This window comes from Mustela putorius, unplaced genomic scaffold (assembly GCF_011764305.1).
Source record: "Mustela putorius furo isolate JIRA1106 unplaced genomic scaffold, ASM1176430v1.1 tig00000224_pilon_pilon_pilon, whole genome shotgun sequence".
Classification (NCBI taxonomy): Eukaryota; Metazoa; Chordata; class Mammalia; order Carnivora; family Mustelidae; genus Mustela; species Mustela putorius.
In genome coordinates this window covers 12429065-12572213 of record NW_025421321.1, presented here as the reverse complement: position 1 = coordinate 12572213, position 143149 = coordinate 12429065, and the positions used below count along the sequence as shown (strand labels likewise).

General features: G+C 48.5%; 1 protein-coding gene across 1 annotated transcript; it reads left to right on the top strand.

Annotated features, from left to right (window-relative positions):
• The first annotated feature begins 39797 nt into the window (after positions 1-39797).
• EPAS1 (endothelial PAS domain protein 1) lies at positions 39798-123486 on the top strand. The gene is made up of 16 exons (XM_004752997.3): positions 39798-40356; positions 87622-87812; positions 96219-96370; positions 96786-96870; positions 100341-100459; positions 100559-100764; positions 109252-109358; positions 114529-114676; positions 115352-115566; positions 116833-117023; positions 117482-117592; positions 118498-118988; positions 119777-119903; positions 120124-120241; positions 120556-120723; positions 121236-123486. The coding sequence occupies exons 1-16, from the start codon at positions 40331-40333 to the stop codon at positions 121385-121387; spliced, it is 2607 nt and encodes an 868-aa protein (XP_004753054.1). The 5' UTR covers positions 39798-40330; the 3' UTR covers positions 121388-123486.
• The last annotated feature ends 19663 nt before the right edge of the window (positions 123487-143149 follow it).

Here is a 143149-nt window from a genome sequence, read left to right as displayed (position 1 = left end):
TGGGTCACTGTCTCCTTTTGTGTTCCCACATACCTGCAAAGGTGTGAAAGAAACCAAAGATGACAGTCACACAATATCACTCCATAGATTACTTCCTAGTTACAGAGGGGGAGAAACGTACGGGAAACCACCTTAGCTACATGGTGAAGATAGGTATCACCACTAATGGACAAACTGACATCACGACCTAAGGATACAACATCACCTCGGTAGTAGTCTTACCAAAAATGTGTCCTTCTGCTCCTGAGGATCCAGAGACAGATCCAGAGACATACTCCCAACGACTGACCTGGGCCTCCTCTAAACTATCACTGCAAAGCAAAGAAGGCAGAGGACCCAGTGAAGAGTAAAGGACACTACAGAGGCGTGTACCTCTGGATTAGGTGGCTGGTCAAGAAAAAAAAGAAAAAAATAGTCCTGGCAGAAATTAGTATGATAATTGGGGAAGTTGGAATGTGTATGGTATTGTATCATGTTTGCTTTGTTTCTTTCTCTTTTTCTTTTTTATTGATTTAAAATTAACATATAACATTATATTAGTTTCAGATATATAACATAATCATTCAGGATTTGTATATGTTGTGAAACGATTCCCCCCAATACGTCCAGCCAACATTTAGCACCACACGTAGTTAGAAAACCTTTTCTTTCTTGTGATGAGGACGTGTTTAGTTTCTTCAATGTGCTGGTCATACTATGTTTAGGTAGAAATACATCCTGTTCTTAGGAGATGTATGCTGAAGTGTTTAGGGGGAAAGAATCACAATGTATCCAACTTAATCTCAAACATTTAGCAAAAATGAAAGTGTGCATGTGTATAAAGAGAGAAATAGAGCAAATGTGGTAAAATGCTAATGGTAGGTGGGTCTAGGTGAAGTGGGAATGGAGGGCTTCATCTTACTCTTTTAACTCTCTTGGATTTGAAGTTTTTCCACATAACAAAGGCAGGGAAAATAAAAATAAAAAAAATAATGGAACCTCATCCAAAGAAATATATTACTTAAATTAAAGCTCAAGCATTTGACAAACTTTACACCAATATTTAAACATTGAGGAATTTTGCCTAAAAATCCAATGTCCAATTTTGCTTTTTTAGAAAACTAGAGAATTTGGCCACACTAAACCCATATTTTCAACAAGGCAACTCAACTGTCAGTATTATTGGGTGGTTTCTTTCTGCTTTAAAAAGTTGCCCCCTTGGGACGCCTGGGTGGCTCAGTTGGTTAAGCAGCTGCCTTCGGCTCAGGTCATGATCCCAGCGTCCTGGGATCGAGTCCCACATCGGGCTCCTTGCTCAGCAGGGAGCCTGCTTCTCCCTCTGTCTCTGCCTGCCATTCTGTCTGCCTGTGCTCACTCTCTCCCCCTCTCTCTCTCTGATAAATAAATAAAATCTTAAAAAAAAAAAAAAGTTGCCCCCACTCCAAGAATGCATGCTTAGGCTCTTGAACTCACTGGCATTGCAGAAAACCTTGATGATGAAAAATTTGCACACCTAAATTTAAATGGGGAAGGAGAGAGTTCTGGACCAGAAGCCCTCAGAAACCTACAGAGCAGGTTGGGTTGCCAACAGAGCCAACCAAACGAGGAGAGGAGACACCAACAGCATAACCATCAGCCCTGACAGATGGGAGTTTCATTGAGCCTCACCGAGGATGGAGACTGAGCTTCCTGCTTCATCTGGGGGCCCCTCAAGGGCTCCATCCCCACCAAGTGAGGGGCTTCTGTAAGAGCAGAAATTCATAGGCTCCTGCCTTTATGTTCAGGCCAGAGAAAGGTGTTTGCTAGGGCACAGAGCCTTGACAGCAGGCAACCAAGTAACATTTTAGGAATCTCAACCACACCAACATGTACAATGACTACTCCTGACAAAATATTTTTCTTGGAAGCCTATGAATTTGTTGGTGGCAAATCCATCACCATGGTGCCCATCCTCTTAGCCAGCCAATCACAGATCAAAGCAGGTTGGGGCAAGTGCAACAGTTCATGTCCTCACAGAAGATTATGACACTTAATTGACTAAAATGAATCTAATTAGGAGACACATATACATGCCTCACATGACATCATCATAATAGGATAATGTCCTTCACACTGGTAGAGGAGAGAGAAAATCCCATTTCTGGTCTCCACTTCACCACTGACTCACTCTACAATCTTGGGTGAGGCACTTAACCTATCTGAACCCTGAAATGCTTCATCAATCAATTGGAGACAGTTGTCCCTGTCTTGCCGACTTCATAGGGATGTTGTCATGAGAGAATAAGATAATACATAGGAAGGTTTTAAAAAATATTAAGGACTGAGGTGCTATCGATTTACTATTCAGGAAATGTAGTTTTTTCCCCCTTGAGATATCATTCCCACTCTAAATTTATCGCGTCCTGCCCTCACCCATCCCATTATCTCCCCTTACTCCAAACTTTCCTTTACCCCATCCTGAAGTTCCTAAAAATTTCAGGGTTATCTTCTCTTGAAAACTTTGGCCCCCAGACACATACAGATGAGGCATGGGCCTCACGACTTTTGCAGGAGCAGGGATGGGCCTTATCTGCCTCTGTAGCCCACAGCTCTACCCTGGACCTGTACCAAGTAGGAAGACAAAGACAGGACATGTTTGTTGATGGAATGAATGGGTGCCTCAGAGATGTGGGTAGGCCCTGCCTGAGTTGGGGAAGGAAAGAGGCAGGATGGGAGCCAGCAGCCAAAATCTATACAGCAGGATCTACAAGAGGTAGAGAGGAAGTGTCTAGGTTTGTGGCCAAAGGAGAGAGAAAGGTCTTCTACTCTGTTGCATGCAGGTGGTTTGGGCAGCCTTCCTCTCTCACACCTGGTGACCTGGGAGCCAGCTGGGCACGTAGAATGGGCTTAGACATTGGGGAGGGGATGTGATATAATGAACACTGGGTATTATATAAGACTGATGAATCACAGATCTGTACTCCTGAAACCAATAATGCATTATATGTTAATTAATTGAATTTAAATTAAAAAAAAAAAAAAGAATGGGCTAATAAGGGGCTGTAGTCAGGAAGGGCTGAGAAACCCCATACCTCATGAAAGCGTCCCCCAGAGTCACCACTTCGACTCAAGAGATGACATGAAAAAAGCTTCAAAGTAAAGCAGCCCAGTTTTTTTTTGGGGGGGGGTGTTGTTTAAATTTCTTTGGGGTGGGAAAGATGTGGACAGCAAAAATGACACCCAGGCTGTCAGAGCACTCCCGTGACAAGAAAAGAGGCAAGAAATGGTTGAGGGAAAAGGTGGTCAGTGTGGGGCTAGGGGCACACGGAGGAGGCACCCTGGTCCAGCCCCTGTGGGCACGTGGAGGCTTCCAGAGCTGGGGAGTGGGGAGAAGAGAGCTCAATAATGGTTGTTTGAAATAACCCTTTTTTAAAAAGAAACATGTTTTGCTTGTGTAAAAGTACACACGTAATGAAAGCAGTTTACTTTTTTTTAAAGTATGTATTTATTTATCTGAGAGCGAGCCAGAGTGAGAGAGCACAAAGAAGGGGGAGTGGAGGGCAGAGGCAGAGGGAGAAGCAGGCTCCCCACTGAGGAGGGAGCCTGACACGGAACTCAGTCCTAGGACTAGGAGATCATAACCTGAGCCGAAGGCAGACGCTTAACCCACTGAGCCACGCAGGCTCCCTGAGAGTAGTTTACTTTCATGTGGTTACTTCTAAACCCTAATCTGAAATGCTTCAAAACAAGGAAAGAGATGGATAGATACAGCAGAAAAATGCAAGCTGTGTGAGTATGCATGCAGAATTACCAAATAAGTCATTTTCTCCTCAAATAATTTCAGTTCTCGTCCTCCATTGGACTCCCTCCAATGGCTCTTAGGCAATCCTCAAGCGCTTATTCCGCTCATCACTTGTGGCATGAATCCTTTTCTTCTTGCACTAGTTATTCCCTTCATTCAACAGGAGTTTGGTTTCTGAGGACCTGCTACGTGCCTGGGCACCGTTCTGGGGGCTGGAGTACGTCATGAACAAAATAGATAGAAACTGATGCATCGTAGGGTTTATATTCTAATGGGAATAGATGGACACATCAATCGAGATATAAAACATCCTATATTGGTAACATATGCCAGACAGTGACACGTACTGTGGAGCAGCAGAGAGCAGGAAAGGGGAATGGGGAATGTGTGCATGTGGAGGATAGGGGTGCAGGTGTGGAGCCTCCCTGAGGATGGGTTTGAGCAAGTCCTGGAGGGGTTGAGGCGTGAGCCCACATGACAGTCTGGAGGAACAGCGGGTCCAGGCAAAGACAAATGCAGAGCTCCCGAAGCAAGAGAGAATGAGCAGGAGCAGTGGGGGCCCGTGTGGCTGGAGTGGTGTGCGGGGGGGGGGGGTGGTGAGTGGAGATGAGGTCCAAGGGCCACAAGGAACCCTATCATACAGGCCCTCGGGGGCCACTGGAAGAACGTGGTCTTGTGTTTTCTCACAGGGGAGTGACATGATCTGACTCCCATTTTTAACAGGGTCACTTGAATTAAAGAGAGACTGTAGGTGACCCTGGGAGAGATGACAGCAGGTTGGAACAAAGTGGTTGTGTCATAGCTGGTGAGACGTGGTCAGCCCACAGGTCTTGCTGATGAACTGAATGTGGATAAAAAGTATGACTCCAAGGCCTTAGGACTGGGCAACTAAAGAGCAGGGTCACCCTTAAGTGAGGGGAAGGATGAGAAGGGTTGGTGGGAGTTGGGGAAGAGTGGGAGTCTGGCTCTTGACATTTTGAGTTTGAGTTGTCTGTTGGAGACCCAGGGGGAGTTGTTAGGTAGGCAGCTGAATACGAGAGCACAATTTTGAGAAGCAGTCCAGGCCAAAGACATAAGTTTAAGAGTCATCAAATGTATATTATTTGTGTTTGGGTAGGTCTCTTGGGGCAAAAACAGTATCTTATTAACCCCCACCTAACTTAGGAGTGATGTGCCCATAGTAGACACTCAGTAAATATTTATAGAATCTCTGGATACATCTGTCCGTGAAAATAAAGCCAAGATTAATTGAGAAAATTGTGAAAACAGAGGCACCCCCACCCCTTCCAAGCCCAAGCTCTAGAATGATCTGATCCAGACACGAGTCCTGGTTCTTCTGCTCCCAGTAAGGGTAGTCTTGGTCAAGTTCTTTAACATCTCCAAGCCAATTTCCTAGTGTGTAGAGCGGGAACAGTTTGAACAGTTACATAGAGGGTGGTTATGAAGATTTAAGGAGTCCGTGAGTGTGAAATGTACACACACCTTACAGATGGCAATTAGTTGAGAGAACCAGGCAGGGATCGGTAAGGACACAGTTTTGCTCCTCTAGCTTATCGCAACCTCCTTGTTCACCTGAAAGACTTCAAGTAGAAACCCCAGAAGCTGGGATTCAGAGCGCAGCACGGTGGTCTGTCCCTGGCTAGATACTCCTCACCCCTCCAGAGCCAATTTAACACCATCACCCAGCCCTGCCTAGCCCACACACTCACTGCCCAGGTAATTTTCTGGACCACCTCAGGCCAGGCTGAGCTCTTCCTCCTCATCTCCTCTCAAAATAGCCTCCCAAGTATGAACAATTTATCTCCTACTAGAGTAAAGCTAGAAAATACTGGAGAATTTACTCATTTATTTTTTTACCTTAAAGAATGAGTAAAGGAGGGGCACCTGGGTGGCTCAGTGGGTTAAAGCCTCTGCCTTCAGCTCAGGTCATGATCTCAGGGTCCTGGGATTGAGCCCCACGTCTGGCTCTCTGCTGGGCAGGGAGCCTGCTTCCTCCTCTCTCTCTCTCTGCCTGCCTCTCTGTCTACTTGTGATCTCTCTCTGTCAAATAAATAAATAAAATACTAAAAAAAAAAAAAAAAGAAAAAAACCAGGATAGGGGATGAACTCAAAATAGAATACAAATTGTAATAAATGAACTTCAGTGTATTATACATGGATAATGTCACTATACCAAAGGAGGTGGAGAAGAGAAGACCTACCTATGTAATTCTGGAAACTGGTACTTTGACTGGATGTTGTCAGGCTATAGGAAATTAAACTATATACAAATAATGTGGTTAATAAATTAGTTTCTCACAGGGATATGCATTAGCAATTCTGAAAATGGATATAATTGTCTCAGACAAATAAGTAAATACATTATAGTTAAGGACAGCCCAGTTTCTCACTGTCAGAGCAAGAAGTTACAAATAAGGAAGTTACAAATAAGGGAAGACCAGAATGAAATCTGTGGGGTCGGATTGGATTCAGAGGTATCAGCATAAATTCATGTTTCTTTCTTTGTTGGCGTGGCACATTATATGTAACATTTCCCTTTTGACCGATTTTTTAAAAAAAGATTTTATTTTTATTTATTTGACAGAGACCACAAGTAGGCAGAGAGGCAGGCAGAGAGAAAGGAGGAAGCAGGCTCCCTGCTGAGCAGAGAGCCCGATGCAGGGCTCCATCCCAGGACCCTGGGATCATGACCTGAGCCGAAGGCAGAGGCTTTAACCCACTGAGCCACTGAACCAACCCAGGTACTCCTTGGCCCATTTTTAAGTGTAAAGTTCACTGGCATTATGTACATTCATAACATTGTACAACCATTTCTACCATCCGTTTCCAGAACTTTTTATTCCAGCCAGAAACCCTATAAGGAGGAAATAATAATTCACCGTTCCTCTGTCCCTCCAGTCCCTATTACCCTCTGTTATACTGTCTCTATAGATATGGCTGTTATAGACACCTCATATAAATGGAATCATGCGATATTTGTTCTTCTGTGTCTTGCTGATTTCAGTTACCATACTACCTTCTAGGTTCATCCATACTGTAGCATGTACCGGAATTCCATCCCTGAATGATATCCTGCTGTATACCATGATGTCTATGACATGTTTTTTTTTTTTTTAATTTATTTATTTATTTATTTATTTGACAGAGAGAAATCACAAGTAGATGGAGAGGCAGGCAGAGAGAGAGAGAGAGGGAAGCAGGCTCCCTGCTGAGCAGAGAGCCGGATACGGGACTCGATCCCAGGACCCTGAGATCATGACCTGAGCCGAAGGCAGCGGCTTAACCCACTGAGCCACCCAGGCGCCCATCTATGACATGTTTTACTTATTTATCCATTCACTTGTGGATGGACACTCACGATTTTTGAAATTTATATATACATAGATAGCGACAGAAATAAATACAGAGAGGCGAGTGTCCACGTATTAGTACACAGACATATTTTCCTGTCTCTGTCTCCTGAAAGGGCCAAGGAGTAACTATTCTCCAGGGGTAATGAGCACACCTAGCACCCAGATCTTGGTTTACACGCACCATTCTTCAGTAAAAGGAACCAGGGCTCTTGGGAGAAGTGGTTGATTGCAGGCCTGAGGCAGGGGAAATGTGAGATGAGTCTGAAACATCTTGTGAACCCAGAGAATTAGGAGTTAAAAGATCATGAACTGGGGCTCCTGGGTGGCTCAGTGGGTTAAAGCCTCTGTCTTCAGCTCAGGTCATGATCCCAGGGTCCTGGGATCGAGCCCTGTGTCAGGCTCCCTGAGGGAGCCTGCTCCCCCCCCCCCCACCTGCCTCTCTGCCTAATTGTGATCTCTCACTGTCAAATAAATAAATAAAATCTTTTTAAAGATTAAATAAAAATAAATAAATAAATAAAAGGTAATGAACTTGGGGACGCCTGGGTGGCTCAGTGGTTAAGTGTCTGCCTTCAGCTCAGGTCATGATGCCAGGGTCCTGGGATTGAGATCCACATTGGGCTCCTTGCTCAGCAGGAAGCCTGCTTCTCCCTCTGCTTGTGCTGGTGCACTCTCTCTCTCCAAATAGATAAAAATCTTTAAAAAAAATAAATAAAATAAAATAAAATGAAAGGTCATGAGCCAACGCAAAGGAGCTCCCAGTAGCCAAAGCCAGAACAATTGGAGGAATGAAATAAATAATAACCTTAGATTATAACCACATCCATGAATTCATACCAATATAAATAGTTGGATAAATAAATAAATGGAAGTAAAAGAACAGCTTCTCCTCTCAGAAGAATTTCAACTAATAAACATAGAAAGAGTATAGACATGTGGAAAGAATAAAGGAAATGGGAAAACCACCATTAGAACACCACAGTAATCATTGTTACAGGCTAATCGGCCCAGATGTTAAGATTAGGGGACAAAAGTCTGAGGAGAAAGTAGTTATTTGCATAATCTCAAAGCACTTCTCCAGAGAAATTTATCATTTACACAGGGGCACACTGTAGCTCGACAGTGGGGAAACCCAGCGGACACCCTCTCAAGTAAGGCTCCGAGTAGACATGACCAGTAGTCTGCTGGGCAGACATCATGGAGCCCCTGAGGTGATATGCAAGAAAGAGACATGGGCTCTGTGGTATTCTTGCCAAAAATGTAGAACCACAATCGAAGCATCAGGAAACATCAGACAAAGCCAGACTGAGGAAAATTCTACAAAATTTCGAAAGTCAGGAGAGACACTAAAAAGCAGAAGCTATCATAGAATGGACCAGGGGATGAAGGCACCGTGACAAAGTAAGTTCAGTGTGGGACTCTGGACTAGCTCCCAGAACAGAAAATGTATATTAGTGGGAAAATCAGTGAAAATCCAAATAAAGTCTGCAGTTTGGTTAATAGTATTGTACCCATGTCACTTTCTTTGTTTTGATAATAGTCCTACTATTAGGGAAAATATTAACATTGGGAGAAACAGAGAGAAGGGTGTGTGGGAACTCTCCACGCTATTTTTGCAACTTTTCTGGAAGTCTAAACATTTTTTCAAAATAAAAAGTTAAAAAAAAAAAAGAGAAGGAATAAAAGCTTTACTGCTCTCATATGTTTTAAAATACATATAACATATTCATATAGTGAGATACACGCATCAATGTAGAAATGGACAGTCACAGATCCAATGGTGGTGTGTGTGCAAACTTGTGTAATCAGTGGGAGTTCACGGTCCAAAAGATCTGGGGACCAGTGCCTTTCAGCGTGAGCAGAAAGCCCTGCAGATAGTGAGAGGAGCCAAACTCACAAAGACAGAAAGTAGAAGGTGGTTGCCAGGGGCTGTGGGGAGGGAGGGGGAAGAGAAGGGGAGTTTGTGTTTAATGGGTACAGTTTCAGTTTTGCAAGATTAAAAAGTTCAGAGGTGGACGGTGAGGCGGGCTGCACAGCAGTGTGAATGTACTTAATGCCACTGAACCATTCGCTTAAAAATAGTTCCGGTATATTTTACAGTATGTGTATTTTACCACAGTTAAAAACAAAACAGAACAAGGACTGCAGGGTTTATGGTCGGCCCTACACTATCTTGCTTCTGCAACTTTCTCACGGGTTAGACATGTCTTCCCAACAAGGCTTCATGAGAGCTCGGTCTGGAAGCCCACTTGATCTTCAAGCCCGAGTATTAGTTCATGCTTAATTCACCGATAGGACTCGACGGGAGATGGGGAGGCTCAGAGTGCAGAAAGGCAAATTCTCCTGGGGAGAGCTATGAAAAGGTTTCATTGAAGGTTATCTTAATCTCCCAGAGACAAGATGAGCCTTCCCTCAGATCTCTGAGTCCTGGTGACTCAGGGCTCCGGGGGTGACCTGGGAGATGCTGCCCGCCTTTGGTCCTCCTTCCCCGCCTCCCTGAGGAGGAAGTTGTGTGTGTTCCTTGGCTCTGTGGGATCTTCCTTCGGGATCTGTGCTCACTCCATGTGTATTTATGCACAAACCCATCCGTATAGGTAAGGTTCTGTTGTGGTAATAAATAGTCCCCAACTTCCAGTAGTTGGAAACATCAGTTTGGTTCTTGCTCTTTCCACATACCCACCACAGGTTCGCGGGGTCTCTTCTCTGTGTCACACTCCCTCGGGATCCAGGTGATACCACAGCAATTCTCTGGAACACAGTGGTAACCTGGCTCCAGTGGGTGCTGGCTCCAGCCTTTGCCTAGAAATGACCCAGGTCACTTCTGCTCATACTTCATTGTCTAAAGCACGTCATATGGCCCAGGTGGAAAATAACACTCCTGCAGGGTGCTCTTCAACTGTCAGGAGACAGTGGTAGTGCCCTGCACTGACCCAGCTCCCCAGTGCCTTCCTCACCCCTGCAGGTAGAAATCTGGGGCTGGGGAGAATGCCATCCTCACCCCATCCACACCCCACACACTCTGTCCCGCAGAAAGAACTCTCAGTGCCTCTACCTCCTGCAGTTGAGGACTCAAAGCCCACTTAGGGGGATTTGTTGGTTCCCTCCCTCTGCTCATTTCCTATCCCGTTGCCACACTCCGGGCTGATTCTGTGCAAATGGTCTCGAGGGTCCCACCCCGTCCCTTGTGAGAGAAGATTCGTGGTCATTCTTGAGGAGCACATACAGGCTGCTTACAGCGGCCACTGTGTGACTCATATGGCTTCCCAGAAGCTAACCAACCAACTGGTGATTAGTGATGCACCAGCCTGCTTTTCCCCTGTGCTCCTACTGATGAAGTTCTAGAACCTAGGTGAGGTTCAGTGGGCTGAGGTCCGGAGCCGATGACCAAGAAAGAATTCTTGAGACATCTTTGGTGCAAAATGGTGGTTTATTAAAGCACGGGGGCAGGACCCGTGGGCAGGAAGAGCTGCTGCCCCGGGCCGTGAGGGATGGCAGGTTATGTACCCTGCTGTTGGGGGAAGGTGAGGGGAAGGGAGGTTTCAGTGGAGTTTTCATATGCTAAAGAGGGCCTACAAGGTGCCAGGATGTTCCAGGCCTGCCGGAGGCCTTGCCCCTGCGGCTAGATCAATGTTGTCTTTAGACCAGCCATTAACATTAAGATAGTTGGGAGACTTTTTGGTGGGGTGTCACAATCCTGCTATCAATCGTCTTTGTTAGTGAGATTTAGAACATTTGTAAGCCAAAGGAGACTCCTGTCTAGCAGGATTGTGAGCTCTGCAAGTTAACTATTTGTTTATTGTTCATGGCAGTCAGGGCTGCCTGAGGGATGCTACACTTATGGAGGGGAAAGGGTGAAGAGGGGGTGCAAGGCGCCAGCTCCTGCTTTGTCCTCAGCCAGCCTCCTGCTCCCACATCATTCCCCCCTGAACAATTTTGACCCTTAAATCTTTAAGGTGGTTGAAGGTGGAAGGTCTCATCTTCTGTAACTTCTTCCTGCTGAATAGGGGCGTAGAGCTGTCCCTACCTACTGGAGTCAATATTGATCAGTGGAGGAATGTATAGGGGAGTTATGAAAGGCGGAGGCAGCCGAATCCAGCGCTGACAGTGAAGGAGTGTCTTTGCGCGTGGTAAGGATCATCTGTCGTGGTGAAGTCATTGCAGCGATGGAGTCTCGGCACCAACTAGAGAAACATGGAACAAAGCAACATATTAAAGTTAATAAGGCGATAAGAATGAGAAGCCCGAAAAGGAGATTTGGCCATAGTCCTCCTTCAAACCAGGAACTTAACCATTCACTGAGAGAGAGAGAAGGATCTTGTAGGGCCTTAATCTGGGTATTCATGTCTTTTATTAGTCCTGTGACATTTTTGTGATAGTCTGGAATGTACACACAACATTCTGTCTTGATAATTGCACATGTGCCACCCTGGGCTGCTGTCAGGACATCTAAGGCCATCCTATTTTCTGGAGTGCCTTGGTATCTGTGAGACTTCGGTATTAAGTAGGGAGATTAGCTGGAGTGGTGATAAGTTTTAGTAATGCGCCCATGAATCCAGGCAAGTCCTAAAGCACAGCGACCTATCCATCCTGGAGGAAGCCAGGGCCACAGGTTGGTTCCACATATCCAGTGGGTTCCATTTGGAGCTGGCCATCTAATGCCAGGTCGCCTTGCCCAGTCAGTAGCAAACCAGTCAGTAGCCTGGAGTACTATTACTTGGGAACACATTTCTAGTGATAGCTCCCTCATCACTACTGGGAATCAGCAACTGCAATCCTGGAAGATTAGAAGAACCCCTATCACTTATTTACATTTTTCAAGAGCAGTAGTGCTAGTGAGTTTCTTTTCTTTGTTCTCTTTGGTAATATAATGTAATCTTTGTAGAAGATTGGTCCCTTAGCAACAGATAAAGATGAAGGAGGGTTCAGTGAGTGTGTATCTGTGTGTGTGATTTAGTCAAATTCCACCTTACGCTAATTCAACAAATTACTCACTTTCTATACAAATTCACAGCATTCTTAAAATAGCCAGTTCCCATTGTGCATTTAAAATACTAAATTGTTTTCGCAAAACTCTGACTTACACCCAACTTTTCGGGAGCATTGTTCCTTTATAAAGCAAAGCCTTTGCTGGTGTTTCTCAGCAAATTCCTAGAACTATAGACAATATGGAAATGGAAGGTCCTGGATACAACAATTGTAATATTTGTGACTCACCCAAAACTCGCTTCCCTTTTAGGATGGGGGATTTCTGGCAGGGAGGAAACAGATTTATTCATTTGTTCAACAAACATTTTGTTTTGCCGAGCGGCTTCTAAGAGCTGAGTACTCTGATAAGTAGTACAGAAGATGCAAGCAGAGATTAGCACCCATCACACCCTGCTTACAGTTCACAGTGTCTGTCTTTCATTTTCTTCCAGAGGTAGCTTCGTGCCCACCTGGAGACCAGATGGGGAAGCAGACCCCTGCCTGGATTGGTCAGCCTCCAGCCCCGTCCCACACAGACCCTTGCGGAGACCTCCTCCCTATCCTACTCTCCCTGGCACACGTCCCCTCAATAGTCGTTCTTGGCTCACACAACTTCCTCCCCCAACCCGGTGGCCTCCCACGACCCTACACTGGCCCCAGAGAAGGCAAATCAGTCTGACAAATGAAGCTCCAAATTTGGGCTTCTCTTTTTGCTTAAGTTAATTCTTGGTTCTTGTTGGGTATTAACATCTTATTACATTAGGGCTAAGCGTAATTGGCCTGCAGGTGCCCGTGCAAGTGAGAGTTTCTTGGAGTGTAACAGAAGCCTGTGTGGGCTAAGAAGCCAGCAGGAGGTTTGCAGGTATGTGTGGAGCTGGTGATCATGGTGCAGCAACCCCGAGCTCTTCCTGTTCGCCAGGACCTGGGAAACCTGGTCAGTCATAGTATCAGGCAGATGGGACTGTGTGATAAAGACAGACCTCTGGAAAAGGTTGGTCCCTTCTCCAGGGTGAAAGCACTTGTTGCCCCCAAAGGGCAGATAATTCTTATATTCATGGGCCGGGGGGACACTACTACATTGAGAAACTTCTCCTGACCTGCTGTTTGGCTGCAAGGCCTCAGATGTGGAAGAGTGTTGCAGAAGGTTAGGAAGATGACCTAGGCTCCTCAGAGGCTGACCTGAGTGAGGTCCGCAGAGTCTTTGCTGACACTTGGGGAGAAGGTCATCGCAGAAAGCCAGTGAGAGCAGGGCAGGACAGGGTACAGCCCTGCAGAGACCTCTGGGGTACAGAGGTGTTGCCTAAAGCAGACCGGCTGACCTGGGCCTTCTGTGTCTCCCTGGAGGACTATTGCTGTACACGCAAACACTCCTGCAGTCAGTTACAGTGTGAGTCTGAAGAGGTGATCTGACTAGCACTATCTTCTCCCTCCAGACAGGATGTCATTTAAGCTTCCTTCGAGGTCTCCATGCTTTTCTCTCCTCTGGGCTACCCTGAATCTGTGCCCCTGTGGGAAATGTGCCCCTGTAGGAAAACAAATCAAAACCACAATGAGATACCACCTCACACCAGTCAGAATGGCTAAAATTCACAAGGTAGAAAACAACAAATTTTTGCGAGAATGCCGAGAAAGGGGAACGCTCCTACACTGTTGGTAGGAAGGCAAGCTGGTGCAGCCACTCTGGAAAACAGTGTGGCGGGTCCTCAGAAAGTTGAAAATAGAGCTACCCTATGACCCAGCAGTTACCCTACTGGGTATTTACCCCAAAGATACAAATATAGTGAAAAGAAGGGGTATGTGCACCCCAATGTTCATAGCAGCAATGTCCACAATAGCCAAACTATGGAAAGAGCCTAGATGTCCATCAACAGATGAATGGATCAAGAAGATGTGGTATATCTATTTACCATGGAATACTGTGCAGCCATCAGAGAAGGTGAATACTTACCATTTACATTGACATGGATGGAACTGGAGGGGATAGCACAGAGAAAATAAGTCAGTCAGAGAAAGACAATTATCATATGGTTTCACTCATATGTGCAACATAAGAAACAACAGAGGATCGTAGGGGAAGGGAGGGAAAGCCGAATGGGAAGAAATCAAAGCGGGAGACAAACCATGAGAGACTCCTAACTCTAGGAAACAAACCTGAGAGTCTCTGGAGGGGAGGTGGGGGTGGGGGGAATGGGGTAACTGGGTGATGGGCATTAAGGAGGGCACAGAAGGTCATAAGCACTGGGTGTTATTTGCAACGGATGAATCACTGAGTTCTGTATCTGAAACCATCGATGTACTATATGTTGGCTAATTGAATGTAAAAAGAAGAAGAAAAAGAATGTACCCCATAGAAACACTGCTCCCCTCTCTTTCTGCCCTTGATTCCTTGGTCAACCCCAGGCTGAACAACGTGACCCAGCTGTAGTGGGCAATGTCGAAGGCAGGAAGTTGCTATTCTCTGCGTGGGCCCGAACCCGCATCGCAAGCAGAGGCTCAGACTGGTGTGGAATTGAGCTGAAGCCTTTCTCCGTGCCCCGCCCAAGAGACTTACTGGCCTTCCTCAGTGACTCCTTTCCAACTTTCTCTGCCAATTCCTAACCAAAATTCTTTACCCCGCATCTCAATTTTTTTTCTTCCTTAGAAATAAATTACTAGATAGGAGTCAGCTTCTTCCCTACTCTTACGGTTTTTGTAGGAAGGAATTCTCTGTACCCTCCTGGCCCCCTGCTCTACCCAAGTCCCCTCCCACGGAGGAGAGCCCAGTCAACTGAGTGAACACTTAGGGAGGGGAGCAGAGTCCCGCCAGGAAACAGAGCTGACATTTTTACTTCTATCTGCTGTTTCTGTATTTTGGAAATTTTGTGGGGAAAACATGGGTGTTGTATATTGACCTCCTCAAGCCCCAGCAGGCCAAGGCAGAAACCACAGAAACATTTTCAAGAGACAGCTTGTGCCCCAGAGGCATAGGGTAAGCTGGGTGCCCAAGGCCTGGCACCCCATGGTACCAAGTACCCCTTCATGTCTCCAAACCCGTTCAATGTTGCTTTATCTCCCTAGAGCCTCCTGACATGTACGGTTGCCTGGCTGGGTCCCAGGAGTTGCAGAGTGTTGAGTTAGACACTGTGCCCGGCCCTGTGTAATTATCCAGAGTCAAAATGAGTCAGCAGGCAACCCAGATTAAAAACTGTGGCTCCTGACTCAGGCCCACACTCACGGTGCCCACAGTCTGCTGCAGGAAATCTCTGAAGGAGATCTGGGGGGTGGGGAGAGATAAAGGGGAGCCACCAGGGAGCTAGACTAGATTCTGGGTAAGGCAGGAAGGATGATGAAGCATCTCAGGAAGGAAGTCAGGACCCTCCAGCACCCATTCTTCCTTTGTAATTTAGAACCCGCCCCCCTCACCACCCTACACCCCTCTCCCCACCGCTTTCTCCTCCAGCTTGACTCCCTGGAGTTCAGAAGTACTAGCCAATACCTCCTGTTCATAAGAAGCATTTGCTGTAGCTGAATTCTGTGCCCAGCCCCTGAAATACTGACATTGGGAGGGTCCTGTGAACCTAGATAAAACATGTTTTTAAAACGATTTTAGGCTAAGTTCCACTGTCTGTTTTCTGAATTAATTGTGGAGGATTCCCTGAGGAGTTGACCCTTGATGACTCTCATGGAGCAGTAAGCACATGACTATTCCTGTAAAGAAGTCTTGAAATTTCTGAGCCCAGTGTAAGCCCAAATTAAACCCTTTAGAAGACCACTCTATCTTTGACCAACCCTATGACCCAGCCGACCTGGAAGTAAACAGCTCTGGGTGATTCAACAGCATGGTGAATCCATGAGGCCAGTGGACTGATTACTTTTCAGTCTTCAGGGATTTCCAAGTCCTCTTGGGAGCATCACTGACATTGCACGAACCTGTTCAGTCAGAGAGTGGAAGACCTATAGGAGGAGCCAGGACATTTAGCCCACAGAAGGGAATACTCAGACTACGTATACAAAGGGTGCCTTGTGGATATGGGTCAGGCACATTTCGAACGGCCCAGAGAGCAGAACTGTTTTCAATGGGCACAGGTAGTGAATTTTCCGCCACTGGGGAAGAAGTTCAAGAGAGGCTGCATGTACATCAGTCAGAGGGGCCATGTATGACACCCATCAGGTTGCTTCCCACCTGTTATGGACTGAATGCTTGTGTCCCCCCAAATTTATCTGTTGAAGCCCTAACCCCCAATGTAGTGGTATTAGGAGGTGGAGCCCTTATGGGGATAAGATTTAGATGAAATCATGAGGGTGAAGCCCCCATGATAGGGTTAGTACCCTTATAAGAAGAACAGACACCAGAGCTTCTTCTCTGTGCCGTGAAGTGAGAAGGTACTTGTCTACAAGTCAGGAAGCAGGTCTGCACCAAGAACTGAATCAGCCAGCACCTTGACCTTGAACTTCCCAGCCTCTGGAACTGTGAGAAAAAATAGTCTCTAGGTTAAGCCGCCCAGTCTATGGTATTTAATGTAGCAGCCCAAGCGAAGACACCAGCAGAGTCATTGATCTCACTGAGATTCAAGAGATGAGGTGAGTCTACAACCTTATGAGATGCCCAGAATGTTAGAAAATGGAAACAAAAATTTCTACCTTGCCCCCTCACAGAAGCAGAAAAACCTATGGCTTGTACTTTCATTGGGTTGTGGATAAATAGGAATCTATAGAAGTTGCATGTGCTTCCCTGGGATCTGGAGTGTGCTGTTTTGAGGTGCTGGGTTTCACTGTCTGTCAGGAAGCCACCAGCAGCCTTATAAATCCCCCACCCACTTGGAGCTTGCAATGACAGATACAGATCTGGGTTACTAGAAGGTGACAGCCGCTAGAACCCTCTTGCAGAGAGCACCTCCCAGGTGCCCTTTTCTGTCCATCTACCTCCCCCACCCTCTCATTCACTCAGCGACCATGGAGGTCTAGCTCAGAAGCAGAAAATAAAACTTGCAGGAAACCAAGGAAGGAGGAAGAGCGGGTGAGACTTGAGAGACCTTCAGAAAGTGTCTCTGCCTGCCACCCCCTTCCCTTCCACACCCCAAACCCCTGCAAATCCCTTCTGCCCACAAAACCATCCTGGCGCCTCGGTCCCCAGAAGGGTCACAGCAGCGCCAAGGCAGGAATCCAGGACATTTGCTCACTCAGCCAACCTCCAAGTAGTCATCACGGAAAAGAAAATAGGAATCTGGTCGCTCTTCCTTTTGCTGCTTTTCTTTTAAATCTTGACATCTTTTAAAGCTACAGAAAAGCAGAAAGAATGGTCTACCCTGCCCCTGGAGTTTCACCACCTAAAATTTAAGCTAAGATTTGTTTTCGCTTTACTTTCAATCATTAAACATTTCAGGTAGAGCTGAGTGCCCTGGTATTCATACCTGGATCCTAATCTTAACATTTCTGTGTTTGTAGAGCTTTCTGTTTATTTAAGTAAAGTAAGTAAAAATAATGTCATTCTAAAATTACAAATGGGGCGGGGCCCCCAGGATATTTTCTGCGCTTGGGGCCCCGCTCAGGGGGTCTGGAGCGGGCGGATCTCAGATTGGTTATCTCTGCCCCTCCTGGTGGGCGGGAGCTACCGGCGAAGTGGAGCGTGGGGGCGGGGGGGGGGTTGCTTCCTAGAAAAGCCCGCCCAGGCTTCCGTGGCCTTGGCCTTCCCGCGGCGAGCCATTGTGCGCGCGCCTGGGGCCCGCGCCGCCGGCCAGGGGGAGGCGCTTCCGGAACGGGCGGCCGGGCAGCCTGGCAGGGCGGCCCGCCGGGGGAAGCGCTGGATTCTCTGAGTGGCACGTTCGCCTCCGGCCCTGCCAAACGCCCCGCTGGGTTGGAGGTGAGGGGGCGGCGCCACGCTGGGGTCCAGACCAGATCCTGGGGTTTGCAGGGGCAGCCGGGTTCACTCACTTCTTGGCCAGGTCCGTCCGTCCTTCCTTCCTTCCTTCCTTCCTTCCTTCCTTTCTTCCTTCCTTCCTTCCCCTCATGGTTATAGTACTTTGTCCTGCCAAGCTCTGTGTTGGCTGCTGGCATTACAAAGCCTGGTTTGTGCTTGATTCATTCATTCATTCATTCATTCATTCGCTAATGCATTCTTTCCACCAGTCCTCACTGAGCTCGGCATGGGCCAGACAGTGTTCTAGGCGCTGGGGATACAGTCAAGGGTCCTTGCCCCTGAAGTTTTGTTTTAGCAGAGAGACAGACCAGGAACAACCAGTGTAATAAGTAAATGTACCATACTGCTGATGTTAAGTGCTGTGGAAGCAAAGAAAGAGGAGGGGGTAGGGAAACCAGGAATGGGAGTGGGAGACCTAGTTGCCAAACAGCACTCGGGAGGAAGAACATTCTAGGTAGAGGAAACAAGCGTGGAAAGCTCTGAAGTGGGAGCTTGCCTGGTAGAACGTACAGAGATGGTGTTTCCCCTCAGCCACCTGTGTCCCGCCTGGACTCTCCCAACTCAGCTGAAGGAAAAAAAATCTCCCTGCGACAGGGCGCCCGGTGAGTGGCCGCCTCTGTCCCTGGTGCCTCGGCTTAGTCTGCAGAATCACATGTGTTCACCTCGGGATGCCCAGAGGTATTCTCATTATCTGGGCTTGCTTTCTGTCTCCGGTTCCATGCCTGACTCCCCACGCTTTGCCGCATACCCTGCAGCTTGACCAGCGACTCCTGGCTCCCCAGGGCCACCGTGCTGCCTTGGGCCTTGGCACACGGTGTCTCCTGGAATGTCATACACATTCCTGAACCTGTGTCCACCTGACAAGCCCTTACTCTTCCTTCAAGGTTCTGTGCAACATCACGTCCTCCATGAAGCCCCTTTTCACTTTCCTTTGAACTTTAGTTCCGGCCCATCCTCTGCTTATGTGACGCCTGGCACAGACCTTGACAGGCAAGTGTCTGGCCACGTGGCAATTACGTGTTGACTTGCTGGTGGCCCCAGTGAGCCTGGCCCTCCCTCCCTTCCCTCTTTGACCTCAGCAACCAGCACCTGCCTGGCACATAGTATGTGCTCAATAAAGGCAACTCGACTGAGTGAGTGCACACTACTTGGGTGCTTTGGTTCCCTAAACACTCTGGGGCTGAATCAACCAGCCCACAGCTTACTCTTGGATATTTAACAGACTGTAATCACAGCTGTGGACTCCCGGGTCACGGATTTCCTGTGGGTGAGGGACTGGCTGGGGTGGAAAAGGTCTTCATTTTAACCACAGAAAATGGCTGGCTCCAGGGGCATTGTTGTCCGAGAGAATAGGAGAAGCTGCCCCCCTCTCTAACCCCACCCTAGCCCTGAGTGCCAGGCTGTGGCCGGCCACACAACTCCTGGAAACCCTGGGCAGAAATCGGCTTCCTCTCCCTCCCACCAGGACTCTGAGCACTCCTAGGGCAGTGGCACTTACAGAGAATGAAGTAGGCAGGCTGGCCAGCGACCCCTCGGCCCCCCAAAGCCAGTCTTCCCTTGAAAGTCATTTTCTTCCTGTTCTGACATCCACAATCCTAACCCCGCCCCCTGTCCTTGAACGTGGATGGCCCAGAATGTTTTCGGGCTCTCCTCCTTGTCTCCATCCCCTAGCAATTCCCACCTTCTCCTTTCAATGTTAGAATCATATCCAGATACTTCTGTTTTCCAAGTCTCCAAGCAGAGAGATGACTCTTAGTGTCAAAAGTCAGTCTGGACACCAAAACCTGGTGTCCTGGCTCCTCTAAAAATTGAAGCTTAGCTCCCCTGTGTGCACTTTTTGTTTTTACTCTCCCGCATCACCAACCTCTTTGCAACAGTCCACCTTACAGCCCCTCAAGCACTGTCTCAGTTCCGAGCTTCCTCTGTCCTGGATGCCTTCCCTGTGCCTCCCCACCTACCCAGTCCTACCAAATGCTTCTGCATATGAGTCTGTCTAGTAGACAGCCTTGGGTCACTGGTCTCTGAGCCTTGGATCATGTATGTTACCATGTATGGTCGCCATTTATTACCTAGACAGCCGACCTCGAGAGCTCTTAAGGTCCCTTCAGTCCTGTAGTTCTATCCTGACCAGGCGTTTTTGCTGTCATCTTTTGCAAGTTTACTTCTCCATTCACAGAGGAAGAGTCTTGAGGACCAAGACTTTGTCAGTAGGCATATTCTATGCTATACCAACGCCTGGTACGTCGTAGCAGAATCGGTGTGGCTTTGCTGATGGAAGTTTCCAGACCCCACCTCCAGACAGTTCTGTCTTCAGTGGTTCCCTGCTCAGCCGTCATGTGCTGGGGCTGCCACACACAGGCTTCAGAAGGGGAGCTGAGAAATACATGCATATCGAGGGATCAGAGATTTCATACATTTGTCTTCCAAAGGGAATCTTCATTGACAGAGGTGCCTGGGAAGAGCGTGAGGGACCACCGTTGCATTTTAATGGTGGAATGGCAGTTATCCGCAAGGGAGAAATGGTTGGCATGGGAACCTTTCTTGGAGCCATTCACTCATACCGCTTTCCCTGCCCGCTTTTGGCTGGGTAGGCTGTCAGTTCTAGACGGGGCACGGGGGCAGGGTGCTGGGGGTGAGGGTTTGTGGGGGACGGGTTGTAAAGAGGAGGAAGAAACTGTCCGTTTACAGGGAAACTCACCTCTTGCTCCCTTACTCCATGGAGACTTTACTTTTCTAGATGCTGCCACCATGAGAAGAAACCTTGTGGTTCGGTTGCCTGGGAGGAGGGGAGCAGGTGTCCTCCCTGCTCCTCTGTTCCTGGTCAGCAAGGCTGCCCAGAGCTCCCGCTAGCATCTCACTCTGAGGAAGAGCTGTGGGAAGGAGCTGACTCTGTTTTCTTGGACCCATGGACCCAATGGGGAGACAAACGTTACTCTACTGTAGTAGAGTGGGCCAGACTGCCAATGGTGCATAAGACTCAGGATGGGAAAACCAGGTGCCCGGATGCAGAGGGAAGGTGGGATGAACTTGTATTTATTGAGCACCTATGGTATGCCACACACTGTGCTAATCACATTTACATCTGTGACCTCCTCTAATCTTCCCCCAAATCTTGTGAGATAATTGTCATTAGCTGCATTCCCCAATGCAGTTTATTTCCTCTCACACCCTTTCTCCATTGTTCTTTTTCCTGTTTTGTTTTGTTTTTTTTCTTTTCTGGTCATAAAGTAATTAGTGTTCATTATAGACATGGTATATGAAAATAATACAAAAGTGCAAGGAAGAGAAGAAAATATCTCTAAACTCACAACAAAGAACTATCATTAGCGCTTACATGTGCGTATTCCAATTTTTAAAATTCATCTTAAATATATGTGATATCACCTTGTACACACAATTGTCCATTCTTTTTTTTTTTTTTCTGCAGACTTTTATACTAAAAATATTTTCGCGTCCTTAAAAATTCCAAAACCATATCTGTAGCACCTTCGCGGGACTCAATTCTGTGGATACACAATGAATTTTCCTGTTTCCCAACTGTCAGGCATCTGTTTTCCTATCATTTGAAATGATAAATTATGGTTCAGTAACATCTTGGTACTGACATCTTCTTATGAATTTCTGATTTTTTTTTTTTAAGGATACATTTGAAGACCACTTAGGGGCTGAACAGTGTAATCGCAATTTTAAATAGGAGTTTAAATTTCTAACTTCAAAAGTGAGAGTTGTTTAATGTGAAAAATTAGAACACTTAAAAAAGAAAACAACATTCCTAACTTTTCAAGTGGCCATTATTAACCTTTTGGGGTGTTTATTTTTCAGTCCTTTTTCCAATGACATAGATGTGTAAGTATAAATAAATAAAGTTGCAAGAATGGGTATTACATGGTATGTCCCATGCTACAGCCTTCTTATCAGCAAGCCCTGCACTGTGTTCATTATATTATTGATTATCTTTGACCGTATTACTCTTACTTTAAGGCTACATCACACAAATTGAAGCATTCTTTTACTAGTGGCCATTTAGAGATTTGTTTCCAAAACTTTCCTATTAGTGACTCTGTTACGAATATCTGAACATCTTGAACATCTGTGAGTATTAATCTTTGACCTCATCTCTGATCATATCCCTTTGTACGCATTCCTAGAAGTGCAGTTACTAGGTCAAAGTGTACAAGTGTTGTCAGAACTGTTGGTACATATTGCTTACTTGTGTTCCGAAAAGCATCCTTATAACCAGAGATCGCCTGTCTTACCATATCACTCTAAAACTGATCATCATTCATGTTTTTAATTTTCACTTTTATTGTTAATGATCATGTTTGAAATGTTTATCAGCTATGTGTACTTCTTTTAAGGAATGTTCATGACTCCTGTTCACCCTACTGTTTTTGTCTTTGGTGTATTTCTTGATGTTTTAGGTGTGCTCTTTATATTTTAAAGATATTAACCCTATGTCTATCATATTCATTCTTGAAGAATTTTCCAAGTAGAAAAGAAAAGATCTCCATTTTTATGGATGAGTAAACTGAGACTCAATGAGGAAATGAATTATCCAAGGTCACCCAACTGGCAAGGGGTCTAGCTGGGATTTGAGCCCAGGTCTTACTAGCTGTAGAATTCTTTATCAGAAAAAAAAACAAGAAGAGAAGAGGAAATAATGGTAGCTATGGAAGTCTCCGTGGTGGAGCTTGAGCATGTTCTGTATACAGGATGAGTAGAAGTCAGCTGCTGGAACGGTGGGGGATGTTTATGAAGGAGGAGGAGGAACACAGTGCTGGGGCCTTGGAAGCCAGGAAGGGGCCTGGCCTGGTGCCAGCTGTGCATCTCTCTGGTCATTGCCTTCGAGCTTAGGGACATGCTTCTGGCATCACTGGTACCTTTGTGACCTTTCAGAGGACTGCCTCCAGCAATTACCCACATCCTCCCCAGTTTTATGTGCTGTCCCACAACCTTTGGTTTATTCTCACCTGTATGTATGTTCTCAAGGCCTTAAGAGGCCACTTGTTACCACTTTCACTGATATTTAGGGATGAGAGAGACACTGGAGGGCACACCCTCAGAGGGGTCCAGAACCAGAGGTCTTCTTTGATCGTCTTTTCTTACCCAGTTACATATCTTCTAACCCTCACTTCTATGGATGCTTGCTAATTGCCAGGGAAAGAAAGGGGAAGAAGGCGGAAGACAGGATTGTCAATTTCCTTAGGGTGGGCTCTCCCACCTAGCCTAGAAGCTCCCTGACGTCTCTGCAGCCCTCTCCACCTCCACCCTTCCTGTCCCTAGCACGGCCCACACTGAGACTGGGCTCAGTAAATGTCTGTAAATGGCTGACAGCGGGGGCAGCCCACCGCGGAAGGGTGCCTGGCTCTCCTCCCTCCTCCAGGAGGGACCGGATGTAAAAACAGCAAATAAATATAGCAGTTTGATTTTTCATTCTGGGTCAGGCAGATGCCCTTTAGAGCGAGGGCAGAGGAAGGGAAGGGGGAGGTAGTGTAGGAAGGGGAGAGCGGGGAGGTCCCTTGTTACTTGCCCTCTTCTCTTTCATGGTTCCAGCTGCACCCATCCTCAGGGAGTTTGGAAATGCCTAACATTTTATCTTGGCAGTTAACTGCACTGTGGGAAACGGATGGAAACTGGCAGATTTGGGAGCCTTGGTGGAAACAGGGATGGAAGGACAGAGAGGCTAGTGTCTGTGGAGGAGGGAAGAGAGCTGCTGTGTTCTGCAGGTTGACGGGGGATAATAGCACATGGAAGTTTGATCTCCAGAGAAGAATAAGGAGCATCAGAAATTATGGGGCACCTGGGTGGCTCAGTGGGTTAAAGCCTCTGCCTTCGGCTCAGGTCATGATATCAGGGTCCTGGGATCAAGCCCCACATGAGCCCCACATCGGGCTCTCTGCTTGGTGGGGAGCCTGTCCCCCACCCCCCCGCCGCCTCTCTGCCTACTTGTGATCTCTGTCAAATAAATAAATAAAATCTTAAAAACAAAAAACAACAACAACAAAAAAAACTGACTGGATAATCTTCAAAAACTCCTGTCAGGTCACCTGGGTGGCTCAGTCAGTTGAGCGTTGGACTCTTGGTTTCAGTTCAGGTTGTGATCTCGTGGGTCACAGGATTGAGCCCCATGTTGGGCTCTGTACTCAGTGGGGAGCCTGCGTGAAGATTCTCTCCCTCTGCCCCTCCCTCTACTCTCTCTCTTTAAAAAAAAAAAAAAAGGAAAAAGAAATTGTCATTGTATGGGTGACTCTGAGAGCAGCAATCTCTATTCTTAATCTCTTTAAAAGGCAATGGGTCTGTAGCACTAACAACAACAATATGTCCTGGGGCTTATATTCAAGGAATAACAGAACAAAGGATGGGGGAGGGGATTACAAAGGGTTTAGGTTCTCATATGCAAATTCCAGGTCCACTGTGCTCAATTGAGGAGGCATATTGTAATCCTTAGAACAAAAAGTTGAGAAATCAAATCAAGAGGCCTAGCTGCAAATCCCAGAGAGGAGGTAAAATGGAATACTAAATTATAATCCAAGACTGATCTGAAAGAGCCCAAGAAACGCGAGCAAAGAGCTAATGAGAAACCGAACAGAAAATAAATGATAACACCTATTAATTATAATATAATCCAATCTAATGAGATGATCGCTAAAGGCTTTTCCAGCTTCTGGTATCTCTGATTTTGGGCCACACCGTGACCGTGTCTACTAGTGATTTGGATGCCGAGTTTGTGAAGATGAGTTACGGCAAAATTGGGAGGAGAACTGGTCTGCTGGTTCCGGGGTCTGTGATTAGCCCCCTTGAGACAGTAATTATGGGTCTGCTGGGGCGATTAGCGTAACTAGTTGAGGTGATGATTTGGTTAGAGTCAGAGAAGCTGTCAGTGCTACCCCTCAGGCCCGAGTGAAGGCCTGGGTTAGAGGTCTGCTTGATGTTACTGCTGGACTCGGCTCGCTGGGGAGCTCTGTGGGCTGAAGGAAGCTGGGTTCAGGAAGGCGAGGTTGGGGGGCACCTGGGGGCCTCAGTCATTAAGCGTTTGCCTTTGGCTCATGTCATGATCCCAATATCCTGGGATGGAGTCCCGCATCAGGCTCCCTGCTCAGAGGGAAGCCAGCTTTTCCCTCTCCCACTCCCCCTGCTTGTGTTCCCTCTCTCTCTCTCTCTGTCTCTCTAAATAAATAAAATCTTAAAAAGAAAAAAAAAAAAAAAGGAGGCAAGGTTGGGTGGGGCTTCTGCTCAGGGAAGGTAGGCAGGTATTCCCCATCGTTCATAACTCTTTCTCCCAGGACTTTTTCTCTTTCTCTTAACAATGCAGTGCAATAGCCATTCAGTCAAAAACATTTATTGATGGCCTGATATTTCCTGATTACCCACCAGGGGCTACTCTAGGGACTGGGGATGCCAAAGTTGCTGAGCCCACCCCCACTGGGGTTCTGATGGTGGGAGACAGAAGCAAATGTGATGCTGAGGAGCAAAACCAGGCCAGAGGGTGGAAATGGAGAAGACCCTATGCCTGAGGGCAGTGAAGGGCCGGTGGTGGAGGAGGGGCAGCATGCTCAGGAGGCCTGGAGCCCCAGGCACACTGAAGGCCGCGGGGACGGCCTGGGAGGTGGGCACGCCTGGAGCTCAAAGAAGGAGCCTCAGCTGGGCCAAGAAGGGACTGTCCTCCACTTTGGAGAGAAGCCTCCTGAAGCTGTAAGGAAGGGAGTGACATGGTCTCATCAGAGATTCAAAGACGACTCCGGCTGCTCTGAGGAGAATAGCCTAGAGCAGCGACCAGAGAAAACCAAACAAAAGAGAACAATGGGCAGCGAGATAGGAGTTCTGGAATCCTCAGTGTGCTGTGTGTGATCTTGGGTGCGTCACTTAGCCTCTCTCCTGTGTTATCTGTCTGTCGAATGCCAAGAGTAGGATCTAGGCTATTTACGTCACAGAGACAGGGTAGCCATCGGTGATTTAAACCAGTACCTTTAAAGGACAAAGGGCTGTACAAAACAAAGGCAGTGGCCTCTTCTTGCCCCTCGGGATATTGGGCATATGAAATTCTAGTGATGAAATGGGGTCTGTGTCATAATCACTTGAGTTCGTTTCCTCTGTGAGCAGCATGGCGGCGTCTGAGTCTTCCCTCGCACAGGGGCTGGTTAGCTCATTTGGTTAATGAGGCCAAACTCTACTCCAGATTCTTGCCCTCCGTTCCCAGGCCACAGGCTCATCAGACTTCCTCTTCACTGGATGTCACCAGTCACACCAGCCCCACTGAACCAGGGGCCACCCCCCACCACTGAGGGAGCCCCCCGTGCAAGGGAATGAGCGCCCCCCCCAACCTCTCACCCCCTGGGGCTGAAGGTCAGCTTCAAACCAGCTCCACTGCTGAGCCATGGCCTCTTCAGAAGAGGGAGCCTCACCCCAGCTTCTCACAGGGGCCTGTGGGATCCACAGAAACCCCTAGGGAGGGACTGGTGTGTTAGCCGTGTTGTTGCTGCTGCCAAGGGAACTACCTCTGTTGTCACTGGATTGGGAAAGAAAGCCTGTGACACATCAAGAAAGATTTCTGTGTTCCTCCAGCCCTGCAGGCTGGATTCCAGCGGAAGGCCATTTTGTGAAACACGTGTGCAAAGCAAAAAACAAACAAACAAAAAACCGCAAGAAGCCAGATTTGAGGCACACTTACCCTTTGGGCAACGTGGAGGTGATTTGGGGGCCTCCGCATTGTGTGTGCATTAAATCTCCCTTCGCCCTCCGGCATTCCTCCAAGGAGATGTCATCATCTTCATTTTACAGACTGGGAAACTGGTGTTCAGAGAACGTGATGGATTTTTTTTTTAAAGATTTTATTTATTTATTGACAGACAGAGATCACAACTAGGCAGAGAGGCAGGCAGAGAGAGAGGGAGGGAAGCAGGCCCCCTGCTGAGCAGAGAGCCTGATGCGGGGCTCCATCCCAGGACCCTGGGATCATGACCAGAGCCGAAGGCAGAGGCTTAACCCACCTAGACACCTAGGCGCCCGAAAGTGATGGATTTGTCCAAGTCCGTCAGGTGGGCTGCAGAGCTGGGAGTCAACCCAGGTCAGCCTGCTTCCAAAGCCTCGAAGCCTCGAGCACCTCAGGCCTTAGGCTTACAGCCCTAGAGTGTTTAGGATACCTCCCCATTCTTCTTTCCTTGAAGGCCAGCACTCCAGACATTCTGGGAACCCCTCAGGCCAGAGATAATTGAGGACAAAGTCAGAGCTCTTGGGGCTGGTTTGTCATTTACTCCATCAAAATACTCAATCAGCCAGCAAATATTCATTAGTGGGCTGGGTGAGAGGTCTGGCGGGCAGGCAGGCCAGAGGTGTGCAGATCCCAAAATATTTTGAGAGCAAGATGCAACAACGTCTATGCCCAGAGGAGAGGCCATGCTGGCCACCGAGGAAGGAGCTGACCAGGGGGTAAAAGTAAGTAAGTCAGAGTCAATGAAATGCAGACAGGGGCCAAAGGCTCACGTTATGGCCTCAGCTGTCACTATGGGAAAGCAGGGGGCCTGACTACTTCCCTTTCCCAAGCCTGGGGCTCGGGTCCTGCATCTCCCTGGAGCACAGCACAAGGCCGTCCCGGGGCCACTCGGAGGGCCAAGCACAGACTTCGTGCCCGTCTCGGGCTAGCCCAGGTGCCCCAGGTGCCCCAGGCACAGACCCTGGCCCCACTGTCCATTTTCCCTACAGAGACATCCTCTGAGCACTGCCAGCCATTAGCTGGCATCAGCGATGACTGGCTGAGTGGTGGAGGCTGCCTGGAGCCTGGATGCAGAAACTGAGCTAGGAAAAGGGATTTCTTCCTATGTTGGGGGGTGCCCCTGGGGAAAAGGGAAAATCAGTAGGAAAGTCTATGCGGGGCCAGTGTGGTGCCCTCTAATAAGTGCGATTGGGCCCTGGCTCCTCTAGGGTGACAAGGTGACAGGGCGTGGGGCTCAGCTGTTTGGCCTGCTTCAGGACCTCTGGCAGGGAGAGAGGGCAGAAAAACCTGCCCTTCCTGCCATGTGGGGCTCCCTGCCCCCCTCCCTCCCTCCCTCTCTCTCAACACTATTTTAAAAATGTTAACTAGAGGCTTACCTGGTCCCCACCCATGTACTCAAGGAGAAGGGGAGGGAGTTCAGCTACATAGACCTACCCCAGTGGCTGGGGAGGGGGAAAAGTGGGTCCTCCCTTCCAGAAGTAGGCTCATTTAGCCAAAGCAGAAGAGAGGGGTCTTTACTAACTTTTAAAAAATGTCTCTTAATCTTAAATTGATTTAAAATTATATCAAATACTAAGCTTTAAAGATATGGAATTTATATTAGCACGCAAGATTTAGTTTTTTTAGTCTATTTTGAGACTAGTCTGTCTTGCTAAAGCTTTCCCTTTGGAACCCAATAACGGTGTAAGAAACTATGACATTGATAGGACATTAATCATCACATTTCTAAGGTGCTTCTGGGCACTTTGCTCGACCTGACCCTGAGAGTCTGGGAAGTAGGAGCCACTAGTATCCCCGTCTTGCAGATGAGGCTACTGGGACTCAGAGATGTCGAATGCATCCATGACCACCTAAGAGGTGGTGACCAGAATCTGGGCTCAGGCTTGAGACTCCAGGCTGACCACTGGACTCCGCAGCACCTTTTTATGCACAACCTCTGGGGCCAAAGGAGGCAAGAGCCATGTTTAACCTGCCTGCTCATTGCAAGCCGCCCCAGCCCAGAGCACTGAGCTCACACAGACCCGGTTTAGTCAGATCGGGTCCTTATGCTTATATAGGGCTTTGGACTTTTCCCATTCTGTGGCTTGTTAATAATGTCTTAACTTGGAAGAAAAATGAATGTAGGAACAGATGGAGATGGGACATGTTTGTTCCTCATGCCTTCTCTTGAGATCTGTAGGCAAAACCTCTCCAGCATTTGTCGTCCCTGTGCCCAGCCAGCCTGAGTGACCTCAAGTCACAGAAGCTGGCTGGAGGATCACCTTGCACGCATCTTTCCCACTGGTTCATCAGAAATAGTCCAGGCAGGCCTGCGGAGAGCGTCCTACCCACCTCAGCTCTCTCTTCTACAGATACTAATGGAAGTAGCCTCTTTATCTCTGTGATCATCATGGCTGGGAAAAGTGTGGTCATTGAAAGCCTCAAAGTCAGTAGAGAGTTCTGGAGAGAAAAGGTATATTCACTGGGAGAGAGGACTGGGGAGAGAGAAAGGAAAAAGTGTAGAGAAGAAGAGAAGCAACAGGCACAGGGAGCAGGTAGGGGGTGGGTTTGCCCAGGGCAAGACATGCAGTAGAAACTTGCAGGGCCTGGGAACTCCCTCTGGGGCCACTCCTCACAGTTCTGGGCTTCCTCCATGTTGTTTACACCTAAATATCTCCTGAGCTGGACTGTGGGGAGAGTCTGAGTTGCCGCTGAACCTACTTAACTCTCCCAAGATGCTGAGGCCCCCACGGCTACCCATCTCTACTCCCAGGGCCATGCAGTCAGACCAGCATCCCCTCAAACTTCGGGGCTGTAATAATTGGCTCCTTGCTTAGAGCGAGTGTACCCTAGGAGATTCTAGAATGTACGGGAATTTTGCTCTGACGCTCATACTTAGTGTGCAAAATTCTAGTATGCATTGAACATGAAGGTTTTATAAAATCTGGGCTGAACAAGAAAGATAAACTGTTCTTAAGAAGGGCTGGGCAGCCCTGAGCCAAGGGCTGCCCTGGGCAAGGATATCCATGCCCCATTCCACATATGCTCCCTGAGTTTGCAGAGAAATACTCACCACTGTATATTGGTGTCATCACTTGCCACAATGGCCACTTAATTCTTGGGAGCAAATCATGGTGGGAAAGCTGGAATGTCATGGCTAAAAGATGAGGGTCATGTTCCATTCCTCACCAGTCAGGGGTCGAGGTCATCCTCCAAATGTCCCATATAGATGTTCTAAGTGCTCTGCAGATCCAGAAAGAGCTTTTAACCTGACAGCTGACAATAATAACTAAACCTCCCCCAAGGGTCGTCTGTGCTACTTCTGTATGGCCTGCCTTTTGCTTTGAGAGGGAAAAGAGAGGATCCAGTCCCCCCTCCCAGACCAAAAATGCTCTTCTGTCATTTCTCTGACTAGCAAACTCCAGGTCACCCTTTAAGGCACAGCCAAAATTTCACCTTTTCTGCAGACTTTCCCTAATATCTCCCACCTCCAGCCAGGCCGACAGAATCATTCTCCTTTTTGGACTCCCAGAAAAACAGAGTTTTAAACTTCTCATGTGTGGTATTTTGTCTGTTTACATGTTTGTCTCCAACAGTGGACTGTGAGTTTAGAGGGTAGGGCTGTGTTTTTTGTTTTTTGTTTTTTCATCTTTCTAAACTGAATTTTTAACCACATTGTTGATAGGGGCTGGACATTTGATAAATGTTTAAGAAGGGAAGGATGAAGGAATAAAATTAATTACTTAAAGATCGGAACACATACAAAGGGGATGAGGCCTCACGTGCAATGAAATTTGAAGAGAGAGTTTGGAAAGGTACATTTTTGTTTAATTTTTTAGAGATTTTTTTAAAAAATTATTATTTGACTGAGAGAGAGAGAGAAAGCACAAGTAGGCAGAACAGCAGGGGGAGAGGGAGAAGCAGGTTCCCCACTGAGCAAAGAGCCCCAACATAGGGCTCGATCCCAGGACCCAGGGATCATGACCTGGGCTGAAGGCAGATGCTTAACTGACTAAGCCACCCAGGTAGGAGGTGGGATTCCCCAGGTGCCTCTGTGTTTTCTTTTCCTAACAGGTAACGTTACTGTGCAGTTGTCTGTGGGTCTCTCCAGTACTCTTCTAAGTATGGCCGTGCTTATGAACCTTGGGCATTGCGAGCTTCACTTTGATACACAGTGAACTCTGGGCTCCCTGCCTTGGCATCTACTTAGGGTTTTGTCACTAGCATGGTTTTATGTCACACGGCATCTCTCTACCATAAATCACTGTCTGACGAAGGCCCACTTTCATTTCACCTAAAATAGAATACTCAGGAGGGCTAATCTGCTATAATGTAAAGTTAAAGATTAAGGTTAAGTCCTAGTCTAAAATCTCTGAAACATCTGTGCCTCCACTTCCCCTGGGGTAGGTCACTGAGCACACTGGTCCCAGCTGGGCTTGTGACCCCCAGCATCCATCACCAGAGCCAGCAATTCTCTGAGGCAGACCAAGAGGAAAGGCTCAGAGTTTAAAATCTTAAGTATTTACAGGCACATTCTCAGAATTGCATTGCTGGTTTTCTTCACAGGGCAAAGACAGAGGTATGCACTCAAAGAAAAATGAAGCATTTTAAATGGGGTTTGTGTGGGGACATATTTCTGGCCTTGGCACCTGGGGAGCTGCATGGGTATGTATGCGTGTGAACATACAGGTGCATTTGGGGCCTGTTAACATGGGCCCCTGATGCTTACCCTTCTCCCTCTGCTACAGAAGGACCCAGCTGCAGTCCCAAAATGATGCTGACAGGAAAAGCCCTTACACAGCCATAGAAATCATAAAGGGGCAAACTGTTCCCTCTTCCTTTGTAAATTAATAAATTTCAAAACCAACTCCTGTAGTATCCAGATGGCCTAAATGTCATGTAACTATCTTTCTCACTTAACACAGCTCCTAAATTTCAGTTCTCTCTTGTTATCTCCGACCATTTCTTTTTTTTTTTTTATAAGATTTTATTTCTTTATTTGACACAGAGAGAGAGATCACAAGTAGGCAGCAAGATAGGCAGAGAGACAGGAGGAAGCAGGCTCCCTGCTGAGCAGAGAGCCCAATGTGGGACTCGATTCCAGGACCCTGGGATCATGAACTGAGCTGAAGGCAAAGGCTTTAACCCACTGAGCCACCCAGGTGCCCTTCTCCAACAATTTCTTGAATCTGCAGGCACTCTGCTGGGTAGATATGACGACGAGTTTCGGGGCAAGCCTTTTCTTGGTTTGTGAGGTTTTTTTCCTTCTGTTAGTCTAGATCTGAAATTTAAACCTGGAGAGTGGGCCAGACAACACTGTGAACTTCTCTCCACAGATAAGCTCCCTCGCAGACATTGCTGGGTGCTTTGGGGTCTGCCGTAGGGGTGTTTTCACACTGTCAGGAGAATTGTTCTGAATGAGATCAAGGGAAGGTGAGGTGAGAAGATTCTGGAAACCAGCTCCCACCGAGTCAGACTTTAGCCAAGCACCTGCTTCGATAAGATGCCAGAGTGATTAGTTTTCCATGCAGGAAACGGAGGCCCTAAAGATACAGTTATGTCCTGAGCTAAGGAGTCCACAGATGGCCTCACTTCTCTGCCCACTGAGGCTTCTGGGGCAGAGACCACCGCTTAATTCAATGATTTATAGCCGATCCAAACATCAGAGCCTAAAGTCTCTGAGATCCAGTGCTCTCATTTTAAAGAGCAGGAGACTGAAGGCCAGAGATAGAAAATTAGTTGTCAAGGACTTAGCTTTTTTATTTTTTATTTTTTTAATTTGAAAGAGATAGTGGGAGAGTGAGAGAGCATGAGAAGGGGGAGGGTGAGAGGGAGAAGCAGAGCCCCTGCTGAGCAGGGATCCTGATACAGCACTTGATCCTGGGATTCCAGTATCATGACCGGAGCCAAAGGCAGTTACTTAACCGACTGAGCCACCCAGGCGCCCTGTTAAAGACTCGTTATCTGACTGTAACTTCCTTGAGAAATGTTGCATGTCTCATTGATCTTGGTATACCAGTGCCTAGCAGGATAGCTGGCATATAGTGAGCATTCCCCGGAGGCTGATCAAATGACTACTGCATACAGGTGATAGAGTGAATGAATGAATGAATGAATGACTTTATCAGCCAAGATTCTTAGCTGCGAGTAATAGAAATTATACCCAGCAATTCGAGAAGAAATGATTTCTCAAAAAGGTTCTGGTTATCTCACAAAATCTCGGGGAGGGGAGTCACTGGGGGAGCAGGTTCAGAGGTTAAGGCAAACAGGAGTAAAGCCCCCCACTGGAACTCCGCTGTGGGTCACTATGGCCAAACCAACAACTCGTGACTGTGGATGCTGATGCTACAAGTGCCGGCACCAAGATGTTGTCAGCAAGGTGGCAACTGCTCTGTGAGGTGCCTTCTTCCCCCGGATTCAACGAGATTCAAAGTTGGGGAAATGTGTCTGATTCAAAGAACATGAGTCACATGTCCACAACCAAGGTTCTGGGGAAGCTGAGATGGTCTGCCATTTTTACTATTTTTTTTTTTTTTTAAGGGAAAGGCTTTTCTTTAGTAAATCCTTGCTTTATAAGCTGAGTGAGGAACTCCCCAAACAGAGAAAGATGCTCAGGTTTGGATGCTAAGGAGCTAAGGAGAGAGAAGATGTCCATTGCCATGAATAAATGAAGACAATGGAGGTACAAGATGTAAATACATTGTGCATTTGGCTAACTCTTGCCTCTATTTGCCCCATTTGGCTGACCCTTGCTACAGGATGTCCTTCCCTCTTGCTCCTCAGTTTCCCCGTTATTTATTTCTGGGAGTCCCTGGAACATATTTCACAAGTTCTATCTGTAGCAGCCACTTTTTCCCTACCCTTCTACAGCACCGCCTGTGATTTCCATCTCTAAGGCCCTCTCCAAAATGAGGACGGTACGTTTGCCATTACTTCTTGTGCCCAATTTTTTTTTTTTTCTTATCACCTCATGAGGTCCTTCCAGTGAATCAGCAGCACTGTGGTTTCTGACATCAGCCCCATGCCCAGCCCTGAAAGGGGCCTCAAGACCCCCAAGAGAGTTATGTCAAACAAATGGGATTTGTATGATACAACCAGAAGGCAACACTATTATTTTCTTCCATTAAACTTCTAAATGGTCCACTTGACAGATTATTTAGTTCCCACTTTGAATAAAATCTCAGTGAGGTCCCAAGACTTTTAAAGTCGCTCTTCAGTAGTAAAAATAGAAATTCCTTTGCTCATACTAAATAAATGTCGGAGTCTGGTAGATAATGAGAATTCTAAGCTTCACCCCGACTCCAAGCTCTGTCCTCCCCAACTTAGACTTGCTTCAACCTGGAAACCTGAGCGGACAGGAGGGAAGATGCTGTCTGTTGCTTGCACCCTAGGATCTTGGCTGATAGATGAATTTGTTCACTTATACATCTGCGTATCTCTTCGGTCAGCACTTACTGAGTGCCCCTTTTATGCCAGATGCCCTGTTAGGCACTGAGGAGCCTAAGATATTTCCCTACCTACCACCTCTACACCTAAAGCCTCTATTGGCCTACGCTGGCCCCTCCAGGCTAGGAGAGGGGGAAAATAGGATAGGAAAGCTTGTCTTTCTCTTATTCTTTCTCATCTTCTTCTTCTCCTTTTTACTAGCACGAGTATAATTTCTCTTTGGTTTTCCCTGGCAAGGCAGCTACTTGCCTCTTCGGTACCTTCGTGGATTCCTTAGATAGTCTCCTCCAACTGCAACCCCTCGTGGTTCTAGAAGGGCCCTCCTCTGGCGGGTCACTTGTGGGCTTCCTCAGCATCTGCCTTCCCAGATACCTCCATCTCTTTCTGTTGAGACCTTTTGGAACAGGTGCACATGGCAAGATCCTCTTAAAAATCCTCAGTGGGTGTTTCTTCTGTGAATTCCACATCTGATCTGTAAACATCACGTTCTGTATTGGACCTTCTGGTTATTGCCCAGATTCCCCTTTGGGAAAGAAGGGCTTTTCCCTCCCGGGTGCTATTGCCTAAGGCCATAGCCCTTGACTGATCAGGGCAGCAGTAGAAAGACCTGGCCCCTTTACTCCACTTTGGGACAACTCTGAAGAGCCATTCCAGCTTCAGACACCCTGAGGGGTTGGATGAGACCTTTATGGAGGCTCTACTTTGCCCTCTGTCCCAGTCCCACTTCTGTCCCTTCCCTCCCCCAGGTGCTGATCCCAAGGGCACTCCCTCATGAACCTGCTGAATGCTAATCCCCTCCTCTTGTTGGCTTGTTGGGGAATCCAACTTGCAAAGTACACCAGTGCCATGACTAGGTAAGTGAGAGTAAGCCTCAAACCCAGCCCTCCATCTGGCTCCAGCAGCCTCATTAGCCAGCCTCTCACCTGGGGGCAGTCTCCCGAGTCCCTCAAGTAGCAGGGGATGAGCATCAGGCTCTCGTGCGGTCTCCAGTAAGCCCCAGTCCCTGGCCTTGGAGATGGCTGAATGGCAAACCTTTGTCCATGGTGTGGGGAGGGGAAATTCCATGATGTTGACAAGTCTATCCTAGAAATCCAACTTCTTGGATAGTCCTTATCTCTATCGGTCTGCACACTCTCTTGAGGTGGGCATTGACTAAAGCACGCCAAACCATTTCAAAAGCTCTTTTGCTAGTTCTGTATTTCGAAACTGAGCTAGAGAAAGTCCCGTTTTAACACCCCTTACAGGCCGAAGCCATACAGTAGGAGTGAGGAAGGTGTCTCTGACCCTTGCTTTGTGCCATTCTTAGTTACCAGACTTCAGAGCAGTGCTGCTTGAGGCCGAATGTCATCACTTCTATTGATAGTAGTACCTTCATGTCTGCTTGTGCCCTTTCTACTCCAAGGTGGGGCTGGCACATCCTTCCTATAGGCCATTCCTCCCACGGAGATCGCACCCACCAGCCTAGCAGAAGAGCCAGTCTGGGCGAGGCCTCTCTGACCCGGAGCAGTCGAGGTGGCTGGGACTCCAGCTTTATCTTCCTCCTTATTCACTCTCTCCACCCTCCACCCACCACCACCAAATCCATAACAACACCTATTGTTCAGAGCATATGATTCTGCTCTCAACTTTTATATTGAAAACATTTAAAGAATATATAAATTACATATATTAATTTAAAGGTGGTTTGGGAGAGGAAGAAAGGAATCATTACTTATTGATGCTCACTGATTTCAAAAGCCTTAAAAAGAAAGCAAATGTGTGTCTCAAAATTTGGGAAATGCAGCGAGTGCACAACTGGATTGGCTTCTCTTGGAGGGAAGGAAATCACCAGCTCTCTCTCCCTCCAGATTAATTCCTTCCATTCTCCCTGAATCGGCATAACACAGTGGCCATGGACCACTATTTGTTCACTATTTGTTGAATGACCAAATGATAAACGCACGAGACCTTTCCTGGGCAAAGAATAGTCTCTAAGTCAATGATAATCCAGATGTGGGGGTGTGGGTGGGGAAAGTGTGGTTTTTAAAAACTGGATCTTTCTGCTTAGAAGGCACTAAGAATTCAAGTAGAAAAAAACATTCAACACTTTCCTCAATAAGAATCCCAGAATTCTTTTTGAAAAATAGCAAAATCTGGATTTTGGATCTGGTTAAAAGTCATGTTTAACCGTAGATATAAGATATGTTCAGGCTTTGGCTTGAAGCCAAACACAGGAAGTATGATTTTCTGGTGATGGAGTCCAGATGAGCATGAGGATAGACTCCTAAAGTCACAAATTAAGAGCTGGTTTTGTTTGGAGGACTAGCAGGCAAATGTTGGGAAGGGGTGACTTCCCATCCAATCCAATAAATGGCAGGACTAGGGCCTGATGGGTATTACATGAGATAACACATGTGCAGGGTCCAAGCTAGTACCATCCGAGAGTGAATGCCCCCTGAAATTTTGCACCCCAGCCCTGACATGTGACAATACATTGAAAGTTGTAAAATGCTGAAGAAATAGCCCAGCCTTCCAAGAGCTCCTCTCCTATTAGATCTCACCCATCCCAACCTAATTTCCAGCTGCATCCTGGGTCACACTGTTACTCTAACAGGCTTACCAAGGCCCTCTATCTTCCACCTGCCCACCACAGCCCAGGTGTCTGCTCTCTACCAAGTCTATGTGTTAACTATTATTGGTCTCCATCTATCCCATTCTTCTAAGGGTATGTGTGCTCTACAGAAGAGAGAGGAAGCTAGAGACCCAGTTTTGCCCCGCATGAAAACAAGTCATATTCTTCTGGGGTCACAGACTGTGTTGCCAAGCTGTTCAGTTTAGGGTTGGGGGACAGGTGGAGAGATTTGCTGGGAGATGGGTAGTTACTCCATTTTAAGCAGCTTGGCAGTTTTGCCTAGTGATGCCCTCTGCTGCCCTCTGTGGCCAAAAGATCATTGTCTCTAGAGACACTCCTCTAAATCCTGGAATCCATCTCTTTCCGCCATCATCTTTTAAAGCTTTTCTCCTGTAGTGCTCCATGGCATTAAAGAGCAAAAATAGGGCACTCAAGACATAGGCCTGCGTTGGGTTTACACTCTCAGCTCCTTCCTGCAGAGGTTTTTGAACTGAATCCTGGAAGAAATCGTCAGAGGTCATTAGGCTGCTCAGCTCTGCTCTAAGCAAGGCTGGGTCCAATCCTTCTATAGAGGACTTTGGTGAATTTCTCAGACACTGCCCAAATCCCAGACTCTTCAAAGTTACTCACTGGGATTTTCATAATATCCATGCGGTTGTTTATCGGAGCTTGAGGACCTTTCACTTAGAGGGCAAAATCCCAATTAGAAGATGGGCAGGCTGGCTGTGGGGAAGAAGCAATATTCATGTGTTAGATGTGTTGAGTGATGCTTTACTTTTCCTCTCTCTTTTAAAATAATAAAAAATTTAATTTCATAAGCTCAGCATTGCTAAAATATTCTATGTAGGTTGGAGGTGCTGCTTTGTGACTTGCAAGCATAGCCCGGGACTCAAGAATTTTCTCCTTCCTTGGGCAGTGAACATCCTGAGCACCTGGAAGTCACCAAAACACCTGTTTCTTCTCCCACTCCAGGACCACGTGAGACAAGTAAGCCTATTGTTGATTAAGGGAGCACTGTGTTCTACCAATCTCTTTATTAAGATAAATAAATGTGTCCACGAGCCCTGGATGGCTGGAGAAGCCCAGTGAAATCTCTCTTATTTCTGAAACCCACCAGCCTCAAGAAATGGCTCCCTAGAGAGATTTGCAATATTTGTTGGAATCCCTTGGCTGTCAGGCGTGATGTTTGATTTCAAAGTCTGTGTACACAGTGCTCATGGCTCTAGGAAAATAAGAAAATGTGCCTGGTTCCCCGGTTTTCGGCAAGTTTTCTCCTTTTCCTATTCTGTTTTCCAGTGCCTTCCAAAGGCCCTGAAAAGTAGCCCCACCCCTCCTGGTGTGCAAAGGAAAAATGTTTGCTTTGTATTTTGGTGATAACACAGACCTATACCAAAAAAAGTTCAGTTTATGATTTTTTTCTTGATATTTATTTTTGAATTGTGGTAAAAAAAAAAAAAGCTAGCATTAAATTTACCACCCTAACCATTTTTAAGTGTACAGTGCAGCAGAGTTCAATACATTCACATTTTGTCCAACAGATTCTAGAATTTTTTCATCTTGCACAAGCAAAACAGTACACCCTTTACCTACTAATTTCCATCCCATCCCCCTCTACAAGCACCTTTCTACTTTGTTCCTGTGAATTTCATTCCTGTAGATACATCATAATAGCTGAATCATAAAGTATTTGTCCTTTTGTGACTGGCTTTTCTCACTTTGCATAAAGTCCTGCAGTTTCATTATGTAGAACATTTATAAAACATGGCAAAGCTTATGGGGAAAACGTACAGCAAGCCTCTCAATGTGAGGGCTACCAGTCCCGTGGCCTTTGCTTTCTCTTCTCTTCCACTCACACCCTATGAAACTTTTCTCAAAGCTTGGAAGACTGAACCTCCCCTGTCCCATCCTGAGGTCTGGATCAACACAATGTAGGTAGTAAGTGGGGTGGAATTCTTGGGAGAGCAAATCGAGGCACATGGAGAGCATAGGTGCGCATCTGAAAATCCCCGAGCTCTAATGGCCCACCCCCTTAGATCTCTGATCTCTCCACACTCAACACCTGCAGACTTGATGTTCCTAGCGCTTCAGTAAAATATTGGAGACACATAGGGCAGGTCTGATATCCTGTGATTTGAGGACTCGCTGTCAATTCTTATTCCCAAATCACACTAGGAAGCCAGACTGACTTGTCCAATTCTCAATCAGCCCAGGCCCGCGCGGTGGTGGTCAGGCGTTCGGAGCAGAGTCAGAGTGCAGCAAGCCCTCGCTCGAAGAGAGGGCTTGCCTGTCGCGTATCCTCATCAAAGTCACACAGTCCAACACGACCCTTCAAGCAAACAGGTGAGGGATGGGAAGAGCAGATGAAGCCCTAGCTCTATATCACTGCACTGTTTTCCTCAGACCCGACAGGAGCAGGTGATCGGTTTCCCTGCCTCTTCTTTCGGATGGCAACGTCAGCTGCGTTCTGAGGGGGAAAATGCAACGCCTAGTCTCGAAGCGCCGCTGCTGGGCCCTCGGAATTATCCCTGGAGGGCCCAGGAACCAGGCTGCAGATCGAGGGACGCGGGAGCGGCACTGCGGAGCGGCTCTGCGTGGTGTGGCAGCGCACCGGACCCTCGGAGCTCGCGGCCATGCCCTGTCCCAAAGGTACGGCAGAGGTGAAAGGACGCCTAGGTGCAAAGGGGCACTCCCATTGTCCGCGGCACTCCCGGAGACGGACTGCTCGCGGCCGGTTAGCCCCACTTAGGTTGCGCTTGCCCGGTGCGGAGTCCCACCTTGCCACAAGCCACCCCGCCGACCTCATAAACAACTTCTGGAACTGCACCGGGAGGGGGCGGGGCGGGCGGGCCGCGACGGAGCAGAGCGCGGGGGCAGGGGGCGGGCCGGGGTCAGGGCAGAGGCTGCGGCCGCGCCTCCCCATTGGCCGGGACGCAGTGGGCTGCCCGGGCGCGCGGCGCGGCGCGGGCGGGGTGGGCGGGGGCGGGGCCTGCCGGCGCACGCCCGCCCCCGCCCCCTGCGCCCTCGCCCCCCGCGCCCTCCCCCGCCCGGCCGCAGGAGTTTTTAAAGTGGGCTGGCGGCCCCGGGAGCCGGACATTTGAGAGCGGTCCGCGGCACATCCCGTGCACTCAACGCAGCGCTATCCTGAGGCGGCTGTACAATCCTCGGCAGTGTCCTGAGACTGTATGGTCACCTCCGCGGTCGCGCCCGCCCGCCCTTGGACTCTTCCAACTCCAGTCGTTGCAGCCACTTCTTATCTTTATTTTTTGAAAACCCAGAAAAGTGACTTCTCTTCGTGGGAAAAAGGAACTAAGGTCCCGCTCTCGCGGCCCTCTTTTTGGGTTTGACAGCCTCCTCCCACTCCTGTCCCCGACCCCGCCTCCCTGTGCAGGTTCCTCCCCGGGACCTTTCTCCACCCTCCTCCCCGCACCTAGCCAGCAGCCCGCAAACTTCCACCTGACGGTGCGGGGCGCTCGGGACCTGCGAGCACCCTGGACCTTTAACACCCGCCCGGGCCACAAGGAGTAGGCGAGGGCAACAGCGAAGGCGGCGACTGAAATCCCCACCGGCCGGGGAGCTCAGGTGTCTGGCGTCTCACAGCGCCACGGCGACAATGACAGCTGACAAGGAGAAGAAAAGGTAAGCGGGCGTCTGCGCCGGCCAGGGAGCTGGTCTGAGGGGGATGGCCACGCCGTATGGGGCCGGAGCGACCGAGAGCGTCTAGGAGACGAGTCTGCAGGGGTGTTTGAGGCCGGAGGATCGGTGTGGAGGGCTTTGGCTGAGGGCGGGAGAGCAGGTGCCCGGTCTGCGGACGCGGCGCTTCGGCTTCGCAGTGGAGGGGTCTGTGGCCCCGCAGTGGAGGGGTTTGTGGCCCGAAGAAGTCGCGAGTCTGCGCGCGCGATGAGGCCAGGAGGCCCAGGGAGATGGCCCTGGAGGTCGGAGGGTCTTTGGCGCATGGAACCTTTCCAGATCGCCGCGGCTCCAGCGCCCCCACCAACCCCCCCGCCTCCCAACTCTTGTGGCCAGCATGTTGAAATGTTTCTGGGTTGACTTGACGCAGGTCAACTTTTAACCTTTTCCGGTTTCGCGTGTGGGGCACCATCCACTAGTCTCTTTTCCTTGGGACCCCATGGGTCCTTCCAAATGAGCTGCTGTAAGCGCACTGAGCCGCACTCTGGCTAGGGGCCGGAGACCGAGCGCCGCGCTGGGACGCGCCTCCGCGGAGGGGCCAGGACGCTTCAAAGGGCCTTACTCCGGGTTTGCAGACCCCGCTGAGGCTTGGAGAAACCCTCTTCCAGATCCTGCACCTTGCCTCGGGAGGAGAGTGTGTGGTGGGCCGGGTTGCCTCGCGAGGGCAGATGCGTTGGTGTGCCGGGAGAGAATGGAGACACCGGGTGGCCCCCGGCGGGTCCTGGTGTTTCTCTCTCGAGAGGGCAAAGAAGGGCAGGCGCGATCTGCCCGTCTGCCCTCGCGAGCCTCTTCGCACTGGGTGAGAGGCAATTACGGCCAACTCTCACTGCCTTCCCGCCCCCTCCCGGCCGCTCCCCGCCCGGTCCACTCCGGCCACGGGTGTGAATACACCTATTGGCTACGCAAGCGTGGGTACGGCCTCGCCTCCCACGATCGTGCGAGAGTAGCCGCTTGGTCCCCTACTCCTCTGATCCCGGCGGGGCTGTCCCGGTGGGCTGGCGTTTTCAGTCCCATCCTCAGCGGCGGCTTGGCGGGGCTGGATTTTGGTGGGAATAGAATAGAACGCGCGGCCTGTGCCCGGGCAGATCAGCCGCAGGGGTGCGGGGTGGTGTGCGGGGATGAAGGAAGCGAGCCGCGAAGGGAGGGGATGACTGGCCCCGAGAGCTCAGTGCCTGGGTTGATTTGTTCTTGTTCAGACTTCCACTGTGGAACTTGTGCCAGAAACCGGTATCTTCTGGTGGAAAGCGGCGGTTCCCACCTCGGGGCGCCGATAAGGATTTGATAAACCGGAGGGAATCGTTCGCATTCTGGTCCGCCGCCGGGGCCCTCACTCCTGTGTTTCTGGGGGACCCGGCTCCCCTTTCCCGGCCGCACCCCCCCTCCCGTGCCATTGTGGCATCCCCGGGCCTGAGACGGGTGAGGGACCTTGGGCCCCAGGGGCCTCGCAGCTCCCCCGGGGGCCTGTGTCATTTGAGGGCCGCTAAGGAAGGAAGAGACCTGAAGATCCCGACACAGTTTGTATAACGAACATAGCCTGCATCATGATGGCAATATAAAGACTGAACAACCAAATCACAAAATTGTAGTCAGCTCTTCTGAGCGCGCTTTGGCTCTGGCGCCAGCGAGGAAACTTATGGTATCTTATACAACTTCGATGGCTATCGGTGACTGTTGCAATCGCGGAGGTGGGGCCTGATGGCAATCTTGATAGTTGTGTGAAGCGTTAGCTTCTCCCCGGGTCCTTGTGTTCTGTATATTAATCGTCAAAGGAAACTTGGGAGCCGGGAAATAATACTTTGGCTTGCTGTAATGCCTCCTTCGTTAGAGATGGAGGGCGCTTGAATAGGAGAAGAAAAGAAATTCGGTAAGAATTACTCTTGGGATCGCCTGGTGAGCCGCTTTAAAGGCCGCTGTGGAGCTGCTGAGCAGAGCTCGTGGTCGCGCCCAGTGTGTCCGCCCTCGGCGACTTGCTTGGATGTTTGTGTTGCAGACTCAGGACAAATGGTGTGCCCCCCTCGCCCTCCAGAGTCCCGTAAAGGGTGGTCTAATGTTGGGCTGTTTTGAAATCTGTATTTGCTTTTCACTCTGGCTGTTTGTTCACTTCAGGCTCCTTGCGGGGGAACAAGGGGGTCATGAAAGCATGTTAACCCATACATTCAAAGTTAGATGAAATACTAAGCGTCTTGTCCTTAGCATTCCAGAAGTGCCTCACAAGTGCAGTGTGATGCCTGCTGAAGGGGCTCTTGTGATGATGATTCTGCAACATTGGTTCTTAAGATTTGTCCCATGTCTGGTTCAGGGGAGCCGTTTCTTTCCCAAAATTCAAGATGCTCAGAACATTTGCAGTGTTCCTTCTAACAACAGCCCTCAAGAAGTGGGCATGATTATTTTGTTCCAAAACGTTCATGCCTAGATGGATATGTTAATGTTTAATAATAGAGTTTGCTTTCTGCATGTTGGCAGTGGGGCTGGCTGGTTGGCCTCCAAGTGCATTTTGGTGGTAGTGGGCATTCCCACTGATTCCAAACTTGCTAAGTTTGAACACACACCTTTCTGTACCAATCTGTCAGGTGGAAGTGGGGTTTTATTAATTAAGGTTCCTGATTCTGTTAACAGCTACAGAGTGTCTGGGGCGCCTGAGTGGCTCAGTCGGTTGAACATCGGACTCCTGATTTCAGCTCAGGTCTTGATCTCAGGGTGGTGAGTTCAACCCCAAGCTCTGCAGGCCAGTGGGCTCCATGCTGGGTGTGGAGCCTATTTAAAAAGAGCTAGAGGGTGTCTCACTTCCTGATGAAACAGTTTCTGAGTCTTTTCCTGGGGAGAGAGGAGTTTGGAAGTTCTTAGGTGTGTGGGGATTGGAGAGTGGTTCAGGTAAATGTAAATGAGATCTTTGGATAATCCTGGAGCAAAGTCCACTCCAAAGCCAGACCCAGCTCTGAGCACCTTTCTGGAATGCTTAGATCACTTAATGCAGGGCGGTGGTGGAAGGGGAGTTGGAGACACCAGGACCAGAAGTTTTCCAACTGCTCTCTCTCCTCTTTCCCCTGTCAGCTGAACTTGGTTGCTCCTCTGCTAAGAGGAAGTGTCTGCTAAGACCAAACCATAGCCCATCTTTTCCCAATTCTGATGGGAAAACTATTGGTAGGCAGCTTTTCTCAATTTAAGTATATTTTCCATAAATATTCTGTTATCATTTGCTATCTCTGTCCACTGCATTACCAGAAATCACCAGAATGCAGGGTTAATAAGGAATTGGCCTAACACGTTCTAGGTCCAGGTACTTCTTACTTAATTCATACAGCTTTCACGAAGTTCAAAAAGAATGCTGTGGTCTCGGATTATTTTTTTGCTTTTCCTTCTGTGTTGCTGATGGGGAGCTTAACGATCATTTTATAAGGGCCCATGGAAATCATCTAGTTTGAGGCCCAGAGAAATTCAGTGACTTTTCCAGTCACAAGGAAAGTTAGTGCTGGTCAGAATCCGAACCCTGGTTCATTGCTTTCAATTAATTACGTATTTTCCAATTGTTGACAAAAATAATATCCCCAGGCCTGAAATGCTTCTAAACAGTGAGAATGATTTCCAAAGGATTACGGGGCCCTCTCACCCACCCCTGCCAAATCACTGAACCTTGTAGAAAGGAGATTTGCTCTTCTAGATAATTATAAAAGACTTCCAAGTTGCAGCAGCAGTGGCTCTGTTTGCTTTTTGGAAAATAGGAAGCAGAGTTGGCGCGGGTTCCATTGTCTATAAATTTCGGGAAGTTTGAATTCAATTGTCTTAGTGCTCTCCCTTTATTTCACTTAGAAAAAAAGTTTACTTATATGTGGACCTCGTTAAACAAAACCAATGCAAGGACTGTTGCACAGCAGAGCAGATTGCTTTGTGAAGGAGAGAACCCCCTGTCAGCAGAGACATTTAAGCAGCTGCTAGATTGATTCCTGTCCTGAGTGAGTGGGCATTTTCTCTAGGAGTGAAAACTGTGAGACTCAAAACTATTTTACTTAGAATGTAAATCAGTCAGTTTGCGTGTGTGTGTGTGTGTGTGTGTGTGTGTGTGTGTGTAGGGTGATCCTCAACTCTCTCTAGGAATTTATGGTATAAAATGTTTACAGGTAGAAGGAACCAATTAGACAATTCTCAGTGCTCCAGGATTTCAGCCCCATACATTTGAAAATACTTGCTGTCACGTTTTCTCAAGATTTAGGCTTTTCTCTTTTTCAAGAAATCTGTCTAGTAGCATTTGCTTTTTATGTATTTTCCCCAGTCCTGTCTTATAGCAACATGACTTTTCATTTTAACCTAATGAAGTCTCCCTTTTGCTTCTAGTACTGCCTGTCTCTGATAGTTCACCACTAATAGTTCCTCTGGAACTGCCAATATTGTGGAGTTAGCAGTGTTTGCTCCCGGAGCCCCCAGTCCCATGATGTCCATTTTCATGATAAAAACCAGCTCTGCTGTTCACAGCCTGATATAAATCAGTAAGACAACAGATGTGTGTTGAACCCTTGCTCCTACTCTGGATAAAATGCTAAAGAAGAGCCGAAGAGGGGCGCCTGGGTGGCTCAATGGGTTAAAGCCTCTGCCTTCGGCTCAGGTCATGATCTTGGGGTCTTGGGATCGAGCCCCGCATCAGGTTCTCTGTCAGCAGGGAGCCTGCTTCCCCCCCCCCCTCTGCCTACCTCTCTGCCTGCCTCTCTGTGTATTTGTGATCTCTCTCTCTCTATCAAATAAAGAAGTAAATAATCTAAAAAAAAAAAAAAAAAAGAACAGCTGAAGAAATAGGAGATATGGTGCTTTCAGTTGCTTTTAGTTGCTTCGTTTGACTGATGGGGGGAGGAGGACACATAGGGAAGCTTACCTAAATACATAGATAGAGCAGCTTACATGTAACTTTTTTTGTTGAGATCAAATCCTTTGAAGGTAAAGATGCGAAGCTCTTGGAGCTCTTCAGGCAGTAATCACACACACAAGCACAGTTATTGAAAAGTATTGTGCATGTTGGTGTGTGGGAGAATTGATCCATAGTTTTCCCTGGAATCATTCAGGGCAGGTGCTGACCACCAGCATAGAGACTGGCTCTGGTAGGTCAGATGTTGGTGGTCAGGGTTGGGGGTAATGAGAGTAAAGAAAATGTGGAGGGTTCAGGAGTGTTCCCTGTTGTGTACTTCCGTGTTTTGGACAGGCCCCAAAGATGAATGTTTGCTGTTCTTTAGAACTTTTGGGTAAGGGGCACTGGAGTAAGTGTCCAGTAAGGTTCTGGGAATAAGAGGGATAGAGATTGTGGTGCCTCTGAGGATAGCCATGCAGACAGTTATGACTTCAAGAAGGAGGGAGGACTTCTTCAAGAGGGAGGACTTCAAGAGGGAGTTTCTTAACCTGGGATTTGTGAGTAGGCTTCAGGGGGTGAACTGTGAGCCTCTGAAATTAGGTGCAAGATATGATATATATAAGCCATTTTTTAAAAAAGTTCCCCCTGAGGGAATTCTGCCCAGCTCTCGAAGGTTCTATGATCTGAGAAAGACAAGCCTTTGTTCAATGTCTGATTTGGTGATTGCCTTAAATTTCAAGATCTTTCTGTTCCGGTCCCAGATTTCACCGCCAGTGTCTCTCCCTGTCTTGGAGATGGGGGAGGGGTTGGGTGTGTGTGTACCTAGTAAAGATTCTGTGGTGCACCTAAAGCTTAACTGTACCTGGCTGGTAGAGTTAAGCTACAGGGCTGCCTTCAGTCATGGACTGGAAGGGGAGTGAGTGCACAGCCCAGGGTTAGTTCTGGTGTGATTCATTTCCTTTTCCTCCTCCCCACACCGCCCCCTCCCCCCCCACACACACCCAGGGTAGGAGGGGCAGAGGGAGAATCTTAAGCAGGCTCCACACCCAGAACAAGCCTCTGGACAGCATCCTACAACTTGAAGATCATGACCTGAGCTGAAATCAAGAGTCAGACACTTAACCGCCTGAGGCCCCCCAGGCACCCCACAGTGTGATTCATTTTCTCAATGCTTCTTAAAAGAGCCATGAAAATTTGTCACATTTTCCATCATCCTCCAAGCAGTTATTTGGTGGCCCTTTTATAATGCGCTAAGAATGTGTGTGTCCTTAAGAGAAATCTCATTTATGCAGTAGGACAAAACCATAAACCCTGAACATTTTTTTTTTTTTTTTTTTGGACAGAGAGAGATCACAAGTAGACAGAGAGGCAGGCAGAGAGAGAGAGAGGGAAGCAGGCTCCCCGCTGAGCAGAGAGCCCGATGCGGGCCTCGATCCCAGGACCCTGACATCATGACCTGAGCTGAAGGCAGTGGCTTAACCCACTGAGCCACCCAGGCGCCCAAACCCTGAACATTTTAGTCTCCTTTGTGCAGGCTCTGTTCTCAGAACGTTCCATGGATTCACTCTTTTAATTCTCCTAGCAACCTTGTGGCATGAGCCCTGTTATTATCCCAATTTCACTGTTGGGAATGCTGAAGTATAGAAAGGTAACTGTCAAAGGTCAGATCAGTGGGAATGGGATTTGAATTGGGCAAAGTGTCTCTATAGTCTATACATTTAACCAGAGGTTCATTCCCCCAACCTTTTCTAAGCTGTCTCTGAAGTTTTTAATACCATGCCTGACAGTGGTAAGTACTCTATAAATGATAACTGCTTTTGCTGTTGTAGTTATAATTATTATAATTGCTTTTTTGTGACTCATCTCTGTATTGAGCCTCACACACAGACAGGGATTGAAGATCTGAAGGGTGGACTTGGAAGTCCTGGAAATTCTTCTTTTTCGTGGGTTTCCCTCAATTCGGACAGGAGCCCCCAAGAAGTTCAAAGCTTTCCACCTCCCACACTTCACTGGTGGCAGGACTTCAATAATTCCTTTAGCCTTCAGACTCCATTGTGCAGAATAACCTGTTGGAAGTCTTCCTCCGTGGCTTCTGAAGAACCATCTCCAAATCAAGATTCACAAGACTTCCTCTGGCGCTTTTGATCTTTTGAAATTGCAAGGACAGGAAGGAAAGAATGGATGGGGGAATAAAGAATAGCTAAGACCGTTGCAATAATAATATGTTGCATTTTTATAGAGCCCTCTCTCTGAGGAGCCCTGAGCCTTCACAGCCATCACTGGCTTCAGCACCGTGAGCCTAGAAGGGTTTGCTGAGTTTTCCCCATGCTGTAAACCGTAAGTGCACCACCGACAGTTATCATAACCAAGAGATATCTTATGTGCCTGTCACCATAGGTGTGCTAGTCATGCATGAGTATGTGCTCCTCACAGCCTCTGTGATTTCCAGGCAGAGTTTGGGTACAATTTGGTGCCAGTTGTCTGGTCCTGTTAATTGAAAACCACAGACTGGCTTGCAAGTATGAAGTCAAGAAGAGTGGCAGGGCCCTTTGAGATCTCTGGAGTCAAGGAGACAGGTACAGAATAGGTTAGAATGTCCTCCATGTGTAGGTAGCCTTTCGTTTTCCTAGTTTCTCTAGAAATACTGGTTTGCTGGATGGCCTCAGGCTGTTTCTGGGGTGCCACTTATACATCAGCAAAATTCTTACATGGCATGACCACCGGAGGCTTCGCATATTCCCAGCACGTACACGCTTCCCCACTAATTTGGGACAAGTCTTTAGTTTTAATGTTATAGGTAACTTCCGTGCAAGATAATGACTCTGGGAAGCAGTGCCTTTTCTCACGTGGGAAGATATTTCAGAAAGGGTGGTTTGTTAGTAAGGAGAATGACCCATTAAAAAAAAAAAAGTGTATTTATCTGTCACACACCCAGCTGGCACTTCTCCAATTCTCTGAAGCCTTGGAAGTAGATTGTTAGAACTCTCTTATATGCCTCCAGTGACTTCCTGCATCTCCTTTCTATGGCCCCTCCAATTAAAAAACAAAAAACAAAAACAAAAAAACCCCAGAGGTTAGTTCTAGGAATCTTAGCATTATTGGTTTTACTGGGTTAGGCTATGTAACAAAACCCATGAGTGAGGAAAATGACTCCATTATACCATACTTGTGATGGTGCTGCTGGAGGGGAGCCTCCATTGCTGTGCTGGCTTCTTGCAGATGCTGGGGGGTACAGCCACTATTACAGTTTTTGTAAAAGTCAATCAGCTCCATGACTTTAGTTGTTTAGTTGTGACTTAAGTTGACTCCCTCAGTCTCATTTTCAGTCCGAGGCTCCCTGCTCTTGTGGGAGTCAGCGGGTTGCTATGAATAAGAGACAAGTCCTCAATCTGAGACCATTCGAAAGCATTTTGTAAATCCTTTAAAATACATCAGTGAGATCATATGGTTATTGGTGGTGGTAATCCTTTAAGTCCCTGGGCTGTGTGTAGCCACAGAGTGTTTTTTTCCCCTGTGTCTTGATATTGTATTAATAGATAACACATATTGTACTCTTGACACAAAAGTTTCAAAAAGATTTGTCTTGTATGATGATACTTGTCCTGACTGCCCCTGGGTTGGGGGCAGGGGGAAGGAAGGGCAAAACATTATCCTAATTTTATACTTGAGAAATGGAGCTTCTGGCAGAAGCAAGCCACACTGTCTGCAGTGAAACCTACCACCAGACCCAGGTGTCCTCGGTGAGGATAGGCTCCCTAGGTATTTCTGGGGCTCCTATTAAAAGGTAATAAAGATCCAAGAGCACAAAGGGGGTGACTCAAACTTCAATGGTAACTACCCGCATTACTAATGAGTAATTACAGCAAATATTTACCGGGCTCCTTCCTACCTTTACAACTTCCTGTTGCTGAAGCACTTTGGAGTATTGAGAAAGATTGTCCTAGAAAAAGATGTCATACACAGTTGCAGGAAAGAGTGGCTTTAAGCACACACCAGAAAATTGGTGGCTTTGCTCTGTTTATGAATTCCACAGGGAAACAACAGAGAATTGTGCTCACGAGGGGCTGTTTGAGGATCCATTCCTTGGAACTTTAAAACAAATTTTAAAAAAATCAATTCTGGATGATCGGATATCTAAGAAAACAGGACCCAAGATGGTTTTACAGATTATTCTAGAATTTAAAAGACTGCTAAGTGAAATGTTTGAGTTCAAGCACAGGTCCTTTGGTCAACGGACATAATCTCTGAAATATTTTTCTGAATGAGGACTGTCGTGCATAGTGGAGTAAACTAGGGTATGTAAAATATGCCATGTGGGGCACTGCAAGGAGCAAAAGACTACTACCATTCACTTAATAAAGATTCCAGAGCAAATCCTGATAATGCTCATTTCCTATACCCTTTGCTTAAAGATCATTTCAGTGAAATTTGCTTTCTTCAGTGTCTAAACCACTGTCCCCTTGTATTCTTCTCCCGTGTTTCCAAGAGTCCTCAGATGCTATTTTCGAATGGCAGTATTCACTCCAGGACTGGCTAAGGCCGATGAAGCTAATTTTGGTGCCTGGGGTAAAGGGAGAGAGAAGTCCTCTGCGGAGCCAAAAGGGCTTTCTGGTGCCTGGGGTTGGAGAAGCATGGTGTTAGGCAGACACACTGCATTTCACCTTTAGAACCTTTATTTGTGCGCTTGCACAACAAATGTTTACCCAGATATTAAGATAAGAAAAGTATGAAGGTCACATTTCGCTGGTGAGAGGGGAGCTTCTATAAATGTAACCATATCACTCCGCCGCAGAAGTCTGTCCTTTATTCTATACCAGGGACTTAGGGGAATTAATGGTGGGTGGGGCATGGGAACCAGGCCCTTCTCAGTCTTCTGGCTTCCTTGCCTGCGCCCTGCAGGTCCTGGCTCCGCTGATGTGCCCCTCCCATTAGGCGAGGCCCTTAGGGGTAGTCAAGAAGTCCGAGGAAATTGGAGTCCACTGTGTGGCCCTGCTCTCCGGAGCCTTATGCTGCGTAGAAATTGGTGCCCTGTGCATTTCCCTGCTATCTGACAGGCTAGGGAGCAGGCTGGCTGCAAAAATAGCTTTCCTAGCCTCTCAGAAGAGGTTTGCATGGTGCTGATACTGCCCCTATTTTAGGCAGGGTGGTCATGGCCTCAGAGCACAGAGAGTCTTCAGGGTGGGAAAGGGGTTTCTTTTGTGGCGGATTTGAGTGCTTCTCCTAAAGATCTCTAAGAGTTAGCTTCGCTCAGAGCCTGAATGAAGACATGGATCCTTGGCCCAGTTTCCTTCCCAAGAGCAGCCTACACGTCCCTGCAAGTTCATCTCACTGATCGTACAGGACCCCACCCCAGCTCTCTCCCCATCTACCATCCCCTGGACATGCTGTCACCCCCGAGAGCAGGGTGATATCTAACCATCTAATGGTTCTTTGTAACTTCGTCGCCAGGCATGTAGCCCCCCTCCCTCTGCCCTAAGAGCATGTTTCCCCCCAGATCACAGGACCCCATCCCACCTGGATTCCCCTCAACCAAGTCCTCTATCTTGGATGCTTCCCTCCTCTCTCTCTACTCAAATATCCCCCACTTTCCTAGGGCGAGCCCAAGGGCTCCCACTCCAGCAAAGCCTTCCACGGTAATTCCCCTGTCGCTGCCTCCTCTCTACTCTGTGGCTCTTCCGTAGGTTTGCCAAAGAGCCTGCCAGATTCTGTTCCCTTGTTATCTAACGACATTTTATGTGTTCTGTCTTTCCAACTAGATTCCGTGTTGCTTAAGGGCTAGGATGTCTCACTTTTTGCTGGGCTCTGTCAGACTTTCTGTATTTCAAGTCCCTGAAATCCTACTTCATTTTTTTAAATCATAGACTTGCATTTTTGCTGTCCTTCAGGCTGCTTGGAAAGCCGGCCCCTGGGTTCTGCTTTTCTCATTCATGTAGGTTTGAGCCCTTTACTCGTTTTCCTTTAAAAAGGAAAAGGAAAACTTGGGGGAACCATAGGCAGGTCTTGTGGTTACTGGATTTTACGTAAAATGCAAGCATCAGGCTAGTATTATGTTAATGCTTCTCTTCAGGAAAGCCTGCCCGGTACACCCAGGCAAGTGTCCGCCCAGCTAACAAGTACTCCAGCTTTAGTCTCAAAGTGTGAAAGACCAGCCAAGAAAATGTGTACAGGAGAGTACACAGCTCTCAGCTCAGAAATCACCTTCCCTAGGGAGCCTTCCCTGATCAGCAGTGCATCGGTTACCCCTTATCTATATAGTCTTCAGTCTGTATTTTATTATTTGTATGATGCTTTTATAACTTGCTTTCGAATATGTTTGTGTGTATGTCTGTCCCCAAAACATTTAGGTGGTAAGCCCTTCCTGAGCAGGAACCAGTCGTCTTTTTCTTTTCTTTTTTCCTATTAAACTTGCAGTATTATTCAGGTTTGATTTTAACAAATGTTTAACAAAAGAAAGCCCACAGGAAGGGGTGGAGCCCATGGGGGGATGTCCCCTTCCCTCCTATCCCCTCCTCTCCCTCCTCAGCTAAAGGGATTTGAGGGTAGACAGAGGGGAGGGAACTGGTCCCCAGTCTGTAGAGGTAGTGATTGGGGTAAAGGGCCAGGGGGAACAAGGGATGGTCCTCTTTTTCTGTTCTTTCTTCCTGTGTATGGCACCCAGTATACAGGCCCACATTTGGGTGCCTGGTGGTTCTTTATAGACTCAGTGTTTCTGTGTCCAGAATTTGGGGTGTTTAGTACAGGGGGTTGAAGCACAGGCAGAAACCTTTGCTCAGATCAACTGACTCATTCTCCTTGATCACCTACCATGCATGTAGTGAGGTCTGTGTGTAAATGCGTATAAGTTTACCTGCCACAGTCAGGGGTCATGCCAGGCAATGAAGTTGCAAAGAACCATTAGATGGACCCTGCCCTCAGGGGTTATAGTCTAGTTTTGAGATAAAGAATCCCTAAAATTGTTTGTTTACAACACTGCAAGATGATTATGCTGATGAGGACTCTAGGCCCCTCTTTAAGATGTTACTGTCTTTTTTTTTTTTTTTTTTAAAGATTTTATTTATTTATTTGACAGAGAGAAATCACAAGTAGACAGAGAGGCAGGCAGAGAGAGAGAGAGGGAAGCAGGCTCCCTGCTGAGCAGAGAGCCCGATGTGGGACTCGATCCCAGGACCCTGAGATCATGACCTGAGCCGAAGGCAGTGGCTTAACCCACTGAGCCACCCAGGCACCCCAAGATGTTACTGTCTTATTGGGTAGTTAGGAAACTCACTCAGATAAAAGATGGAGCAAACAGAGGAATGTTAGTCATAATTATGTGAGTGTGAATAAGGGTAAATCTAGTGCGTTGTGAATAGTTAGAAAGGGAGAAGGTCAGCATTGCCTGGAGGGCCATTTAGCAGAGGAGCATTAAATCTAGATCTTGAACATCGGGTAGAACTCAGATAGGCGTGTGGGTATGGGGCATTCCAGTTGGGGTGAACAGCATAAGCCAGAGGAAGAGGCAGGAATAAACAGGCCGGGCATGCCAGGACCGCTGAGCTGGCTCCTTCCACAGCTGAGTCCAGAGCGCTGGTAATGGACAGGAGATGAGGACCATGCCTGGGCTGGTATAGGGGAAGTAGGAATAGTCCTTCCTGAGTCCTATCGCAATGGAATCTTTGGGCTGCCTTGGGCCGCCGGAGCCAACCGCTGCCTCTGTTGAGAATTAGTGAGACATGGGGGAGCTGCTTAGGCCACCTCAGTTACCTGCCAACCGGGAGCCTGGCTCTCAAGTGAATACCCCGGGGTACCTGGAGCAGGCATTGATTATTCTCCATGAGAATAACCTCAACGACTGGAAATATCCTCCGATTTGGACTGTGCCCATCCCTAAAGGCAATAAACGCCTCTTAGTGTACAAAGCCAGCAGGGGACAGCTTACCATAGGCTAAAATAACTCCCTTTAGGTTCCAGGGAGGGGTCCAGCCACCATCATCCTGCATTCTCATTTTGATGATAAAATCTTTGTCCCCTTAATGATTTGATAAACCCATCCACCCATTCCTTCAGGTTCCTTCTCATTCCAGGTTCTAAGCCTCTGAGCACTGTAGAGAGATAGGGAAGTCCCTTCAGTCCCCCGCTCTTCACAGGGAGAGAGACAACTGCATCCGAGTCAGATCGCCGCTTTGTCAGCCTCTACCAGTAACTGTGAGAGCATTCCTCGCTCAGAGCACCCCAGCTGAGCTGTTCCTTGACCCTCTCCTCTCCTGTTCTGTGGTTATACCATTCTCCAAAGCCTGGGCTCTGAGGTTCTTGGGCAGGTGCTGCCAGAAGAGAAGAAAGGACTTGTCTTTGTGGAGTCACCGGGGTAGGCAGCTGGAACCTTTTCCCTCCTCCAGCATGTGTAACTTTCCCCCAGAGGTATTCAGAAGTGCTCGAGGTCATGGCTGGAACCTTGTGAGCCTTGGCCAGAAGTCCCGAGAATCACTGGGGGCCAGCAGAGTCCCTTCAGTGCGTGCTCTCCAGTGGTGCGCCTGAATGTGCTCGGCTTGGGATGTGATCTCATCATGACATCTGCAGGTCTCCATCTCTTACCCCTTTTCTGTCCCCTTGATAATCAATAACTGGTTGCAGAACTGGGAAACGGCTACCCAGTGCTGGCATGATAGCCTTATTCAGTGGTGCGCTCAGTCCTTAAAGTACCTACTCTGTGCAGCTCGCTGAACATGGGGCCTGAACCCAGGGAAGGGCCTCTGGAGGCCGGTGACAGGGCCTTCCTCATCTGCACTACGGGTGACCGATAGCTGCAGAGCCCAGGGTAGCCCAGAGACAGGGCTGTTTGGGCCTTGGGCAATCCCTAGGAAGCTGCCTTGGGGATATCCTAAGAAACCCCATTGGCTAGAAAGTGATGTTTACTCCAGTCTGTCCAGAGCTAGAAGTTTGAGTTGGGCATCTACCTAACCACAGCTCCAGGCAGGCCTCAGGGAGGAGAAGATAGGTGTCCCAACTGAGCTCACCTGTGACTCCCTGAGGCCTGTCTGGAGCGTGGGACTATACCATATCTATTCCTTTGCATTTCTTCCTTTTCCCCTTCCCTTCCAATGTAAAAACTCCTGCAAAATTTCAGTGTTGTCTCTGCTGAACTCCTAGCAAACTGTTCTCCCCACTTAGATCAGTGAGGGGAGGAGGTCCGGGCATGCTGATGGTGCTGTGGTCACCACAGCCTCTGGCCGCCTCTGGGCCTTGGGAAACCCTGGTGACTAGAGAATGTAGGCAGAAAAGAGTTCTGAGCTGATGGTGAACATTGATCTCTTCTTTCCCGAGCCATTCATTTGCGGACACTTGAAACTATTTTCCCTATTCAGATTAACATAAGCCTTGTGATTCTGTACTGCCTGTAGCTCCTTCTGTGGATTCCAGTATTACAGGGGTAGTGACAATGGCTCTGATTCTCCTTGACTTAGATCTTCTGGGCCATGGCAGGGCACATGTTTACATTGAAAAGGGACGATTTCTTTGCCTCCAAAATCAGTGTCAAAGGGTGACTGCAAGAGTTCCATATGTCTTAGCCTTTGTTTGGCCAAACAGACTGTGAATGCTCCAGAGTATTTGCAATCTGTTTGGCAAAACAGATTGTAAATCTTCACTTGTTTTGTGTCCCTGGCAAAGCTTGCCTCCACATGAAGGTCAGAGGAGCTCCCAAAGTCTCTAGAAGTCGGAAAGACTGTTCTAGATCCCTTTCTAACTTGTGTGACCTTAAACAGGTAATTTAACCTCTCTGCATGTTTCACATTCCAAAAGGGGGATTAGACACACTAACTGCTTTCTAAGAGTGCTGTCATGAGGTTGAAATGAGCTAGAGTTTCAGTAAAACCATGCATTTAAAAAGCATATTATACTTTAAAAATCCTTTTTGTAACCACTATCTCACTACAAAGACCTTTGAAAGTATAAAGTGCAGTTTGTTAAGCCATCATTATTAACAAGCATAGCAGTATGATCGTTGGGCCCATCGTTCCTTGTTGCAGCAATCTGACAGTAGCTGGAAGGGAATCTCAGGAGAATCTGGAGGGAGATGCTTTTCAGGATTATGGGCTCTTACCAACAGTGATTCGGGTTATGAGTTATATTTTTCCCATGCTCTGAGATGAGAGGAAATCTGGTAACACCAAGAGGCCAAGGAAACTTCCAAGACTCCTGAGATATGGTCTGACTGGGGACATGTCCTTTTCCCTGCCTGGCCTGCTCTCCCCTCGCCTGTGGAGAAAGAGGGACCATGCCAGAATGCCATCTTGCTGTAAGTGGAAATTCCCCTTTGACTTAGCACTCCCAGATCTCTTGACCTAAAGTGCTGTATCCACACCCCATCTGCTCAGGTCCCACCCACTGCTTCCCATCTTTTTTTTTTTTTTTTTTTTTAAAGATTTTATTTATTTGACAGACTGAGATCACAAGTAAGCAGAGATGCAGGCTGAGAAAGAGAGAGAGGGAAGTAGGCTCCCTGCTGAGCAGAGAGCCTGATGCGGGGCTTGATCCCAGGACCCTGGAATCATGACCTGAGCTGAAGGCAGAGGCTTTCACCCACTGAGCCACCCAGGCGCCCTGCTGCTTCGCATCTTATGAGTAAGACCTAATTGTGGACTCTTGAAGGGACAGAGTGCCTGGCCTGGGGTCTTTAAAATAAAGGTCAGGCAACTTACTGCAAGGTTCAGAATTGGGAGGCTTACCAGTGCCATGACGATAACCTTGGCCTCCTAGTGTTGCTGGAGGTGGGAAGAGGCTTTGGGTATGAGGACACCAGCTCTGCCATACAGGGACCACGATGCTTGGCCTCAGATATGCAGCATTCCTGCTCCCTCTTGTGCTTGAACATGTCTTTCCTGCATCCCATTGCCCAGCCAGCCAGCTCACTTGATTGAGCCTGAGGTCTCAGCTTCTGTTACACCTTGGGAAGACTTTTCTGACCTCCCTCAGTTAATGTCCACCCTCCATCCCTGGTCTCCTCTATATTTTTTTTAAAAGACTTACCACTTGCTGTTTTTTGGGGGTTTTGTTTTTGGTTTTTGATTTTGGTTTGTGTGTGTGTGTGTGTGTGTGTGTGTGTGTGTCTGCTTACTATCTGTTGCTACTTTCAGATAGTGGGCAGGGACTGTGCTGACTTGCTCATCCCCATATCCCTGGTGTTTGCAGAGTGCCAGGCACGTAGTTGCTGCTCCTGAAAATAATTGCTAAGTGAAATAATTAATCTAGGTTTGCTGGGTCTTTGTCTTCAACTCTGCACTTTTGTTTCTTAAATGCATTTGTTGCTTAATTTTTTTTTCCCCAAAGCTGATGATGAAGGTTAAAGTAGTTGTCATTCTCCTCACATAGATGAAACCATTGTGACATAAAAATGTGATCACAAAGCCAGAAAGTGGTGGAGCCCATGTTAACAAACCCCCAGGCCTAGCCTCTTCCTCCTGTCTCTCTGGGCACCTGATTTTTGTGCTGTGATGGTGTTATTGTTTGTCCTGTTTGGCAGTGTTTACACCAGAGGAGTGGGGGCCATTGTGTGTTGGTGGCGTCTGGAAATACACAGCAGAGTCCCAGGAGAGCACCACTGTTGGTTCTCACCACAATTAGCGATTGTCAGGCCAGGGGCAGTGACTGGGTGGGTGTCGCTCCCTAGATGACTGGTTCTGATCGCTCTTGACAGAGACCGAGGGGAGTGGGCGTCCTCGGACTACAGCCCCATTTTTCTGTCTGGTCCTCCCATGCCACCTCTCTCTTCTAGTCCCTTTCTGCTTGGGGAATGTCCTGTTTGGGTGTCTCATGGAATTTCTGTGGTCTGGTGGAGAGGAAAGAGGAGTGCTAACCAGCTCAGTGACCTCTGAGCCTCAGTTTTTCCACCTTTAAAATGGGCCAATAGGAGGGAACCAGACACCAAGATCCTTTTAGGGTTCTATTGTGAAGTGAAGCCAAGGGGATCCTGGTTTCCAGTGCTTCCTTAGGGAAGGAGAATGAGCTATTGAAGGTGATCAGAGGGAGCCTGGAGGAAGCCTTTCCAATTTCCCTGAAACCCACTGCCCAATCCACGCCCCCCACCCCCAACTCCAAGAGGAGATTCCGTTAAAGTGGACAGGGGCAGAGACATGGCAGTCACTATGGGGTATGGGGGGATGCTAGAGAAGAGGGCTGGATCCACTTCTACAATAGCAGCAGGACTGCCCTTAAGAAGGACAGGGGTTGGGGCGCCTGGGTGGCTCAGGTGTTGATCTCAGGGTCCTGGGATTGAGCCCCTCATCGGGCTCTCTCCTCGGTGGGGAGCCTCCTTCCTCCTCCCTCTCTCTGCCTGCCTCTCTTGTAATCTCTCTTGTCAAATAAATAAATAAAATCTTAAAAAAAAAAAAAAAGAAGGATGGGGGTTGAGGCATGACAGAATGCACACTGCCCAGTGGTCTCTGTAAAGGGGACAGCTGTGCTATGAGGAGGGGCAGTGGCTTGCCTCCTAATGCCAGAGGAGAGGGAGGCAGGCTGCTGGGGTGAGTGAGAGCACCCTTCACCAAGAGACCTGGCTCCCACCTGCCGCAACCATGCTGTGGTCTGTTGTGGACTCCCTCAGATCCTCTGTTGCCACACTGTTCTATCCCTGCCTGCTGGTTGGATTGGGGCTGGGAATAGAAATTGTGTCATTACTGCCCTGACTCATATATGCAGGAGTAGATATTTATGTGTATGTGTGTGTATAAATGAACATATCTGGGGTGCTCAGGCTTGATACGGACATGCGACAGTGGGCGTAAGCCCCGTGATCTGAGGCAGTGGGCAGCAAGCCTGAGGTAGGAAACCGGAGGGCCCTGAGAGGAGCGGGTTCAAACATTACTGAATGGAGTCATGTTGTCCTGGGGGGAAGGGAGCGCTCTGTGGGACAGAGGTGAGTCACCGTGCGTGAGTGTTGGGGAGTCACCTTGAACTTGGGCCAAAAGAGTAGAAATATTAGGATTTGGCTTTATCTGCCTTTAATCAGGTACATCAAGTTCTGGATGGCCGCCCACTGGCCAGAGACCTGAGGTGGACAGCTCTGACTTGCCGCCCTGGGAAGGCTCTCTGCTGGCTTCAGCCCTGCTGAGCAAAGTCCACTTGTTCACTGGAGTTCACACAGACTCCTTGCCAGGCCTGCCCAGAATCCTGTCTCCTCTGACTTCCTGTGCTCTTGCATAATATTTCCTTGCTTCTTGAATGGCTGCCCCCAGTGCGGGGGCAGCTCACTGACTGACACTGCTGGCTGGGGAGCAGGATATGGAGGGAGGATGGGCGCACATAAATGTCACCCAGGCGTGCTCTGGGCCCTGTGGGTCGAGGGCAGGAGGGACGGGTCTCCCCATAGTGGTTGGTGGAAGACTTTAGCATAAGGGTAGTTGGGGAGACTGTTTAGGAATGTGTACACACACACACACACACACACACCAGTCCCCACACATGTCTCTCCTCTAAAATTATTTTTAAAGTAACTAAGTTTTTTTAAATTATTATTATAAAAAGACATACATCTTCCCTGTAAAAAGTCCTAGTACAGGAGGGTATCAAGGTAAAAAAAAAAAATCAGGGAAATTTTACCACCCAGAGGTAACCACTGTTAACATTTTCTTGAACCTCCTTCTACATAATAAATAGGGATGTGTAATCCAGAATGCTATCATATTGTATCTTGTGAAAAATGCATCTTCTATACAGCAATATATCAGTTATCTCATAGCTACCATGGTACAAAAATTTCCTAGGTGGCTGTAATAAGTTCTGCTTACAGATCTCTCCTAATGCAGCCCCATTCGCTGACATGTCTTGGCTCAGCAAACAAGCTATAACCAGCCCAAAGATTATTCTCAAACCTGAAAAGCAGCATCTCTCCCATATTCCTGACCAGTGTATTAGCTCTGCTATCCCAGAAATTACTATAAATTAAAAGGTTTTTTTTTTGGCGGGGGTTGGGGGGGCGGGAGCTGGTCATTTGTTTTAAACCCATGTAGGGTTTTCTCTAGGCTGACAATAATTCACATGGTTGCATAAATGACACTGCGACCATAGGGCTGTCAGGCCTGGGCTGCATCTCACTTTGGATAAGATGCTCTCCCAGTGTGGCCCATATATCTGCTTTGAGCAAGGAGCGACTAGCTGGGAGAACAAGTTTTTCTTCAGTGGTGTTCCTATGCCCAAGACTTCAAATAAGCTCCATTTAAAATTTTAATTGGTTTTGCCATTCTGAAATTTTGTGACACAATCCATATCTTGTGAAAGGCACCCTTTCTTCTTTACACAGTGGTGTATTCCTGATATTGGAAACATTAATGTGTATATAGTATCATTCAGATTTGTTACAGTTATAAGATTTTTAAAAATCAGCTACAGTAAATGGTATCAATACAATGTTTCTATCTCAATCCTGAAAGCTGAATATTTTCAAGGGTTGAGATGAGCTATGCCTATTCTCTTCTGCTGATGGCCCTTCAAAGTGTGGCATGGATTTTAGTTCACTTCAACATAAAGATGATGCCTATTCTTTTGAAGGTCAGGTGTCTACAGCGTTTGCTTAATTCTCTTTGAATCATTTTTAAGCTGCATTGGCTATTTCTTTGATTTAATAAGGAGTTGAGGTTGGGGTTCATTGCTTGTGATTGGAAATTGCTTGTTAGGTTTACTCTTGAGTCAAGACGAATCATTTCTGTTTCAGACTTTTCTTCTAAATCTAAACCTTCTAAAGCACAATAATGCTAGTCAATTTAAATGCATTTATTTAGAACCTCTCAGGCATCATTTAAGGCTTGCAATCGAAATCAGCACCAGTAGAATCCAAGTGTCTTACCCCCTTTTGTTTACAGTTGTCTGCTGTCTGGGCAAATAATCTATTACAACAAATTTGCATAATTATAGTCTCTCCTTCAATTTATTCACCCTGAACTCCTTTTTCTAGAATTACGGGTGAGACTGTTATTACATCAAATTCCCCGACTGTACTCCTGAGGAATTAGGAGGGGGCTGAGAGGGAGAGGAAATAATATGTTGCCTGGTTTACAGCGTTTGCAGTATGTAGACATTTAGCAAGTTATTTTTGCCATTGCTCCCTTTCCTGGTCCTCACCTGATTTCGGTGGGCTCTTTGCCATGTGTGCACATTTGGGAAATGGGGTGGGACGGCCAGACTGAGTCGGTCCTCAGAACTATGAAGCCAGACTTTGTTGAAATTGATACTCTGTACAATGAACACGGAGCAGCTGTTGGCATGGCAACCCCTACGTGGAAACCTGCACGCTGCGTGCAGATGACTTTTGCAGTACTCCGTGTTAATCTGATAAATGGCTTTTTTAATAGTAGTTTGTGGGCTAATGGAAAGGTCGAAGCAAACCTTTATTAACGGGAAGAAGGATGGGGATTTTGAAGCCACCGGGTGAGCACACCAGAGAGCCACAGCCAAATCTCTGTTTTCACCTGAGTGTCTCTTTTCCCCATCAGATACCCTTTGAGCTTGGCAAACCAAAGAAAATTGGGAGTGCTGTTTGTCTTGAAAAGGTGTAGCTGTCATCATTTTAGATTTCTTTTTTTTTTTTTTTAAAGATTTTATTTGTTTACTTGAGAGAGAGACAGTGAGAGAGAGCATGAACGAGGAGAAGGTCAGAGAGAGAAGCAGACTCCCCACGGAGCTGGGAGCCCCATGCGGGACTTGATCCCGGGACTCCAGGATCATGACCTGAGCCGAAGGCAGTCGTCCAACCAACTGAGCCACCCAGGCGTCCCATCATTTTAGATTTCAAACATGGAGATGTTTTGGAGTCCTTTTTGGTTCAAGACATTTACTTTGAGACTTAAAGACTACAGTAGGAAGCTGACCTTGTGGTGTCTTTTTCCTTTGGTGATGGTGGTAGGTAAAGGTGGTTAATGACATTTTTTTCCCCATTGTGGTAAAAAGAAAAAATATGTATATATAATATGTCTATTATATATTGTTATATGCATATATATAACATTATATATGTTATATATATATATATATAACATTATATATGCATATAACAATATATAATATATATAACATAAAATTTATCTTTTAAGCCATTTTTAAGTGTGCATTTCATTGGCATTAAGTATATTCACACTGGTATGCAGCCATCAGCACCTGCCCTCTCAAGAACTTCATCTTCCCAAACTGAAACATCCATTAAACAGTAACTTTCCATCCCACCCTGCTCCAAGCCCCCAGTAACCGTTCTTCCGCCTTCTCTGTGTGTATGACTACTCTCAATGCCTCCTGCAATTGGAATCATACAGATTTGCCCTTTTGTGTCTGGTGGACTTTATTTAATAGAATGTGTCCAACTTTCATTCATGTTGAATGTAGCACATGTCAGAATTTCATTCCTTTTAATGGCTGAATAATATTCCATTGTTGCATATACTGCCTTCTGCTTATTCTTCTCTAAATAGGCATTTGGGTTGAGTCTACCTTTGGCTGTTGTGAATAATGCTTCTAGAACATGGGTGTGCAAATATCTGTGTGAGTCCCTGCTTTCAGTTCTTTGGGGTGTAAACCTAGGAGTGGATTTGCTGGATCTATGTTTGAATTTTCCCAGTGCGGGCCTTGAACTCACCCCCCTGAGATCAAGACCTGAGCTGAAATTAAGAGTTAGCTGCTCAACCAGCTGAGCCACCCAGGTGCCCCCTATGTTTTTTTTGTTTGTTTTAGATTTTATTTATTTGAGAGTGAGCCAGAGAGAGACAGACAGAGATAGCAAGACAGAGCACAGGCAGGGAGCACAGGGAGAAGCAGACTCCGCACTGAGCAAGGAGCCCCACGCAGGGCTCCATCCCAGGACCCCAGGAGCATGACCTGAGCAGAAGGCAGATGCTTAACCGACTGAGCCACCCAGGTGCCACAGGTGCCCCCTATGTTTAAATTTTCGAGGAACCACCAAGTGTTTTCCATAACCTCTGCACCATTGTAGCTTCCCACCAACAGCGTAAGGAGGTTCCAATTTCCCCACATCCTCACCAACACTTGTTTCCTGTTTTGTTTTCATTTTTAAAAGCCATCCTAGGAGACAGGAAGTGGTATTTCATTGTGGTTCTAATTTGAATTTCCCTAACAATTAGCTGTTTATTTGTCCTAATGAATATATTGCCCCATACAGGCTGGCCCATGTGGGAGTGAACATTGGGCCCCGTGGTTTAGCCCTGCGAGACCCCTGGGCCTGTCAGTGTAGTGATGCTTGTTGGCCCAAGAGGTGAAAGGGAGGGAGACACGGGCACGTCAGTAGACGACCGGTTCTCAAAGTTTGTACTGTGGAGCAAGTGAAACTGGAGACCTTTGGGACTGAAATAAGGGCTAATCTTTGGACCAGATTTAACAAAGGCAAGCCCTCTGTGGGCTGGACCTATGCTCTGTAATCCTTCCTGTTTTTAGCAGGATGTGTAGGCGTGAGTGACCCTGAGAATAAGCACTGTTGGCATGGGTGACAGAAGTCTGAACCCATCTTCATTGCTCTCCTCGGCGAGGAAATCCCCCAGACATCTTGCCAGGGGTTGTGGAGGTCTTTGAACTGCCCTGCTATCTAATTTCTCCACCTGGAACCATATACACACCCCCGCCTCCTACGTATCCCCTAAGTTCTTGCATGGGCAGTTTGTGTTTTGGCAGGAAAGGAAAAGAAGTTGGAGTTGACCACCCTGGGTAAGCCTGGCACTTTGCTGGTCACTTCATGGCAGATGGAAAAACATGACTTCTGTCCTTAAAACAAGAGCTGTAGGACTTCTAACTTAATGTATGACTCTTTATAACAGTTTTAAACTTTAGCTTGCATCGGAACCAGAATTCACAATCCTGGAGCCCCATCCCCAGAGTTTCTGATTCAGAAGGTCTGGGGCGGGACCTGAGAATTTATCTAACAAGTTCCGGGGTACATGTTGCTGCTGCTGCTGGTCCAGGGACCAGGCTTTGAGAACCACTACTTTGTATCAACCCTGTGAAATAGATCTTATTTCCATTTATAGAAGAGGAGCTGAGTAGTAGAGAAGCAAAATGACTTGCCCCAGGACATCCATTTAGAGTGCCCAAGCCCCCATTTGAAGGCGGGACCCTCACTCCAAGGTCTGTGTTGTCTCCATTGTATCTGGAGTGGTGGAGAGGCACAGCCCTCCAGCATCCTTCATGCAGTCTGCCCCAGGACAGGCAGGATTAACCAAGCACAGCACCTCCCAGCACATAGGCGGCCTTGGAATCCTTCACACACTGCTCCCAACAACCATACCCACCCAGTAGTGGGAGCTGAGATTGGTTGTACCTGTACCAATGAATTTAGCCTCCCCCAAATGGAGACATTACCAAAAAGCAATCTGTTAACATTTGAAAAGAGCCCTAGCCTGAGCAGCAGTCTCCACTGGTTAGGAGGAAGGTGGTTGGTGCATTTGGAGCTCTGAGAAGCTCAGCTCCCCCGAAACTGTGCTGGGACCTCATGGGTCATCAGCGAGAATCTTCACTCAGTACCCAGCCAAAGGCAAGATCCTTGGCTAGGGGCCTGGACTCTTAAAAAGTTTTAAACTTAGACGACGTTAATAAGGAGATTTTTTTTAAAGCCACCATAATTTAATTAATTCATCTCTGCTGTATTTTACTCAAACATTCGTTATAAAACAGCGCTTGACAAAACACTTGGTAAGGCTAGTAAAAGTAGAGTAGATGCCAGAGACGATCGTGTCCATACTTGTGAAGTCTTTTAGCAAACAGAACAAATACTAACTAACTAAACTATATTTGTGGATAACCAAAGTAAACTGATTGTATCAGGTGTGATCATCCTGTCTTCTGAAATAACCCACCACCACCTTTTGCCTGTTTTTGCCAGCCCACACAAGGTGTGGCCCTCACCGCCACCACCACCATTTAATCTGTTGCTCTTGCGTGTGTAGGGAGCTCTCTTGTTTCATTGGCTGTTTGTAGTCTGCCTACAAGGAGGGGCAGGATGGATTACGGTTTTACATGTCTCGGGTGCTCCATAGTATTTAGCATGGCTTTATGTAGTAGATACTTGATGAAAATTCGTTATCTGAAAATGCGGATCTTTTTTAAATTGGGGGGAAAGAAACAATGTAATATCTATAAGCATGCAAGTAAGATGGGCAGATATGTATACATCTACCTTGTACACCTGACGGGAGAGCGCGTAGCGTATGTGGGGATGTGTTTGTGCGGGTGTATTCTTTTTAAGGGATGGGTGACTTTGCATTTCAGATCCGAACTGGACATGTGATGAGGTTGAGGGGAAGATTGGAGCTGAGGTCACGTGTATAGGGTTGAAAAGAACACCAGTGGGGAAGGTGTGTATAGTTGGAGGTGGTCAGAAAATAATCCTGAGAACAGACTGGTGAGGGGCTATCTCTGGCCAAACCAGGAAGCGGTAACAGGGAACATGTACGTTTATTACCTTGAAGGGCCTTCCTGGGTTCTGCCTTCTGGGCTGTTTTGAGAGGAAAGAATTTTTGGTACTTGACCATCTCCACCTTAGAGATCTCCTTTATAAAGGAAGAAGAAAACTCAAATTTCTCTGCATATTCCTAATGCCCATGTTTCTATATGAACATGCTTATAGTCATGCTATCTTTTTTTTTTTTTTTTAAGATTTTATTTATCTGACAGAGAGAGCGAGAGATCACAGGTCTGCAGAGAGGCAGGCAGAGAGTGGGGGGGGGGAGAAGCAGGCTCCCTGCCGAGCAGAGAGCCAGATGTGGGGCTCGATCTCAGGACTCTGAGATCATGACCTGACCTGAAGGCAGAGGCTTAACCCACTGAGCCACCCAAGTGCCTCTATCTTTTGTTTTGTTGTTGTTGTTTTAAAGAAGACCTCCTGTGTAGCCTAACTGGCAAAAGGAGGAAGAAGACTTCATCCAACAATATGTCTGCAGACAAGAAAGCTTTCCAAGATGCTGAATGGGTCTTCAATGTAACCATATGGGATTAGAAATCAGTTTCATGTAAAAACACAGTGGTGACTCAGTTGGCCATTGAAAGCCATTGGCCACGGCCATGCAGGTCAAATGAAATAGATCAACAAGAACAGGTCATTTAATGGTTAAAAACTTGAACATAGGACTGCTAAGGGGGAAAAAAAGGGTTCCTTTATGATGTCATCTGTCCTTGGCTAAATAGTATACATGCTTTGAGCAGTCCATCTTGGTTTGAGAATAGCATGTAGATGTTGGGAGCACAAGAAAAGGAATGACATCATCTCCACCCATTTTGACGGTTGTGATGCCCTATGGTGGGCAAGACCTGCTATGGGGTTAGTTAGAATGAAACCTGGTCATTTGGGGCAGCTCCTGGATGCCAAGGTTTTTCCACAGTAAGTCTTAAAGCCATGTATTAAAAGCAGCTACGAAAGTGGGAAGCTGACTGCACCTTATAAAAGGCTTAAGAGGAGAGGCAGAGTTCTCTGTTTGGAGCCTATTTTCATTAAATGTCAAGGGTAGGGAAATTCAAAACCAGTGAATGTTCCTGCTCGGCACTGAAAATGGATTTGGCTGGAGCCAGTCTCCCAGCCGGCACGAGCCGTACTTCTGTACTGCTCGGTGTGGGTACAGACTTCAGCTACGGTGCTGGGTTGGGAAGTTCCCAATCGAAAGAGATTGTTTACTATTTAGGCATGGTCTGTAGCTCGTTTAACACTGAAGGGGAGAAGAAAACAGATGTGGTTTATCTTTTTGGTGGACCTGAACTTCCCAGGTGGAGCAGAAAAGTTCCCTAAGGACAGGCTCCTGGGAAGAGCCCCTCCTTCCTGACTCAAGCACCTGGAAGAAGGCTCCTTGAGGTCTGAAGGCCCATTATTCTCCAGTGGGCTATGGTTTGGGATGTGCAGGGTTGGAGTCGTGGATGAGAAAAGGTTTTAAAAGGCGTTAGTGTGTTATATAAGAATATTTGTGTCTTTTTATATTTTTCATGTTTTTTATTTTCTGGGGGGAAAGCAGTTTTGCCCCATCCACTGGAAATGAGAGAGGAGTGTGAGCCCTCTGCTAATGTGAATGTTTCCTTGGGGCTGAGAGACTGGGGGAGACACCAGAGACGTGGGTCCTTCATAGTAAAGTCCCTAATAATCTCAGTGTGACAGTGACCAGGAATCTGGGAAAGGTGACCCAATCTGGTGGTGACCTCCTAGCAGTTCATCTGAGAATCATGGCGCGTCGGGTCAGGAGAAGTTACTAGTACATAGCTGCTAAGCCTTCACAGTGCTCAGCAGGAGCACAGTGGGCCCGTGCTTTCTGGCAGGTGAGAAAGGATGCATTCAGCCCCATTTTCTCTGTGCCTGCCATCATATATAGGAAAACTGCTGGGATGTGCACCTTTACTTCTGGTAGGTTTTATATCTATTTATCCATGGCTGCTGTATGGATGAGAAATTTGGTGGAAAACTTGAAATTCCATTACCGTGATGGTTTGCAGAATTCGTGTTCGGGCTTTTGCTTTTGAAACAAGGATACAAAATATAGAAACAATAGAGAGCTGTAGATACACGGGTAGTGGGAACACCCCTCGCTCTACCCCATTTACGTCCTGAACAGAGAAAAGAGCGCTGAGCTGTAGTGCTTACTTCTCGCCAAGAAAACTATCATTATGGGGCCTGGTCAGTCTTCCTAAGGGAGAGCCTTGGAATGTAGCGTGGGTGCTGTTTTGAATATTTGAGAGAAGAGTGGCGTTCCCTGTGAAAGGGAATGACCCTCTGCTGCTGGGATTGGGGCAGGTCCCTCCATCCTCAGTCGTGCCAGAGTCGTGTGGGTTTGGGAAACCCCTAAATCTAGCATCACTGCTGACTCTCCCGCCCACAGGGGACCAAGTTGTGCTTCTGGAAGATACTTTCATTTAAGCCTCCAGTCCTAGCTTGCCTACTTAGTATTGAGGGAAATAAGACATCTTGGAGTAGCCAGTGGCTTAAGGATGTGGGCGAACACGAAATCTTCTGCACAGAGTGAAAGAATAAGGGAATGAAAACCATGAATAAAGCTGCAGAAAGGAGTGGTAGGATCACCTGCCTGGAGGATGAACCTCCCGTAGGACTTGATGGTTGTGCGAGGCTTGTGCATTTGCACTCCTAACAGATGCCTAGATCCTCCTTGGGGCAGGGGGACAGGTATAAGAGATACTGCGCAGCATTCTAGGAGGAAGAGATCGATTGCCTTATCTAACCTAGTGTACTTTATCTTATTTAATGATTAATAATCATTAATTATTAATAATTATTAATTATATAATGGAGGGATTTGTTTTTTGTGTGTGTTTTTTTTTTCTCCCATAAATGCCCTCTGTAGAGTAGGCAGTGGCCTGGAGATCCTGGGGGATTAGAGGAGAAGGAGACACCTTTGTTCCTGACCTCTTGAGCTCCAGTCTAAGTGGGGGCCAGGTAGGAGAGGACAAGCATGCAGGTGGTCACGGTCAAGGCGGTTGGTAAATGCCATGCCGGGGTGGTGGGGGTGTCCCACCTCCAGGGCTTCTGGAAGGTTCTGGAATGGCGGTAACAGTGTAGGCCCTGGATCCAGACTGCCTGCGCTCTGGTCCTGGCTCTGCTGCTTATTAGGGGAGGCATCTTGGCTAGGCTGCTTAAGCACTCCCTACCTGTTTCCTCATGAGCAGCATGGGGGTTATTCTAGTAGTGCCTGTGTCCAACAGTGTGTCTTAGTGACCCATAAAGTTGCTCTTAGCTCCAACAGGATGTGCTGCTTGAGTCAGTGAATGATACCCTCTAGGCCTCAGTTTCCCCAACTGTATGTCGAAGGGACCAGATGGGACTAGATAAACGCTAACATTGCGTGTACTCTAAAATGCTGTTGTTCTGTGACTGAGCATATATTCAGTGCCTACCGTGTGCTCTTCCCCCTACTGTGCTGTGCGTGGTGGTCAAGAACAAAGTAGAATCTGTGGTCTCAGCCCTCAAGGAGCTATAGTCTTAAGTGAGGAGAGGACACTGAGATGCAGGAGAATATTAGAGAGTGAGAGAACATTAGAAATCTCACTCCTGGTGCTATGGGTGGTAAGAAAATAGGAACAGAGAGTACAGAGGAGACCAGAACAGTGAGGACGTATGTAGCAATCATGAATCCAACAAAGAGGACCACAGAAGCTATAGGCAGGAGCTCTGGCTTGTTTACCAAACCCCAGGATTCTTCAGCATGGAGCATGGCATTGATATTTAAAGCAGAATTGCAGCAAAACCACAGTTACATATTTAGCGTAGAGACAGGACAAAGTCTATAAAACTCCTTGTGGAAAGCATCAGTAGGGACTGAAACCATAAGGAGGCGGACACTGGTTTTCCAGATCTTCTTGGACAATCATTCCACTAGAACGCAGCGCCTGGCATAAAGCAACCATGTGGGAGAGCCCAGTGCTCTGCCTGCCCTCCATAGCTCTGGATGCATCATGGTGGTGTTCTCAGCCCTTCTTCTGGAGGGTGGCAAACAGAGGTGGCTCTGCAGAGCCCTCCCGCCACCGCTTTGCCAGAGATCAGTGTTGCCTCATGCCTCCTGAGCCATACTTAATCGGAGATGGGGCCTCCTGCTCCCTGAGAGTTCCCCTTCTTAGGGTCTCCACGTCGTCTCTCCCCAGCAGCGTTGGAACTTGGGTTTTGAGGAGACTCAGCAACAGCCTCAAATTTCTCCTGCAGCCTGACTAACCTACAGCTCCTCAAGGTCGGTACGCAGATTGGGCCATGAGTGACCCTGGCCTCTGCAGGTCACAAGAGACTTCACAGTACTTAGCAGAGGCTACCATGTGACAAAAGAGCAGTGTAGACAGGAAGCGAGTTCACCTCGGCCAGGGAATGGGGGATCCCTCCTGGAAGGGGTGAGCTGGGGGCATGATTAGGTCTTGAAGGATGTGTGGAGGCTGGCCAGCAGATAAGATGGGGAGAGGCGTCATGTAGTTGTATTCCCCCTACTTGTACCCCCATGCTTCCTCCTCACTAACCACCCATGAGGGGGCGGCAGGGCCAGTTAGATCTGCCGTTTTGTTCTGGGGCAGGGATATGAGTGGAAATGACAAATGTGCCTTTAAAATGAACTCCCGGGCCTCAACCAGTCGTGGAGAATTGCTGCTTATCCCCCAGGCAGTCAGTGATGGCCTGGCTTGGTAGGCCACTTTGTGACATCCTTGCTTCAGACGAGCAGACCACAAACCCTCACACAGCTTTCTGCCGAATTTCCTTCACCCAGAAATCTTAGTAATAACTGTCAGTACACTTAATTCATCGAGAATCCTCTGGGAAGGCGCAAGTATAGGTCATATTTGCCTTCAGAACACATGTCCACACCAGCACCCACAAAGGTAGGGAGTGCAGATGGGGTCACGAAGGTTTGGAAGAGGGAAAGGTACAGTGACCTAGCCTTATAACCTTGCAGAGAAAATCAGACATGACAAGTGCTCAGAGCTTGAGCCTGCTAAGCACCTTTCTTCTCTCCCAAATCTTACCCTTGGCTCCTCTGCACCCCCCTGCCCCCACTGTCCTTTCATTAAAAAAAGTTATCTTTCCCCAAATAAGCAAACTTATTTGATGGAATCAAACTTTGCAACCCCAAATGTATGAAATAAACATTATTCCTAATGAGGCTCTGGGAAAGTGCTCACCTTTGAACTTGGCCAAGGATTATGGAGGAAAGAAAAAAATCTTAAGAGCTTGATAGAGTGTTAGAGCTTCCTGGATTTTTTAAGTCAAGTCACATATTACATTTCTTTTCCTTAATAAGGGCAGCTCCAGAAATCCTTCCTGGATGGTTAGACCATGTCCAAAAGCGGAGACCTCTGGTTGGTCCCTAATGCTGATTTGGGAATCGTCATCTAGGTGCTAGGCAACTGGATGAGAGGTGCTGTTTCTAGAATGCTCCTACCTTCTGACTCAGCTCCTATTCTCTGGAGCCTTGCAGGGCGGGAAAGGAACATGTAGGCTAGCCTACAGAACAGGAAGATTCTGAAGGGAAGCTGGAATCGAAAAGGCGTTGGGACTGGGGAGCCCTCCCTCTATGGCAAGTTTTTCTTTTCCCCCTAGAGATAGAAATAAAGAGAATAGTAACATTTTCATTAAAAAACAAAAAACAAAATGAAACAGCTTTCCTAAAGATTAAAGCACTACTGGCTGTCTGTATACCTTCTGCCTGCCTCCTATGGAATATTACACATTTTAATTTCTCTAGCAATACCCCCCCCCCACACCCCCAGGCAAGAAGTTTACTTATAGGCATCAAGAGGAATCCTATGCAGAATCCAGCTAAGAGTGTGTAACTGCTGACCATATTCAGGGTGAGGTCCCAGAACATTTGTGGTGCCCTGTGTTTGTTGTAATGCATAGAAGAAGCAGGACTATGTTCCTTGCTTCCATTTTCTTGAACCTGCTTGTTCAAGTTTGCATCTTAACACTTTTCGCCCATGAGAGTCAGACAAGCTCTGGGCTCCCCACTCCTTTGATGTGAACTGCACTGGGCACTCCACTCCCATTCCCATAAATCTGGGGCGAGATGCTTCATGGAATCCAGAAGTATGACCATTTCTGAGCGGTAACTGCTTCCAATCCCCTCACACAAAGCTGGGCACACACAGATGTTTAGTGCGCCGCCCTGAGCCAGCACGGGCCCACGTGTGGGCTGTCTCCTATCCAACACCTGTGGCAGCTTGTCTTTTCAAATAAGCCGTCCCGCAAAGAGCAGGTTCCCTGGTGGCCTTGGGGTTTGTCAGAGGTTCTCTGGAATTGGCAACTTAGCTGTGACCTCAGAAGTCTTGGCTCCGACAAGGCAAAGTCCTTGCACTAAAACAGGCTCCGTGCCCATGGAGATAATCACCTCTTGTAATATCCACACAATCATCTCATTGTCAAAGCACAAGGAATGCAAAAATAGAAGAAATGCCACAACAGGGTTGCCCCTTAGTCCAGAACTAGCCCAGGATTCTGCTGCTGGCTGAGGGCACCTTGGGACACCTGGGGAGGGACGGTCCCAGCCCTTGTTCTGGATGCCAGCCCCGCCTGGTAAGCCCTGTGTTCCTAAAACCTGAGCCAAGGGTCCCTTTATTAGACCTCCTAGTGTGTAATTCTGCTTCATCTTCTCGGGACCCCTTCACCACTTCTTTGTCGTGGCCAAGGCCTGTTGGTTCTCACAGTCTCACGTGGAAGCCCTCCACAAGGCCCCCTTTCTCCCTACAGAGTGGGGTATGGCACCCTCTGTGTTCTCCAGAGCTCTCGCTGCTGACTTTTGCAGTGAGAGGTTCAGGACCACCAGCTCACGGTGTGTGTCAGACACGGCTCTAAGCTGCGTGGGTGTGTTAGTCCATGAGAGCTCAAGGAGGTCAGGACTTCTACAGTCACTGTTTCCTGGGACACGAGGTTAGAAAAACCTGAGGAGCTCTTGCCTCACAGAGAGGGTGTCTGAGCCCCACAGCCCCGGCAGTCCATCTGGCCTTGTGCCCAGATTTGCTTGCCTGTGTCCCTCACTTGGCTGTCCAGCTGGTTGAGAGAGAGAGAGAGAAAGACCTGTCTTCCCTCCCGCATCCCCAGTGTGTGACTCAGGGTGGACACTCAGTAAATGTTCAGTTAGTGAGAGCTAAAGCTCCCCCGACATAAACCCCAGAGGGGATTTAAATTCCAAAGAGCCACACTTCTTCCAAAAATGCTAAAATGCGAAGGAGCACTTGCCCTTTTAGCTAAGTCCTCTGCTTGCTTTAGAATCTTCTTCTAGGGGCTACAGGATTGTGAGGTGTGACCAGGTTGTGGGTATAGGACACATGAATTTATCACAATCTCTAAGGAAATCAGAAGTCACTCCAAGATAGCAAAGCTGCATCTGGCATTTAAAGAAAAGGGGGGGGGGCTGGGTAGCTCAGTGGGTTAAAGCCTCTGCCTTCGGCTCAGGTCATGATCCTAGAGTTCTGGGATCGAGCCCCACATCAGGTTCTCTGCTCAGTGGGGAGCCTGTTTCCTCCTCTCTCTGCCTGCCTTTCTGCCTACTTGTGATCTCTGTCAAATAAATAAATAAAATCTTTAAATAAATAATAAAATAATTAGGGGAAATAAGGAAGCTGGAGAGAGAGGCCTTCTCTTCTGCGGACTGGCAGTCAGATTGGGGGTGTCCCAGGAGTGGCTACGAGCCACTTGTGAGAGCCACTGAGGTCACAAACCACCCTCTGCTCAGGTGTCCCCGTACTAGGGCTTATCTTCTAAAGCGTTTAATCGAACACTGTACTGCCTCTGAGGTTTCAGGGACTCTAGGGCTGTTTTTTTCCCTGGGCTTAAAGTCTTTCTCTGCTGCTGACTCATATGTTAATTATCGCTTTCCACAAAGTAGAATTAACAGTGCTACAGCACCGGCCTGCCTGGGGTGTTAGACAATCATTTTATCTGCCTCGGTGGAACAGAGTCTGCCGGACAGCTGCGGCCCAGCCAACAGGCCCTCCTTGTGCATTCAGGGCAATGGGCACCTGAAACCCAGAAACTAGCCTTGGCCATGGAAGAGGCTGCTGGGGGACCTCTGCTCCACCCAGGAAACAGAGGGTTAACTGCCCAGGCTTTTGCCCCAAAGTGTGGCCAAGAGTTTCAGTTCGCTGTCACCTGTCAGCGTTAATGGACAGAACTGGTGTTTCATGGAAAAAAATACCAGATTGTTTTCTCTTTGCTGGGCTGGATAATGAAGTAAAAATGACATTATCTCTAATAAAAGTGATCTGTGGAAATCACTGATAAAATATTAGGAGCAGAGATTTGCCATTAGCAGGTTAGCCAGATAAGGGGAGCAGCTGGATTCTGTTAACCCCCTTCTGGTCTGAGGCGTGTGTTGTTGAGGGGGTGGGATTGAGGCTTGGAGTCTAGATTTGGAAACACTGAAATTCAGGCTAATGGAGAGTGTTTATTCCAAAATGTGGGTCTTGAGTCCTCCTTACTGACCTTTAGGATTGTCGTTGGGTTTTTAACTTGTTTGGTGTTTATCTCTTAAGATTTTTGCCTTCAGAAACTTTTCTTTTGTGGGGGCGGGGGGATACCTGGCCCATTTTCCCACTTCCATGTTCCATCCCTGAAGGGCTGGAACCCTGACCAAACCTTGGCGTCTTCCTTGTTAGAAATCTGACCCTAAGAAGGGCATCTATCCATGTGGCATGAAGGCTTTGGGTGCTAGGTAGTGTTGGGCAGCGGTTGTTCTGTTGTGTCAAGGAGCTGGGATCAGAGGCAGAAACCCGGCTAAGTCTTCTCCGGTGGGGAGAAGAGGGGGCCGCCCCTGTCTAGGCTTGTATGCTGTCAGTGAAACTGGGTGGCATTTGGCTCACTGAACACTCCCTGTGGTGTGGACAGAGGCTCAGCCAGCACCTTCCATATGAAAATATCCCTAGGGTATGGGAACCTGTTTCCTGGGGTGGTGAGGCGCCAATGAACGTTAGGTAACCTAGTGAGGAAGACACCCCCTGTCCCTCCTCTTTATTAACCCACTTTCTACGGAGCAATGCCGACCGTATTAACCCACTTTCTACAGAGCAATGCCGACCGAGGCATTCTCACTCTACAGTCCTCATCCCGTAGCTGGCGGAATCTCAGCTACTTTGGCCTTCACTCCGGCTCGCCATGCTGTATCTGAAGGAGATGAAACTGTCATTTTGGGGGTAAGGTCCAGTGCCAGGCTCCGTGTACGTAAGAACTTGGACATTTGCCTCTGCCCTCCGTACGATAAGGAACAATAAAGTGATGCTACCTTACAGTAAGTGGTATCGGTCAGTTCCCCAGGTGCTTAGGACAGGAGTGGGGGGGATCCGTGTGGGCTGCATAGAGGGATCAGAAAACCTCGCTGGAAGTGGCGGTTCTGAAAAGTATAGGGTTTGGAATATCGGAGAGGAAGGATCCCATTTCAGGTGGAAAAAGATAACTGGGTGGCAGAAAGGGGTGCTCAGTTATGGGGGACAGTCTGAAGCATGGTCTGGCTAGAGCAGGTAGGGTGCTGCTGGCTTTGGGGAATGAAGAGACCTTGAGGGGCACCTAGAGCTTGGGCTTCATCCTGAGGGCAGGAGGGAGCCACTCCCATTTTTAAATAGGGCAGTGACAGGCTAAAGTGGTCTGGGAGTGGCTTGGTGAGCTCTTCCTTTCCCTGAGGTCTGATCCGACTTGTATGCTTCTAGATCAAAGAGCAAGGAGAAGCTGCTAGAAGATGGGGTCTAAAGTCTTTGAAAATAAAACACCACGGGAGCCTGAGGCGGTGTGTGTTTTTGGTGAAGTTTATGTTTCGTCCCAGGGGATGGAGTTTATGAATTACTGTTCAGCGAGAATGCCAAGGCTTCAGCCTGTGGTGGCCCATGAGTTGCTGCCGTATTTAGAGCTCCTCATAAGGGGGCTCATGTCCCCCTGGCATAACTGGCAAGAAAGACAGGTTCCCATACTTCCTGTCCAGTGTGGCAGAAGCACAGCCAGCAGGGGAGGGATCCGGGCTGGGTTCTGCACTGCCCATGACCTGGCTCTTGGGACACTACCGGGGCAGTGGGCTAGGCACTTCTCCCATCATCTGACTTTATTTACCAGTCCTTGTGTTGTTGAAAGCCCCCCTCCCTGCTTGGCCCCTTGTGGATACTCAACAGTGTTCGTGGCATGAATGCATCCCCACCACTCTGACTTTCCAGCCTTGGACCCTGCTCCAGCCTATCTCCTGACCCCTGGCCACCACCACCCCCTGCCAGTTCCCCAGCAGTATCCTTGTCCTTGTCATTCCTCATGCCCGCACTCCATACCTGAGCCTCCTCCACAGCCCACCTCCAGCACCCAGCACTGTTCAGCCCTATCGACTTTCTCCTGAACACTCGCATTGTAGCTTGACCCTGCCCCTCCCGCAAGCTCCCCGAGGCCTGTTGTTCCAGGCTTCCTGCTACTGTTCCCAGCCCGAGCACACCAAGAGGGGTTCATGGATACTTGTTGAATGAGTGGAGAGGAAAGGCTGTTGCTGGGGAGAAGAACAACCCCACTTCCCAAATTGCTCAACATCATCCTTTGAGAGCATGATAGTAACTTGGAGAAGACTTTGGCGTTTCCCGTGGCTTTGGATGACTTCTCTGCACAGGAATGGAATGTAGCTTCCACACTGTGCATGAATATCTCCCTTCTAGCCATAGTATGACTAGGGCAGGCAGAATGGGAAGAAAGCAAGGCCTGGCACTTGGCCATGAATCAGATCCCACAGCTCTAGACAGGCGGCCATGTAACTGACTGAAAATCAGAGGAAGCCCAGAACAGAAAGGGTCTCTGAGATTTTCTTTGGGTTCCTCTCTCTCTCTCTCCTTTTCTTTTTCCTTTGCCTTTGCTTGCTTTCTTTTTTTAAGTAGGGGGGAAAGAAGGGGTTATAAGATGGGGCGGGTGGGAAGGGGGGAGAAAAAGTCTGTCCCCCAACTCCCCCCTCCTTGCTGTTTTGAAATACTATAAACACCAGGCACCAGAAGTTCTGGCATCATACTGGGATTAGTAAGACAGATCCTGGGGTATTTCACATTAGCATATGGTCAAGCATCAGTCCTGATTCAAAGACGAGCTAGTGTTTTCTGCGTTGAAATTAAGGTGTCTGAAATAGAGGAGAGACCTGACCCTTAAGATCCTACTCTGTTCAAGAGAAGAAGAGTTCCCAGTGACGACCATCTCCTCCAGTTAGGGCTTTTTAAATGCTTCCACCCAGATGTGTGACGACACTGCCAGGGGAATTTCTGCCCCCTCCTTCCTGAAGCTGCCCAGCCCTGGCCCCGGAGGCGGCCCGGTTCCGTGTTCTCATGACACAGGAATTATTTTTGGCATCGCACATATTTTCTCTAACGTTCTTGCCTGCTCCCTCCCCTTGGTTGCCTTTTGGGGAGGAGTTTTTTGGGCAACGCCGTGCAAACCGGGGGTTAACTCGGCTCAGCATGGTGAAGAGGGGGAGTGGGAGAGAGGACTGCCGCTTTTGCCTCCTCTGTGGCCCCTCTCCCCCAGCTCATGAAAGAGCCTGCTTTGAGTAGGCTCTGTGCTCACCATTCATCCCCTTTGCCTCCAGCCGAGGGGATATCTAGAGGTGACGCGGGGGGCTGTACCTCGGGGACGGCATCTTAATGACTCCACTTGGCGGGCGTTAGAACAGCCCCATTCAGAGCTAGTTCACTCCCTGTGCAGTTGGCTCTCTCAGCCCCTGTCCATAGATGTTCTCTTGTTCACGCTGCATGAGGAAATGGAGGTTTCCAAGTGGGAAGCAGCCTTCCTGGTGCTTTAACTCTTCACTGAAGGGAAGAGGAGCTGCCCCAAATCTCAGCAGGCTCGGCTGCAGCTCCTGGGAGAGGGAGGGCCCCAGGGCTGGGGATGGAGGCCAGGGCCACTGGGATCACTTTTGCTTTCGGCCTCAAGAGGGAAGGGAGAGAGGAGTAAAGGGCACGCTTGAATTGTCCTTACAATCAGTTAGCAAATATTTACCCCGTTTGTCTGCCCTGGGCCAACGTCCCATGAAGGATGCACAGAAGTCCATGTTGTGTCTGTGCCCCCCTCTTCCCGCAAGAGCACCGAGGCACTTATGGCCCAGTTAGAGCAGCAGGACATTGGCTTAGAAAAGCCAGCAAGACAGGGAGGCCTTTAATGAGGGCCAGTGAGTAATGTGGGCAGGAAGTGAGGGTGGCTGGGAAAGCATCTGCGGGTAGCAGGGCTTGGACTGGCCGCGAGGGAAGGAGTTTTAAGAAATGAAAGGGGATGAGAGGATGTAGGTAGGGGAGGGCCCAGAAGGAGACAGGGACATCCAAGTGGGCTAAGTGAAATCATAGGAAATATGAAAAGAGGGGAAGACTCTTTCTGGCAGAAGAGAAGATCTGGCTTGTTAGACTTTAGGTGGCTTTGGCTAAGGATGCCATCAGGGTAGCACTGACCCTGTCAGTGATGACATCTCCATCATGCCGCTGGGTGTGGCCACTGACGAGTGGCATCAGCACCATCCGGGAGGTTACTGGAAATGCAGATCCTCAGGCCCCAGCCTACACCTCCTGAGTCAGAAACTAGAATCTGCTCCTTGGGTGATCTGTGTGCAAAGTCAAGTTTGAGAAGTGCTGGTCTCTTCAGCTCTAGTTCAGACCCGATTTCATTCAAGTAGTTGGACACACACACACACATCTTTGAGTGTCTCTCTGTGCTGTGGCTCTTCCTGGATGAAAATCTTTTATTCTGACTGAGAATTGCATTAGAATTCCTACGAAAGACCTGGAACAGCGAGAGACTTGGAGGAATTCACGGAACAGGAATGATTGAAGTGGTCTTTCTCCAGTGTCTCCCATTTGCATCACTTGGTGGTATTTACACCTCGGTGGACCCCAACGGAACAGATGAGGACTCCCTTCCCGCGGGAGTATGTGGTCTAGTTGGAAAGACAAATGCTCTGCAAGTGAAATAAGTAGAGAATAAAGAGGAGGGCTGGCTCATGCCGCGTGACCTCGCTGAAGCTGGAGGTGCGGAAGTGAGCCCTTCCTGGAGGAAAGGGGCCATGAGGCGTCGTGAGGGATGGGGATCCCTTAGCCAGGCCTAGGGGATGAAGGGCACGTGCTTCAGGTGGGACATGGGACATGGAAGACCAAGGGGCTTTAGAGGCCGGCAGGGACTGGGGTAAGCGGCTCCCTCCTCCCTCCAGAGAACGTGCATGCTTCATGCTGGTGAATCTGTTCTGCATCTCATCTCGGGCACTTTTTTCTTGGTCCGGCTGCTGTGCTGTCTGTTCCGTTTTCTTAACGGAACGCAGTGGTATAGGATCAGGGCTGCTGCGCAGGCAGAGTGGCTTGAACCACACCTTCGCTCGCGCTGTTGGAGGCCTGTGGGCTTCTGGGGAAGAAGGCTGCGGGTGGGTAGGAGCCTAGGGAAAAGCCCAGTGTGGGGAAAGAGCCCCAGACCCAGGGAAGTGGTGGCGAGGACAAGAGCAGGAGAACTAGAAGTGCGGCAGTTGCTTTGCAGTGTAAGAAATAAAGAATCATTGTGTTGTATGCCTGAAACAGGTCAATTGTACCTCAATAAAAATTTTTAATAAGAAAAAAATTGGTCTAGTGAGAATGGAACACTACCTTGGCATCTGCGGACTTTGCTGGTAAAGGAAGAACTTTTTTTTTCTTTTTCTTTTCTTTCTTTCTTTCTTTTTTCCTTTTTTCTTTTCCTTTTTTTTTTTTTTTTTTTTTAAAGACAGACATCTCCAAGCAGAGAAAATCTATCCTACTGAGCCTGATTTGTTAATGGAGGAGCTGACCTAGAGCAGGAGGGTGACCAGGATGTCCCCTTTGCTGCTTCCCAGAGCAAGAATTCATCCTATTAAGTATTCCTGGAAGGCTTCACCCCCAACACACCCAGCTCAGCTAAACCTTTGAACCTACAAGAGGAATCTGCTCGAGGCATTTCCCAGAAGGCTGCTGCGCCATCAAGGGCATAGGACTTAGGGTCAAATGGCACGTTTGAGAGCTGGGTCCATCCCTGGGTGATGCCGGGCGTGCCACTTGACATCCTGGGGATCCGCTTCCTTCTGGGCAGAGTACCTACTTTACAGGATCATTTCAGGATGAAATCGGTGGCTGGGTGATGAGAGTCCTGAAGCACGTGTGGCCCCTTCCTCGCTATGGCAGCAGGATGTCAGCTTGCTGAGGCCAGTTAGTCTCTTGGCTGGAGTCTGCACGGTGGAGGGCGTCGGGCAGGAGCAGGTATCGGAGGCCAGAGAGAGCAGTAGAGGGCCAGGCAAGGGCCCCTTGCAGCTGCTGGCTTCCCTCCTTTTCACAGGTGCCAATGCCATGAGCCTGCCCTATGCATCACTGGATGTGGTGAGATCAGAGGAGATGGAAAGACACTTTACTTTCTTTCAGTGGGAGAAGAGTCCTGCTCACCAACAAGGGTGGCCATCTTTGCAAACCTGGAGTTTCCAATTCCACTGCCTCTCTTCCGGTGTGTTAGCCTGGATATGGCACGAGGGAAAGAGGAAGCCTAGGAGAGCCTGGGTCACTGGGCAGGGAAGGAGGGAAAGCTGCTGAGAAGGTGTGCACATCCTGCTTTCCTTCCCTGCCCACCCTCTACCCACCCCCCACCCCGTACCTCCCTCTGCAGCCCTGCTCTGTAGGGGTGGTCATCAGTCCTGATCCTAGAAATGCTGATGTTGTTCAATCCCCAGCTTTCAAGAGACAGTCACCAGGAGGCAGCAGTGGGGACCTGGCAGCCAGCAGCTCGTGTGTCCTCTTTTATCATAAAAACTAAGTTAGAGAACGACACCTGGCACACAGGGACCGCAGTGTCGTTTATAACACGTAGAGACGAGACACTGTGAGTGAACGAGTGCATGCTGCATGGTAACATGCCCACAGTAGGGAGGGGCTGGCTGTCGTGGAAACTTGAAAGAACTCTTTAAAATGTGATAAAATATTAAGAAGCCATAAATCTCATGAAATCTCAGTTTGTTTTATTTCTATCTTTCTGTACTTTTAAAATTGCCTATGCTAAATGTGTATTACCCTTATCTTCACCAAAGCGTTTTTTTAAAAAGGAAACGATTTAAGATAAGCAGGGTTATAGGAGGGTAATGAATAACGAAGGTCTGTTTGCAACTGTGTGACAGGTCTGGTGCTGGCTGGCAATGGGTTCCCCGTTCGTGTGTCCTTGAGAAAGTCAGAGCTCGGGGCTTTTTGTCCCAGGTCCACACATTCCCACTGTGTTTCTGGGCTTCAGTTTTCATCATCTCTAAAATGGGGATGATGGTACCTGCTCTTTTCCTCTCCTGCTTGGTGAGATTTACAGATCAGCTTCTAAAGTGCTATATCAGCTATAGTGATTGGTCCAGACACAAAGTGGTATTACTCCCAACACGTTGAACAAAGAAAATCCTGCTAAAGCTTGGGCTCTGTAGGGCTAAGCACAGCACCACTTCACCACGGTCACTCCTATATACTCGCCTGGCTTTTCCTGGCTGGGCTGGGGACTGCACCTGTCCTCAGATTATATAAGGAGTAGGGCATCTGGAGCCCCACGTGGGCTGTACCTGTGGGGCTGCTTGGTAATTGAGTGCTGCTCTTCTTGGAGGCTGCCGGCAGCCCAGAAGCCGACTAGATAAGCATCTCCAGTGGGCCCCAGACATTGCTGTCAGCTCTGAATGCAGTCCAGGCCCGCTTTCCAGGACCACAGACTGCCTGTGTGGGTCAGGGAGGCAGGGGCTCAGCCCCAGCATAGGGGAGTTTGGGGGTTGAGGTATGAGACACTTTCCAGGATTCCTCCTTCAGGGAAGGGAGGAGTGGAGACATCCCCTCCTGTCTTAGCTTCCCCAACCCTCACTCCTCCTTTGTATCCTCTTTTTTAGGCCTTCTGACGTACTAGTCTGTAGTATGTCTCACCTCCCAGTGGGGCTTGGTCTCCTTCAGAGCAGTGCCCATGCCCCTCACCAGTGGTGTGTGTGTGTTGAAGTGGATGGATGCTTCCTTTCCCCTCATGGCTGTGCATCTGATCTGCCCAGTTCCTCCTGAATTTCTTCTATTTTGATTGGTTGACATTTGATGCCTTTATTCCCCTCTATAATAGATTCATACGCTAATCACCCTGCCTCGGGACAAACGTCAGATTTCACCCAGAAAGTGGGCCACGAGAGTACCCTCCGGTTCTGCCCATTTTTGCCTCTCCTTTGCAATTGCCTGTAGAGCCAAAGACCATTCTTTGGAACACCTTCAATTGTGGCTAGGCCTTATCTCTGAGGGCACATTTCATGCTTTCAAACAACCAACATCCATTCTCAGCCGAGTCTGGTGACTAAAGGAGGTGGGCAGGCCTTGATAATATTGTTTAGGGTTGAAAATAAAGTGTGTTCTATGAAGTGTTATGACTGATTTTCTTGTGTGGTTCTGAAATTAGTTCTAAAAGGCCTCCCAAAATACTTAGAGCAGTTTCAGAAACAGACCCGGTGTCAGTCCTCTGTAGACCTGTGATGGCAGGCCTGGAAGCCGGCGGTGCAGGAAGCCCTCCCGGTGATTCTGCTGGAGGCCAAAGTTGAGAATCAGGGCTCTGCAGAAGAGGACCAGTACCGCCGCGGAGTTTAACTGAGGATCAGATGAGGCGGTCCAGGAAATGCACCTCTCCCCAGTGCTCCGTAAATACTAGTTTCCTTTTCCTTCCATCGAAAACAAAAACCAGAAAACAAAGCTTTTGATTTTAAGCTGCCTGCTTGGCCGTCGAGGTTCCCAGCCCTGGGTGCCCACAGGCCTCCCATGGCAAGCTTTAAGGTCTCCCCCCCCCCCCCAGTGCCCCGGCTGCACCCCAGCCCTATTACATCAGACTCTGGGGGGAAGGGCACGACCCAGGCATCCGTCTTTAGGGCTCCTCTGGTGACTCAAGTGAGCAGCCAGGATTGAGATGCACCAACGTTGCCTCTGCTCTGATGCCATCCAGGCAGCTTTCAGCCCCTGGGTGTGGGGGCCCAGTCATTCCCCCCTGATCTCTGGGACCTAAAGCTGGTGTGCTCCTCCCTTTGGGCGGCCTTTGTGCAGCGGCCACATAGCCTCACGGAAGAGTCATGAGACCCCCTCCCAGTGGCATTTGACCTTCATTTCCTCTACTCACACCCTCCTAAGAATTGGCACCAGCTTAGAATTGCACAGACTGCTAGCTTAATTAGCTTCAGTCTCCCTCCCTATCTGTTGAATTCCTTTCTCCTTGTAGGCCAGCTAACCTTAGAGGGTTAACAGGCCTAGTGTTATGGTACTCTGGTCCTGCTCCTGCTGAAAGTCAGGGGAGAATAGCTAAAGAAGGAACCAGCCCCACTGGTGCAGCTAGAGACATCCTGGGGGACCCCCATAACGAGCCGTGCTCACCTGAAAGTCGGCAACCAGGATCATCTTGACCAAGAGGTGATAATGATTCAGTTATCAACTTAAGCCAAGCCTGGAGCCCAGACACAGAAGTTAAGGAGTCCTGTGTAGGGTAACAAAGCTCTGGACACAGAGATCTTTCCTGGCTGAGTTGTGGCATATACACACTGGAGCTTGAGGTCAGTTTTGTTTTCTCTTCCAAGTAGCTGCCTGGTCCTTAAGTGGTTGCTTCCCTTAGGATCAGATGTTATAGAGTGTGAGTTTCCATCTTGGGGAGGGCAGGTATAAACTTGTAGATATTAGCATGTAAAAGAACAGGACAGAAATGTGCTCACCTGTATAATGGAGAAGAACATTCCTACCAGATGGACCTGCAGCCTTGAGGGAATCCCCTCTAGCGTACCCCCCGCCCACACCCCAGCCCCCCAGTGATGAGGGCTGCATCCCTCAGGCCCACAACACTGACCCCTTCTTCCTCCCCGACCCCATGCAAACTCAGAGTGCCTCAGTCCTGCTGCAGAGATTCCAAGCTGAGTGGTGCTCACTTAAGGGCAGAGAATCTTTATGTCACTGTGTCCTTTTCAAATCTTAACCTCCCTTTCTCCCATGGTGTCTGTGAGCACCCAGTTTGTGGGCAGGTGTCTGACAGAGCACACAGCATGTCCGAGGCGCACAGTCAACAGCAGTTTCCTTGCTGCCAGTGGGAAAATCTTTGATCTTGGACCCAGAAGAATTCAGCTGGAGACAATGTCTCTTATCAAGTTACTGGATCTCTCTAAATCTCGGCCTCTTCATCTATTAAGTGGGGATACTAGTTCCTATCCCTCGGGGTTGTTAGGAGAAGCAAATGAGATAGCACACACGCAGGGGAGAAAGTGGATTCTGACCCTCAAGCGATGGAAGGGTGGTGTCCCTTCTGGGATCAGCTGAAATCCTGTCTCCCTGTGCAGCTTTCCGTGACCTTGCTCCTACTGACTCGTTTCTTATCTTAACCATGTGCGCCGTTTATCGTCCATGCGTAATTCCATGCGTAATTCCGTGGTTCATGGAGGTGTTTCAGGTTGTTGGCTCCCCAACCAGACTGTCTACTCCTCCTAAGCGGGGGGCAGCATATCTGCCGTGCTGTTGCACGGGGCCCAACATGGAGTTGGGTAAATGCTTCTGGTCTGCAAGGACACCGTTAGCCCCATTCATGCTGTGTGTCCCGTACAACAAGCACTGTGCACCCGGGGCCGCCCTCTGGTTGCAGGAGAGCCCCCTAGAAAGACCGGAGTAGCCACTTTATAGAATCAGCAATTTAGAGTAAGAAACAAATTTGAGTCTTTTCTGATGATTTCGAAAACTTATGATAAACCATGCTTTTATGAGAAACCAGAGTGGAGCATAACAAATAGCATGGAGGACAAGGGGAGTTAGAGAGGAGAAGGGAGTCGGGGGAAACTGGAAGGGGAGCTGAACCATGAGCGACTATGGACTCTGAAAAACAATCTGAGGGGTTTGAAGGGGCGGAGGGTGGGAGGTCGGGGTACCAGGTGGTGGGTATTAGAGAGGGCACGGATTGCACGGAGCACTGGGTGTGGTGCAAAAATAATGAATACTGTTATGCTGAAAATAAATAAAAAAATAAATTAAAAACAAAAAAAACCCAGAGAATTCTAAAGTGCCATGTCTAGAATTGCCCGCCCCGACCCCACCCCCCCAAATGCTGGTCTATTGCAGGCAGTTCTATCTAGGACCTATCTAGGGAGAGAAAATAAAGTGCAAGTATTTTTGGAAATGAAGCCTCATTGACCTGAGAAGCTTCAGCAATCTAACACAAACTCGTCATGATCAGCCCGACCCTCAGGGATGCCTCTAGCCCTGGGACAACATTGATTTGGCGATGAAGAGCAGCTGTTCGAGCAAAACTCTGAATGTGACTGACACTCAGATTTGCCAGATGTCACGACAGTTTTCCTCAGTGGAGAGCTTCCGAGTCCTTCTAGCCCTTGTACACTCATCTCCTTTGATCCTGACAAATAAGACATGAGTCTCTCCCATTTTACACACAAGGATTTCAGGGCACAGAGAATGTATTCTCTCGCCCACATCGGATGGCTAGCTCGTCCTGTGGCCAGCACATGAAAACACCAGTCCTCCTGACTTCCAGCCTCCTTTCCTACTTGCGAAGACGCCCGATCTGTGGTAAACTGCCGGAGGAAGCAGGCTGTGTGTGCATCAGTTAGGAAGGTCTTACTGTCACCCTTGGTGTTAGTGTTCAGTGTTGCTAAATAAATGAGAGCAGTGTTAGACATTTTTTTTCTTCCAGGAGTCCACGTAAGATATCAGATATCCTCGGGCTGTGTCAAGGTAACTGGATAATCCAATTAAAGTCCTGTTAGCCCCCGAGTGCAGCTATAAAAACAAGGTAGCTAAAATGGAGCTCATGGCTTTTGAAGTTAAGAGGCTGTGTGAGATTCTCAGTCTTTCTTTTTCTAAATGATGAGATGTTGTGGTTTCTTTATTTCTTGCTAACACCTCTGTCTCCTGGGGTTAAGCAGTGGAAAGAATATTATTGGCCTAGGAAGAGATGCATTCTAGCCCTCACGTAGTCACTGATTAGCTGGATTGTCCTGGGTGAGTAACTTAGCCTGGTCTGGCCTCAGTTTGCAGATCTGTGAAATGGGGGCCTCAGTTTGCAGATCTGTGAAATGGGGGCAAGAGCAATGCCGGTCTTGCCCATCTTACACGCAGGCTGTGAAGGTGGAATTAGACACGGAGCACCCATGTGTCTCAGAACCTCTTGGTGTCTGCCCACTGACCACGTGCTCTCCAAGGCAAGCAGGCATTGACTAGGCATTGACTTTGTGACCTTGGGCAAGTCAGACATCTCATCTGAGCCTCTGTTTCCACATGTGCGAACTGTGCCCTCCACACCTACCATATTATCATTAGGATTATAATGTCATATATGTAAGGTCCTTGGTGCAGTGTTGAGGCACAAAAGTAGGTGGGAATAAACTTCTCCATGGTCGAGGAAACATGGTAGGTGCCAAGTCTTGAATGCCATTGCCAGACAGAGCATTGACTGCAGCCTGCCTTTCCCCTGACCCGGCTCTTCCTCTCTGCCTTGTCTGTCCTTGCACTCCAAGTGAGGGGCAACAGCAAAGGGGAACTGTACCTGCAGACATTGGCATTCATGTCGCAGCCTCTGCTGGTGATTCTTTTTGCCCAGGATAGCTTTACCTAGGTGCTCTAATAACTGGTCAGGTGCTGATGATGCTTTTGTTGGGGAGCATAGTTGGTGCTAGTGAAGGGAATCCAGCATCTGGAAGACGCTGGCTCTCCCTTACCTGCTCTCCAGACAGACAGGAATGAAGTGTACATTTTGGTGTCCCGTCCCCTCCCAGCCTCCTTCCCTGTGCCCTGACATCTGCGAGCTAGAACAGCTGCTTGTGCTCCAAGGTCAGAGGTCAGGATTCCAATACAAATGGGAGGGACTCCTGTACAAACTACTGTTACAACTAGGAGGCTCCGAGAGAGTGCAGATGGTGGAGTACTGGCCGGTACAGGGCGAGGGTTCCGAGAATGGATGTGGGGAGAGCAGAGGAGACAGAAGTTTGGGAAAGGAAACAGCAAGGGGAGAGGGGACAGGAAAAAAACGATTTCACTCATTTCACAATTTTTCTAAAGGGTCTCCCTGCCCATCAACAGTCTTCCCACAATCTGAGTGTATGGTGTGTAATCCATCCAGGGAGCTGGAGGGCCCATTTAAAAAAAAAAAAAAATGAAGCATGTTGTAAAGTGAAACAGTCCCTCTGCCCCAAATCTTGAGGGTTTTGAGAAGTATGTCAACATTCTGTGAATCCCCAAGTACTAATCTTCCAGCCAAATATTAGGCTGCAAAACCAAACGGAAGGAGAAGCCACGACTAACTTTGGCAATCTCAGAAGGGCGGACTGAGGCAGCAAGCTGGAGCTGGTCAGGGGCGGCCTTGAGAACTGCATTGGACAGTTTATTGAAAAATAAATTAAAAAAAATATTTATTAAACAAGAAATACAGGTTATTTATAGAAACATAAGAAAATACAGACAACTACTAGAAAAAAATAATAATAACCCCCCCTCGCATTACTGATGGATAAAAAGTCTCATTCTGGGACCCACTGGCCTGGCGCAAAGCCACTTCCCCACTTACGTGCCCAAGGGCTGCAGGTGAATCACCTCTCCTCTGTGCCTCTGTTTCCTCATCTGTGAATCAGAGATAACCATCATACTGCTTCTAAGGACAGGTGTGAGAATATAGGAAGCTAATGCAGTGGTGCTTAAAACAGCTCCTGAAATACAGTAAACACTATATATGAATGGCTGTAAGAATAATGGTTATTTTCCTTTTACGCTATCTCTAGACCTTTTCTTATATAATCGATAAGATGTATTATGTAGAATACTTATGTTTCTATGAAAATAGGTTATGCCATACTCTTTAGTAAAATCATTTTTACTCGTGATCATTTTTTTTCATGGACAGATTTGTTATTAATATTAGCTAACATTCCTAGCGTAAAGTTGGGATATACCTATGTAAAGATTTTAAATAAATTATATCCAATCCTCACAATAATTTTGTTATTATATATATTATAAGTACTATTATGACCATTACACAGATGAGAAAAAACAGAGTCTGAGCAGTTCACGTAGCTGACGTGTACAGAGCCAAAATGAGTGGAGAAGTTACAATTTCAATCCAGGCAGGCTGGCTTTTGAACCTGCTTGTGTTAGGACTTAACGACATAGGCTTTGTGAGAAGATTTAGAAGAATTTCTTTAGAGTTTCCTGCAAGAGGCAGGTTTGGGTGTGTGTCATCTTTCCTTCTGTACTGCAAAGAGGAGGAAAGCAACCGTGAGACAGGCTGCTGACCTATGCTGGCAGGAGGAGAGAGAAAACGTGTTTGCACTCACTCCTTTTTAACCCTCGCCAGCTGTGCTATGTGGGACAACAGACTGACAGATGTCTGCTCACTGTTTCTTCTTGGGCTTGGGCTCTAATGGCCTTTCCAGTTTTCACTGTGGCGATCACTCTCTGATACCAAATGGGACCTAAGGTCCAGTCCTGGGCTTCCCGTTTCCTAAGTGCATTTTATCCAGAAAGAGGACCTGGAAGCAGTTTTTCAGCTCGTTCTCCAGGGCCTCTGATACAGCCTCCTGGGCCTCTGATACAGCCTCCTGGGCCAGTGGCCACAGCCTCCTCACACTTCCCTCGCCATCCCGGGGTCCTCGCTCCAGTCCTCCAGTAACCCAGGGCCAAGTCGCAGGCATTGCCAGCTGATGAGTCGGCAAGTCCGTGTTCCAAGCCCCTGCACACAAAGCCCGGGTCCGGGCAACACGGGTGCAAGAGGAGGGAGGCAGTTCAGAGCACAAACACACGTGAAGGCAGGGCTGCTGACTGAGAGCAGAGGCTGCGTGTGCTGGACCACAGGTGGGGGCCGCATCAGCTCTGCGGGAGGGTCTGGCTGCACCACGGTCTGGGGTCCCGGGGATGTCTTGACCTGGCGTGTGAGAGGATGACTGACCCTTCAGGAACTGACCCTTCCCCTCTGCATTCAGGAGTAGCTCGGAGAGGAGGAAGGAGAAGTCCCGAGATGCCGCCAGGTGCCGGCGGAGCAAAGAGACAGAAGTCTTCTATGAACTGGCCCACGAGCTGCCCCTGCCGCACAGTGTGAGCTCCCACCTGGACAAAGCCTCCATCATGCGCCTGGCCATCAGTTTCCTGCGCACCCACAAGCTCCTGTCCTCAGGTGAGCCCGACAGTCACCACCCACTGGTGCTGGTGACAGTGACTGCCTGACCAGCGCGCGCTTGCCGGCGGGAGGCTCCCTCATGCTGCGGGCGTGGGGAATGCCCTGGGAAGGGCTCTGCGGAGCCTCCATCCACGTGGAGGCCACCACTGTGGCTTCGTTCCCTCATTCTGAACCCCTCCTTGCTGGCAGTGATCTGTACAATAAATAGGGCCATGGGGTGCAGAGCAGGGACGGGACCAAGGGAGTGGATAGGCACCCAGAAGCTGAGGAGGGCAATCGGGGCTGGACAGGAGGCCCTTCCACCAGTTTCCTCCTTGACCAGCCGCCTCCAGGCCCACACTCCACTGCGGAGCATGCCTTCAGGAAGCACCTGTCATCTTCCAGCTACCTTCTCCAGAAAGGCAGCAGTGTGCCCCTGCGCCCTTTCCCCTCTTACTAGCCGGTGTGCTTGACAAAGCACGTGATGTCTCTGCTCTCGGTTTCCTCGCCTGCAAAAAGGGGTTAAAAGCACTTACCGCACGGGGCATCTGTGAGAAGGAGAGGAGGCCAGGTCTGCGCCGCCCTTGCCCCGGCCACATTCCCTCACACTGCGGAGTCCTGGGTGGGGAACAGCCTCCCCACAGAACCTGCTAAAAATTCCGACCCTCCCTGGTATCACAGTGACTCTCAAGTTCACAAAACTTTTTTTTTTTTCTATTTTTTTCCCCCTCAGAGTTCACAGTCTTCAAAAAACCATTTCCTGTTAGTCCTGACCAGAAAGAAGCAGCCTGGGGAGTTTTCCAGTTTCAGATCGTATGTGACAGTCCCATCGGGTCTGTCGGTTTCATAAGGAAACTGGGCGGCAGGGAGCGCCTCTTCCACGTGGCACGTGGCCGTGTCCCAGCCGTGTCCCAGCCGTGTCCCAGCCGGGGAGCCCGAGGGAGGCAGGCAGGCAGGCAGGGAGGATTCTTTTGTGGTTGGTTTTGCTTTTCCTGAGTGAGCCTGATGCCTTGGAGCTGGTCGGCTCTGCCATCCTGTTATGAAGTGGCTATTCTGGGAAAGAAACCCAGAGCAGAGGGACTCCAGTGTGAGGTGGGGAGGCCAGACCAGCGTGTGCTATTCTGGGTCCTGGAGCACAGGAAGGATATGGGGAAAGAAAGACCCACGGAGCTCCAAGGGTCGGAGGGCTAACTCTGTACTGCCCATGTAAAGAGTCTCAGAACTGAGCAGACCGGAGGGGGAGAACCAAGGGCAAAGACGCGCTCTATAAATTCTTTCAGAGAAACAATGCCAGAGAATGGCAGGTTTGTCACAGATGCGACTGAAGTAGGGAACAGTGGCCTGGAGGCACCATCAGAGGGCACATGTGTACCTCTCTCTTTAAAGAGGCTTCTCTTTCTGGACAGGTGAGGGCAGTGTCTGGTAGGGTGAGAATCCTCTTTGCATAAACAAAGAGCCTGCAGTGGAGGAATTAAGGACTAGACAGAGACCCTTTCCCCACACTCAGAAACATCTCTTCAACTTCCCTGTTACGATACTTGCAATTCTCTTTAGACAGGAATGCCTTTGGGTAAATCATTGCCTCCTTCCAGCCCAAGCCCCATATCCCCACCGACAGAGACCCCAAAAGGAGTAATTTGTGCATCTGGGAGCACCTTTGTGATTGAACTTGGACTTTTGGAACATTGGAGAAAGAGGACAAGTGAGGTAGAAGTAGGTGAAGGTTGCTCAAAGTCACACACTTAGCACGCGGTGAGTCTGCACCTGGAATGCAAGTTCTTTCAAATCTGCATCTATGGGAAAGACAGTTGTGGGAGGGCAGGAGCATCCCGCAGACCTGGTCAGGCAAAGATGTCGATGAGGGCTCGGTGTGGAGGGCAGAGGAGGGTTCTTCCTTGGTAAGAGGACCAAAGTGGAACAGAGGCATCTGGGGGCCAGCCCGGATCAGTGAAGTGCAGATATGGTCCTCACACGTAGAGTGAGCTGTCTGCATCCTTTCTCTTGGTTTCCAAGCTCTCCCCCACATAATCATCCTTCTCAGTGGTTCCTAGGTTGGCTTAGAGATGGCTGTAGATCAGAGGCTGGGTCCCCAGAGCATGTCTGCCTGCCTTGTGCTGGCATGAGCCCCCCACGTGCCAGCCCTACCCCAAGAGATAGGACCACAGAGAGATAGCACACACCCCTGCTCAGGTGCTATTGTAAGTCATGGGCACCAACTGCTGGCCCTCTGGCCGGGCTTGGCCCCAAACCGACCAGAGCCTCAGCATGTCCGCCCTGGTCCTCTCTGTCCTGAGGAGGAAAATGACGGAAAAGGATAAGAAGGGTCTACAATTGTCCCTCTAGTCCTGGTGCCCTTGAGGGAGCCACTCTCATAAAACACACATCATCTAGGGCAGGAGGAGGACACGGATGGCTTTTCAACACCCCCTTTCTCTGCCTTCTCTTCCAGTCCTGCTGCACATTCTTTTTTTTTTTTTTTAAAGATTTTATTTATTTATTTGACAGAGAGAAATCACAAGCAGATGGAGAGGCAGGCAGAGAGAGAGAGAGAGGGAAGCAGGCTCCCTGCTGAGCAGAGAGCCCGATGCGGGACTCGATCCCAGGACCCCGAGATCATGACCTGAGCCGAAGGCAGCGGCTTAACCCACTGAGCCACCCAGGCGCCCCCCTGCTGCACATTCTTTAGACCAAGTGTGGAGATCATTTTCAAGAATTGTATGTGAGCTCGGGTCTTTATTTATTTATTTTTCTTAAATCACATTTTGCTTTTTCAAAATAAGCAATCCAGTGGAAAGGAGTATAGGATGTATGGGCAGATAGACCCCCCTGGGGACTCAGCCGCAGGGCCTTCTTTACAAGCTTGTGAGAATCTCTTCACTGCCTCCCCGCTTTCCTTTCTCATCCGCACACGAGTGATCCCAGTCCTTCCCCTGAAGTGCTATTTGAAGATGGAGAGAAGTGGCGGGAAAAGCCCTTATCCTCTTGCCTGCCACATCTGAGGCTCTCTGTAAGTGACAGCTTAGAAATAGAGGTTGTGATGAATAAGCAGATTGATTTATACTAAGTATAGGCTTCTGGAGAAATGATGTCAGCGGGAACCCAGTGGAAACCCACACTCGCGCTGTCCTCTTACCCACCGTCAGCCGGGCCTATCGAAATGCGGAGTGGCCAAGTTTTTCCAAGTCAAAACAAACCACAGATTCCTCACGGAAGCATTTCTAACAAAGGTGAGCACCAGGGTTGGCTCACTGTAAAATAGGAAATAGTTGGTTGCATACCTCAGAGTTCAAAAGGCTAAAAAAGACCAGGTTTTGCTTTAGAAAAGTTTCTTCTTTACTTAGTAACACGCTGCCCTTTGATTTTCACAGTAGGCTGTTCTGTGTGGGAATGTGGGAGAGGAAATCTCAGCGCTGAGAAATCCAAGCTGGGAGTCGGGGCGGCCGACTGAGATTCGTATCACAGGAAGCAAACTGAAACAATGGCTTTATGATATTAGCTTCCACGTTGGGCAGAGAACAGAACACACTCTGACGGGAACACATCGGTGGAAATACCGCTTGATTGTCTTAAATCCTCTTTCAAGATGAGCCCCACAAGCCACGACCAGATGAGGATCACTTCTGCATTCAGAGGGCCTGAGACAGCAGGAAATACACAAAATGCGTTTTTCATGATAAAATTGATTTTTAGCTTCCTCACACTCAGATATGGGGAAATCAAATGATTTTTACATGATTGCCAGAGGTCCTCGTGTAGCAAGTTTTTGAAAGAAAAATGTCAGCTTTATTAGCATGCATTAGCATGAAGGAATCAATCCATTCATGCTTTGCCCCAGTCACCTTCCAGATCATGGCCTTTTCTGGTGCTATTTGGAGAGGGGCTGAGAGGCAGAGTCATGCCAGGATGTTAACAGCTGAAAGCAGCTAATGACAGTCTCTTCCAGAGATACTGACCCTGTTCAGATCACTCCCTTAATATGAACCAAAAACGTCTGGTCAGTCAGCAGGTGTCTGCTGACCCCAGCCCTGTGCTACATCTTATAAAGGAAGGGTACACAGAGAGGTTAAGATAGGATAATAAGTTACATAAAGAACAAAGGAATGAATCTCTAATGGTGGGACTTTCCAGGCCCTTGGGGAGGCCAGCACCAGCAGGTAGAACACAGTGCCTTCTGCCAAAGATGGGAGGGTCTCCCCAGCCTACTACCGGGTAATGGTAGTGGGGGGTCTGCAGGGAAAGCTGGAGTGAGGAGTCAGTTTCAAAAAGAAAGCCTCTGTGATGATAACTAAGTGGCAACTGAACCAGGAGGATCAGATCAACACGGTTTTAAGAACATCAGAGAACTTGTTAGGGAGGAGACAAAGAGGAAGGCCGGTCTGCCGGAATAAAGACCGATCCGGACCGATCCAGGGCCTTCACACAGTCTGGTCTCTGCGACCTGGTCCGGAGTGTTCTCCCCTGCTGCCCCGCTGCCCTGCCCGCTCACCCCAGACGCCCGGCTCCTGCTGCCCGTGGGGTCCCGCCCCGCATGGGTGGTGCCGCCTGAAGGAAATGAGTACTGCTCCGGAAAAAGTGCTCCGAAACCCTAGCCCGTGCATATCCTGGCTGTGGGGAGTCGTCATCAAAGCCTGTTTACTGGGGCTATTGTTAGCATTAAAGAATCTTGTTGTGCTCCCCAGGCTGAGCATGCTTGGTCATAGCACAGCGCCTCTGATTCCGACGGCCCGCCCCTCTTCTGGGGGGCCGGACCCTGACGGGTCCTGGGAAGCAAGTAACTGAGACCTAGAGCCCACAGCGATTTGGAGACCCCTGGAGGCTTCTCGAGCATCTGCTGTGGGTCCTTCTTTATTTAGCACCACAGGTTTCTTCTGGATTGTTGTGTAAGCTTATGGTGGTCTAACCTTGTCTTCCGCACTGGTCTATGGATTCCTTGAGCGAAAAGATGGCTTTTATACCCTTCCGTATCCCTGATTCTCCCTAGGACGGGGCTGAGCACATAGGGACACTTGTTGACAGATGGCCCGACTGATGTCCTGCTTTGTGCCCTGCGCAGGGCAGACACGTCGTCGGGGTATGGCGACAGCATAGTAAATAAGTGAGCTTTCTAGGTGTCTGACACGGAGCTGGAGACTAATGAAGAACTAATGCTCCCAGAAAGAGCAGGAGAGGAGCAGAGGGGGATAGGCATGCATCCCTGGCCACTAGGGTGAGGATCTGCCTCCGGCCCTGCCGTTTCCACCCTCGGCTCCAAGCTGACTGCGAGCTGGCCAGGAAGCTTCAGTGTCCCCAGGACGAAAAGCAGGTGCTGTGGGAGCAAAGAGTTCCATAGAGGAAAGAGGCCAGGTTGTCCCAGGGGTCCCTCGGGGCCGGCCCTCTGGCTTCCTGGACCTCTAGCCATTGTGACTTCAGTTCCAAGATGTTCTGTTTCCATTCGTGGTCCCTGAGCACCCCTCTCCCTTCCTCCCAGAGGCCAGCTGGCCAGCTGCTCTTGCCAATTCGCCACCTCCTGGAAGCAAGTGTACTGGGCACGGATGGAAACCAGTTTGGCTGGGTTAGAACAGTTAAAAACAGGAAATTTTAAGCAGAACTATTTTCTCTGGGCCTAGTTAACCCAAATAGGGTTGTCTCGGGATTATACCAAATTTTGAGGTCAGTGTTGCCACTGACATCAAAGAAATTGAAGAGAAAAAAAAATCTCAACAGGGCAGAACTCACGGGGTTGGCCCTTGCTGTCTAGAGAAGGTGGTCACCTATCTGGTGTGATTTGATGGTTCTGGAAACCTCTGCTCACCCATCCCCAAAGTAGGTCACCATCTACCAAAACAGTTGGATTTTCTCAGCATTGAGAGTCACTCGTAGGAGCTTGAGTTACGGCAGTGATTCTCAGTCTGTGGTCCTAGCAGCGTCCTCATCACCTGAGAACTTGTTAGAAAAGCAGATTCTCAGCCCGCATCTGAGACCTACTGAATCAGGGACTCTGGGCAAGAGCTCATCCCAGGCCAGCTTCTTGAATGTGTGACCTGTGCAGTCCCACAGGGCTCCACACTCAGAAGAGCCCTGGACATGGTTAAATTTTTAACAAGAGGCCCCACATTTCCCCGCTGGGCCCATGAGTTATGCAGTAGCCCCAGACCCCAAAATCCTTGCTTTAGCGAGCCCTGCAGGGGATGCTGGTACACGCTCAACCGTGAAAGCACTGAGTTACATTACCTACATCCTAAAGCCCCTATTTAAATATGGCCGTTAGCTGAAGCACCAATATTGGCAGCGGCCACACTGCCACCAGAACTTGGGCTCGTCAAAAGTTCTGCTGACTAGTTAGTTGGCAGAAACCCTGAGCAGGGATCAAGTGTGGGGATGTGTGTGGCATAAGGCCATCCCCAGATGGTCTCCCTTCCCAGAAGCTAGCGAGGGTGTGAAGAGGAAAGAATTTCCCTCCTTTGTTCCACCATTTTAGCAAAATGGAAAGGAAGTCACCAGGATACTACTCTCTGTAGCCCAACTCTTGGCTCTAAAGGCAAACCCATCCCTGGATGGGCCCGCTCTGTTCCTCTGTGACCCTGGCACATTTGCTGATCCCATGTCCTGAAGGTGGCTGGTCCCCAGTGGTGCCACTGAAGACCTTTGGTAGAGACCTCTCCTAATTTGGATTTGTTCTTCATGAGGAATAGCAGCATATAGCCCAGAGCTTAAATTTAGGGGCTCAAGGGAAAAGAGAACCAAATAAACCCGGTGCCCTCGCAGAGAGGCCCTTGGACCTCATTTTACCGTATCCATGCATTTTTTTTTTCCCAAGTGGCCCAGAAATCTAATTGTATTTTACATTCCCTAGAATAGTCTCAGGTTGGAAGATGCCTTTTAGTTAAGTAAATACTAACTTTTATAACAGACAAATTACTCTCTGTTTCCCTTATTCTATAAGTTAAATGAGGTCTGCTTGGCATGATGTTTGTACTGGAGGAATGCAAATTTTTTAATAAAAGTATGTTTGGAGTTAAGTAATGTGGTGGTGACAACAGCCAAGGGCCTGGGGCCTGAGCACTTTGTTTGGGACAAGAGCTGAGTCTACATTTGATCTGCTCTGGGGCAGCTGGCAGAAGTGTACTTGAGAGACTAGGGCTACTCACAGTGGTCGGTTGGGGGGTGGGTTCCCCAGGTGGTCCCCAGCAAATGCTTCTCCAGCCTGCCATGAGCACAGTGGCCCCCTCATGTGGTTCTTGCCCCTCTAGTCTTCACTGTCTCTCTGCAAACCATCCGCATGCCTTTGCCAGGCGATTCTCCGGAAAGCAGTGCTCTGAGATGCTGCTGCTCTGGAACGCGATACCCACCTCAACAGCCTGGTTACCAAGTCTGGGGAATGGAGCTCCCCTTTGGCCAGATAGGGGGTCTCCTGAGTCCCTGGGGAGGGAGGTTGCTCCAGGCTCTAGCACCTCCATGTCTGCCTGGTGTCTGCCCAGCCCAACCTGGCCCAGAAAGTTCTTTGGCTTCACAGAGTGAGTGCCTGTGATTTATGAGCCTCTTCAAATGCCCTTTTGTGGAACAGGTGTCTCTGGCCACATCAAAGAGACCCCCTCTTCCTCTGAGCTCATGAGCACTTACTGTCTCCCCTCCTCTTCAGTTACCAGCAGCTCTGCTCCCGAGTCTCAAACTTAGATTTGGGGCTCTGTGTGCTGCACATCCCCTGTCTAGGCTCTCAGCACCTTTAGGGCAGCAACGGTGTCCTAGAGGGAGCAGAGGGGAAGAAAACCCACCATGACTGGTAGTGTTTGCGGCATTATAAATACTTATTTAATCCTTATGACTCAAAAAGTTGGAAATTATTATTTCCACTGGGCTGTTGAGGAAACTGGTGTTCAAAGAGGTCAGTGGCCAAAGGCGTAGCCAATTCTTGTCTGTTTGACTCCAAAGCCCATTAATGGTTAGGAGTGTATCTGCTGGATTCAGCTGCCGGAGCCCGCGAACCAGAGTCTTTACAGCCTCAGGCAAAGGACCGACTGCGTGTCTCTAAGCCTCGTCTATGAGACGAGACAAAGAATAGCACCTACCTCACAGGCACCACAGAGATCATATACTGGCTTCAGGGCTGTACCTGATGTGCAGTCGTTGCTCAGTGTGTGTGAGAGGTGAAGGCTACGCTTCCTCGTACTACTGTGACTGCAGTCACATCCATGACCTCTAGTCCCAGCAGTATGCTGCCACGACAGCCTCACTGCCTGCACAGCCCCTTCAGGGTATCCTCTGTGTCGTGGCGCTTATCAGGTATCCGCCGCTTGGGCAGGCGCCAGACACTTAGACTGCCAGTGTGCATTTCCGGAAAAGTCCACGTAATGCTTTTGACGTGTCTCTGGCAGAGGGTCTTCTGCCAGTCACATCTGTCTTAGTCCCACATTCCTGTAAGCCATCTGACCCCCCCCCTCTTTCCAGTTTGTTCTGAAAGTGAGTCTGAGCCTGAAGCTAACCAACAGATGGACAACTTGTACCTGAAAGCCCTGGAGGGTTTCATTGCCGTCGTGACCCAAGATGGCGACATGATCTTTCTGTCGGAAAACATCAGCAAGTTCATGGGACTCACACAGGTGACTTCCTCCTCTGGCTCTTTCAGAAAGGGAAAATGTTTCCATTTGGGGTAAACATGAGTAGAGGGTTCTGGTCACATTCCTCCTGACCTCTCCCTGCCTGGGCCCACCCTGTTTCTCTCTGACCTCAAGCTACAAGCCTCAGGAATGCAGTCCCAGCCTCTGGTGTTGGGGCAAGCCTTGCTGGTGGACAGCTCTGTCCGCTAGATTAACAAAGCAGCCCTTGGGAATCAAGCCTCTGTCAGCAGCAGCGGTCCTTTGTTTAGTCCGCGTGTCTGTGGACAGCTCTGGTTTGGGATGCAAAAGACCTACTTCAGTCTGCTCCCTGTCTCCCAGCCTGGAAGGTGGCTCAGCTGCTTCCTGGAGACTTCTGCAGCAGCGGGAATAATGAAGCCCAACTTTGTTTTTGGAACAGGTGGAGCTCACAGGACACAGTATCTTTGACTTCACTCATCCCTGTGACCATGAGGAGATTCGTGAGAACCTGAGTCTCAAAAGTGGTAAAGTATTCTTGCTGTGTGTTTCCTTCCCTCTTACACCACCTGGGAAGGGGCTCTGCATTCTTTTTGTCTATAAACATAGGGTTGATGATCAGAGTCCTCATGATCCAGAAAATAACTGGCGTCCATAAAAGATCCAGCAGAGCTTGTGGCATGAGATGGAAGACCCCGGAAGGACTTGTACTCCGAACCGTCTCCAGCTGGCCCTCCATGGTGCCCGATGCCATGCGAGGAAGGCAGTCCTCTGGGTTAGGTCTCAACACCTGAGAGGCCAGCGTCTCTGCCAGATGGCATCACCCAAACCAGTACACTCATCTCTGCCCAAATGTTCACGAAACTGATTGCTCTTGTCTATCATTGTGTAAAAAAAACCACCCAAAACATGGTGACCTAAATGATCATTTTATTACCCATCATGATTCTATGGGTTCTGTGGGCGGTTCTTTTGTTCCAAGTGGTATCAGCAAGGCTGCCATTGTCTGGGGACCGTACAAAGTGGAATGACTACGATGGCTCCCCAGCACCTCTGGGACCTTACGGCCCATAGTTGGAGGCTGGGACTCTGCTGCTGGGGGCACTGGATCTCCCTCTCACTCCATGGAGTCCCAGAGCCCCTCCCTCTCCAGACCTTTGACATGTCCACTCAGGGCTCCCAAAGTGCAAAAGTAGAGGCTGCCAGACTTTCCGAAGGCTGAGTCCTGGGACTGGCCCAACATCCCTTTGCCTCTTTCTGTTGTTAAGAGGGAGTTATAAGCCGATGCCTGCTCAGAGTAGGAGGGAAGTACACAAGGTGATGATTATCAGGAGGCACATGTGACTCACTGGGGACACCTTTGGAACCTAGATACCCTGGGAGCCAAGGAATGAATCTGGTCCCCTGGTGATAACACCCACAGCAGGATAAGTCCCACAACTGGTGATAAGACCCACAATAGTTTTTGATGGAGAAGAGATTGACGAGATCTCATACACTATACCCTACCTGTTGCGGGGGGCCGGGGGCAGGTAGGGGGTAACCAGCAGATGATTGTGGATGGGAGGGCCACATAAGCAGAAAGCACTTTGCAATGACCATTGGAGCTGTTGCATCCATCTCTTGTCTCTGGGGACCTTCAGGCAAATGCATGGATGAGGATATTGTCAAGTGGACTAAGGCTTTGAGAGGAAGGGGGACTCAGTGACCTTCATGGTCCCTTCTGAACCAGAGAGTCCAGCATGGTCCTGAGCACATCATGCCCACGTCTGTCCATCTCCTTTTCTATCTCTCACCTGTTGCTACTGGGGGGGCGCGTGCTTGTCCGGCTGAATGGTGGAGGCCACGGCAGCAAGCCTGCAAGGCCCAGCTTTCGTTCTCACAGGCGCTGCCGAACACAGGTGCTTCCAGCTCTGGGACAGACTGAACTCAAAAAGAGCAGCATGACAGCCCCTGCTCCACCTGGAGCTCTTATACAGCCCCTCTGCTCTCCTGCCTCGAGGCCTCAGGCCACCTGGCTCTTAGAGGACAGTCCATAGGGCTGTTCATGGCTTTTCTGTGCTTCCAAGAAATCTCATCTCTTATGTGAGGCAGGAGTCATCAGACTTTCTGCATCTCTTCCTAAAGCATGGGCTGGAAACCTACAAAAATCAGGAAGTCTCCTCTTCTGTACTCCAGAAATTCTTCAGCCCTTTGGTTCTCAGTCTGAGTTCAGCCACTGTCCCAGTCTCAGTCCAAACATGAGACCTGAACCAGGTCACTGCGTTGCCCTGTTCCTCAGAACCTCTCCTTTTAGTTGAATGGTATTGGACCAGGCAAAGTCTAGGACCTTCCGGCTCTCAAGTTCTATGATTCATAGCCGATTCTACTATATTTGTCTGAGTAGAACGTTAGGTCTCTTGGTCCATGTGTCAAGGACTCGGGATCAAACTCCATGAATCAGCCAATCCTCATTGAAGGCACCGGCCTGAGTGGACTCATGATCTGGAAGCAAAGGGTTAGTGTGAACACCAAGAGGAAGATAAGACCATGAGCCAGATTGTGGAAGGCTTTGAAGGCTGGATGGAAGGCCTCGAACTTTATCCTGTAGACAGACGGGAGCTTTTGAAAAGTTTTTGAGCAGGGTTGGGGTAATCTGACTGAAGCAATATTTAGAAAGATTCATCAACTGGCAGAATGGGGAGACTCCAGAGGTTAGCAAGTTAGGCCACAGTAGTAACCCATGCCATGGCCACAAACGAGTATCGCTAGCCTGGTTCCTCCCAGCACCTGAACTGGTCCTCAGTGTAGGTCCAGACCCTAGGATACAAGAATATTTCATGATAGGCAGACCCCACCTGGGAGAATTAAAACTGGAAGGAACATCGTTAAGTTGTGGAGAGATGGTTTTATAGTCATGATGGAAGAATGGTCTGTCTTTAAAATTAAAAAAAAAAAAAAAAGATTCATTTTCTCACTTTCATTGTCTTATTTGGTAGGTTCTCCTCTAGAGATGTTTGGGACAGATTCAGAGAAGGCAAAGTTCATTTGACACAGCTTTTGGGGGATACATCTGTCAAATAAATCATGGCCCTCTAGAGGTTTATGGAGGGGTGTGACTATTTGGGGTGGAGAAAAGGCTCTGGCTTATTCTGTGATGCTGGCCGGGGGGCAGGAGTATACCTGGGAAGGTCCAGGCTGGAGATGGTGGTGGTGGAGGCAGAGTGCAGGCGTGGACAATGGGGACTCTACTGCATTGGTCACTCTGTTTTACCGAAAGTGGGAAAAGCTCTGAGTGAGCAGGCATTGGGAGACCCATCAGGAAAGAGGCTGTGTCATTTGCCTTGGTGATTTATTTAATTCTGGCCGAGAAAAGCTCTGATCCATGTTGAGTTCATCCTCAGAGTGAACTTGCTCACCAGACCCAGGAGGCTTGGACCAGGGGTCTCTCTTGAGCCTTGACACGTATCACTTTAGGGAAAAGCTGACACGTAGTGTCCCCAGTGCAGTTGCGGTGGGTCGAAGACTGGGTACTGAAGGATTATGTTCATGACGGACAGGCCTGAAGATGAAACAGGGGTGTTGAGAGACCTTTCTAATCTGAGAGGGTTATCCCCATGAGGGGACGGTGGTCTCACCCAAACTGTCCCTTGGACTTCCTGGGAAGGAACATGGGCCTGCCACACGAGCGCTGTGCCCAGATTATGGCCTCTAGGCCCTCATTGCCTTGCCGCTGTCAAGTGAGCACTGGCAATGTACTAGATGCAGGAGGAAACAAAACAGTGAAATAGCCCTCGGAGCTTAGACTCCAGTTGGGGGAATAAGCCGGAGATGAGAAAACATTAGTCCCTAGGCCAAGATCATGGTCAGAATTCATGGCAGGCCACGGGTGCTAAGGGAGCAGATCCATAGGAAATAACAAACCATACATTCCCAGCAAAGATGGCCCCAGGGCACCTCTGCCGAATGCAAACCTAAAGCCACGGTCACCCGGCACCCTCCACCCTTCCCCCTGCAGGCTCTGGTTTTGGGAAGAAGAGCAAAGACACATCCACAGAGCGGGACTTCTTCATGAGGATGAAGTGTACCGTCACCAGCAGAGGCCGGACCGTCAACCTCAAGTCAGCCACCTGGAAGGTAGGATGACATCAGGCCCAGGTTGGAGTCCCCTCCCCCGCCCCCGCCCCGAGACCACTCTCTTTGGTCTGTGTCTGACCCTCCATGGCTGGTCTCCAGGTCTTGCACTGCACTGGCCAGGTGAAGGTATACAGCAGCTGCCCCCCTCACGGCGGTCTCTGCAGCTACAAGGAGCCCTTGCTGTCCTGCCTCATCCTCATGTGCGAGCCCATCCAGCACCCGTCACACATGGACATCCCCCTGGACAGCAAGACCTTCCTCAGCCGCCACAGCATGGACATGAAGTTCACTTACTGTGACGACAGGTGGGGGCCCGGGAGTGTGTGTTCCATGGCCGGGCTTTCTTTCCTACCTGTGTGTTTGTGCATGTGTGTGTATGTGTGTGTGGTTGTGCCTGGGCGGGGGAAGGTATGGGTCTGGGGCACGGATATTGCATCGCTGGGTACAAGTCTCTGGACGTGTGTCACTGTGTCATCCCATAACAGCTGCAGGGCTTCTGGTGCCATATTTGGTGGCTCCCCATGGAGGCAACGCCAGGGGCTGACGCCAGAGCAGTTCTGCTGTGTGGCTCATTGCTCATTGTTGTGGTGGGTGCATAGTCTCTCACATACGTGTCAGGCTCCTGAGGAAATTTCCAGGAATGCTCCTGGGAATGGAAACCGGCGTCTAGCAATGTCCCTCAGCACTGGCAACTCAGAGGCCGGCTGGGAGCTTCGGGTCTGGCCTGGAAACTGGCCCACAGTGGCGTGGCTTCTACTGTTGTCTTTCGTTGTCCCTCAGCCTTTGCTCCTTCTGTGTCTTCTCCATCCCAGCCACCGCTTAGCCTAATTTTGAAGGCTTTTTGATGAAGGAAGCCAAGCTGGACTCTAAGACCCCACACCAGGCCCCACTGGAAATTCTCCCGCGGGAGAGTGACGTGCTTCGGAATATCAGCTCTGGCGAGATGACCTAGGCTCAGGCTCAACAGGAAGTGTTTGGTTTGAGTGGTTATCCTCACTACAAGTTGTTCTTTATTATAAAGCTGTAGAAAGAGCACCTAAGATTGTATATGCCCCTTCTCCGAATGGGCCTCCCCTCGAGGCAAAGTCAAAGGACTTTTGTGAAAGGATCCTTGAGTCATTCCTGTCCCCCCATTTCGGCCACCGGGGTGCTGGGCCCCAGGCTCTTGGAGGCAGCAGCTCATTCTCTAAGTAGAAGGAGGTGCTGTAACCTCAGAGGGAGACAATGTCACGTATGAAGACTTTTGTCCTGGAACTCTGACCCAGTCAGCATTGATTACAGTGCTTAATAGTGTTGTTATTGGGATCAGGATGCAGACTGGAGATAAAGATTGTCCCAAAGGCAGGCTCTAGAGAAATCCATCCTGTGTGTAAGGTCGTTTCTCAGATGGAGGCTCTGCGTTCGAATGAACCCTGTGGACAGAAGACACACTTCTGTAATGTGTACCCCTCTCTAGGCTGTCGAGATGGCACGGGAAATCTCAGCACGTGGCCCCCAGGGCTGGCACAAGGATGGGGTGCCGCTGTGGATGCCTTCACCATCCAGCCCAGAGCAGCGGTTGTGGTGCTGGGGACCATGTGAGCCCCACTTAAGCTTCCTCCTCGTGGTGTGATCCCATAAGCCCTGGGAAGACCCTGCAGCCTGAGAAATAATGTATCATCTCTAGCTAATAGAAGACAGGGATTTTTTTTTTTTTTTTAAGCTTAAGACTTTGATCCTTTTTAAAGGGAAGAAGAAAAAAAATCTCTGGAAAGAGTAATCGGAGGTTGTCCTTCATTCATTACCTTGCTTTGAATGAGTTTCGGGTCATTTCCCAAAAGCAGTGCTGCTTGGGATAGAAGAGGGGACAAAACAGGAGGAACTGTTCCAACCGTGGGGTGAGAGGAAGCGGCCACGGAGCGGGGAGACCCACGCGAGGCCTGCCTGCCTTGTCTGGCTCAGGGCTTGTCGGCGGAGTCGATACTGGCGCGGAAGAACCTGTGATTTAAGGCTTTGTGACTCAGAGTGTGGAGGGCGATACTGTGTTTCAGAGCTGCTGGACACATTGCATTTTCAGCAGAATCCTGCCTTTCAAGACCTAATTACATGGCCCAGACTCGGAGTTCAGTGGTGCTAGAGGGCTGAATGCTGGGGTGCTTGCATACCCAGAGTGCTGGGCCCCACGAAAGTTGTGTTTAACCGATTAGCAGATTAGTTAACAAGGACACAGACATGGCTTAGACAGTTTATAAAGTGACTATTTTAAGTCCTTGATCCCTAAGTGCTATTTCTCTATTGCTTTGATGAAGACTGGGATCTTTCTGGTTTGGGTAGCTTGTTTTGTTCTCGCTCTTTCATTAGAATGGGGCAAGGTGTGCGCACACACACGTGCACACATGTGCCCTCTCTCTCCCTCCCTCCATCCCTCTCTTTCTGTCTCTTTAATACCCCTTCTGAGATCAGTGCTTCAAAAACCAACATTTACATATCATAGCTAACGGGGAGTCCTTTCCACTTTCCATTAAATCTAAGAATTCACTAGATTTGATGACATCTAACACACATTGCGGGGCGACGATTTTCCACAAGGGGATTACTTTCCCGTAAGGCAAATGGAAAGAATCTGATGAAAATATAAGGCAACCGGAATCCACAAAATCACTTTTAAAGCCAGGTTAGCACTTTTTCTTCAATGCATGAAGGCCACAGACAAAATAAACAAACGAATGAATAAAAGAATGAATAATGCCCATGGAGAAAAGGGAAGGGAGAATGGAGAGGGGAGGGAGAGAAAACCTGGCATCAAACTCCCAGGTTCCCAGAGTCACTGGGAGCTGAAACAAACGGTTTTGAGAGTCTGGGGTTGAGTCAAGGCACACCGATGGCTCAGAATGCATGTGTCCTGCTCCTCTTTAATAAAGGGTCAGAGGACCGTATGAGGTCTCATAATAATTGCTTGAAACCAAGGAAACATTAAATTCTGTGACCCTGCACATCCGTCCCGTGTCCATGTATGTGGTTGACTCGACAAGGGGAGCAGTGTGGTGGCGAGGCAAAAGGAGGATGTCCCGGTTATCACTGTGACTGATGGTGAACTGTCCCATTTATGACTCGCACAGAGCTGTTCCTCTCCCTTTCCTAAAGTACCGAGCAGCCGGAGAACAACCTGTTGTTTACTGAGCACGTGCCAGGTGCCTAGTGAACCCTGTGCGGGAGACGAGTCTATCCAAGTAGTAAAAGAGCTTTCTCCTGATCTCTGAGAGTTGAGAGATCAAGACACCAGCCGCTTAATGAACCACAGTGGTTGGTGCAAAATAGAGCATTCCGTTCCCTGAAACTCGGGAGAGAGGTTATTCCCAAATAGTTTAACTCTAAAATGGGGGTGGTTCCTAACTTCGTGGGGAGGTGCCACCTAGTGGCGAAAGGGGGTCACTGTGAAGGGAGCCCGGCATCAGGGAAGATGGGGCCGGCAGTGGGATTCCCATGATCCCACTGTGATTTTGTCCGTTGTAGACACCTTCCTGTATCCAAGAAATAAATTATCCAAGCATATTGTGTCGATAGGATCAGTATCAACAAGGAGAAAAGGTGCCACCGTTAACAGTGAGAATTTCAGGTTAACAAAGAGAGGATCATGTAATTGTTCTAGTTAAAGCAGCTGAAGGCAGCCCTGTTTGACCGTTGAATCAAGGCGACATAGGGCATCCTAAAACCAGGAGTTTAATCAATCGGGTAAGTTAGGATGCCTGTGTTTCAAATTCTGTGGCTTAAGTTTATGATGAATTATTTTTATTCAGAGAAGTCGGGAAGAGTACAGATAATAGTGAGAGAAGAGCTGGGCCTCACAGAGAAGGTCAGTGGAGAAAATTAGAGCCATGAGTTGTAAGATACATATACATCAAAACACCTGGAAGGCAAGAGTTTTGAAATCTGGGAAGAAGATAGGCTAACTTCAGACAAATTAGTAGTAAACAATTATATAGTTTCATTGCATAATGAGATACATTTAAAAATTCTTTTTGTACTATTTTTAGAGGATGGGTGACATTTTAAAAACCAGAGAGACCTTTCAGATTAATACATTACAGGTACTTTTCTAGTTTCCTATATAGTATATTCCAGATCTTCTTGCAGACATATTATTAGCCTCTCCGCACACATCTTATATGAGAAGGCGTCGTGAGTTTCTCTAAATCCCTGAGTTACAAGGAACTTGAAGCACTCTCCCCTGTGCATCTGTGTCTCCTCCGAATGACAGTGTTCTGAAATCAACCCAGAGTTGGGGCACGTATTTGGGAGATGCTTATGTATTATCCTGTCTAACCTGCTCCAAATACTCCTAGAAGTGACACCTCTACAAATTCGCTTTGCAGTGTATTTCCAGGTGTGATTGGCCTCCTGACTCAAGAATGATTCCTTCTACATGATCTGCTCGTCTCTTGCTGTAGTTCAAGGCTAACTATTGCTTCCTTGCGTGTGTGTCTCAAGGTGCTACAAGGCAGCTGTGGCATCTGGTGGCACTCAGAGCAGGGGTGGTCCAGGACTGATGAGCCAGGGCAGTCTTCCTGGGCATAAAGTACCTGCAACACACCTGAAACACATCACCCCAACAAGATGGAAACGGATTGCCCCTGAACCACAGAGCGGCTGTGTAGGCTTCCCATACCCATATACCATGTGAGGAAAACACAGGGCTTAAAAAATGTTGTTTAAAGCAAGCAAAATCTGGGTAAAAGTGTATTAAAGCAGAAAGCACTGAACTCTGGATATGATTAAGGAGGGGCTGTGCCGAGGCTTATAAGCACCTACAAAAACCAGAATGAGGAGAATCAGGCTGTTTGGGAGAGGCCATCGCCAGAAGGGGGGAAGGAAAGAAAGCAGACTTTCAGATAAGCATGGTTAAATAGCAAATGCATTCTCTGGAAAACAAATCGGTGGTTACAAAGTCCTTAAAACTTTCATCCTCTTAAGTAATTTACAGTACTCTTCTACCCAACTAGTTTATGTGGTGAATTGATTTAGCAAATCCTTTACAGGTGTAGGGAGCAGGGGTAGAAATTGCAGCCGGTCCCGTGTGCACCGTGCTTCAGTGGTCTCCCGGGAACGGGGGCAAGCCGTCATAGCCAGGCCTTTACTGGACTCCCTCTGCCCCTTGACGCAAGGGCATGGACACTGTAGCTGAGGGAGCCGTTTCCTTCCGGGCACTCGGGCGCAGGGAATCCATGCTGAAAAGAGCCTCTGAGCACTTAAGGGTAAAAAACAGTTTCAGGACAATGAGTAACTGTCATTTTACGTTATGAAGACATCTCTAATGCTGAAGTCTGAAGCCCGATGGTCTGACCCACATATCTACTCGGCATAACACTTCAGAATATAATGACCTTTTTCCTCTATATTTTCTGTTCTCTTCCTCTTCCTTCTCTCTCTGCCTCCTATGGCTGCCCATCATTGTCTCCATCTCTCTCCTCACCTCGTCCTTCTAACACTGTTCTTGCTTCTGAAATCTGGTAGATGAAGCCCTTTTACATTTCCCACTTCTCAAAAACAGAACAGCCCTACTGAGTTGACTTTAACTTTATGGGTGACCCCAGGCTGTTTTTTTTTTTTTTTTTAAATTTCCCAGTGAGTCAGGGCTCTTAATTAGAAAGAAAGAAAGAAAAATTCCCTGCCCCTGATGGAGAGAGCAGATGAAACTGTGTTATCATAGCCCAGCTCCGCAAGGACTGGGACCCGGGGAAACGAGCAGGGAAGGCCCTTGTGTGCCAGAGGAGCTGACCCTATAAACAAGCTGGGTTCATTAGCCTCCCCACTGGCGTCTGCGTGCCTGCACATGGAGGCCAATGACCATTAGCTTCAAGTTGGGGTTTCCTGGCTTTGTGAAGTTTGACAACTCGAACGTTCTTCAATTGTGTTTGGGGTGTGTGTATTTCCCAGTTTTTATAGTAGTCTGTTTAAAGGAATGAAGAAGGAGACATTAAATATTTATTTTAGTTGACAAGATAAATGAAGGCCACTCCTGGGAAGCGAGCTGGCGATTCTGAAATCCTGGTTTGTTTGTACACTTCCCAAACATGCCCATTGTGTGCCTTTGAATGTATGGTACAGTAATTAGATTTTTTAAATGGTTTATTATGAGGCTGGTGGTAATAAACATTTCCTTTGAACATTTTAAAGATTCTAATCTTGAAAGAAAAGTTTATTGCTTCAGGGAGTGGTGCCGTATCTTTTCTAGAGCAGCCTCACTTTGGAGGGTCTCTAGAAAATTCTAGACCTGCCCAGGAACAGAAGCAATGTATCTGGCAAATCAGCAAGCTTGTTAATGGCCATCTCACTGTCACCAGGGCCTGCTGGTACAATTCCTATTCCCAGGCTTAAGCTTGAAAGGACTGGACCCAATAGGAAAGCCATTCGGTTGTAGAGAAGAGAGGGCCAGCACTGTTCTACCATCTCTGTGCTCTGCCCCAGTCTCTACCTCACTAAGGGGCCGTTGGGCCCCAGCCCCAGGATCAGGCTACCAAGGAACATGTCTGTTGCTGATGAGTTCAGAGATCTCTCTGCTCCGGGCCAAGTAAGGGGACAGATCCCCCCGGTCTGACACCAGCAGGTGCAAGTGAACTTGCCGTTACACGTGAACTGCTGAAATCTCACTGGAAATCTCTGCTGGGCTAAATCAGCTGAGGCCTAAGCTGCTCAGCCCCTTTGGGCTGCCCCTTGTTTGACAAAGGCTTTCAGTCCTAAGTGTCATTGAGGGAGAGAATTTTTTTCTTCTCTGACCATGCCAACACCAGGCACAGCTTCCAGGATGAAGGAAGGATGGATTAAACATCGTGAGGGGTCCCGCTGAGAGCTGTGTGCGTGTGCATACACGCACTGACATGCATTGACACAGTTAATCACGTTCTAGGAGAGAGAGTAAAGCTTTATTGCCTTAGCGGTGCTGGGGAAGGTGGGGCTCTGGTTGTACCTCGGGTCCTAAGAATAGAGCTGCCAGTCAGCCACTCAAGAATTTACTGAGTACCCACTGTAGGGAAGGCCAAAGGAAAAAGTGGTCCCTATGTTCAGGGATTGGCAGCCTAGGATGTGAGTAATTGTCTGTGACATGGGTTTTGCCTCTTAGGACTCAGTGAGAAGGAGACTTCACTGAGGGCTGGGAGAATCAGAGATGTCTCTGTGGAGATGGCTGGGCCATGAGCTAGCCTTGTGGTCATTGGGGCTCGGAGAAGAGGGCTGAAGAGAGGACGTCAAGGCTCTACAGCAAGAATGGGTTTGCGGGGTGTGGGGAACTCCAAGGGGAGCAGTCTGCCAGGACACAGGATGTAAGACACACTGCTGGTTAGCCAAAATCACACTGCATGGAAGTTGGAGACCAGATTCTGGGGGGTTCTGGAAGTTAGACAGACTGTATTGACTCTGGATCATGGTAACGACAGTGGTCAATAGCAGTTGGTAATAGGGAAAGCTGTAGATGCTTAAATGGGGCGGAGCAGGAGGGAAATAGGGTTTCCATCCTATTTTAGAATGATTTATTCTGGCAGACATATGTAGAGGCCCTTTGGAGCGGGGAGAGAATAAGGACAGGAAACCAAGGAGTCCCCGCTTCTGCTCTCTGATTTTGCTTTCCCCTCTGTGTCGTTAATTTCCAGTGTGGATACATGATAGGACTCAGAAGTCCTACATTCTGAAATAGAGTTCATAATCATAAGAGTACAGCATCACTTCTGACTTGTGGTGGGCCAAGTAAACAAGACAGTGAGCCCATTAGAAAAACTGCAGGAGACAGCAAAGCTTGCAAGAAACGATATTTAGGTGTGATGTGGGAAAGTGGGTAATCTGGTGGTTCTTGGGTGGGGCATCTTTAGTTTAATGATTCTGGTATAGAGAAAAGAGTCCTCAGAGTGTTAAGTGATCCTTCATGGTTCTCCACATTTGTCTGTTTTCAGCCCACTTCCCATGAAACCAGACACGTTACAGGATGAAGAAAGGGACACTTGGGATGGCCGAGCCCTGTCATTTCAGAGCTGCCCATCTATCAGAGTGTAATGAGGAGGCACATTTCTAATACCTTGATTTTGTATTTCTTCCTCTCAGCGCTTCCTGCCCATCCCCATTCCTTGAAATGGGGAGGGGCAGGTAAAGTTCCAAGGTAGGCAAGCCTGATGTCCAATGTCCGAGAAGTACCTGAGGTCACCAGGCAGGACCCGAGGGAGAGTACTCAGAGGACTAAAGATCAGACACAGGCAGAGTGGGCTCTCCTGCCCTGGTTTCTCCTCCCTCGCTGCTTACCACACAGACAAAGGCCAGCTCCACACTCTTCCCCACAGAGGCCGCACCATTTTTGCTTTTCACTTACATCACCCAGTACTAGCATCAGCTTGATCTGGTAATCTGGAGCCCTGGTTTTCATTGGTGTTTTGTCCCTGGACTCTCACGTGGACATCAACTGGACTGTCTGTTCCCCCTGGATCTCCCTCTTCGGCCAAAGCTGGGGGGCGGAGGTATGAGAGCCCCTTCCAGGACTTGCTGGGAGACTAGGTGTATGTGTATCTGAGGCGGGCGTAGGGAATCCCGACTCTGCAGACACGATTTCAGAAAGTGCGGGAAGAGTGGAGGGAGGTTGGTTGGAGCCACCGCAGCAGGTTGAACACCATGTTTTCTTTATCTTGGATGAACGGGAGGACCAGGATGCCTGGAGCATTTTCATCTGAATGTGTGCTTCTGACTTACCTTCTGGATCTAGCTCCCTGCCCACATTCATACGGTCTCTCTTCCCACATGATTTTGTTTTGTTTTGTTTCGCTTTTTAAAAAATTCAGAATCACAGAACTGGTTGGTTACCACCCTGAGGAGCTGCTTGGCCGCTCAGCCTACGAGTTCTACCATGCTCTGGACTCAGAGAACATGACCAAAAGTCACCAGAACCGTAAGTTCCTGGAGCACCCTGTGTGGCTCCCTTGTGTCTGTGGAATATGGCCTTGAATGAGGTGTGGCACTAGTGAGATCAGAGAAGACCTGCTTCCGTCCTCCACAGAGCCACCATCTTGGGTGGCAGACAAGACCTGTGCCCTTCAGGATGGTTAGAAATCCAAGGCTGCCACCAGCCCAGATGACAACTTGATGCAAATTAGAAAAAGGCCCCGTTCCTCTGGGGGGGACACACCCATACCATGGCCCACAGCTTAGAGAGTGGAAGGTGGGCTGAATCTCAGTCCTCACATTCCATTTTCACCCAGCGCCCCATATGGCCAGCAGTTGGCACAGCCCTGTGGGACATCCCTGTAGAGAAGAGCACAAGAGGACACATGGTCAGCTGGGTCATGGGCTATAGAAGCAGAAGAGGAGGCCTGGGAAGGTTCAAGAAAGGAGAGGACAGAGCTCTTGATTTGGACCTTGAAAGATGGGGGAGGACGAGGCCCAACAGGTGAAGGTACCAAGGCAGCAACTTCACAGATACATTGAGGTAGGCCTTGGTTCTCCAACAGCTCACTTGCTGGGTCAGAGAACCCAGTCGGAGGCTGTCCTGGCAAACCAGTGGTGGCACATGGACACTATGCTTTGCAACTTGAAAGAAACCCGAGTTATGAAAGGATCCTGGGACAGCACTTGTAAGGGAGATGTTCTGCATTGGCACAGTCAGTGTGAAGTGTCTAGTGCACCCAAGGAACTGAATGTTGAAAATTTTAATTTTACTTAAATTTCAGTCACCAGACTTGACCGTGGCTACCCCATGGGACAGGGCAACTCTAGTGCCTTCACTTGGCCATATTCCCAGTGCAGCCTTCCTGTTCACAGGCGATCCAAGATAGTCTCCTTGAATCCATGCAGCCCGTCAACATGCAAAGGACTCTGGGTCGATTCCACTATACTCAGCCCACTGAGGGACATAGACATATAGGATTTCTCCCCAACGAAAGAAAAAGGAAGGTTGTCGGCTCTGTGGGAACAGGTGGCTCATCTTTTTAGCCTCAATATCTAGCATAGTGTTTGATAAAATGCACGCACTAAGTCAGTGATAAACCCAAGGCAGCACTCCTATTTGGGAAAGCATGCTTCAAAATCAGTGCCGACAGAGGTGCTGAGAAGATTCTAGGTGGATTAAAAATGGGTAAGGTAAGTCTAACAAGCTTGCCGGTGGCCCTGCGGGTCCTGGGCCCCCGGGATTAGCTGAGGCTTGGGGTGGCAAGGGAGAAGATGGAGATGCTTCTGTTTGTCCATAGTTTCTCAATCCACCGTCTGTGCTAAGGTTAGGACAGCTGAGTTCAGAGCAGCCCACAGATCAGCAATCCCATAAACTGTATGTGAGCACAGTTCCTGTCCTCTGATGGTGTGAGATCTTCTCTTTCTAATTGGTCTCTCTGCTTTTTCCTCGTGGCTTTGGGGTTTGAGCTGAAAGTACAAGACAGCCCCTTATGATATCTCAGAGAAGTTTTTCACTATGCTGTCTGGCCAAAACCCAACCAAGCCACCAGCCTAGATTCAGCCCCATGCAGGGACCCAGAGAATGGACGGGGGAGGTGAAGGCAGCTTTGTGTGCCCGTGGACGTGACCCAGCCCGAGCCTCTCCCAGCTTTGAAATTGTAGGATGTGGTTCCAGCCTTCATGCTGGGATTCCCCATGCTTTTCTGTTACACGGTGATTCTCGCTCCCAAAGTCATCCCAACCTGTGACTCCGGGACCAGGGCTCTGCCCCAGCTGACCCACAGATTCCCCAGGGCCTGGCTTTCTGGGTCTTTCCTCCTTTACGTGTGAAATGGGAAACGTCCAGCTTTTTTTCTCAGCCCAGGGTGAAGTCAAAGCAGGGGACAATAGTAAAAGTTTCTGGGAATTCCTGGAGGACAGTATTATACTTTGTCTTTGGGGATAGAAGAGCTGAGGCACTGCTCTCAGAAGGAACAAAAATGATGACTTCTCCCTGGGCAAAGAAAAAGTATTCTCTCTTTCTTCTTAAAAAATATCTTTGACCCTTAAAACAGAGCTGGGATAAAAATTGGTCTTGCCAGTTTCGTGCTGACTCTGGTGGAAATATGGTGCTTTTTATTGAATCCGTACATTGAAGTATTAGGCACACTTAAAGGTAATTCACAACCCAAAAAGAAATCAGACTCCCTTTTTCCCCTGATGGAGCCACGTAAAGCTGCCCAGAGCTCCGCGGCCCCACGCCCAGCCAGCAAACCCAAATCCAGCAAGGGGAAGTCTGTGTGGCTTGGAAATTGGATTACTGACAGCTAAAACAGAAAGCATCTATTTCTGTCTCTCCGCCCGTGTGTGTGTGTGTGTGTGTGTGTGGTTGGGTTTGTGCAAATAAAGTCGTACCAGAGAGTCACACTACTGTGGCGGGATAGTTGGAGGCTGGGTCAGGTTTATACACCAGCATCCTGAGTTTCCGCGTGAATGTGTGTTTTAGCCTGTGAACGTTTACTGTTGAAATGACTGGGGAAGCTCTGTCCTCAAACCAGATTTAGATAATTGAAAGCCATCATTTCCAAATGGATTAGTAATTTATACGTCGTTACTGTTGGTGGTAGGGGCTGTGGGGGGGGGCGCTTTCTCTTTGTTGTGTGAGGACATTATGTGCTCTTAGGAAAACAAGATTAAAGGCTATAAACGGCCTATCTCCCAAGGAGCAGGCCCCTCACCAAGGCTGGCGTTAATGAACAGATGGGTAGAAAGCAGGTGTAATTATACTGTGCTGGCAGAGCAGGTCCTCGCCTGCAATCACTAGAAATGCAGTTAAGACCTTTGCTCGCTGCACTGCATAATCAAAAAGAATAGGAGCCCTGAACTCTGTCTGCATTAAGATCCGTCTAAATAAGTTAACTCCAGGCACTTGAAATTGTGCAAGAATCGTTTCTCTGCAGGAAGGGAGCCTCAGTGGGGCACCTGAGGGGCCCTGGGGAGGACAGAAGTGGCCCAGGAGCCCACGACGATGCAGGACCACAGCCACAGCAAGTGGAGGCTTCCCAGTGAATGGCGGCGTGGGGGTCGTAGCCAGAGAGTGAGGGGCCGGAAGTGCTGTTCTCCTGCTCCGTTGTCCTACGCCGTGTTAAGCAGATCACAGTCCCCCTGAGCTTATTCCTTTTTGTCCAAAGGCGGCGGTATCTATCCTCTCTGTGGCCCAGAATTATGGTCCAAAAGACTAGACTAGGGTGATGTGCCACTTTGGAAAAGCATGTGGCAGCTTCTCACAAAGGAAGCATGTACTTAGCCACTGACCTGGTCATTGTCCCCCTAGCTGCACCCACCATATGTGTCCATACAAAGATGTGTACACCAGTGTTTATAGCAGCGGTATTCACAATAACCAAAAAAACTGAAAACAACTTAAACATCCATCTACAGGTGAATGGATAAACCAATTATGGTACCTCCATACAGTGGAACACAGCTCAGCAATAAAAAGGAGCAAAGCCCGAGTCCTGGCAGCACCCCGAGGAATCTGGAACACATGCTGAGTGAAAAGAAGCCAGACACAAAAGAGTACATACTCTTGTATGAGGCCACTTACATGCAGATGGAGAGAAGAGCGCCATATAGTGGCAGACAACAGATCAGGGGGAGCCTGGGACCAGGGGTGGCCATGAGGATGGAGCAGCAGGAGGCCTAAGGAATTCGGAGGTGGCGGGCTGAGGGCCCAGTGGTTTACCTTGGATTGTGGTGACAGTCCCACGCACTTTGTCAGAACACACTGGACTATGCACCTCAAGTGATTGCATTTTTAAATTGAAGGTAAACTAAACCTCACTGAAGTTGATTTTTTTAAAAGATTTTACTTATTTATTTGACAGATCACAAGTAGGCAGAGAGGCAGGCAGAGAGAGAGAGAGGGAAGCAGGCTCCCTACTGAGCAGAGAGCCCTATATGGGGCTTGATCCCAGGACCCTGAGATCATGACCTGAGCTGAAGGCAGAGGCTTAACCCACTGAGCCACCCAGGCACCCCTGAAGTTGATTTTTAAAAGGAAAACCAAAGCACGAAAGCTTAGGTCGGGAGTCTGACATGTAGACTGTGAGCCCGTCTACTGTTTCCACTGAGGGGCCCTTTCAGCAAATGACCGTGGAGTTCCCCACCTCAGTTTCTTCAGAGGAAAAACAGGTATCCCGAGACACCCCTCATGGTGTCATTGGGAATTACACGAGCTGTTGGGGACGCTGATCCTTACGGACGACTTAGGTGCCAGGCAGTTGTAACTGCTTTGCAGCAGTGAGCTCATCTTGAGACAGTGTCAAACAAAGCACTGCACACAAGTAAGTTACTACTCGAGCACCTCGGTGCTTGTTCCATTATTGAAGTGGGTAAAACGTGCCCCGAAAAACATAAAGGGCCACAAGCAGCATCAGTAGGAACCAAGCAGCCATCCTCAGCCTCCCAAGCCTAGTGAACAGGGAGGTGGCCCCTGCACCCACCAGGAGAACGGAGTGCAAATCTGTGTTTACCAAGAGTCTGGATACTCTCCCGGGGGACTCCTCACAACGTTCTCTACGGCCCCGGAGAAGAGGGGGCTTTTCCTCTATGGCCGTTGTCCAGGACATTCCATCAACGGGTCTGCACGGGATCCGCCAGCCGGGCGGACCCGGTCCTCGGCATGAACAGCTGCTCCACGCTGGCTCCCTAGGAACGCTGTTCTCGTCGTCACTGTTCTTTTTGTCAGCATCTCACTTTGCAGATGAGGAAACCAAAACTAAGAGGGATTGTTCCTTCCCCAGAGCCCCCATGCTAGCAAGATTTTCTAACACCTTTATCATGCCTCTTCTCATTCTCTGTGATCAGAGGAGCTCGGAGCTAGGATTCTGAAGAATGAATTCCCAAGGAATGAAAGTAGATGGACCGTTCAGAAAACTACCAGAAATTCTAACATTGGTAGACTTTAAAGAGATGTATTAATTCCTGCTTCATGGGAGTAGATGAAGCCTTCTGGACTGGGCTATGTGGGACACCATCCCAGTGCTTTCCTACAGCAAGTGTTAAATGAGTGTTTAGAATAATCTAGAAGAGGATTGTGTCTCAGTGCGCAGTCTTGTCTGTTTCCCCGTAGACTACCCTCCCTGTGAGCTCCCCAGACTCCCTGACCTCGGGCTCTGTTTCTCCTCCCCTAGTGTGCACCAAAGGGCAGGTGGTGAGTGGCCAATACCGGATGCTTGCGAAGCACGGGGGCTATGTGTGGCTGGAGACCCAGGGGACAGTCATCTACAACCCTCGGAACCTGCAGCCCCAGTGCATCATGTGTGTGAACTATGTCCTGAGGTGAGCACGTGAGGGCCATGGGGCAGGCTGTGCGGGGCGCCTGAGCTCCCCAGACCGAGGGCAGCAGGTCTAGAGGACACATACCTCCCCGACCCTGGGCACTGCTTCTGCGAGCTCTTTGTGCCAATCCTTGGGACCCAGAGGATTTTCATGGCTGTTTCGGGGACTGTAGGACACCTGGGGTGGCCCTTCCTGGTGACCTTTTTTTTTTTGGTCTCCCCCCATCTGTCATCTGTGTCATGCCTCTGACCCACGTGGGGAGGCATACATAGTTGTCACTTAGTATTTTTTGAATGGGGAACAAGGAAAGAGATTGCATCTTCTCCCAGAAATCCTGAGCAACAGCTTCATTCCCTAGTGCCTGGGGAGAAAGCTGGAGATGGTCCCTGCTAGAGTAAAACAAACCCGAAGGCCTCACCCCCCATGTACACAATGCAGCACTTGCCCGGTAATCAAAGAGCATCCCAGAGCCATCCCTGTCCCGAGGGCAGGCTTGGGGTTGCTGCCCCCATGACTCCAAACTTCACCGCGCGGGGCCTTACAAAACCCTAGCACCGTGTCCATACCTGTGTTTTCAGCCAAGAGGGTTAGCTGTCTGCTTTTCTGTATGTCTGGGGATATAAAAGGCTTTTGCTAGAAAACGTGGAAGGTCTGAGACACTTCTTGTCCCATCAGTGAGATTGAGAAGAATGACGTGGTGTTCTCCATGGACCAGACAGAATCCCTGTTCAAGCCGCACCTGATGGCCATGAACAGCATCTTTGACAGCAGCGGGGAGGTGGCAGTGTCCGACAAGAGTAACTGCCTGTTCACCAAGCTGAAGGAGGAGCCCGAGGAGCTGGCCCAGCTGGCGCCCACTGCAGGAGATGTCATCGTTTCTCTGGATTTCGGTGGGTGCTTCCTAGCCAAACAGGGGCCTGATGAACCCTCTCTCCTTACTGTAACCGGCCTCCCCGGCTTCAGTGTTTCCTCAACCCCTGCCCCCTCCCTGGCCCTGTGATTCCTCTGTTGGTAGCCAGATTCTGTGCTGAGTGCCGAAGAGCAATGTGCAGGTCTGGCACGGAGTGAGAGGGTCCTGCTTTGGACTTTGCAAAATGCTGCCTTGGCGGGGTTTGTGGGGACTGAGCCATGGGCTGTCCAGCAGAGGCGGGGGGAGTCTGACATAAGGGACGGGGCAGCGAGAGAGATGGTCAGAGGCCGCTGCTGTGTTTGCATGGAGAGGGCAGATGTCCCCCTAGGCCTTGAAGGACAGAGTGCCGCTTAGGTAGAGGGCCAGGCTGAAATAGGAGGAGAAATCATTCCAGAAATGTGGAGGGAGAAAAGATGCCCTCATATCCACTATTTTTTAAAATAATGTGGGCCTCTCCACAGGGCGCCTGGGTGGCTCAGTTGGTGAAGCATTCCACTCTTGATTTTGGCTCAGATCATGATCTCAGGGTGGTGAGATCAAGCCCCGCATCAGGCTCACTGCTGGGCAGGTGTGGAGTCTGGGGGAGAGTCTCCCTCCCTTGCCATCTGCTCCTACCCCCATCCTGTGCATGCACTCTCTCTAAAGAAAAAAAAGTAAATGTTGGCATGTCCAGGCAGTTTTCAGCCCTGTTCCCCTCCCATGCTGGAAACACTTTACATGTGCACCTGGGAAGCCCCTTGCTCCCAGGCTGTGACCCCTACCTCTGTCCCCCACCCTCCTGTGCCCATCCCAGGGCTAGAAGCCCCTCCCCCTGCTCACCGTATGGTGACTTGGCCCCTCTAGAAGCTCTGGAGAGGCCACATGGGGATTGCAACCTCAGAAACTATAAAGGGCAACAGCCCCGGGACAAGAAGTCTCGCAGCGGCCCTGGGATGTGGCAATACTGAGGCAAACTGGCCTGTTTCCCTCTTACAACCTCCTCCTCATGGATATTCCTGGCCCCTTGTCAAGGAAGTGAGTCCTAGGACCTGTAGACCCTGATGAGGAACACCCAGGAGGGTGTTCCCTTCTAAGGGAGACTTGCTTCTCAGCCCGGAGTTGCAGCGGGGCCTTGGAGACCGAGCGCCTAGCCCCAGGCACGCTTTCAAACCCTCCTAGGACCTTCCGTACACCCTCTGGGCTTTCGCTACCCCGGCGTAAGCCCAGGAGTTGCAGGTGGTAACCAGCCAGGACCTTATCTCCACAGAGAGCCAGAGCTTCCAGGGCTCCTCATCCTACAGCAACACCCTCCTGCCCCCCAGCCAGCCGTGGCCCAGAGAGCCAAGGAGCCACAGCACCCAGAGCGAGGCCGGGAGCCTGCCCGCCTTCACCGTGCCACAAGTGGCAGCCTCCGGGAGCGCCACCCCGAGTGCCACCAGCAGCAGCAGCTGCTCCACGGTGAGCACCCTGCCTTGGGGTGAGGACACGGAAAGGGTGGGCTGCTCCTTTTGGCTGCTGCAGGATGGCCAAGCAGATGGCCTGGATAGGAATACTGCCTACATGGCCCTCAAGTTATCCTGGGGTCCCCTGGGGTGGGGGGCCCCTTGCCTGCCCACTGCTCCAGCTGTTGGCTCTTACTGTGTGCACCCCCATGTAAATGCTAAGTTTCCTGAAGATGGGGCTGAGTGGCATACAGCTCTGAGCCCCTCGCTCAGTCGCTGGGCAGGGGCAGAGAGTGGCATAGTTTTTAGAGCCCCGCTGGCCACGGCCTTCTTGTAAGGAGGGGTCCCCCTCCACATACTTGTTCTAGGGGCTGGAGCGGACTCTGTGAGTCTAGAAACGCCCCTTTCACCTTGGACTTCTGGGGAGACCAGTGCCCTCCTCTTGACTTGGTCACTCTCCTTCCTGGCCCCTAGCCCAGCAGCCCAGGAGACTATTACACATCCCTGAGTGATGACCTGAAGATTGAAGTCATCGAGAAGCTCTTTACCATGGATACAGAGGCAAAGGACCAGGGCAGCTCCCAGGTAGATGGGCTATGCCAGCTCACACCCATTCTTAGAGCCACGACATTCCCTGCAGAGCCTGAGGGGGGTGGAGGGGTGGTGCTTGGCCAAGGCCCTGGTCTTAAATGGGAAGTGGAGCCTTCTCCCCAGGCCCAGTCCAGCTTGTGCAGTCTCTACTGAGGCCGGATTTCCTCTGCCCCAGAAAGCAAATTACCCCTGCTCCTTTCTTAAAGAAGCCTTAAGTTTAAAGAGTAGATAGGAATTGTGAGAGGTTTATAAGTAAGGAACATTTACTCTCCTCACAAACACATTCATCTTAGGATTCTGAAATAATAACTTTTATTTTAAATGCATTTTAAAGGATAGAGGACGGACAGATTTTTCACTTACACACCACTTTTCAGGCATGTACAGAGGCAGTGTTCTTGAAAGGGACTGGTGTTTCTGAAAAATTACAAAAACAGGGATGGGACGGGTGTTTCACAGAGCATAGGAGGAAAAGGAGGACCGAACTGTTCCCGCCTCCCCAGGGGCCACTGGATACACCGTGGGCTTCACAGGCGGTCTCACTGGGGCTATAGGAGAGAAGTGGGGTAGAGAGGAGGTCATTTCAGGTGGGAGGAGGCAGGGTCACCCATGGGGAATGTGTAGGCACCACCGAGCGGAGCATGGCGATTCGGGGCGTGAACCCCTGGAAAGGCTAGTGTCCCAGGCCAGGAGCCCTGCACAGCAAGTAGACGAATCTGAGTTTTTGGGTGCTGGGCCACAGGGATCAAAGGCGGTGCTAGAGCAAGGGAGGGACACTGCTGCAGGGAAGCAGTGCAGGAGTGGGAGGGCACAGGCAGGGCCACGAGGGCAGGACAAGAGAATAGTGTTCTCAAGGCTATGCCTGCCTCCCCACAACTTCACCTCTGCCTTGTCCTCAGACGGACTTCAGTGAGCTGGACTTGGAGACCCTGGCCCCCTATATCCCCATGGACGGTGAAGACTTCCAGCTCAGTCCCATCTACCCTGAGGAGAGGCTGCTGCCGGAGAAGCCGCAGGCCACCCCCCAGCACTGCTTCAGCACCATGACGAACATCTTCCAGCCGTTGGCGCCCATGGCCTCCCACAGTCCCTTCCTCCTGGACAAGTATCAGCAGCAGCTGGGAAGCAAGAAGATCGAGCCTAAGCACCAGCCCATGTCCTCCATCTTCTTTGATGGTGGGAGTAAGGGGTCGCTGCCACCGTGCTGTGGCCAAACCAGCACCCCTCTCTCCTCCATGGGTGGCAGATCCAACACCCAGTGGCCCCCTGACCCGCCATTACATTTTGGGCCCACGAAGTGGCCTGCCACAGATCAGCACACGGAGTCCTTGGGGCCATCACCGTTGGGTGCCCCCATCACCTTACCGCATCTCTCCATGTTCAAGAAAAGGTGAGTGGCCCAGACCCTTGCTGCACCAGCGGAAGCTCCCACAGCAGGGGATGGGTTGGAGCTCTGGGGCCCCAGAAAGGCTTCCTGCTCCTCCCCTGTGCTCACCCCAAGGTAGGTGAGGCCATGAGCAGAACACATTTGTGTCTGGGCCGCGGCAGAGAGAAGGTGCCTGCTAAGGGACTTGAATGGCACCGTGCCCCCTCCAGACCAGGGCTCCACAGCCGAGTCACAGATGCACACGGGCGTCTGAAGGACTCCTGCTGCTCTGTTGGAACCCTGGTTGAGAAAAGCATAAAAGATGCCCTTGCTTCTCCTCTGCCTCGCAGCTGTCCCTGGTTCCTCCCTTCTCTTCCCATCTCCCCAGCAAGGCCCGTGTCAACCAGGGGGGCACTCACCGGGCCAAGTCACGGTGGTTGATCTGGGACTTCTTGTGCTCAGGGCTCCAAGGTTCTGCTTCAGGGGGCGCTTGCCCATCCTCCCCGGGGAGCAGTCCAGGAACTACAGGGGAGAGACAGGGCAGAAGACAGAGGTCTTCAAGACCAATGTCGCCCACTGTGCAGCCACAATGGAGGGCTGCCCGGATGCACAGGGCCAGCAGGCAGCTGTGGAGGGAGGTACAGGTGACCGGAACCCTCAGCATCTGGAGCCTGCGGCCCCTCCTCTGGGACTCTGCCCTTTGCATCTCAGAGCCAACACGGGCAAGTCTGGAAGGGCCCTCTGACGGCGCAGAGAACATGGGGATGTGGGGCTTCCAACTCCTTCATGGCTCTTTCTCTTGGCATTGGCAGGTCTACAAAGGGCTTTGGCCCCCAAGGTCCAGATGTGATGAGCCCAGCCATGGTGGCCCTGGCCAACAAGCTGAAGCTGAAGCGACAGCGAGAGTATGAGGAGCAAGCCTTCCAAGACATGAGTGGGGTGAGTCCCCTGCCTGGTAGCGTCTGGACTCCCTCCACAGCCCAGGGTTGTGGAGACAGTGAGGACAGAGGTCCTCTCCCAGGGGCTGTGGGGGCCCAGAGAGCCTGCCAGGGGCAGCAGGAAGGGGTGTGGGTATGACCCCAGCCCCCACGCAGGCCCACCCTCCCCACCGACCCTGTCTGAGGACCTGCGTCTCTGGCCTTCTCCCTTCTGCCTCCAGGGGGATCTGTCAGGCAGCAGCACTTCCCATCAGGTGTGGAAAAGGGTGAAGAGCCTCAGGGCCAACGGGAACTGCCCTCTGATGCCCAACAAACTGCTGAATGCAAACCTCCCCAACGGTAAGCAGCGGGTCCGAGCCTCCTGGGGGCTGCGGGGACGGCACTGGCAGGGGCGCTCTGGGTCCCTCCGCAGTCTCACCCCTGCCTGTCTGAGCCTCCAAGGGATAAGGTGGTGTCCCGCGTACCCGTCCCCCGGCCCCAGCCCCTTCCACTAGGCCTGGGTGAGAGACTCAGGACGTTTTGGGCACTGGGGCCACAGGAGCTGGGTCTAGTTCTGGGCACCTTTTGTGAAGGAAGGAGGCTTCTGGGGGCCTTGCAGTCTCTCCCCTGCCTGGGCCTGGCACTGTCCTCACTTGCTGCCATTGGTCTTTCAGATGAGTTCACCCAAAAGCCCATGAGGGGCCTCGGACAGCCTCTGAGACACCTGCCACTGCCACCGTCTGCCATGAACCCGGGGGAGAATGCCAAGAGTGGGTTCCCCCCGCAGTGCTACGCCCCTCCGTACCAGGACTACAGCCTGCCGTCCACTCCCAAGGTGTCAGGTGAGTGCGTTTGGGACCTGGAACCAGCCAGTAGCAGGGCTCAGCTCTGTACGGGGACAAGACAGATGCCCTGGAGGGCAGCTACCTGTCCCAGAAATAGTACAGCAGGGGCGGATGCTGCCTGGCCCCAGGGTTTTAGAAGGCACAGCTGGGGCTCTTGGGGCGTAAGAGTCCCCAGGCCCATGCCTTCTGCTCAGTGTTTCATAGCACCATCTTGCCTACTGCCTCATTCACTGCCTTCAGGCAGGAGCAGAACTGAGGACATGCACAGAGAACGTACTGCCACGGGGTGGCCCTGGGGAATTCGGGGAGGGTTGGCCACCCTTCTCCCCTGGGCTGCCCGAGTCTATTCCCATGTCACAGATCCTAATGACCAGCCCCCAAGGGTTGCTATTTGACATGAATGTAATCCATGGTTTGGGGAAAACACAGCAGAAGCCCTCTTAGGGAAGAGACCCTTTTTAGAATGTTTGACAAGAGCTTTAAAAACACGGTACCAATCATTCTTTCAGGCATGGCAAGTCGGCTGCTTGGGCCCTCCTTTGAGCCCTACCTGCTGCCCGAATTGACCAGATATGACTGTGAGGTGAATGTTCCTGTGCCAGGAAGCTCCACGCTCCTGCAAGGAGGGGACCTCCTCAGAGCCCTGGACCAGGCCACCTGAGCCAGGGCCCCCCTGGGCGGGCACCCCCCGCACACGCTGCCCTGCCAGCTTCACTCTGTACGTCTACTTTTGCAACTAGGTATTTCTAACACCAACACACTTTTTACAAGATGTACCTACTGGCAAACCTGCCCATGTCACCACGTAGTGGCCTTTTTCTAAAGATGCTCACTTTAGTTGCTGTATTTTTAAGATACACGGTTTTACCTGCTGCGTTTTATTCTGTCAATGAACGTGTTCTTAAATTTTGTAAGATTTTTCTTTCCCCATCTTTGATTACTTATAATTTATATTATTCATGGGTCCCTCTGTCTCGCTCTCTCACACACAGTATCCATACTAATGAATTTTGTGTTACCTCTGTTCTCTTGTTGGGAAAGCTTTGGCTTCGTTTTACTAAAAAATGGTGGTGGTGTTGTTGCCAAAGAGAGACAAAGTAATTCTGCTATTCAAGCTAGATTTTCACAGCCTATTCCTCTCAAAGCCCTTCTCCCTTCTTTCTTAAAACTCATCACCCTATGGTAAATTTCCATCTTTCTGCTCTTCTTAAGCCGACTCTTAGCTCTAATCTTGACACAACATTTGGGAAAGAAGAGAAACGTGAAGGGTGAACTCTGGCGTAAGTGCTTGTGAAGGTTGCGCAATGTGGCTTTCCCCCCTCACTGTTTGGGGTTCTTCTCCCACATTTGGTGGATCTGTTTATTATTATTCAAAAACACAACAGGTTTTTTAAGAGAAAACTTTTATCTGGTTTAATGTGTTTATCATATATATGGGTACTTTGTCATATCTAAAAATTTAGAAACAGAAATGGAATCCTGTCATGGAATCACTTTAAGATCTGTTTTGTAAGATGTCGGTTCTCTCTCTCCTGGTGTTGCCGACACCACCGTCGTTTGGCACGCCCCTGGGCCTGTCCTCACTCTGCTCAAGGTCTCTCGCTGTTGGCTTTTTGCTTTGGGGATATGCCATAGGCGTGACAAGCAATCTAAGACATGGAATCATGAAGTGTGGGAGCACTGCGAGCTGTCTTCTCATGTTCTATATGTATTATGTATGTATGTATGTATGTATATTATTATTGCTGCCAAGAGGGTCTGATGGCATGTTATGGGGTAAGGGTGGGGTAAATCTGAGGGAGGGGAAGTGCTTTAATTTTTCTTCAGATCTTGTTGCTAGCCCTTCAAGTGCACTGAGCTATGGGACTCTAAAGGTCTTTCACATGGCACATTTGGGTATTTCCAGAATTACCATGAGATGGTTTCAGTGGGAATTCAGGAAAGAAAGTGAGGATTCAGAAATGGTGCAGTGTTCCAGCCCACGGTCCTCCCAGCTTACCAGCCCGGAACACATGGAGCTGGCCTGAGAGAGGGTGTAGAGAGGGGGCGTAGCTGGTCCTGACCAGGCCCTCACCCCTTCCTCAGCCTGCTGTCAAGTGGCCCTGCCAGGAGCAGCAGGCAGACTTCCTGGTTGGCCCCTAGCCTCAGGCCTTCCCCAAGGTCTGTCACCTGAAGTGACATTCAGGTAGGAAGCACTGAAAATCAAGTGTCTCAGAGCACTTTATAACTCACTGGTTAAGAGGGACAATACCTTTTGGTTTTTAAATAGCAATCACATGGAGCTCTTCTGTCCTGGGTACAATGAGGAAGTTTCTAGAAACACACACAAAGCACAGCGGGCCAAGAATCTGGTAAAGCTGGATGGACTTACTGCCAAAAACACAGCAAAAGACCGAAGTTCAAAAGAAATCTAGGAGAAAAACGACCTGGCCGCTGCCTTGACCCAGTCACACTGTAGCACCACCACTTGGCCCCACACACGGTGGCAGAACTTGAAGGGTTACTGACGTGTAAATGCTGGTGTTTGATTTCCTGTGTGTGTTGCCTCAGCATTAAGGGCATTTTTTACCCTTGCAGTTTTACTAAAAAACTCTGAAAAAATATTCCAAGCTTCATATTAACCTTAACCTGTCAGCGTAACGAGTTCATGAACATTACCATAGTGTCAAACTCCTACTGACAACAATACTAGAGGGGAGCTTAACCTTATAAAGAAATGTATTTTGACACTAATATCTTATTAAAGTGTTCTGAACCTACCATTGCTGGTGGCTCTTGTTCGTGTAGATTTGTCACAGGCTATACCAATGGAAAGCAAAGCCTCTATTACACAGCTTACAGACAATGCGTGTGGACCCTGATCTCTGTGAGGTAATGGAGGCCAGCCGACAGGAGGGAGAGAGCAGCACGAACACGGGCATGGCTCAGGACTGGCTGCCATGTTGCAACAGCCATATTTCCGCCTATAGTTCTGTCTGCTGCTAGGCCCTTTCTCAAATCCTGGGGGGCGGGGCGGGGGGTGTTACCCAAGGACAGAAGTCACCATCCTGCTTTCAGAAGACTACATGAAGCAGCGTGAGAGCTGGGCTGGTCTCCACATCACACTCTGCACTTTGAGACGCAGGTTCAAAGGGGCAGCGTGGATTGAGTGGTCAGGGAGGACCTCCATTTGGAGGCAGCAGGGCTCAGTGGGGCCTTCCCACAGAGAAGGTAAAGGTAGGAGGGCAAGGGCCAAGACCACCTCAGGTGGAGACAGGGTATGGCAAAACCCTGAATTAGACATGGCTTGATGGGTTCCCAAATTCAAACTTGACCCTCCTAAATCCTGTCCTGCTTGTGAACAGGCAGCTGTCTCTGTAGGGTCAATCGGAGGCTCGGGGGAGAGCGCGCAGCAGCCTCTGCTCACAACTGTCAGGCCTAGAACCAGTCATTCCAGCATATTCCTTTGAACTCTGTGGTCCCTACGGGAACTGCTTGGCCTGTGGCGTTTGTGAAACTGAAATCAATCCCTTCACTTCCATGACCACCCAGGCAGGATCAGGAGAAGAGACTTCAAAGTTCTAATGTCACAGACACATACACACACACACACACACACACACACACACGTTTTTTGAAATGATACTCATTTGGTGAAGTCATGATCTCTCCAAGAGCTTACCAGCTCAGAGCAGAAACAAAAGCAATTCTGATTAATTCCCCTAGATGAGGTCGTGTTCAATGATAGAGGCCCAGGGACCACATATTTTAAGGTACTTCTTGTCTCAGACACTGGGCTTTGGTGTCCCCAAGTGCACTTGTACTTGGGCCAAGGACCCCCATCTTGGGTTCAGAAAGCACAAAACTAATAGACACAAATGAACTCTCAAGTTGCTTTTGGGTGAAATCCTGTGGTGAAGGTCCTGTGTGAGTTCAGAGGCGGCCAGGAAAGATTCGCCTGGGCCTCAAGAGTAGAGAAACCCACAGCGGAGCTGGGAGGGAAGAAGACTGGTAAGACAGGGGTGACAGGGAAGTTATTTCAAGAGCGGATGAGAAGGACAAAGCATAAGGCCAGAACAGATGGCACCTGCAGGAGACGCCAGACTGAGGAGATGGCAGCCTGGCCACTCACAGCACAGGCCTGGAGTCAGACCTCAGTTCAGGTCCTCAGTCTGCTATTTCCAGCTGCGTCTTGGGGGAGGACTTTAATGCCTGAGAGCCCGTGTCTGCCTCCCTGGGAACAGGGCACGGTAACAGTCCCTACTTCATAGGTGAAGGCTGGAGATAGAAATTTGGGACTCAGCAACAGGAAAGTTGTCCTTAACTCCATGAGACTGGGTTAAATTACCCAGCAGATAAGAGCGGAGACAGAGAGTACAGTTCTAAGGTAGAGTCCAGGTCAAAGTCAGAGGAGGAGCCAGCAAAGAGGCTGAGCAGAAGCAGCAAGTAGGAAAAATCCCAGGAGCATGGCATCCCAAAAGCCAAGAGAAGGGGGCATTCCAAGAGCTTACCAGCTCAGAGCAGAAGCAAAAGCCATTCTGAGTAATTCTCCTATATGAGGTGGTGTTAACCTCCTCATACATGGAGGTTCCTCGTATATAACGTTTCCTATATGGAGCCGTTAACTGGGCCTCACTCTAGACTGAGAGGTCAGGTAAGAGGGAGAGACAAACTTGGCTCTGGGGTTTGGCAACATGGAGATGGTCACTGACCTTGCACAATGCAGTCTGGGTAGACAGCAAAGCACAGCGTCTTGATGGGAGCGGACTGAGGGGTGAGCTGCCTGGAGCAGAGCGGGGTCAGAAGCCACAGTAACACACTGCTTTTTCGGGAAGTTTCCTTGTGAAGGGAATCAGGGAAATGGAGTAAAGCTAGAAGACCCGGTTCTGCTTTCTAATATTTAATGCACTTCTAGAATAATTTTATATTTGCCAACAAATTGCAAGAATATTAGAGTTTGGCACCAGTTCCCTCCCTGGCTTATGCTACTGTGGTACGTATGTCACAACTAAGGAACCAGTACTGAGAACATTCTTATCTAAGATTTGTACTTGATTTCCATTTCCTTAGTTTTTGTCTGATGAATTTCTTTTCTGTTCCAGGATCCTATCCAAGATACCATACTGCATGTAACGGTCATGTGTCCTCAGGCTCCTCTAGACTGTGATAGTTTCAGGGTCCATCATAGTCATTCAAACTTCCCGTGTTGTTGATGACCTTGACAGTATTGAAGGGTGTTTTTCTGATATTTTGATAGAACAGCATCCTTCAGTTTGGATTTGTCACATGTCATTGTCATGGTTAGAGATTCTGGGTTTGGAGCAGGGAGGCCAAAGACCCAGTCTCAGCCCATCACATCGAGGGTACGTGCTCTCAGTGTGACTTCTCACTGTTGGTGTTAACCTTCAGTTCGCTGAGGTGGTATTTGTAGGGTTTCTCTGTAAAGTTTTCAGATTTTTCTCAGGGACGTTCTAGTTCAAGATGAGCTAGAACCCATGGGAGTATTGATATGGTGACGGCAGAGGGAGGAACTGATTAGGGCTTGCAAGAGAAGGGATCATTGCAGGAATAGTGCCATTGAGAATAATAATGGGCACAGATGGGAGCTAATGCAGCACGGACAGAAACACTTGTCAGTTCATCATTATTTTTTTTAAAGATTTTATTTATTTATTTGACAGAAAGAGATCACAAGTAGGCAGAGAGGCAGGCAGAGAGAGAGGGGAGGAAGCAGGCTCCCCACCAAGCAGAGAACCTGACCCGGGGCTCGATTCCAGGACCCTGGGATCATGACCTGAGCTACAGGCAGAGGATTTAACCCACTGAGCCACCCAAGTGCCCTCAGTTCATCATTTTTTTTAAAGATTTTATTTATTTGCCAGACAGAGAGAGATCACAAGTAGGCAGAGAGGCAGGCAGAGAGAGAGGGGGAAACAGGCTCCCTGCTCAGCAGGGATGTGGGGCTCGATCCCAGGACCCCAAGATCATGACCTGAGCTGAAGGCAGAAGCTTAACCCACTGAGCCACCCAGGCGCCCCAGACAGAGAGAGCACAGTGGGGGGTGGGGGGATTAGCAGGCAGTGAGAGAAGCAGGCTCCCTGCTGAGCAAGGAGCTGCAGGTGGGACTTGATCCCAGGACCTTGGGATCATGACCTGAGCTGAAGGCAGATGCTTAACTGCCTGAGCCACCCAGGCACCCCCAGTTCATCATTTTAAAGGAGGGAAGGCAAAGAGTAGATAAGGCTGCAGCCTGTCAGGTAGAATTGGTGAGGGCAAGATGCTAAGCAAACTCCAATTTATTGTTCCATCTCCACAGCGATGGAGGAGTTAAGACCATTAGCGGAGAGAAGGGGAAGGGCTGTCAAAGTTCTTAGCAGAGAGAAGTGTGGAATCGTCATTTCAGGCGGCCAGACTGATGGTTAGTATCAGATGCCCAAGTGAGATTTTTGTCACAAATTGACCCACTGGCACAGCTGTATATTGTTCTCTGACCACACTGTTCCACCCTAATGGAGGCAGAAGGAATGGTCGCCAGGTTGGGGGAGGGGAAGGGGGAGGAGCGGGAACAGCATGCCAGGAGGAGATAGGAATGTTTCCAAGGGAATGACTATTATGACAGACCAAGAAATCTAAGTTCTGTGAGGAGGAATGAGGAAAAAAAAAAAAAAAAGAGGAGGATGACCAGTGAAAAATCAGTAGGTTCAGTGAACAAGAGGTCCTAATGAGGTCAGGGAGGGGTCAGAGAGAGGTGTGGACAAAGGGAACCTTGCAGATACTCACTGTCAGAGGAAAGGAACCTGAAAATTGAAATTTAACTTATATGGACATATGACCCAGCAACACCATAAGTAAATACAACAGGTATTTATCTTAAATGAAAACTTTAGATTTATGTAACATCTGCCCACAAACATTTATGAATAGTGCTGCTGTAATTATCAAGAACTAGAAACAACCCAAATGTCCTTCAACAGGGGTATGGATTTAAAAAAGACCAAACTAGAACCCATCCCTACAATGGACTACCAGTCAGCAATCTGAGCTAACTTGATTCACACAGCACCATGGAGGAAGGGCAAAGGTATTATTCTGAGCGACGAAGCCAGCATCGAACAGGACAGTCCATGTAATTCTATGTATAGGACATTTTGGAAAAGCACAAAAGAACAGGGACAGTGGACCACTGGTTGCCCAGGGTCAGGGGTGGGAGAAGTCTGAACAAAGGGGCTGCATGGGAGGGTTCTTCCGAGTCTTCAGATTATTCTACATCCTGTCGGTGGTGGTAGTTAGGAAAAACTGTGCAGGTGCAAAATCGCAGAACTGTACATCAGAAAGAATTTTACTTGATGTAGATTGAAAACTTGTAAAAAATTTAAAAAGTTTGAGATCTCGGCAGTGGCTGAAGTAATGTGGAGGAGAAGGCAGGAGGAAGTCAGGGAGAGTGGTTGACATGGCGGGAGGCGTGATGACGCCGCGTAGAGAGGCACAGGCGAGGTGGAAGCTCTGGACCAAAATCACTGAAGGGGGGGATAAATAGAGGCCAAGGTTGACAGCCAGGAGGAGAAAGAAGAGTCCTAGGACATGAAGGGAGAGGGGGTTTTGAAGCAGCGACGCAAAAGTAGGAGGACCCCTGCACCTCTAGGCCCTGTTTGATGGCGAGCCTAGATAAGAAAAATGGGCCCCTCCCTGATGGCTGCAGGGGGCAGGGCCTCAACGGAGAGCCAGGCTCCATTCAAGAGGAAGGTGAAGGCACAGTCAGAGAAGACAGGAGGATCTAAGAGGTGGCTGATGTCAGATGGACAGCAGATGTCTGTCAGAAGGACAGCACCCTACACGCCAACACTCTCGGGGCTGGGATCCGGCCCTGGGAGCTTAGACTTCCACAAGATTACAGGCTAGGCAGCAACCCCAATAGATCATGTCCCTCTCTAGCACCACACCTTAACAGAGAGAGAAACAGGAGTTTGTTCACAGAAGGATGACTTAAGATGCAGACAGGCCTCACAAGCACATCACCACAGTTGACTGGAGAAGTTGAGACAGTTTGTCCCAGAGGAGATAAGATTTGGGGAATCTCAAAAGCCCCCCTTCAGATAGCTGGAGAAAGCAGTGTGTAGTTTTTCCCAGATGGCCTACATGGTAGAACCAGGCCTGCAGGTGCAGAGGGTTCAGCTCAATGCAAATGTACCCAAGAGTAAACCGTCCTCCTCCCCTAGTCTGTCAGTGTTTTTCTTTTTGTCTTCTCAGTACAATAGGGAAGTTAAGTCTTTACTCTGAGCACCAAAGAAAGTTGGAGAGTGATGCCATTCAAGGATATCAGGTCAAGATTAAAAAAACAAAACAAAAACAAAAACACCTGATTTCAAAGCTTTGCTCAGATCTCAGCCTGGACATCTACGGCCCCGTAAAGCCCAGGACAAGCAGAGGGGAACTCTCACTGCCCTGTAAGTGTTCAGGAGATGAACACTTACAGGGCAGAAGAAAGTACAAATTTTGTTGATTGTGGAATTTTAAAATGGTTTTCTTCATACAGATTTAGAGTGCATGCAAAGAAATCAGTAAAGTTGAGGAATTGTTACAGCCAAGGGGAGCCCAGGGAGACACAACAGTTAAATATAATGTGGCTTCTTGGAAGGGAAAAATGAACATGAGGTTAAAAAAAAAAGAAGGAAATTTGAATAGAGGCTATACTTTAACTAATACTAATTGTATTAGTTCATTCATTAATTGTAAGAAATAGATTATAGTGATGTAAGGCAATAATCAGGGAAAGTGCCGGCAGGGGAAGTAGTGATTCTCTGTATTGTCTTTGCAATTTTTCCACAAGTCCAAAATTATTCTTTTTTTTTTTTTTAAGATTTTATTTATTTATTTGACAGAGAGAGATCACAAGTAGGCAGAGAGGCAGGCAGAGAGAGGAAGGGAAGCAGGCTCCCTGCTGAGCAGAGAGCCCGATGCGGGGCTCGATCCCAGGACCCTGAGATCATGAAGGCAGAGGCTTAACCCACTGAGCCACCCAGGCGCCCCCAAAATTATTCTTTAAAAAAAAAAACAAAACACTGAATAAAAAAAGGATGCCAGATAAAAACCAAAAAATGCGGGTGGAAATGGAGAACAAAGGACAGGATGGGTAAATGAGTAAATCTAAGTGAACAGTGACTATTAAAGCAGTAATAATGAAGATATATTATGGGGCTTTAAATAATGGACATTAATGTACATGCAAACCACAGCATGACAGATGGGAAGAGGTAAACGGAGAAAGTGACTTTCAGTCTTTGCATAGTCTAGGAAGTGGCAAGTGCACTAACTTATATGAGACTTTAGTAAGTCAAGGGTGCATGTTGTGATCACAAGGGCAATCGCTAGAAGAATCATAAGATCGTGTGTAACTAACAAGCTAATAAAGCAGAGAAACAGAATCTTTAACAAAATACATGATTACTCCAAAAGAAGACCAAACAGTAGAGAAAAATGAACATAAAATAAGTGGAACAAACTGAAAGAAAGAGGTTAGATTTAAATCTAAATCTATCAGTAATTACATAAAATACAAATAGCTTACATATTTCAATCAAATGAAGAATGTCAGACTGGGTTTAAAAGATAAATATAAGCTGCTTACAGGATATATGGTGTCTAAGTAAGAATACAGACAGAAGAACTTTAAAAGGACAAAAAAAGATTTATAAACACACGAAAAATCTGGTATAGTATACTAATAACAGATTTGTAGACTTTAAGGAAGAAGCAGTACTAAAACACAGGGACATCTCACAATAATAAAATGTGTCAATGCAAGAGAAAGATATTGTAAGTTTATGTTTGTATGCACTTAATGAGTCTTAGATATCACTCCAAGGAAAAACAAAATCTATACTCATAGTAGAGGATTTTAACAGACACCTCTCAATGACTGATAGAACAAGCCAAAAATAGTAAACAAGAATCATGGAAGTGAAAAATGACTTTGTAAATGGGAGAAAATATTTACAACGTTGTATTTGATAAGGACTAATATCCAAAATATATAAAGGACACTTACAACTCAACAACTAAAAGGTAAATGATGCAATTTAAAATGGGCAAAACATTGTAGGCATTTCTCCAACAAAGACAGACAAATGGCCAACAGTCATATAAAAAGATGTTCAGGGTCTTTAGTCATTAGGGAAATACAAATGAAAACTACTATCCGATACCACTTCACATACCAGTAGGATGGTTAATAGCTAAAAGATAGACAATAGGAGTGTTGGTGAGGATGTAGAGAAACTGTAACCTTCATCCATTTCTGGTGGGAATGTAGAATGGTGTAGCTTTTTGGATAGCTGTTCGGCAGTTCCTCAACATATTAAACATAGAATTACCATATTGCCATGAAATTCCACTCCTGTACAAGCACACGCATGCACACACACACACACCCAAGGGAACGGAAAACCTATGTTCACACAAAAATTTATACACAAATGTTTATAGCAGCATTATCCATAATGGCCAAAAAGGAGAAACAACTTAGATGTCCAGCAGGTGATAAGAGCATAAACAAGATGTGGGATAATACAGTGGAACAGCATTCAGCCATATAATGTAACCAAGTCCTGATACTACAACAGAGATGAACCTTGGAAACCTTATATGGAACAAAGGATGCCAGACACAAAGGCCACCTATTGTATGATTCCACTTATATGAAATGTCCTGGATAATGAACTAGTGGTTGCCAAGGGATGAAGGAAGGGAGAAATGGGGATGGTTTCTTTTTGAGGTGATGAAATGTCCTTAAATTAGTGGAGATGGTTTCACATACTAAAAACTATTGAATTGTACACTTCAAAGGGTGAATATTATGGGATGTGAATTACAGCTCAATAAAAAATAGACAACAATATAAAGGACTGAAGTACACAATTAAGAAACAGACCTAATGGCGTATGTAGTACCTTGTGCCCCGTAAGCACAGAAGACACATTCTTTTAAGTGCAGATGGGGAATTTACTAAAATTGGCCATAGACTAAGCCACATTATTAGTACCAAGCATATATTAATACATTTCAAAGGTTTAAAGTGACACAGAGCACATTCCCTGACCACAGTGAAATTAAACTAGAAGTCAGTAGTCAAGTCGAAGTTTAAGAATCATGAAGTCTTGAATGTAGGAATATAAAGTACTTCTAACTTGCTCATGGTTCAATAAGATCACATTGGAAATTAGAACATGCATTAAGTATTAATGAAAACAGTGTATCAAAACTGCTGGGATTTATTTAGAGCTATGCTTAAAGAGAAACCTATAGCCTCAAATGGATATACTACCAAAAAAAGAAAAAAAAGGATAAAAACCAGGGATACTTGTATTTATATCAAAAACTTAAAAAACGAATAGTCAAGTAAGCCTAACAAAAAACAGAAATAAGAAAACAATATGAGAAGGAAACAATGAACTAGAAAACAAATCTATAATAGAGAAATAACAACAGTGCTGAAATTAGTTCTTTGAAAAGAATAAAATTGATAAACACCTATCAAAATATATCAGGAGACAGTATACAAGTTATTAATATCCAAAAATAAAAGACTATAAAATATTAGAAACAATTTTATGCCATTAAACTAGATGAAATACACTAACTTCTTGAAAAACCAAATTAAGACTGACACAAGATTAAGAAATATGAATAATTCCATTATTAATTAAAGAAAATGAATCCTTCCGTAAAACTTTCCCACTAAGAAAACTTCAGTTTATGAAGAATAAATGAACAAATTATGAAGAATAAATTCTTAATAAAGAATAGCTTCATTATTAAATTCTCCCACTTGGGCTCCTTGCACAGCAGGGGCATCTGCTTCTCCCTCTCCCTCAACCTCTCCTCTCACTCCTGTGCACTCCCTCTCACTCACTCTCTTACATAAAGAAAATCTTTCAAATAAATAAATGAATAAATAAATTCTCCTAATTGTTTGAGGACGGTCACTTTCTCAAGTAGGAAAAGAGGGCACACTTTGAACTCCTTTATGAGGCCAACATATTTTTGATGCCAAAGCTTGACAAGCACTTAATAAGAAAACTTACAGAAGGCCAATCTCTTTCACAAACATCAATTTTAAGATTTTCAACAAAATATTACCAAATCAAACCCAGTAACATATGGAAAGGAAAATGCACTGTGAACAAACTGGGTTTCTTGAAGGAATACAAAGCTAATTTAGCACTGAACAATTGATCAATGTAACTTACCATATTAACAGAAGAAAAAACTCAATGTAGAAAAGATATTTGATAAGATTTGAAATGCATTAATAGGGAAAAAAATAAGTGGGCATTGAATAGAGAATAACTCCCACAATCTAATAAAGGATATTTATTAAAAACCTAAACAGGGGTGCCAGGGTGGCTCAGTCAGTCAAGCGTCTGCCTTCAGCTCAGGTCATGATTCTAGGGTCCTGGGATTGAGCCCCACATCATGCTCCCTACTCTGCGGTGAGCCTGCTTCTCCCTCCCCCTCTGTCTGCCACTCCCCCTGCCTGTGCACACACTTGCGCGCTCTCTCTCTCTGTCAAATAAAGAAATTTTTTAAAAAACCTAAACAATAAATAAAATCTTTTTTTTCGAGTGCTCTTTAACTTTTTTTTTAATTTTTAATTTTTTATAAACATATAATATATTTTTATCCCCAGGGGTACAGGTCTGTGAATTGCCAGGTTTACACACTTCACAGCACTCACCAAAGCACGTACCCTCCCCAGTGTCCATGACCCCACCCCCCTTCTCCCAACAATAAATAAAATCTTAAATTAAAAAAAAAAAACCCTAAACAAACATCGTATCTACTGGTGAAATTAATACTAACACTAAAAGCTTTCCCCCAATCATTACTTCTACTCAACATAATGCAGAAGAACCTAGCCAGTGCAATAAAACAAGAAAAATAAATAAGTATGAGGATGAGAAAGGAAAACAATTGCCATTATTCGTAATTTACATGATTGTGTATACAGAAAATGCAAAAGGATCTTCAGATTACTAAATTTAAATATGTAAGAATCATCTGTATTTTCATATACTAACAAGTGAAAATAACATTTTAAAATATATATTTAACCAATAAAAATATAATATCCATGAATATTCATTTCTAAATTTAGTAGATTCTACTAAGTTACCCTTCCAAAGGGCTATACCCATTTATTCACCTACCAACAATGTCTAAGATATTTCTGTTATGGTCATGTATATGTTATATTTTCTTCATCCTGAATAAATTTTGACTACTTGTGTTTTATTAGAAAATCATTCATTTTACCTACATCTCATGACTTTTAGTACAGAGTTCAACATAACAATCTATATAATAAAACCTGTAAATCTCCCCTTCAAAAAAAAATAATATCCATGAATAGGTATAAAAGATGTAGAAGAGTGCTAAATATGAAACCTTGAATATTTAGAAAAATTAAATACCAACATAAATAAGGGGCTATTCCATGTTCACAGGCTGGAAAAGTCAGTATGTCTAAGATGTCAGTTCTCCTCAAATTTAGTTATATATCAAATACAATCCCAATCAGAATACTAGAGATTTTTTGTTTGTAGTCTGAAACATGTGTTCTGAACTTTATGTAAAAATGATGAGCCAAAAGTATCTAAAACAATATTAAAGAAGAGCAAAATTGGAAGACTTCTACAATTGGATACTAAAACTTATTTTAAAATCACAAAAATTGGGGCACCTGGGTTGCTCAGTCAGTTAAGTGTCTGCCTTTGGCTCTGGTCCTGATACTGGGGTCCTGGGATCAAGCCCCCCATCAGGCTCCCTACTAAGCAGGGAGTCTGCTTCTCCCTCTTCCCCTGTCTCTTTCCCTGCTTGTGCTCTCTTTCTCTCTCTCTCAAATAAATAACATATTTTTAAAAAATTTTTAAAAATCACAAAAATTGTGACAGTGATATTGTGTAAAATTAGACAAAGAGACCAATAAAACAGAAAGACTGTCCAGAAATCAACCCACTCATACATGAACACTCATTCTACGAGCAATGAGGAAAGGATGGTCTTTTCAATAAATATACCCAATTAATAGGATATCCACAGGGTGGGGGGGGGATTATTCTCAACTCCTACTTCACTTCAGTCTTAAGATTTCCAGATATAATAGAGATACAAATATAAAAGACATATAAAGGCTCTTTGGGGCAACCGAATGGCTCAGTTGGTTAAGCCTCCAACTTTGGATCTCAGCTCAGGTCTTGGGGGGGGGGGCGGAGAAGATATATAAAGCCTCTAGAAAATAACAGAGAAGACCATCTTCAGGACCTCAAAGTAGGCAAGACTTCTGGAACATGAAAAGGTAATTCACAGAATGGGAGACAGTATTTGCAGTATTTACATCTCACAAAAAAACACATGTCCAGGATATATAAAGAACTCCTCAAATCAATTTTTAAAAAATTGAAAAAGAACAAAAGCCTGGAAGAGATACTTCACAAAAGTTTTTATGACCAAAAAATATAAAACAGAGCTCAAATGCAGTAGTCATCAGGAGAATGAAGGTGAAAACCACAGTGAGAAACCACTTCCACCCCCACAGAATGGCTCAAGTTGAAAACTCCGTCAACACCAAGTTCTAGAGAGGATGCAAAACAGCTGGAGCTCTCAATTTGATTTATAATACTAAATTTAAGCACAGTCCCTTGTACCCAGCTGTTCTACTCACAGAAATACCTGAGACATTAGTCCAGCTGTCCTACACGACAGGTATGAGAATATACACAGCAGCATCCTTCTCAGTGGCCCCAGACTAAAAATCACCCAAAAGTCTGTTACTAGCAGAGTGAACAAATAAGTCATCCCACATTTTTAAAAATGGAATAAGCAGCCACAAGGAAAATGGGTGAGTGGCTGCCACACACAAGAACACAGATGAATTCTCATAAATGCTGAGCCTGAGAAGCCAGAAGCAATAAATTACGAACTACATAATTCCACGTATAAGGCGAGGACACGCAAAACTAACCTATGGCATGACGAGTCAGGTAGCAATTACCCTTGGGCAGAACAGTGAGTAGTGACGAAAAGCATGGAGAGGGCTCTGGGATGCTGGTCATATGCTACATCTGACCTAGAAGGTGGTTACATAGGTATGTACCACTTGGGAAAACTCATCTACTACATACTTATGATTCATTAATATTATTGGTACAGGTTTGTGGGGGAGATGGACACTCTATTGTGGGTGGAAATATAAATTATAAATATCACTGAGAGACAATTTGGTCATATCTATACAGGTTGAAATGCCGTACATCTTTTGAAGCAGCAATTCTACTTCTAGGATTCTGACAGTTCTATTTGTACATGTGCTCAAACATACAAGGATATGCATTACAGCATTATTTTTAAGCTAAATCTCACGGGGTGGGGGAAGGGTTGAGTAAATGACAGAGCATCTGAAAAATAGCACACCAGTGTCGACACCAACCCAGCAACGGTTGACCCAATCTGGCCCAGGTCCTCAAGCTTCATTCTAGGTTTGTATATGCTAGAATGTCCCTGGAAGGACACAGGAGAGCCAGCAGTGGTGTCACCTCTACGGCTGGGCACAAGGAGGCAGAGCCACATATTGTAACTTTGGGATTGTGCACCATCCCAGCATGCAAATACATCAGTCTGAACTGAAACAATGGTGTCCAGGAGTGAGAGCACCATAGGACGCCAGCGGAGGGTGTCAGAAGCCACCAGGTCCAACCCCCTCATTATGCCCGTGACGTGACTGCAGCACCCACAGTGCACATTGCTCCAGAATGAAAAATACGCTCTCCGGGAGTCAGACACACCCACGTGCCATCCCCCTTCCACTGTGTGTAGAGGAAGCTACCCCAGAGCAGCTGAAGCCCCAGGAAACATGTGCGGGAGAAGCAGGTGTTGGGGGGAGGGGTGTGCAGGTGATGGGTGGTGGGGAGGCCAACGCCAAGGGTCCCGCACGGCGTCCTGGGCAGACCGGAGGTGGGGGGAGTGGGTGGGAACTATGGGCAATGTTCTGCGGGTCCAGAGGAAGCTGGGCAGAGTGGAGCCGGCTGCAAGCTGGGGGCTCCTCTAAACTGGAGCTTCATTTCTGCCTTGTTCAATCTCCTCCACCTTTCTGAAGCCCACCGGGCGCTCGGCTCTGGGCTCGGTCTGAGGAACAGCCCCATGCTGGTGACCAGGGCCCAGCAGAGCCTGGCAATGATGGCACGTTCTGGGGAGACCATCTAGTGAGAGCCGGCAGACAAAGCCTCTTTTCTCTCATGTTCTGTTATGGTTTAAGGAAATGTAAATGTAGCATTAAAGCACATTTCGGGGGTGTCTGGGTGGCTCAGTGGGTTAAGGCGTCTGCCTTCAGCTCAGGTCATGATCCCAGGGTCCTGGGATCGAGTCCCGTGTCAGGCTCTCTGCTCAGCGGGTAGCCTGCTTCCCTTCCTCTCTCTGCCTGCCTCTCTGCCTACTTGTGGTCTCTGTCAAATAAATAAATAAAATCTTAAAAAAAAAAAATGCATATTTTTGTCTTTTGGGCCCCTTTGAAATCCAGCTTCTTAATTTTCTCCCCAAATGGATTGTGGTATGATGAAGTATACTGAAAGTATGCAGACTGACTGGTCCTGATATACACCTCCCAAAGCATCATCACAAAACTGTGAAGGTCCCCGCCCACCTGCCGGAGTCCCCTGGTGGCTCTTACGTCCCCTCCCTCCTTCCAGCCCCAGCCCCAGGCAGCCACTTTTCTACAGAAAGTCCTTTTGGCTCCTAAGTCCTTTGTGTCCTAAGTGAACTTACAGCTACAGCACATTTGTGGCCCTTCATGAAAAGGACAGGAGACCAGAGCAGTTATGAGGCTGATCCCCAGGGTCATGTGGGTGGCAAGTGCCAAAGCTGGAGCTCAGTCAGCCTGGCTCCAAACCCCACACTTGCCCAGCTAAATGCCTTCCCTCCAGGTCCTGTGGCCACGGCCAGGACTGGCTGAGCTCACTGACGTCCCCACCTGGGCCCCACAGGTGGCCTGCCTGCCCTGTGTGCACCAGCCCAGCTCAGTGTCCTGCAGGATTCTCAGTACCCCTCCCGTCCCCAAGAAGGAAGCCAGCAGGGCCCAGGGGTAGGGAACTCGGACTCCCCAGCCAAACTGTGGCCCAGCCAATCTGATGCTGCTGTGCCTAGGGAACCCCTAAACATATTACTTTTGGAAAAATTACAAGGTGCTTTCTTCTCTCCCTGCCTCCCCCACCCCCAGTTCATCTGAGATCTGAGAGTCAGGCAGGATCTGAGTGAGGAAAGGAAGTCAGGGATGGGGTACAGGGACTGAGGCGGGGAGACGGCTGGGAGGGGTGTGGGACACATCACTTGGGGACTTAAAAAATAACCGGTGGTTTAACATTTGGATGGGGCCATTTTGAAACATCCACACCAAAATGGCTCTCTGGGTGGCGGAGAGAATGTTCCAAGCCCTCTCTGGACTTCGGCTTCCTCAGGAAGCATGGGGTAGAGGCTGCAGGAAGCACCTGGAAACAACACACATTTTAAGAGGGGAGGCTTCCTGGAGGAAGGAGCCCACATCACCGAAGCCCACAGACCTCAGTTCCTTCCGGGAGCTGCGGGACAAGTTGGGTGGTGCGTCCCCCTTGATGGGAAAGACTGACGGGAAGAGACATGTCCAAATCTCCAGTGCGTGGTCTTAGAGACAGACAGCTTGGGGCTTGGCAAGCTGGTTCCTGACTCAGTGTCTTCTCCACAAAGGGCCGGATCCCCAGCTCCTTTAGTCTCAGGACTGTGTGGGGGTGGCCAGCCCAGGGTCTGGAACATAGATCCTGTTCAGTGGTGGCTCTTCTGCTCCACTGCGACCCATCAGGACCCCTGAAACACAGGCTGCTAGACTGATGGAAGTTTCTGGGGTCTGTGGGAACTTTAAATCAGCCTCAAAATGTTCTGCTTAACCTGACTCTCAGTTTTGGTTTCAGAATGAGTAGTACGAAAAAGACATTTCCTTTATCCTGTAAGATTCCTTGACTCTAGGCGGTCCAGGGCGGAATAGCCCCTGGTTCTACATTTGGATTCCCTGTTACCCAGTCATCTGAGTTGGGGTGGCTGTGGTGGCAGAGGGACATCCTAACAGAACCTACCATTGGCCTGTCTCCTGCCCTCAGCTTCACACCCTTCTTCACTCTGCTGTCCTATTAGCTGGGCATGATGTGACCCAAAGCCACCCAGCTCAAACCAAAGAGAAATCAGAACTTTTCTTGAGTCTGCTGGCTTTTTCTGGGCCTTCTGTTGTCAACAGACCCAATCAAGAGCCAACCAGACACGTGGTCCCGGGCAAGGGAGAAGAATCCTTCAAACCAAGAAGAGAGGGACGGTGAGGCTTCTGGGAAAAGGCGAGTCCCAAAGAAGGCAAGTCCCAGATAAGACTTGGGAATGGAGGCCAAAGGTTGGTAGAAACAAGATGGCCTCCCGACAGATGACCCTTCCCTCATCAGCGCTTTCGTGTTTATGGAATAAAGCAGTACGGCAGCACACCCCTAATGCCAAACACTGTAGGAATGGGGCTGCAGAAATGAATGGAATGGGGTCTTCTCTCTGCAAGAGAAAGCCATGGGACCAGGGATGTGACAGAGATGCAGCAGTCATCAGCCCAGAAGACGGAGGGGAGGGAGCATCACAGGCGGCCTAGAAAGGCCGGGGGCTTCCAAGGAAGGTGGTGCCCACGGAGGTCCTGAAGCACGCGGAGCTGGTCAGGCGTACATTCTAGAGTTGGCTGCGTCGGTCTGCACCCAGTTCCTGCTTCTAGGGGCTCAGTTAACGTAGTAACCTCTCCGAGCCTCCGTTTCCTCACTCTGCGGATGGCACCCACCTCACAAGGTTGTTGAAAAGATTCAGTGAATTAATACGCCTAAAGCATGTTTGGAACAATGTCAGCTTTCAGGTTCTGTAAGTGTATTTATCACTATTGTTGTCTTGAAGGAAAAGCGGGCATTTGGCCGATGAGGAAGGGCGGAGGGAAGGTGTTGTTCCAGGAAGAAGGAACCGCATAAATGGGGCGGGGAGGTGGAAGCATGGGCTGTGGTTTGGTGTGCTCGCTGCACAGACACATGGGCTGACACAAAGCCAGAAAGGTAGGCCAAGGCCAGATGCTGGCAGCTGTGTGCACTTGGGTGTCAGGGGAGGGGTGGGCGGTCAGTCCTGTAGCTGCCAGACAGCAACTGGAGGCCTCTTGCGGATGATCAGATTGGTGGTTGATGCTGGACTGGAAGAAGTGAGATGGGGGGCATGGAGCCCAGCTGGAAGCCTGAGCCAGAGGAGAGAGAGAAATAAAGGGTTTCAGGCTAACACAGTGGCACCAAGAAGGGAAAGGAGGGGAGCCGCTGGGGCCTGGAGACGACCGGATGCAGGGAAAGGCATAGGCACGATCCGGGAAGACTGGGTTATTACGGAGCCATTCATCAGCACTGGGAAGACTGGGCAGGGTCAGGCTGGCGGGGAGATGTGGTAAGGAAGAGAAAATACTAGGTGCTGGGCACTGATCTAGGAGCTTTCCATGAATTCTTTCATTTAAACTCACACTGACCCTTTGAGAAGGGTGCTATTGACCTCCCCATCTCCAGCTGGGAAACAAGGCAGAGGGATTGAAAATGATCATCAGAGCCCTGACATGGTTTTCAGAGTCTGTCTCCTTGTCCTTAACCCCTCTGGCCCACACTGACCTTGAAACACCCGAAGACGAGGTGGTGTGTCTAGAGCCCAACAGAGAGGCCTGGGCTGGAAGCGAGGTATCCTGGGAGCCGGGAGGGGTTGAGCTCCTGAGAACGAGTGAGAATAAGGAAGGAGAAGGGCAGGGCTGGATGGAGAGGGGCTCTGGCATGCAAGGGGCCTGGGGGAACACGTCCAGCCAGCCAGAAAGCTACCCAGGAAGATCTAGCAGGCGCTCCCCTCCTTCTCTCCCTACCCAGAGACAACACAGGCGGGCCCAGCCTTCTTGTGGGCCTGGAACCAGTTGCATAACCTTAAGCCTAGGGAGGCAAGGATAGCATTACCTTCCCCCCCTGGAGGCATGGGGAGGCCAGGGCTCAAAGGATTAGGCTCAGCTATTGGAGACAAAACTAAGTACTCTAGGTGGAGAGATGCCAGCCCTCACTGGGCTATTGTGAGGCCTGATTCTGTCTCCCCGTCCACATGTGGACAGGGCTTAGGCTCTGTTGACAAAGTGCCTCAAGGTGTTTACCTCAGCCCCAACAGTGGCTGGACTCAGGCTCAGGTCCTGGTAGTCTGTCATTGGCTCAGATGCAGGGACAGACAGAGACAGACACACACATGCACACGCACACACACACACACACACCCACACACACACAGGGGCAAGCTCCCTCAGTCACTGTAATCCCAGTCAAATTCACGTGAAGCACCTTGCTCTTCCCTGGACGTGCCACCAAGTATCTGACTGAAAGCTGTCAGGGGAGAAGAGCCTTGCCTAGTTCATGAATGCACACAGCGAGCTTCCAAAATTGCTGAGGGATATTTCAAGTTGGGAGGTTTCAATCCTGGAGAGAGGGAGAGCATGGGAAAAGAGGGAGAGGGAGAGCCAAGAGAGGGAGGAGCTGCTCCCCACCCTTCATCCACCCCCACCCCTGTGTCCAATCACATAGGGCACCAACGTTTGGCCTCCAGAGCAGGGACAGAAAACAAAGAAAAAACACCGAGAAGTAGGAAGTAATAGAATGAAGAATGTGCGTCCTCAAAGGACCTTACAGATCATTCATTAGCTTAACCCTCGTTTGCAGAGTAGGAACTATTTGTCCAATGGTGAGCTAGGGACAGAATCCAAGGTCTTCACTGTGCATGCAGAGCTCTTGTCCCTATATTCACAGACTCCAGACAAGGACAGGAAGAGGCCTGGGAGTCTAACCGTACCTCTATTCCTGGAGATACCCCAGAGCACATGCCCCTTGCTCCTCCTCAGGGCTCTGCAGCCTGCACAGCACCGCCTGTGACCTACTTTCCTGCCTCTCCAAGTTTTAGGGGCAACTATGGGCCCCACATGTCACCATCAGGCAGCATCTGTTGCCGAAGCCTGGAAACATCTGGACTGGCCAGCTGACCTGGGAATGATACTAGTGCAATGTCTAGACAGGGTGAGCCCCTGACCTTGCAAATCACCCCGACTCCCCACCCCCCACTCTGCCGCCAACCTGTGGATGTTCTGGGAGCACCTGCCATGTGCCCAGCCCTGGCAGACCGAGGAACCCCACACATCTGGGCAGCTAGTTCTCCAAGTTCTTTCCTCTAAGCACAGGACCAAATAACCCAAAGAGGGCGGTAAGAAATAAGCCCAAGAGTTCTCATGCCCCTGATTTAAAACATAAAAATTTTTAAAAATATGCTCACTGTGCAAATAACAAATAGACCAAACCTTATTCCTCAGCCAAATATTGATATTTCCTTTAAATCTGGGCTAAAATATCCAGACTCGGGAAGGGAAAGACTTGTGGTTATTGGCCAAAGGCTGTGCTAAGTCATATACAGGCATTAAAATTATAATTCTCAAACAAAAGTTACAGATTTAGAGTGACTTTCTGAGCCCAAAAGTTATTTTGACCCTTCATAAAATAAATCATCAGACCAACACATCCCTTTATGTTGACAACAGTGCCCAAAATAGGTTTACTATCTTTAGTATTTTTTATTTTAATTGAGTTATAACCATGTCATTTATATATAACTTATAATCAAATACTATTTATTTATGTTTTTAGATTTAGGGTTTTTAAACAGCCAATACAAACCAACAAGAACGGTCCATTTGTAGTAAACATGGCAGACAATATGGAAGGTGCCCTTTCCTGGAATTCTCCTTAACTGAATTCTGACTGGATTTGTCACCCAAGAAGCCTGTGGTCTAAATCAGGTAGACCAAAAAAAATAAAATACAGCACAGGACCCATAGCTTTAAAGTTGTCAGACGAATAATTCAAGTGGCTGCTTTCTTTAATCATGGTCAGCAGCTCAGTCTAACATAACTGATTTCTGTCCAGAATCAAATGCCACATACGCCATTTTTAATATTCTTGACCTGACTTATCCCAAGGTATGACCTTAGCTGTCTCACATGGGAGAGCTGTGCATGGAGCCTGCCTGCACCTCTTATAAAACACTGGACCAAGAAGCCCCAGCTTATAATCCTTGTCACAAAAACTGGCATTTGTTTTAGAAGGAATGCTCACTCAGCCCACTTTATATTTTAAGGGGGTGGAGAGTTGCCTTTCCAAAAAGGGACAAGATGGTACCAGCTAGTACTCCCCACAGAGATGATAAAGGCAAGGAGAGATTAGATCCCTAACATTCTGAGCACCTCCTAAATGGCTTTGGGACAAAGCATCTTCTCAAGGTGACATCATATTTACTAACAAGAAAAGAGAGAACA

What these genes read in the sequence shown, in the direction of transcription:
- EPAS1 (XM_004752997.3), top strand. Translation starts at nt 40,331, where the DNA reads ATGACAGCTGACAAGGAGAAGAAAAG. An exon ending in TTCACTTACTGTGACGACAG is followed by an intron (nt 100,765 to 109,251) that starts GTGGGGGCCCGG and finishes TAAAAAATTCAG; the next exon opens with AATCACAGAACTGGTTGGTT. An exon ending in GAATGCAAACCTCCCCAACG is followed by an intron (nt 120,242 to 120,555) that starts GTAAGCAGCGGG and finishes TTGGTCTTTCAG; the next exon opens with ATGAGTTCACCCAAAAGCCC.